We start from the raw sequence: 144,179 nt of genomic DNA on the forward strand, positions 1-144,179 counted from the left end.
GACTCGAATCCTGCCCAGCTCCTCTTCTGCACTCCCCGCCCTCCTCCCCTCTGCCTCCCGCACCCCCTCCCTGACTCCCCCATTCCTGGAACTCTCACAGCACCTCACAACAGGGGCCCTGAGACGTCACCATGTCAGATGGGCATCTGGTGCTAACTGAAAGCCCTGTTTCTTCCCCAAGGGCATCATGAACTCACAAGGACCAAGATTCTGGTTTGTTCCTCTTCTTACTTGCCAACCTTTAGCACTGCTGGGAGAGAGATGGCCGGAGTACAAGTGACTCCCCAGCGGTCACTATGTGCCTGGCTTCTATTAGCTCCAGAAAGACCAGATCCTACCATCCCTTTCTCAACTATCCCTCGCCAGGCCCACAGCTCTGAGGGACCCAATCCCTGCTGGAGGGCAGAAGGGGCCTGAAGTCTGGCGTCTCCTGCTGCACAAGGAGTGAGCGAGCACCAGAATCTGTGGCCTATGACTGAGTGCCAATCAATACATGTTTTCAGGTAGAAAATTACCTGAAGCTGGAGGCTGACCAACACTGAGAACTTACACGAAGCTGGGACAAGCTCACGCTCCCCGGCCAGGGTGGAAAGAACTTCGGTGGACTGCTCAGAAGGGCACTGCCTTCGTCGTGGGCAAGTCAGTCCTAAAAGACCCCTCTGGATCTGTCCTAACACTTGAAATGCAAGACCCAAACTAGAACAGCTCCAAATAACCCCATGCCAAAATGAAACCCAGCACCTTTCACTTGAGTACAAAATCCAGCACTCAACAAAGTGAAATTCACAGTGATTAGCGCTGCGATGAAAAAGCTAGAATTCTATATCCAATGAAAACATCCTTCACAAGTGAAGTAAAAATACGTTTTCAGACAAGCAAAAGCGATCAGCAGACCTGTAATATTAAAAATTTAAAGTTCTACAGGCAGAAGGAAGATATCAAAATGCAGATTTTTACAAGAAAATGAAGTGATGGAAACAACAAAGATTTTGGCAATAAGACGTTCCCCGTTTCATCTCTTAAAAAGAAAACTGCCTAAAACAAACTCGTGTGTGCAAATATAAAAATAAAATGACTGACAACAAAAAAGGAAAAAAATGGAAGTGTAGAACTGTAACATTATGTTCTATAAGGAGCATTATTTTAAGGTAGATTACATTTGTATAAACTCAGTCTACCTTAAAAAAAAATACACACACACCCCCACTCCTACAGCAACCACTAAAAAAACTAAGAGAGGCATATAGCCAATTAGCCAATAAAAAGTGCTAAACCAAAAGAAGACAGTAAATAAGAGAAAAACAGAACAGATGAGACAAGTAGAAAACAATTAGAAGATGGATTTACACTCACCTACTATTACACTAAAGCTACCTGGTCTGAATAAATCAGTGGTCCCCAGCCTTCTGGCACCAGGGACCAGTTTCGTGGAAGACAGTTTTTCCAAAGACTGGCGAGGAGGCTGAGGGGGGATGGTTTGATGATGATTCTCGTAAGGAGCAGGCAGCCTAGATCCTGTGAGTGTGCAGTTCATAGTAGGGCTCACACTTCTACAAGAATCTAAGGTCACCACTGATCTGACAAAAGGCAGAGTTCAGGAGGTAGCGTGAGCGATGGGGAGCGGCAGGCTATAAATAGCAAATGCACTTGCTTGCTCACCACTCACCTGCTGTGTGGCCTTTTTCCTAAAGGACCACAGACTGGTACCCATCTGTGGCCCAGGGTTTGGGGACCTCTACTTTAAATCAAAGGCAAAGACTTGCAGACTGGACCAAAAAAGCAAGACCCAACTACATGCTTTTTATAAAAAGACTGCCAAAAAAACCCCAAAATTCTCATTTTAAATATAAAGATACAGATAGGGTTATTAACCCTAAGTTAAAAAAAGAGAAAGAACGGCTCTATCATTATCACACAAAGCAGACTCCAGGATAAAGAATTATTCACTAGGAATAAAGAAGAACACTTTCTAATGATGAAAGGGATCAATTCATCAAGAAGACAACAATCTTCAATCTAACAACAGAGCTTCAAAATTTTAACTTGAAACTGGTAGAATTAAAAGGAGAAACGGGCAAAGCCACCACTGCAGTTGGACGTCCACAGTCCTGTCTCGGTAATTTATATGGGGCAGAAAATCAGTAAGGATGTGGAAGACATGAATACCATTGTCAACCGACTTAATTACTGACAGAACACACAGAATACTGTATCAACAGCAGGACTCCTCAAGCACTCACGTCAGCGTTCACCAAGACAGGCCAGGAGCGGGGCCATAAAACAAATTTAAGTAAATGTAAAAAATTTAAGTTACACAAAGGACAACTTCTGACTAAAACAATTAAACTAGAAATTAGGAACTTTATGTGGAAAATCCTCAAATATTTGTAAATTAAACACCTTTTAAAACATGCCACGATTTAGCTTTTAGAAGGATCACTCACAGTGCTGAATGGAGGAGAGAGACACGGGCAAAACTGGCGAAACTCTTTAGAGGCGAGTACTGATGGTGTCACGGAGCAGAACGTTAGAAGTGGTGGCAGGGAGGTGTCAACATTTGGATGATAAATAAGATGTGCTCATGGATTAGATGCTGGGATCAGACAGTGAGTGTTGACACCAAGATATTTGACTTGTGCAGAACAAATGAAGGTTCAAAGTTGTGTTTTACGAGATGGAAAGCATTAGGAAAGGGTAAAGATTTGAGGGGGATTAGGAAGGCGTTCGGAAGTTGTACAAATTGAGGTGCTTATCAGATGCATCTAAGGAGAGAAATCACATGGGTAGTTGGAATCTGGCGTTCCTGTCAAGAGATGTGGGCTAAATGTATTTCAGGTTTTCTGTCAGCACAAAGCTGAATGGGATCATCAAGAGACTGTGTGTAGATATAGAAAAGATCCAGAATTGAATCCTGCGGTACTCCGAATTTAGCAGTTGGGAGACTGTGGAGCTAGCAGACTGAAGAGCAGCAAGAAGTCGGGTCCTGAGCAATGCAGAGTTTGCAAGGACAAGCGCTCATTAAACGCTAACATGGGACTGGAACTCACCACTGGATCAGGGTTTGTCTGGCTGAGGCTGGGCTGGAAGTTGAGGATAAAGGGAGAATGTGCTCAAGGGTACAAGGTTTCTTTTTGGGCTTATGGTTGCCCAACTCTTATAATTTACTAAAATCTACTGAACTGTACAATGTCAATAGGTGGATTATGTGGTATGTGGATTACATCTCAAAGCTGTTTCTAAAAATTGACTGTTGGGTTTAGCACAGGGAGGAGGTCACTGCTGACCTTGAGCAAAGCAGTTTTGGTACAGGGACAGCAGTCCTGCCTGGCTGGAAGGGTTCAGAGAGGAGAATGGAAGGAGAAAAGGGACAACAGCTAGAGGGAGAGCAGAAACACGAAAGGGGGATAAAATCGTGTTTGTTTGCTGTTAGGAACGATCCAGTGGAAAAGCAAAGGTTGATGGTGCAAGGCGAAGAAAAGAATGGCGACGTACTCGGGTCTGGCGCCCTGACGCCTGTGCATCTGCGCGGGCAAGAGGCAGGGCTGCCTCGGAATCACCCCACCGGAAGAAGGGCCGGGCAAGTGGACAACAGGGCGCGCGAATACACGGCAAGGCGGCAGACAGAGACGGGGGCTCGGGGCGCTTACAGCTGCTCTGGTTTACTTATCGGGAGGATAGTGACTGGTCCGAGTGAAGAAAGCAGGTAACTGGGGAAATACAGTTTAACTAAGGGACAGTCCTGACACCCACCTGAGACTTGTGGTCACGAGTTTAAAGTGAGAACAGTCACGATCGCATTTTTCCAGTCACATCTGGCGAAGCAGGCGCACACACAGCATGTAGAGCGTCGGTCTAACCCAGGCCAGGGCTACACACAGCTGCGCTCATGAGAAGAAACAGAACATGGGACAGTTTATATTGCTGAACACCAATATGCCACTTTATTATTTGGACTTTGTTTTTTCCCATTTGTCACATACCTGTCAATGTTTATACAATGAGGAAAATCAACCAGCAGTGGAAGCAACCAGCCAAAATCAGCTGATAATTCTGTACCCTCTTAACACACATCGATTCTAACTTGGAAGGGACATCTTTAATTTGATTCAGTCTCACGGCTATTCTTAAAATCGGTGTCAAGATTGTCACAACTTTAAATACAGATAGAATTGCCAGAAGTACATAATTATATATATATATATATACACACACACATACAGAAAATACAAGACTAATTGTTTTTCCACAATATTTAATTTACACACTACTGTAACTCTGCAACTTCTGAAGACAGGTTAAGGGGTACAAGAAACTGTTTAGAGCAAGTAAGTCATTTGGTCCAATATTATCTTAACATAATGGTTATTTGCTCCCTCCCTTTTATGTGACGACATACTATGACATACAACACATGCACAGTCATTCACTGATGAACAAGGGGTAAGACGCCACGCAGACTAACATCTGTCTACCCAGAGGGCCAACCAACCACACACGACTAGTAAGGCTATGATACAGCTATGCAGCATAATGGTCAACACTGCTGATCCTAAAAGTGAGCACCATATATACATTTGAATATAAAAAACGATTGAAAACCAAACACATACGGGTTAGTTAAAAGGTGCCATTCCAAGGCTATACATAATCACAGGAAAAAGTATTTACATTACTTGGAAAACAGCTGCAACAAAGAGTTTATTGCCAATGCCCTTTATAAACTTCTCTCTGACGTTTAATACAGATGTTACGCTCACTATCTATGTGAACCACACATCTTATTTCTGGCCCTTTATAAGATCCCTGCTCAATAAATTTCAAGCAAATATGTTCTATGGCTTCACCCACACATCTATTCTCATAGCTTTCAATTATAAACATCACAATGAACTAGAGCTGTAGCTTAAAACGTTATCTAGTCTAGGTCTAGAAAGTAAAATAGGTATTTTGAGTATCATCTTTACTTAGGTTAGTAAGCATACTGTGAAATTCAGAGTTCCGAGTAAAATACATGAATCCTAAAGTAGCAGAGTTGGTGTACACTTGGAGAAACCGTGACCAGTGGAATGCTGTCCTTTGCTGCTCCGCCCACTCTACAGACCAGACAACCGTCACTCAGACAGGACGGACGCTGGGGAGCGTGCGAAAGCCAGAGGGACCGGCCACGTCCTATAACCAATGTCACTAAGCGCTGCTTTTAAGACCCTCTGGGCACAGCAAGAAAAAGTAGCATCTCGCCCCTTCCCAAAATGATACTGTGTCCTACAAGATAAAAGCCACGAAAGATGATTATCTGGTCAAGAGTAGTCTTGTACAGGAGTAGTTTTAAAGCAAGAGTTCTTTGATTATTGTTCTGGCAGGAAGGTAAGGTAAAAAACACTTCCAGCAAAAAACAAAAAGAAAAAACAAAGCAGGCTTTGTGCATTTTTGTTGGCTGTTTGTGTATTCAACCGTTTTAATCTTTTTAATCAGCCAATTCCCATAGGTAGTTGAGCTAAAGGACATAAAAGAATGGAAGTTACCAACAGACAACCTAATTATCAAAGTCCTAAAAATCAAATGCCAAATTTTTTTTTTTAATGGGGTTTTGACTTTGCCAACACCTTTGCTTCCACGTTATTTAGGCCCTAGCGTTTCTTCTACCTACATGGTTGTCCAGGAAGCCTGGGGTACGCCCTCCTCAAGGGAATTTACACCAAGCATCCTTTTGTTCTGTTAGACAGACACACACTCTAGAAGTCAAGGTGAGACATCTTCAGTTCACGTTACCACATTACAAAATGAGACTGTCTGCTTGCGACTGACCACTGCGGAGGAAGCTGCCTTATGAATCTATGTACTTTCTCACCTAGTACAAAACAAGAACATCTTTTTCAGTTAAATTTTAAGAGCCCAAACTGTTTTCACACTATAGCTTAAGACAAACAGGTGTGGGTTATGCTGAAATCATGGTTTTACGGTTGTCGGTGCAGACGCTTGCTGCACTCTGCTCTGCACAGGCCCTGGAGGCTGGGCACCCCACGCCTGCAGGCTCCAGGCCTATCGGCATCACAAGGTTATTGCTTTGGTTCTGTCTCAGACACCAGAGTATGCCTCAGAGCACGGAGTTCCCATGTCACTGAAGGTCGGGGCGGGAATTTAGATTTTTCACAAGGAAAAGCATTTTCTCTAAGTTAAGTGCAGAACATCAAATTTCTAAGTGCTCCATGGATATTAGGTTCCAAATATACATTTTAATTTAATCCTGATCATCCACATTAAAATTATAAATGTAAAAATGACACGAGACTTTTCAGCTGGAAAAGAAAAGTAGTGTCTAGCAGCATGCACAAAGACCATGCATTTGTCACGTCGTCAGGCGAACAACGAGAAAGTAATAAATAACTGCGGCTTTAAGAGAGTAAAACCGAAAGGGGGACCAGTGGAGTGAGCCGGTCTTGGCCGCTCTGAGCAGGAGGCACGCCGAGCTCAGATGACGTGGCAGCAGCTGGCCTGGCTGGAGGCGCACAGCAGCCCCTCCTTGGGGTTCCGCTGGATGTTCACAGAGATGGTCTTTTCGCACAGAGGTAGCTGGAGCACGTTGTTTTTCAGGTTCCTGCTCTTTATCCGGTCCAACTCCGCAGTGGTGTCCACCACGTGGTCGGAGAAGAACTTCATGCCGCCCCCTACCTGGGTGGACGCCGCACCGCCGGTGGAGCCGATGCACATCTTCCAGGCGGACTTCTCCTGGACCTTCACGCTGGAGAAGGACAGGCCGCTCTGCGGGTCAAGAATGTACTTGGCGCTGCCATGCAGCTGCGAGCCGAGGCAGAGGCCCATGAGTTTGAGGCTCTCCACCAGTTCCCCGGCGCCGCGCGCGGCCAGCTGCGTGGATGTGGACGAGCCGGGCCCGGCGCAGCGGCGCGCGCTGCCCGACGTGCCGCCCGGGGCGCCACCCGAGCCCCCCGTGGGGCCGCCGCCGCCGGCGCTGTGCTCGCTGGGGCTGGCCTTGTCCGCGCCCCCGCCGCCGCGGCTCGGCTTGCTCTGGCCGCCACCGTCGCCCTCGCTGCCCGGGGGCCCCTCGCTGCTGTCCCGGCGGTGCCAGGAGTATGTGAAGCCGCTGTCCTTGTCCAGCCGCCGGCGGCTCTCCGAGTCGTCGTCGCTGGTCTCCGAGCTGCTGCAGCTGGAGCCACGGCCCTGACTTTTCCGGCGGTGGTAGCGCTTGTGCACCGTGCCCGGGGAGGCGATGTTCATCTTGAGGCGGCTCAGCTTGGGCGGCAGGTTCTCGTCCATGTCGAACTCGTCGTCCGACTCCCCCTCCTCGAAGATCTGGTTGAGCACCGGCGCGCTCTTGCGGGATGTCAGCCGGTTGGTCACGGACGGCTTGCGGCGCAGCACCACCTGGGTCGAGAGGGACATGGGCTTCTTGTCCTCCTCGTCCTCCTCCTCATCCTCCTCCACCCGGAACAGGCACTTCCGCCCACTGGCTGCGGGCTTCAGGCCGGCCTGTGGCCCCGAGGACAGCGCGGGCCCCGCCAGCTCGGGGAGGTCCTCCTTCTTGGCCGAGTCACACAGGCCTTTGCTCCTGTGCCCGTTGAGGACACTGTCGGTGGCCCGAGCAGGAGACTGAGGGACAGTCGCGTGGGACAAAGGAGTGGCCGTGAGGTCATCCTCAAGGTCCTGGGGCACATCAATTTTGGTTGGCCAGGACTGCCTATATTGAAAAAAAAAGGAAAAGCTATGAAATAATACGTAGACTTGACTCAAGTACCTTATATATAAAACACTGGGAGGAAAGCCACAGACATGAAGAAAACGAAAGCAACAAAAAGCAGCAGCAGCCCTGCAAACCCTCTCGACATCCTGAAGGCACTGCGAGGACACTAGAGTATGTGCTCACATGGGGCTGAGGTTCCGGCTTCATGACCAAATAAGAACTTCATCACAGCTGTCAGAAGGGGGCAAACATCTCTTCTACATAAGTGTTTTACACCACAAGAAAAGCCTTTTTAAAAGTGCAAGGGAGTTATCGCCAGAGTCAAACCTGAACACAGGTTCTGCTCCTTCTGGTCTTAGATCACAATCTTTGTAGGTATATATTATTGCTAAAAAATTCACGGGCAATTTCTAGTCCTCCAGATTTTACAGGGTGGTGTAAAAAGTTGGTGTGTAAAAAAATAAAAATAGTTTAATGGATTTAAACTACTGATGAGCAAAGTCAGTGAATACTGGCACATATAAATCTCTTCAGCAATTAAATTATGCACCCCATAAGCTCCTTCTCTCTCTTTCTCTCTCTCTCTCTCTATATATATTTTTTAATGACCACACAGGAGTTCTGCACAGCAAAATCTACTGTTATTTGAACTTTGATTTTATTCCCAATCCAGAATCACCCAAGTAGTAAGAACACTGCTTGGTAGCCCAAGGACAACTTTTGAAAGTGAGGTCTCTAGCCTCTCTTGAATAAACATCTGCAACTCTCAAGGGCCCTCTGCCCAGGAGAAGAGACACCAGAGACACTGCAACAGCCACAGCTAGACCGACACTGAGCTTCCCACCAACTGCTATCCCAGACGTAAAACCCATCCAAGCTGTAGCTTTACAAGAACCCATAGGCGTTTACTGCAGACCTCTTTTCTCCAGCTCAGAGCTTCCTCCTCTCAAGGATGGAGTGGGCCTGTTTGCTGCTCACTGCTTGGTAGTTTACAGAAGCTGAGTGTTCAATGTTTTTGAGGTCAAGCAGCGTCTCTGGACAAGTCCTCTGTCCTCACGACACAACTGTGCCAACTCCAGGTGAGCCTTGGGCCCTGAGAAATGGCACCCAACGTTCCTTTCAGGATATATTCCTCAAAGAGCAACCACTCAAAATGTCACCCTAGCAAACACTGGGGTGGCCCTGTGGTGGGAGGCACGTCAGACCCCCCAGAGCCACAGCCAGGCCTCTCGAGGGGGGCAGGGCAAAGACTGGAGGGGATTCTCTCCTCCCCCCACAACAGAACCCACCCGGAAACAAGAGGCAAAGCCCTGCAGCTGTACCGGCCACTCCACCATCACTCTGAACCAATGGTTCTTATTTACATGAGTTATCAGATGGTTAAATAGCTCACATCTACGAAGAACATATCCAGGTCCAATGCTGTGCTGGACTAAATAAGCATGACACTGTGAGAAAATCACAGCTTATCTTAACGAGAGACAAGAAAGCTTGCTACCAAGAATCGTCAACGAGCTGCACCGACGGCACAGTTCCCACGGACAGGGTCGGCTCCTGGAGGACCTCTCAAGGCTCTCGTACAGGCAGAGGGCACGTGTTTCCAGCCTACGCTGGCAGGACACAAAGAATGGACCCTCTCCAGGCAGGTCTTCCCTGGCTGGACCCAGGGACCCACAGCTAACTCAGCCGCTTAACACCAGCCTCCTGTCTCAGGCCACGTTTCTGCACAGGTCACCCTGAGCCTGAGGCGCACCCAGCAATGGAACTGAGTTAGGGTCCGGGGTTTTGACAATGAAGCAAGGCAAGTCAGCAGACATCTACCACATGCCAGCAGGCCAGGGCCCAGGAGGAGGACAGGCCCCACAGCACCTCCACTCCCTAATCCCCAGCTGGGTAAAAGGAGACTGCATGGAAGGCGCTGATACTTCTTTATAGCTACTGTTGGCTGTGTAATTTCTATAATAAAGTAAAGCCACTTTAATTCATTTACCTGTCTGATCAATTTTAGATTGAGTTCTGTCCCACTGAAAATAAAACAGTTCAATTGCAAATGTTCCCTTCTCCCAAACACTGGAGTGGCTCCAGCCCAGGCCCGCGGTGATGCTGCTCTTCACACAGGAGGGCTCGGGTCAGGGCTGGGCTGACCCTAACCGCTCACTGACCTCCTCCTGGTTTGTCCCACGTGCAAGGTTCCCACCTTCCCTGGGGCCCAGTCCTTTCCCAAGCTGACACCAGACAGAGTGCCTGGTTTTCGTTATGCAAGAAAACATCCAGGATATAAATGAAGCTACCAAATTCATCTTCCAGTTAAACTAAACTTCAAATATTTAGTCTTTGGTCACCCAGGAATGTTTTCTTGTCTCTTCTCTGTCGCGCCACCCCAAGCAACAACCTACCCGTGGCAAGCTGACTGCAAGTAATTTAAAATCCAATGGTACTCTTCTTTAAAACAGTAATTTATTATTACATATTCATACACATATGTTCATATATAGTTAGATGTACAAGTAGAGAATTACTAAGAATCAAGAGCATCCTTCTGTTTCTGAATCACTATTAATTCCACTATAATTTCATTATTTTATCTGAACAAAGATAAATTCTAAATAAATTTTCATAATGGTGACAAAAGTAACCCTTTTGTAACCCTTCCCAAGTTTTGATATTAAATGGAAAGCTAATATGGTAGAAGAAAAAGAAGAGTAGGCAGGTAGCGGGAGAGGAGGAGCAGGAAAAAGTTGGGCAAGGAAGGGAAGGGAAACACAGCGGAGACGCGCGCGGCCCCTGCTCTGCCGAAGATGACGCGGCGGGGACGCCCACAACGGCGACAGCGAACACACAGGCCGGTTCAGACCACCTCGCACAGATAGTAATTCGTTTATCCCAATGACACCCCCAAGGAGCAAAGAGCATTATTCCACCCATTTCACAGATGAGGAAGCCAAGTCAGAGGTTAGGTGAACTCCCAAGGTGAAGTAGCTAATAAATCAACTAGCTGATCTGTCATATTCCTGCAATCCTGAGATAACATCATACCACAGAGAGGCCCTGTAGGCTTTCTAAAATTATTCCAGATACTGAGGGAAAACCCAGCCTTGTTCCCGTAATAAAACTTAAAAGAAAATGACACATTACATGTCAGATCTGGAAGAGTTGAACAGAAATAGCGACAGACACCCCCTAGCTTGAAGCCGCTTCTGCACAGATGTCTTCGCAGCCAGGCCAGCAGCTATAGCCCATGTCCCCGCGGAGCCCAGGAGAGGAGGGCGGCCCCAGTGATTAAGGACCCCGGCCCCTCCCTCCCGTGGGGAGCCCACACGGGGCCTCTCAGCGAGGCTGTCACCGCTTCATCCTCTCGCCCCAGACTTAGGAAACATTGAGGAAAAGGTGGCTATTTCAAAACGGTAACTTACTAAAATCAGTGAAGATTTTTTTCTCACCTAAACTGGGCCTTGATGTTGCTAGGGCTTGCAGATCTGGTTTGTATTTCTTTCTCTTGCTTTTCCCTCAGGATCCTTTCAGCAAGCAAGAAGTAAGTGGCTGTGATGTGGTTGTACCTGTTGGTTTCCAGGGCCCTGAGGAAGGAAGGGAGAGAGAGCAGAAGCCGCATTAGCAGGTCTGATTCTGCACAACACAACTGAGTTTTTGCTTTTTAAGTAAAACCAAATGAAATCCAAGGACCTGGAATTCTTTAAAATTATAGGGGTGGGGGGGAACCCCACAAAAGGCGAAAAAAAAACTAAAGCTGGTAGTAGATCATTCTTAAAACTCTAAGAAACAACTGCATAAAAATGCTCGGTTAGTAGGAAAAACCCAAAATGCTGATGGCAACTGAGCTGGTGTCAGTTTTAGATGCTTAAGAAAAGATAATGAACTTTCTAAGAATGTATACATTATCTAAAAATTTAATGTCCGTCAAGTTTACTAAAGTGGCTTACTTGCTTCCAACAGAATTATGAACTGAGTTATATGAATGTGCACTCAAACACGAGTATCAATGAGAAAAATTAGAAAAAGCTCTTCCTTTTACACTAGGTATTTCCTGGCATTTTCAGACACTAACGCATGACTAATCTATTGAAAGCATGTTATTAGCCCCTTCTTTGAATAAAATTTATGAATAAAATAAAATTGGTACGTCCACCTCAAAAGTAGTGCTGAGTCCTCAATGTGGCTGGCACTGCTGGGCACATGCCCACTGGGCAGCCAGCGCCCCCGCCCCCCGCCCGCCGTGGATAGACACTGGAGGGGTGTACGACCAAGGATCCACAAGGCCCGGAAACACACGATGCTGCTGTTCAGGCCCCTGTGTATTAGTGAACTTACACAAGGAGCACTCGGGAAGGCAATACAGGGGCTGCTCCTCATAAAACAGACGGTGGGGCCGCAGCTCAGGAGGGCAGCCAGGGCCACGCGGAGAGATGCTGAAGCCAGACATGGAGGGGAAATCTGGGACCAGAATGGCTTCTCGGAGGGTTTCCTCAACTGAGCACCAGATAAAGCTGTGGGCTTGTCTTAAGGGGATGGACAAATGTGTCTTTGAATTCGGCAAGCATCCTACAATGAGGAGCTGCTCATAATGTGGGCAGCAGGCAAGACTAGCCTGAGAACAGCTGGGAAGACCTGAGGCTTCAAACTGTCCCTCCTTTTGGATTTATAATTGAATTTACCTAAATTAAACAGTTCTACAGGACTCCACTGCATGTATTTATTTAAGACTCAAGCCAATTCAAGGAGATGCAAACAGCCTTTTATCCACTCAAAAGTGAAAAGTCATTCTCTACACATTCCTACAGTGAGTATCCTTGGCAAAAAGAGCAAGTGTCCTGCTCTTCTCCATTTGCTTAGGTCATTTCAGTAGCTGCGGGTCAATCTGTGAAAACTCAAAACACACTCAGAAACCTGCAGATATTTGTACTTAAACCAAAACCATGAGCCTGAGTTTATTCTTATAAATTCTTCTTTCCAGTATACCCTAAAGATGCACGTCCTTTATAAAGACACCACCCTTCTCATGGACCAGACCCGGGAGCTGAGCCTGACAGCCCGCCCGCTGCAGTGGTACATCCAGCCTGCATCCGCCTCTTCCCAGCGGTCAGACACCTGGGTCGGAGCACTCAGCCAGGCCAGAGTGGCCCCCTTGAGGGCAGCCCCCCAGAGTATATCCTCGTTTCATCATCCTCAACTGTTTCACCCAACGAATTAAATTACTTTTGACTTGGCAAAACACTTCATATTTTTAGACAGGACCTCTTAGAGAAATGAATCATTGTTAAAGCAACTGTATCTTTATATTATCCTTGATTTCAAACTTCATAGTTTATAAAAAACTGGCTTTGGTTTTTAAAAAATATAACTAATGTGTGCATCTCATGGGCTCCAGGTTACTGTAGCAAAGGCTCTAAAAAGCCAGACAGTAACATCTTCTAAGTCTCGTTACGTCGTATGGTCCTTCTCACGATGACTCTGGTAACGTGCACACCGACGGGCTTGGCTGTGGGCCCCTACACCCTTACTTATGAAAATGTGCGACGACAGACAGGCCAACTCCTGATTTCAAGAACTTGGGGTGCTGCCCCTGCTTCCCTGTGGGGACCAGAGGGAGACCCAGGAGTTAGGAGGACCCAGCAATGGACAGCGCAGCTACCAGGACACAAAACAGTCTGCTCCAATTCACCTCTGTGAGAAGGGAGAGCAGCCACAGGACCCACTGACACCACTAGCGACGGTTTGCTCGTTCACTAGCACAAAAAATAAAAGCAAAAGACAACAAAACCATGAGCCAGGCCCGGGGCCAGGAGCTCCAGAGATAAGTGACGTAAGCCCTGCCCACTGGGAACTCCAGCCGTTACACCACGTCCACAGGCCCGGACACAGTGAGAGCGAGCCCAGGACTTCCCTGGCGGCTCAGAGGTAAAGAATCTGCCTGCTGATGCATGAGACCCGGGTTCCTTCCCTGATCCAGAGGCCCCACATGCCTCGGAGCAAGGCATGCACCGCAGCTCCTGAGCCTGGGCCCAAGAGTCCTGGAGCCTGCGCTCTCAACAAGAGAAGCCACCATCTGAGAAGCCCACGCACCTCAACGAGAGAGCAGCCCCTGCTTTCTGCAACCAGAGAAAAGCCCCAGCACAGCCAAAAATAAATAAATTAACAAAACTTTAAGACAATCTTATTTTATAAAATAAAGGGCCCAGCCCAAGAACCCTAGCCCCTCGGCCCTGTGCTGGCGAGCGCCGACATACTCGACGATGGCGTCGCGGTCCGCTATGTCCCCGAGCACCATGCGCTGGATGATGCTGTTGTGCTCCTCTTCTGACAGGTTTTTATATGACACGAGCGGGATGTTATACTTCGTGGCTGGGGAAGGGTCCACTCCTTGAAGCCAAGGATGGTTTTCAATCTCTTCTAAAGAGGCCCTCCTCTTGGGATCTCTCTGCAGCATTCGTGTGATCAGGCTGGAAAGGAAGGTAAGTCCATTGTTAAAGCAAAGTCCTGGCAGGGATGAGTAATGGTGAGCTACTGTATTTTTCAAAACTGTTTCCTAAACTTATACCATCAATTTCATTAGGTTCGCCAGTGCTGATGGTGGGGCTGATGGGAATGAAGCAAATTTGGTGCCATCAGATTCACAGAATAAAAAATTGTAACCACCAGATAGAATGAAGCCAAACACACAAATGCAGTTTCCTATCATCTAGGATTAACACGAGACATCAACATCTGCCCCTGAGTTAACTGGGCAGTGGCGCCAGAACCCGATACAACAGCCAGCAACACAGAGCAGGGCGCTGAGCTAACTTGTTTCCAGAAGAATGAATGACCATCCTGATCAAAGTGACCGAAGTGTCATCTACCTTTAGACATATATTCTGTTTAAGGGCATTGTGTTGGCAAGAAGGAAGGAAGGAAGAAGGAAGGGAGGAAAAGATAGAAGGACGGAGAGATGGACGAACTACTCAGCAAGTAAAAATAGAGTAAAAGTAAGACTCTTGGGAGCAAATGACAAAGCTGGCCTTGTTCAGATTTTTCCTGCTTCTGCACTGAGTAACTCAAAGCAGAATATACGCAGAATATAATGATTGTGCAGAGCCTCCCGAAGGTGAGAAGTACAACCAGAACATAGCAAAGAGCTGGGACCCAGCTTCAGCGTGAGGAGGAATGAGAGGTGAGAAACACGTCTCCTGCTAAGACGTCAAGATGGAAACCTGCCTGCCTCAACACTGCTGTGGAGGGGGACAGGGGAGTTTCTTCTACGAACTTCTAGGTACAAGCTGGTCCTCACACAGGTTTGTGGTCCAAATTAATGACACTAAATCTGTGTGGTACACACAGTGAAAAGGTTACTTTTAAGAGGTTTCAGGGTGGAAATGCCCCTGGGTAACCAGGAGGAAAGCGAATACAAATTCTTTGTGTGGGGACTATAACTTACAAGAAACCTGACCTCCCAATCAAAAAAAAAAATGCAATGGAAACAAAGTTCCACTGCGAGAACTTAAAGACAGGATGGAAATTAAGAATGCAGACTTCAAATACATCTCCATCTATCAGTGAGTACAATAATAAATCGAATGACTCTCCAATTAAAAGACAAAATGCTCACATGGTTAGATGGTATCAATCAAAATTCTAGCTCCTAGTGGCTAAAACAAAATATGTACCTAAAAACCAGACAATAAAAGATTTAAAGAATGGAAAACTATATAGCACATGACTGCTAACCAAAAGAAGACTGGTGTGATCAGCTACAACTAGATGACACAGACTGACTGTAAGGCCCAAAGCATTGTTAGAGAGACAGTGATGCAAAGGTTCAACTCACCAGGAAGACCCAACAGTTTTCAACTTGTCTGGATGTAATACTATTCCCCCCAAAACACCAAAAGCAAAAACTGACAGACTTCCAAGTACAAAATAATAAGCTGAGTGTGTTGTATTAATGGGGGTAATAAATATTTTTATTTGCTTATGATACCTTTCTACACAGTGGAAGAATATCTCACCAAGTGGTAGATTAAGCAGTGAAATAACTAGGAAAGGATTTAAATAATTTTGAACAGTATAATTAACAAGCTTAGTCTTAAGGATTTATAAAGAAGTCTGACCCCAACAATTAGAAAGTGTACACTCTTTTCCAGAATAAAAGGATTATTTACAAAAACTGACTCCATGCTAATCCAAAAGCAAGCCTTACCAATTTAATAAAAACTAGCACCATATAGACTCGAGCCTTGGATCACAATGCAATTAAGTTAGAAATGAATAACAAAAAGCTGATTAGTAAAACTCTTACACGTTTGGAAATTTAAAATATCCTTCTAAAAGTAATGGGTTAGATAAACACATGGAAACTAGACAACAATCAGAACTGAATAACAAAAGGACTATAAATCAAAACTAGCGGGATGCAGGTAAAACGGTGCTGAACTACTACATTAGAAAAGAAAAATTTATGGAATAGTCAACGTAAGAAAATGGAAAAAAGAACTAGCCCATTAAGTAGGTAGCAGGAAATAACACAGACAAAAGAATATCAGTAGCATAAAACAAACAAGCAAAAAAATACAACAGTAAATCAAGAAAAACAAAAGACAGCTCTTAGCAACATTAAAATGAACAAACATCAGGCAGGCCTGATCAAGACAAAAACAGAGAAAGCAAAAATAGAAGAAGGCAAAAAAGTCAATACTAGAATGAAAAAAGGACAGCAAACCCACTAGTCTATGGGCTTTAAAAATATAAGTAGAGGATGTTATGAATACTTGAGGCCAAGAAATGTGATAATTTAGATAAAATGGTAAGTTCCTTAAAAAACAAAACTTAGCAAAACTGACACAGGAAAAAGGAGAAACTGGTCCTATGATTATTTAAAGATAATCCCTCTGAGAAGGAGATGCCAAGAAGAGGCTTCTAAAATATTAGAACTGTTTCTTTTCTTGAGCTGGCTACTGGGTACAAAGGTGCTCACTTTATCACATATACATTTTATCCGTTCTTCTGAATGATATATGTCATCATAAAAATATCTTACTCTGTTTTTTCTCAGAAGGGGCTATGAAGACACTCCTGAAAGACAAACATCTAACACACACACACAACATACAGCCACAGACAGCAGCCTGCTTCCTGGGACAGAGAACAGTGGCAGTCAGGGCATAAGGATGGCGACGGTGGTACTCACCACCAACACTCATCCTGAGTGCTACTTATGTGCTAAGACTCAGCTACAGCTTTATATACATTAATTCATTTCATTTCCACAATAACCCTGTAAGGCAGGTTCCACCATTCTCACATCAGTAGTAAACGGAGAAACTAGTATTTGAATCTCAAGAGTTTGAATTCCTAAGTTCTTAACCATGGCCTAAGATAGGGATCCACTTGCAGAGAAGATTCCTCAAACTATCAGACTTTCCTTCATATAAAAATAATGATGGGAGAAACTAAAAACTTTAAATTAACGAAATACTGAACTTCCAACAGTTCATTTCATTATGAATTTATCACTATATACATCACAGTGCTATATATAGTACTTTAAATCCCAAATAATCAGCTTGCATGTACTCTTCCTATAGTCACACGAACCAAACAGAGCTCTTAGTCAACCGCAGGGAGGAGTACATGAATAAAATGAGGCACGCTCTGTAAACCCAAAAATGGTGTGTTGATAGTCTATTTCAGGAAAGCAAATCCCCTAACTCTTCTCTGGAGCTTTAAATAATTCCAGGAGCAAAAACAGAAAGTAGTTCTTACTGCAATTCTTCAAGTGAAAGTAACCCACCAGTCCTGGAGGCCGAGGAGGCATATAATGCATTTCTTGAAAACTAGCTTATTTGAAACACAGACTAACACATTATGTTCTCCAACGTTAAATTTCAAATCATATTCTGGGGTTAACTCCCAGAACACCCTTACCAAGAGTAGAAAGTTAAAAGGGTTCAAAAGTTAAAATGAACGAAGATGCACGTGTACTTTCATTATTTTCACTTACTCCTTACACTCTTTGGACACGTGGGATGGCACTGTGTACTTGCAGTCCATGATCATGGTCAACGTTTCACTGTCATTGGCCTCTTGGAAGGGTGGCTGCCCACACACCAGCATGAAAAGGATCACTCCCAGACTCCATATATCTGCAAATCAAAGACATACTGTTAAATACTAAATCAATAAGAAAACTAAAAACATTCAGAGGAATAAAAGTAGACTACAAGTTTATTTTATTTTGAACAGGCAAAAAACCTAGAAACAAGTGAAAATGAAAACGACGATCCAGAACCGACATGAAGCAGCAATAGCAGTTTCAAGAAGGAAGTTCAAAGCAAGACAATCTTACTTCAGAAAACAAACCAAAAAAGTAGAAGGAAAGAAATCATAAAGATCAGGTCAGAAATAAATGAAACAGGGATGAAGAAAATAATTGCAAAGATCAATAAAACTAAAGCCTGGTTCTTTGAAAAGATAAAGAAAATTGATGGACCTTTAACCAGAAAAGGAAAAAATGAAAAAGGCTCAAATCAATAAAATTAGAAATGAAAAAGGAAAAGTTATAACAGACACCATAAAATACAAAGGATCACAAGAGACTACTGTAAGCAGGTGTCTGCCAATAAAAGGCATAACCTAAAAGAACTGGACAAAGCCTTAGAAAGGCACCATCTTCCAAGACTGAGCCAAAGAAACAGAAAATATGTACAGACCAATAACAAATAATGAAACTGAAACCGTGATTAAAAAAACCAAAAGCTCCCAAACACAGGTCCAGGAACAGATGGCTTCACAGGTGAATTACAGAAAGCATTTAGAGAAGAGTTAACATCTGTCCTTCAGAAAATATTTCAAAATATTCCTGAGAAAGGAAAACTCCCAAACTCATTCTAAGAGGCCAGATCACCTTGATACCAAAACCAGGAAAAGATATCACAGGAAAGAAAATCATGGCCAGTATCACTGATAAACACAGATCCAAAAATTCTCAACAAAATACTAGTAAACTGAATTCAACAATGATCAAGTAGGATTTATCCCAGGGATGCAAAGATTTTTCAATATTCACAAATCAATCTGTGTAATATACCACACTAACAAACTGAAGAAAACCAGATGATCATCTCAATAGATGCAAGGGAAAGCTCCTGACAAAATCCAACACTCATTTATGATAAAAACTCTCCAGAAAGTGGGCACAGAGGGAACCTACCTCAACATAATAAAGGCCATTATGACAAACACACAGATAACATCATTCTCAACAGTGAAAAGCTGAAAGCATTTCCTCTAAGATCAGGACCAAGACACGGATGTCTACTCTTGCCACTTTTATTCAACAGTTTTGGAAGACCTAGCCATAAGAATCAGAGAAGAAAAAGGGGATACAAGTTGGAAACAAAGTAAAATTGTCCCTGCTTGCAGCTGAGATGGTATCACACACAGAGAATCCTAAATATGCCCGAGAATACTACTAGAGCTCATCAATGAATTCAGTAAAGTTGCAGGATACAAAACTAATACACAGAAACCTCCTGCATTTCTATACACTAACAACACAAGATCAGAAAGAGAAATTAAGGCAACAATCTCACTTACCATCGCATCAAAAAGAGTAACACCTAGGAATAAACCTACATAAGGAAACAGAAGATCTATAATCTGAAAACTATAAAACAATGATGAAAGAAATCAAAGATGACACAGATGGAAAGATATGCCATGTTCTTGGATTGGAAGAACAATATTACCAAAATGACTATACTATCCAATGACTGAATGCAATCCTTACTGAATTACCTATACCATTTTTTCAGATCTAGAACAAAAAATCTTAAAATGTATGTGGAAACACAAAAGATCCCAAAAAACCAAAGCAGTCATGAGAAAGAAAAACAGAGCTGGCAGGATCAAGCTTTCTCACTTCAGACAATACTATAAAGACACAATAATCAAAACCATATGGTATCTGGCACAAAGACAGGCTTATAGATCAGCAGGACTGAAAGTCCAGAAATAAATCCATGTACCTATGGTCAATGAATGCATGGCAAAGAAGGCAAGAACACACAATGGGGGAAAGACAGTCTCTCCAGTTAGCGGTGCTGGGAAAACTGGACAGCTACGCCTAAAGAATGACATCAGAACACTCTCTAACACCATACACAAAAATATACTCAAAATGGATAAAAGATCTAAATGTAAGGCTGAATACTATAAAAGTCTTAGAAGGAAATATGAGAACACTCTTTGGCATAAATTGCAGGAAAATATTTTTGGATCCACCTCCTAGAGTAATGAAAAAAAAAGGGGGGGGGGGATCTAATTAAACTTAAAGGAAATCATAAAAAAAAAAAAAAAAGACAATCCACAGAATGGGAGAAAACATTTGCAAATGATCTGACCAACAAGAGATTAACTTCCAAAATATACAAACAGCTCATGCAATTCAATATATTAAAAAAAAAACAATAAAAAATGGACAGAAGATCTAAATAGATTTCTCCCAAGAAGACATACAGATGTCCAAAACACATGAAAAGATGCTCAACATCACTAATTATTAGAAAAATGTAAATCAAAACTAATTAAATATCACCTCACATCAGTCAGAATGGCCATCATCAGAAAGTCTACAAACAATAAATGCTGGAGAGGGTGTGAAGAAAAGGTAACCTTTCTACATTGTTGGTGGGAATGTAAATTGATAATAGTCGTTATGGAGAATAGTACTGAGGTTCTTTGAAAAACTAACAACAGAAATACCGAATGTTCCAGCAATCCTGGGCATAAATCTGGAGAAAACCGTACTTTTAAAAGATACATGCAATCCCATGTTTTTTTTGCAAACTATTTACAATAGCCAAGAGACAGAAACAACCTAAATACCCACTGCTAGATTAATAAAGATGTGGTGCATATATATTACAACTGACTATTACTTAGTCATAAACAAACAAGAATGCCACTTGCAGTGACTTGAACAGACCTGGACATCATCACAGTAAATAAGTCAGACAAAGATAAGCATCGTGCAATATCACTTTTATGTGGAATCCAAAAAATAATACAAGTGAACTTACAAAACAGAGAGAGATTCACAGTTTCAGAAAACAAACTTAAGGTTACCAAAGGGGAAAGATGGAGGGGAGGGAAAAATAGGAGGCTGGGTTTAACATATACACACAAAAATACACACACACACACACACACACACACACACAATAGATAATCACTAAGGATCTACTATACAGCACAAGGAATTCTATTCAGTACTCTGTAATAACCTATATAGGAAAGGAATCTGAAAAGAGTTGATATGTATAACTAAATCACTAGCACAACATGGTCAATCAACTTTACTCCAATGACTATCAAAAAATTCAAAGAAAACAGAAGTTTTAAAAAACCATTTATAACTCAAAGTAAAAAGATCTAGGGAAGAGAAGTTACGCCCCAATCAGGCAGAGAAGGTATCTGTCTTACTCTGTTTTTATATTCACTTAAGATCCAAGTGTCAGGCACATAGCGAACAGTCAATAAATGTTCAATGAAGAATAGAAACTTAAAGTACCTATCAGGGTTCCCAAATCTATGGACACACACTGCCATTTTTCCCATTACATTATACACCAGAGATAAAACTAAGATACTAATACTCTGAAACATGAAAAGGGTTTTGCCTAAGGTCACAATTGTCTGGGTTGTTCTTAAACCTCAATCCTGGTTAGGTAACCAAATCATGTGACAGACAAGAAAATTAAAGCTCATGAGGAGAAAAATTTTCCTGGGCTGGGATGTCAATGAGGAGAAAGACTGGTTATGTATGACTTCAGAGGAAAGAACTGGGATTGAAGGTATAAGCAACCGGGAGGGCTCACCTGACTTCAATACAGATGCTGCCATGAGAACACTGGAAAAGTCAGTAAGTTTCTTACCACTCTAAGTATTTCAGGAAAGGCTGAGTAATCATCTGGCTAATCTCCTGCACAGGCGCCTGTACTAGTTTTAAAGCTGGACCAGCTGATAATCTGAGGACTTTCAAAACCCCCGCATTACACTAACTCCTATAATAACAAATAACCCGCTACTTCTTGCCACTAAATAAAAAATGAAGCCATCACTGAGATGGAAAAAGAATGACTCCATTTAGGAAGGACACCATAAGTCATTCATTTCATCCAAAAACTAAAAGTGTAGACATGATAATATCAACGTCCAAGTAACACAACATCAATTCAAGAAGCTTTCTAGACCACGAAAAGCTTAGGAGAGAGCAAGTGGCAGGGCACATGGCCTTGGTCACCGCATCTGTTAACACTCAACTGCTGCTTTTACTTAAGGTTAAACACTCAAAATTATGTAGGTTCCATGGGAATTAAAACTTGTTAATAAAATCTTTTCCCTGGTCCAAAGTAAACAAAAAGGGCAATAAATGCAGAAACCCAAAAGTTACACACGCTGTGATTTTTCTATATGTACAATAAATTTTATTAATTTTCCCAGTAGAAATTATTGAAGGAGATGGGGGAATCTACTAAAATTAAAACGTTTATAAAAATGAGAATGAAAGGGACCTGAGGACCCCTCAGTTCAAACCTCTGGCTCTGCAGTGTCGCCAGGAGGTCACCTGGCATTGCATGAATTATTTTACTGCCCCAGGACACCAGGCAGCTTAGGATTCCACTCCACTCACTGAACTGCATTCCTTTATCTTGATTCTGGAACCCAAAGGGCCATCTTCACTCAAAGTCAACGATCAGAAATGGTGGCTACTTGCACCTGTTTCTAAAATATTCAGTGAGAAGAATTTCTAACCTCAGCTCTAGGAATACCTTATTACGATTTTTAAAGAAAATCATACAGCTGATGTTTACCTGAAACCAGATTTGCACAATGTGAACCTGCTTTTCTGGTCTCTGCTCCAACCTTCAGGCCACTGTGGACAAGTGGCGATTACAATGATTCTCCCTTCAATGCACGTGTCCTTCACTGCGCACAATGGTCATAATCTAGAAAGTAACTGTAAAGTAAGCCTTCCACTGATCTTCATTACACAAGGATGGAAATTCACATTTTTGTTTATAATGTATACTTGGCTGTCTCCTCCCCAAGGAGGAGGCGATTTTAAAGTGCTTACAATAAAAATGCATAAGCACTGAGGCGGAGTCAAGACGGCAGGTAGGAGGATGCAGAGTTTGTGTCTCCTCACAACCAGGGCACTACAAGGCACTGATGCAGGAACCTGGACACCTAAGTGGACAGGAGGAACCCCCTTCATGACCAGGTGGAATTCAGGGGGTTGGGAGGGGAGGGAAACGGAAACAGTGGGACCAGCAAGCCTGAGGGACGGCTGAGGCAGGGGAGAGGTTCCCAGGCTTGAAGGGGTTCACTCATGGTGAGGATATCAGGAAAAAGGGGGGATCTCAGGGGGCTGAAGGACCAGAAGGAAATGGGGCCAGTGCTTCTGCTGCCCACTCAGGCCCCAGGGGGCCTGCTGGGTCCTCCGAGGCCCTCTCCAGTCTTGTGCATCCTGGGGGATAATGGGAGGCAGGGAGAGGGGGAGGGAAAGTAGAGATGAGATGGGCGGGAGCCCCTAAGGGGCAGCGGGGGCAGGGGCGGGCTTTCCACGTTCAGGGCGCCCACTCACTGTAAGATGATCAGCAAGGATGGGGGAGACCTTCAGGGGGTAGGGGAATTAGAGGGGAGCCAGCCAGCACTTTCCACACCTGCTTGGGTCTTGGCAAGCCTGCTGGGGTCCCAGGCCAAACCCCTCCCTTCCAGCTACACAGAACCTAAGCTCCGCCCCCTGCACCTCCCCCACAAGGACCTATTCCCCTGCACAGGGGCCCTGAGCCTAGGCCCCACCCTCAGCAAGACCCTGCCTCCACAGCCAAACGTGGCTCTACCCAACCGCCTGCAAACTCCAGCGCTGAATGCCTCAACCCAAACAACACCAAGACAGGAACACAGCTCCACCCATCAAGAGTGAGATGACAAAAACACAGGTCACTGATGAGAGAACAAGGTAAACACCTACAAGACCAAATAAAGGAAGAGGAAACAGGCAAGCTACCTGAAAAAGAATTAACAGAAATGACAGCAAAGATGATCCAAAATTTCAGAAACAGAATGGAGACACAGATGGAGAAAATATAAGAAATGTGTAACAAGGACCTACAATAACAACAGAATAAATAAACAGTGATAAACAACACAATAACTAAAATGAAAAACACATCAAAAGAAATCAACAGCAGAATAACTGAGGCAGAAGAACAAACAAGTGAGCTGGAAGACAGAATGTCGAAATAACTGCTGAGGAGCAGAATTTATAAAAAAGACAAGACTTGAAGACAGTCTCAGAGACCTCTGGGACAACATTAAACGAACCACCATTCAAATGGCAGGGGCCCCCAAGTAAGAGAAAGAGTCTGAGAAAATATCTGAAGAGGTCACAGATGCAAACTTCCCTAACATGAGCAAAGAGACAGCGCCCAAGCTCAGGAAGCACAGAGTCCCACACAGCAGGGGCCTCCAGCCCTTCCTGGCACCAGGCCCAGCTTCACTGCAGGTAAGCTTAGGTGGACTTTTCCATGGACTGTGGGGGAGGAGGTGGTCCAGGCAGTCACGTGAGCAACGGAGCGGCAGGGGAAGCTCAGCATGCGCATCTGGGTCACTACGAGGCTGCAGACCAGCACCAGGGTTAGCGACTTCTGCCATGCAGGATAAACCCAAGGAGACACACACCAAGATGTCCAATAGTCAAACTAACAACAATTAAATTCAAAGAAAAAGTATTAAACAGCAAGGGAAAAGCAACAAATGACATACAAGGAAATCCCCATAGGGTTATCAGCTGATTTTCAGCAGAAATTATGCAGGCCAGAGAGAGTGGCAGAGAGAAATCAAAAGCTTCACAGACAAGCAAAAGCTAAGAGACTTTAGCACCACAAACCAGCTTTACAACAAATGCTAAAGGAACTGCTCTAGGCAGAAAGATAAGAGAAGGAAAAAACCCATAAAAACAAACCAAAACTATTTTTAAAACGGTAACAGGCACATACATACTGATAATTACCTTGACTGTAAATGGATTAAATGCTCCAATCAAAAAACACAGACTGGCTGAATGGATACAAAACAATATCATATATATGTACATCTACAAGAGACTTACTTCAGAACCAGAGACATATACAAACTGAAAATGAGGGGATGGAAAAAGACGTTTCATGCAAATGGGAATCAAAACAAAGCTGGAGTCATAATAACCTTAGATAAAATAGACTTTACAATAATAGTGGAGGGGGATTTCAACACCCCACTTACACCAATGGACAGATAATCCAGACAGAAAATAAGGAAACACAACCTTAAATGACAAGACAGACCAGACAGATTTAATTGGTATTTATAGGACATTCCACTTGAAAGGCAAAATACACTTCCTGCTCAAGTGCACACAGAACATCCTCCAGAACAGATCACATCTTGAATCACAAATCAAGCCTTGAAAAATTTAAGACAACTGAAATCGTATCAAGCATTTTTTTTTTTTTACCACAATGCTATGAGATTAGAAATCATCACAGGAAAAAAAAAAAAACTGTAAAAAATACAAACATATGAAGGCTAAGCAGTGCACTGCTGAATAACCAAGAGATCACTGAAGGAATAAAAAAAATTAAAAATACAAGTAAATGACAATGAAAACATGACCCAAATGATGAACCAAAACCTGTGTGACACAGCAAAAGCAGTTCTAAGAGGAAGTTTACAGCAATTCAAGAAACAAGAAAAACCTCAAATAAACAATCTAATCTTACACCTAAAGCAACTAGAGAAAGAAAAACAAAACCCAAAGTTACTAAAGGAAAGAAATCATAAAGATCAGAGTAGAAAAAATGAAACAGAAATAAAGAAAACAATAGCAAATATCAGTAAAACTAAAAGTTGGTTCTTCGAGATCATAAATAAAATGGATAAACCTTTAGCCAGAATCATCAAAAAAAAAAGGGGGGGGGGGACTCAAATCAATAAAATTAGAAATGAACAAGGAGAAATCAGAACTGACATGGCAGAAATACAGTCATGAGACTACTACAAGCAACTATATGCCAATAAAATGGACAACCTTAAAGAAATGGACAAATTCTCAGAAAGGTACAACTTTCCAATACTGAACTGGGAAGAACTAGAAAGCATAAACAGATCAATCACAAGCAATGAATTTGAAACTATTACCAAAACTTCCAACATACAAAAGTCCAGGACCAAATGGTTTCACAGGTGAATTCTATCAAACATTTAGAGAAGAGCTAACACCCATCTTTCTCAAACTCTTCGCAAAAACTGCAGAGGGAGTAATACTTCCAAACTCATTCTACAAAGCCACCACCCCATAATATCAAAACAGACACAGATATCACAAAGAAAGAAAACTACAGACCAATATTCTTGATGAACATGGACAAAAAAATCCTCAAAAAAATCTAATGATACAATGAAAGAATCATACAGCACAATGAAGTGGGATTTGTCTCAGGGATGCAAAGATTCTTCAATATACGCAAACCAATCAATGTGATACACCATATTAACAGATTAAACAATAAAAATGAGATGATCTCAGGAGATGCAGAAAAAACTTGACAAAATTCAATACCCATTTATGATTTAAAAAAAAAAAAAAAAAAAACCTCTCCAGAAAAAAGGCAGAGAGGGAATCTACCTCAACATAATAAAGGCCATCGACAACAAATCCAGAGTAAATCTTCTCAGTGGTGAAAAACTGAAAGTATTTCCTCTAAAATCAGGAACAAGACAAGGATCTCCACTCTCACCACTATTACTCAACACAGCTTTGGAAGTCCTAGCCACAGCTATCAGAAAAGAAAAAGCAATAAAAGGAATCCAAATAAGAAAAGGTAAAACTGTCACTGCAGATGAAATGACACTACACACAGAAAATTCTAAAGATAATGCCAGAAAACTACTAGAGCTAATCGGCGAATCTGGTGAAGTTGCAGGATACAAAATTAACGCACAGAAATCTCTTGCACTCCTAGACACTAACAATGAAAGATCAGAAAGAGAAGTTAAGGAGACAATCCCATTTACCACCACAACAAAAGGAATAAAATACCTAAGAATAAACCTACCTAAGGAGGCAAAAGACCTATACTCAAAAAACTATAAAGACTCATGAAAGAAATCAAAGATGACACAAACAGATGGAGATATATACCATGTTCTTGGACTCAAAGAATCAATATTGTGAAAATGACTATACTACCCAAAATAATTTACAGATTCCATGCAATCCCTATCAAATTACCAATGGCACCTTTGCAAAGAATTAAAATAAAAAATTCTACAATTTATATGGAAACACAAATGACCCCAAATAGCCAAAGGAATCTTGAGAAAGAAAAAAGAGCTAGAGGAATCAGGCTCCCCAACTTCAGACTGTACTATAAAAGCTATAGTAATCAAGACAGTATGGTATTGACAGAAAAACAGAAATATAGATCAATGGTACAGGACAGAAAGCCCAGAAATAAACCTATGGTCAATTAACCTAAGACAAAGGAGGCAAAAACACACAATGGAGAAAAGACAGTCTCTTCAGTAAGCAGTGCTGGGAAAGCTGGACAGCTACATGTAAAGAAAATGCAATCAGAACACTCCCAAACACTATACACAAAAACAAACTCAAAGCGGGTAAAAGACATAAATGGAAAACCAGACACTATAAAACTCTTAGAGGAAAATATAGGCAGAATAGTTTCTGATATAAATCACAGCAAGATCCTCTTTGACCCACCACCTAGAATAATGAAAATAAAAACAAAAATTAACAAATGGGACCTAATTAAACTCTTCGGCACAGCAAAGGAAACCATAAACTAGATGAAAAGACAACCCTCAGAATTGGAGAAAATATTTGCAAATGAAGCAACAGACAATTTATCTCCAAAATATACAAACAGTTCATGCAGCTCAATAGCAAAAGAACAAAATTTTTGAAAACAATAAACAACCCAATCAAAAATGGGCAGAAGTGGTAAACAGACTTTCCTCCAAAGACGACACACAGATGGCCAAGAGGAACATAAAACCATGCCCAACATCACTAATTATTATAGAAATGCAATAAAAACTACAGTGAAGTATCACCTCACACTAGTCAGAATGGCCACCATCCAAAACTACACACAGGGACTCCCTGGTGGTCCAGTGATCAAGAATCTGCCTGCAAATGCAGGGGCACAGATGCGATCCCTGGTCCGGGAGGATCCCATATGCCACAGAGCGACTACACTTGTGCAGCACAGCTACTGAGCCCATGCTCTGCAACAAGAGAAGCCACCACAAGCAGCCCAGCACCGCAGCAGAGTAAATTCCCGCTTCCTCTAACTCGAGAAAGCCCTCCCACAGCAATGCAGACACAGAAGTATTTTTTTAAATCTACAAACAATGCTGGAGAGGGTATGCCAACAGTCTTGCACTAATTGATACAAGGGCTCTGGAGAACAGTATGGAGGTTTCACAAAAAACTAAAAATAAAACTCCCATATGACCAAGCAATCCCACTTCTGGGCATAAAACCATAACTGCAGCACCATTTACTACAGCAAGACATGGAAACAACCCAGATGTCCATCGACAAATGAATGGATGAAGAAAATGTGGTACATATGTGCAATGGAATACTACTCAACCATAAAAAGGAACAAAACTGGGTCATGTTTACAGATGTGGATGGACCCAGAGCCTGTCGTACAGAATGAAGTAAGTTAAAAAGAGAAAACCACACATCGCGTATTAACACGTCTGTGTAATCTAGAAAAACAGCACTGATGAACCTAGTTCCAGGGCAGCAACAGAATCCCAGACCCAGAGAATGGCATGCGGACACAGAGGGAAGAGGAGGGCGGGAGACTGGGAGACTGGGACAGGAGACCACTGCCATGCGTCAAACAGCCAGCGGCGGGGGCCTGCGCAAAGCACAGGGAGCTCAGCCTGCGCCCTGCGACGCCTGGAGGGCTGGGGTGGGAGGCGGGTGGGAGGGGGCTCACGAGGGAGGGGACATGTGTGTACACAAGATGATCCGCTTCGCTGAACAGCAGAAACTAACAACGTTGTTAAGCATTTACACTCCAATAAAATGCATAAACATAAATATCAGGATAGTTAAAAACTTTCTCCTGTCTTTAAAATACTGACAATGTTTAATGCTACTACCGTAACCAAACCTAACCATTAACACATATGTAAATGAGATATAACAAATTCATATTTTTCCATATAAATTGTTAAAAAAAAAAAAGAACAAACATTTTTATAAAGTAAGTTTGGCTGTACTATTTCTCCGGTCAGCTCATACTCTGGTTAAACTAGTTTGGCTTTTTACTTTCTCTCTATGCTAAACTGGAGATGACATCTGACAGTACAATTATACAGAACCAAGGATTTAAAAATATAACAAATAATATAAATATCAACTAATAATTACCCCCAAATTTTAATTTGCTTAAAAAAACCTTATTTTTCTGTTAAATAGTAACCTCAACAGCAATAACTATTTGGAAATGTTCTCTTCAGGATCATTTGCCCAAGCAAGCTAACACACTCAGCTTGTTATGAAGCGAGGCATGTCTAGAAGAGCAATGGAGAAAAATAATGTAAATATATACACTGTTCTGTTTCTAGTTCAGGCTCAAATAATTGCTGAACATGGAAATGCTTACAACTTGAGAAACTCAGCAATACAATTCTAGGGCAAGTAGTTTACAAAGCTCCATGACGTCTGAAGCATTGAAGCTGGAGGAGAACAGCAGAGTGACTGAGGGGGTCAAGTTTTGGAAAGGGCAAATGACTTCTCATGGAGACATCATTCAAGGGACCACTTATTCCATTTACTTTTTTTCCCCTGAATCTTTATTTCTCTTCTTCTTCCTTTTTGTCTCTGAATCATTAACTTTTCCATCCTAATAGCCAAAGCAAAGAGAGAAAAACAGTCACTAAATGAAAGGAGGACTTAAACCAAGTTACTGAAAAATGTGTCACCCATCTTTAAAATGGGAATCGTTACTTCCTCTTAAAGCTGTGGTGGGCATTAAAAAGATTAGAATCGAATCCACGCTAAGTATTCAGGACCGACCCAGCACACAGAAAGCATTCCCAAGGAGGCTGCCGCCACCCCACTCTGGTTCACCCGTGCCGGCTGTCAGGTCACAGTGAGGCCAGAAATCAATGAGACACCCTTACTCTTCCAGGGCTCCTAATTCACTGAGAAACAGACAGCAGGTAACAGAAAAAGAAGGCAGATTCAAGTTTAAGAAGGCACGAAGCCCACACGCGAAAGAGCAACTACCAGAGGTGGGAGGGGCCGAGGACAGGGACGGTCTTTTAGCAACTCAGGTTTAAAAAAAGGGTGATAACTCAGGGGTTAGGGCCCCAGGAGTAGACATCTGGTGAAAGAGAATTTAAAACGGAATCAAGAATGACTGTTAAACCCAAAATGGAGGAGGGAAATGGTACTTGGTTTAATAAAAATTCATTTTAGTGGGTATTTTAAATTACCTTTTCCGTTAAAAAAAAAATTGCTAATATAACTACAAACTCCCAAGGTACAGATCACAGTCACAGCTTGAGATCCCAGGACCAAAAGGAATTCACCAAGTCTGCAACTGAGGGAGTGAGATAAGTGGGGAAAGTAAGAGAGTATAGAACACAGACTTTATTTTCATTAAAAAAGAAAAAAGGTTAACAGAACTGTCTTCATATTAAAGGTCCACAGGGACACAAATAACAATCCTCTCAAAAATCAAACTTAATTTTGATACTACTATCCGAAACATGTTTTTATTTCATACCCAACTATAGACCCTTGGTTAATAATAGAAAAAGAAAGTATCACTTCACAAATACAGTTCCTGTGGTTTAAAAAAAAAAAAAAATCTTTCAGCTCATGGAAGATGAAGGGATGGAAAGATAACGAAGTCTTTTTAGTATAAAGTATGGAGGGACTTCCCTGGTGGTCCAGTGGCTAAGACTCTGCACTCCCAACACCAGGGGCTTGGGTTTGATCCCTAGGTCAAGGAAGTGGACCACACGCCGCCAGCTGAGAGTTCGCGTGGCACAGTGAAGGTCACAGATCTCGCAGGGTGCAACGAAGACCCAGTGCAGAGAAACACATAGACAAAAAAATTTTAAAGACAGTATAAAGGGGGGAAACTACTGGGGCCCTTACTGGCTCCCAAGGTAGCTGGAAACAACATGACAAAAATGAGCACTCAAGTCTCATCTGCCAGCACTCAGTAGGTCAGTCCATCCTAATACAACGGAATCACGCTGTTTCTAGGGCTGGAAGTGGAGTCTGTGTTACCAAGTTCGCTCAAGCAGGCTAACCAAAGAACAAAATGAACACAAAACAATCAAAGTATGGCTACACTGAGAAAAGTACCCGCCAAAGGGTGCAGAAGCGAAGATGTCACAACTACTGAAAGGTTTCTGAAAAATCATTTTTGAAGTGAATCATCTAGACAGCAGAAAAACGGACAGGATTAGACAATAACAAAAATGGGACGACCAGAAGGCAGGCTTTAGGTAGAACCCTCTATGTTTTCCCTCTGGCTTTCTTTTATCAGTAGCCATGAGTCATGACTCACGAAACAAGCGACAAGAATAGAATGTTCTAAAACCGCTACAGGTGAGGGAGGGACCCGCACCTTTCATAGCACCACTTACCACCGGCAGGACTTAGGCAATCACTTTGCAGTTCCCACTACGGTCACTAGGAACTGACACATGACCCAGTAGTGATGTTAAAGGGAATGCTTTCTCAGAACAGCAAGTACTGTTACACAAGTGTGCAGCTCCCAGGAGTTCTGTAACACAATCGAGGGCCTCTGTTCTTGAATGAGATGCAGAAGCCTAATCCCTATAGTCCACTGATGTGAATTCCTATCTACACAGTAAGAGCTACTCATCTGCATTCAAAATCACCTAGAGCTCTACTTTTTAAGGATTTTTTCTTGTTCTGAACAAGATCAGTGGCTGGATCTAAGGGACATAACTAGAGGCCATTCTAAAAGTAGAAAACTGTCGGGTAATTTGAACTAACACCTTGAGGAGTGAGGCAGGAGAGGAAAGCAGAACGTGGCTACGTCTATGCTCTATGATAGCTCCGCTACTCCTGATTTTATCAACACTCCAGTTGGAAGCCAAGTTTTAGTACGACTTTTAGATCTTTACTCGGCTGCAGCAGGTCTTAGTCGTGACATGTGGGATCTAGCTCCTTGACTGAGATTCGAACCCAGGCCCCTGCATTGGGAGTGCAGAGTCTTAGCCACAGGACCACTAGGGAAGTCCTGTCAAATTTCATAATTTAACAATCATTTCTTTTCTTGAAAGAGTGAGAATGAATCTCATCATCTCACATCTACTTGAAAAAACTTCTTTCCCAGACCTGAATCCACCTAAACGTCCCCTGGGGACTTCAAAAAGCAATGCTGCCCAAACCAAGCTTATCACCTTTCACCCAAACCTATTCGTGCTCACTTGTATTCTAACCTGGACAACAGCAGCTCCGTCTACCCAATCAAAACTCTGGAGACATCCTAGACCCTACACTCTGTGGGTCCTCTGACTTCCGTGTGAGTCGCCCAGTCCTGTCCGACTCTTTGCAACTCCATGGATTGTGGCCCGCCAGGCTCCTCTGTCCATGGAATTCTCCAGGCAAGCATACTCAAGTGGGGAGCCGTTCCCTTCTCCAGGAAATCTCCCCAACCCAGGAACTGAATGCATGTTTCCTGCATTGCAGGTGGTTTCTTAACTGTGTGAGCCACCAGGGAAGACCTCCACGTGAGGCAGATACTGCCAGTTCCAGCATGTACTTAGAAGCAAAGGCTCCTACCGCTGACACTCACTGCCCTCCAATCCGGCGACACGGGCCGCCTGGCGATTTCAGCATCACCACAGCGAGCTGTAACTACCCAGGCTGTCTTCTTCCACTGCTTACGCTCCTTAGTGTAGAGTTCGTCCCCTGCACCCAGGCGGTGTCTGCTCAATGAAGTCTGCTGAATGGAGGCAACGAGAAACTAAAGACACAGCAGGACTTCTACAAACACTGTTTGGATGGGCCCCCAGAAGGCAGCCGAAGCAGAAGTTTGAGGTACAGGGGCAGTCAGTGGCTAGCGAGAGGGCAAGGAGACTAAGCAAGGCTCTGAGAGAGCGGGGCCAGGAGGTGGGGGGCCAATGAGGACAAGATGCAGTGTCAGCTGTTTAAGGCCTTATGCAAACTTGTTTTTTCAGGTCAAGAGAAAACCGGGAAAAGTTCAAGGAGCCAAAGGTTTTGAAGCACATGCTATACGACTACACACGTTCATCCAGATCCAAACCAGACAAGCAGCAGATACTCTTCCAACTCAGCATTCTTTCCTAAGTCACTTTACAAGTCTAATTTTGATACCAGTTGGGAAGTGACTTCACAGATGAGGAAGGAAAGATAAGCCAGGCCAGAACATAATAGTTGTGTGATTCCTTTCAGGGTTGCCCAAGGAAAAGAGCATGCCTGGGCTACAGCATCAGAGACCCAGGTCCAAATTCCACCATGGCCGTCGAATTAGTTATGTATTCTTAGCCAAGTGACCCAGCTTCCTTACATCTTGGTTTTCTCTTCTTCAAAATGCAGACACCACTACCTATCTGGTACTTTCTGAGAGGATGTCTGGGCAAACAGTGCTACATGTATCACTGCAGAGTCTGCAAGGATCATGAATGGTTGCCTCTAGACACAGCAGTGGGGCTAGTGTGTGGCTCAGTCTCCCAGTCGTGTCTGACTCACTGCGAACCCCAAGAGTGTAGCCCTCCAGGCTCCTCTGTCCACGGGATTTCCCAGCAAGAACACTGGAGTGGGTTACCATTTCTTCCTCCAAAGGCTCTTCCCGATCCAGCAGACCCACATCTCCAGCATCTCCTGCATCGGCAGGAGGATTCTTTACTACTGAGCAAACTGGGAGGCCCCAGTGGAACCGGCAGGAGAAAGCAAAAGGGATTTTACACTTTTTCTTAAATATACTTCTGTATTATCTGAATTACCTTAGAAGACCATTCATTTATTACTTGTTTTAAAAAGTAAATCTAAATTAGCTGTGTTTAACAGACTATTCTGATGCGTACATATTTTAAATGAACAAGCAGAAACCTCTTTATAGGAATGTAGAAGGTAATTTGAAAAACGTCTAGGACGCATTCCCTATTCACTGAGCCACCGGCTCACAGTGAACCTGTGGTGTGGGGACATTCGGTTCTGCAGGGCTCCCTTAAGGGCTTCACAGACCAACCTCCCCACTGCATGAATAGCAATAATGGGAATTACATTGCTTTTAATTTTCAGCACAAATAATTTCCTTCAAGGATTAAGAAAACTCAAATATTAAACTCATTGAAGTTTCACAAACACCCCTGAGAGTCTTACAGAATGTGATGAAAAGAACCAGGGCGAAGCTGTGGTCCAGAGACGCTCTGGGTAACTGTCTTCCTGGTGGTATCTTGGTGCTACGGTGTCTAGGAAGCGGGTTCGCGTCTCGTGAAGCCTGGGAGGGGTCAGAGCAGTGCTGCAGGCTGGGTCACCCTCCGGCTCCATTTCCCTGCTTCCGGACAAACCTGAGAGTTCTCAAGGGGAAGGTGACCTGAAGCCAGACCCCCCGTCATCCAGCTTGCGGACACTCCCAGAGTCAGTGTGGATACTCCAGGGTCCTAGAAATCTCCTCCCTCGAAGCACTGGTTTCTATATACTTTGGAGAAGCAACAGTCAGTTACAAACTCATACCTTTCCAAAATCAGATCTCAGAACAAAAAGCCTGTGAAACCTAAAAACTTCCTTTTACAAGTTTATGAGAAAAATCTCTGACTTTTGTCCAATTTCAATACTAGCCACAACGTTTAAAAGGTTCATATGATAAATATTTTCTGCGTCTACTAACAAAGCTCAAGAGGATGGCAACATGCCTAAGAGGACATCCTTCTCCAAATGTCAACATGGGTGCTCTGCAAGGAGAGGGTATGGGGATCACTGCCACATCACGGACACTTCGGGGACTCTGATTTCATTTTAAGAAGTGATTTTACAGGATTATGACAAACGCGAAGTGATGTCACAATTTGACTCTGATCTAGAAAGTAAAAAGTGTCCCAAGTTCAGTACCAAACCTAAAAATGTCATCTCAAACAATACCAGTTATGCAGACGAAAGAATAAATGTGAAGTCTCCACTAACTTGATGCTTTAGTTTAATAGCTAGTGGAACATTTTCATGTTTTCTTAAACTGATTTTAAAAACACTGAGCCTTTTGTGTAAGACTGAGGTGTTCTAACATGAGACAAATATATAAGCCATTAAAATACCAGTTAATAAAAATCACCTGCATATGCTGACTTTTGTAATTCTCTTTGAAAATGCAGCAAAGTCAGCTTTTTGGGTGCAGAGGCACAAAGTCAAATGAGGCATGTCCTTTAACGGAACACAGCATTCCTCTAGACTCCCTAAAATGTTAAACATGTCAAGAGATTTTAACATCCTCATTTGAGGATAAAGAGAAATAAACTTTAACATAGCGTACTTGCTCTATATAAAAAAAGGTTCAAAAATTCAAAATATGAGTTCTTGAAATGTGCGTTTTGGTTAGTTCTCTATGCATAAAGCCTAAACTAGCCATGTGGTTTTAAAATGCATGGAATTAATTCCCTGGTGGCCTGGCCGGTAAAGAATCTGCCTGCAGTGCAGAAGACGTGGGTTCAATCCCTGGGTCAGAAAAATCCCCTGGAGAAGGGAATGGCAACCCGCTCCAGTATTCTTGCCTGGGAAATCCCATGACAGAGGACCCTGGTGGGTTACAGTCCATGGGGTCGCAGAGAGTCGGACACAACTCAGTGACGAAACCACCAGGAGCCATGTTGTTTAAAAACATACACAGGATACTTTCCTACATTAAAAAAAAATCAATATATCTTTCTAGGGATTACAATAAACGTACAATCTGGTTGGTCCTACACAGAATTATAACTGTTAGATTCCTTCACGTTAAAACTTTACCTAAGAAGCTCTCCCAAATATAACCACATGTTTCCTGTTTTTAAAAGTTAACATTTACTTTCTTCAGATTTTGAGATATGTGTTTAATGACAGTAAGATTTTATTGGCAGCCTGAGGCAAGCCTCCACTTCCCAATACCACAATCTTTCATATTAGCCTATTATTAATAGATAGGCTAAAGATGTAACAGATTTGTTTTAATTTGCGCTGTCCCGGTTATTTTCCCCCAATTTCTCCAACGTAAAACTGACACAACTAGAGTTCACCACTGTTAGTGTGCACCTCTGCAAGCTCTACCATACGCGGTCACGGAGCCACCATCACAGCAGACACACAGAGATCCAGAGCAGCACTCTCGAGAGTTCCCCGTGCCACCCTGCAGACAACTCCTCCTCCCCGCCCAGCTCCTGGCAACAGCAGGTCTGTGTTCTGTCCCAAAAGTCCTGCCTATAAATGGACTCATGCAGTGTGTGCTGTCTGCAGTCTGGCTTCCTTCACCGATGCATCTGAGATCTGTCCATGTTGCTGCGCGTGCCAATAATCCATCATTTCTTCCTGCTGAGTGGTATCCCTTTGCACAGGTGTTCCACAGCTTATTTAAGCTTGAGATAGTTATGAATAGAGTCACTAAAAACACGTGTGTACAGGCACTGGGCAGACTTAAATTTTCACTTGCCTTGGGTAAGCACCTAGGAGTGGGCTTGCTGGGCTGTACGTTCGTTTTATCAGAAACTATCAAACAATACGTGTGTTCATTTACAGATTCTTTATTCAATTCCACTGACTCACATAATCCTTTTTTTTATACCATATAGTCTTTATGTTTAAGTCTTTATTAAATTTGTTACAATACTGTTTCTGTTTTGGGTTTTTGGCCGTGAGGCATGTGGGCTCTTCGCTCCTTGACCAGGGATCAAACCCACATCCCCCTTCACTGGAAGGTACAGTCTTAACCACTGGACACCAGGGGAGTCCCCCACATAGTCTTCATTGCTGTCCCTTTACACTAAGTACCGAATATTCTAATTACTTAAAGGTTAACCTTTTCCTTCTTCATTGGCTATTCTTATGACTTGTAAAGCAAATCTTTGCATTTGTCTTGAGAGTTTTCTCAATGATTTCTTAAGAGGTCATTCTATAGTAAGAATAGTTATCTATATTACAAATTATTTCCCCTGTTTGTTCCCATTATAACTTTATTTTAAACATATATGCACCATACCCATAAAGTAATCAAATCTATCACCAATTTCTTATGATTCCTGTTTAGAAATGCCAAGATCTTATGAATACTCAACTCTAGGGGAGCTTAATTCTTCATATACAAATCCTGAATTCACCTGGAATTTACTGTGACATATGACACAGGTAGGGATCTATCATCCCTTCTTCTCGAAATATTTAATTACTCCCGTACGACTTACTAAATAATTCTTCCTATGATGCCTTCTGATAATGGAAGAATTTTAAATCAGTAGGGCCTCTTCTTTTTTTCTGCATCACTTAATCACCAGCATCAGTCCTTACTCTACAGGGCCACCAGCAGAAACCGATGTGTGTGTTCAGCACGTACACGCCCGGCGCTGTGCTGGGCAGTGAAATGCACAAGACCTTATAGGTTGGTCATGGATTTCCCGGAGACAAGGCTCTGCTGCCCTGTGTGTCCTGGGTCTTGCCACAGTTCATCTCTGTTCATTCATTTACAGAGAAAATAATAAACATCTGGCTTATAAAAGATGGCTCCACCTTACCCTCCATCTAGGATTCCCATTCTAGAATGCTTCCACGCATCTCACTCTACCTCCAAAGTACCCACAAGCCCAGATAAAAGCCTGGACTCTAGACAACAAAGGGACAAAATTAAGAGTTGTTGATTACAATTTCATGATTCTTCCCTCAACTCTTGTTGCTATCAGTGTGCTGGCCTCTAGGAAGCCCCTGTGTTACCTATGAGCTGAAGGTTAGAAAAACAAATTTATTGATCTTGCCTAGAATGTTATGTAAAATTGACTAATAAATAAGGATATGAGTGAGACTCTGAAAATGACAACTGTAAACAAAATACATGAGCTTTACACATGGCCGAGGACAGCCCATGTCAACATCCCACCACCCTTTATCTGCTTGCTTTCTGGTGCTCGCTTGTGTTTGGGACAACTCAAGAATTCATCTAAAGAAAGTGATCAGTAAGTAGTTCCCTAACTGGTACAAAACACAGATGGCTAAGGATTCTGAAGTTCACCTTATCCTACCTAAAACAACACAAGAACAACTTGAGAAAGCCTCCTCACCATATGAAAAGCTGCTCCCTTTACTCCAGAGAGCAGCTCAAAGAGCCAAAGGTTAGGAAGTCACAGAACACAAGTTCTTTTCTATTCTTGCCTCTGCTGACTGATGATTTCACTACTGAAGCTAGATGGCAAATCCAAGAATTCATCAAGCTGTTTACTGACAACTTGATAATACAACTGTCCGCGGGACAGATGGCACTGTGCCCCACCCACAAACTCTCATGGTTGAGGAAAAAATTCGGACTAATCTAAAACCTCCGGGAATCTTCTGCTTCCAGGCAGAGCAGAATGGGCTACAGCAGACGGATGGCCCTGCTCTAACAACCAGAAACAAAATGGTAACTTGCAGAATCATGCTTTTGAAGCCTTGGAAACAAGAGGAATAGGTGAACTAAAATTCCAGATTGGAAAGAGCTCCTTCTAGAGCTGAGGCCGCGACTCAAACAAGAATCCTATGACCTCCAAAGTTTCAATGGATCACAAAAGTCCCTGAAAGGGTTAAGCCCAATCAACTTTTAATACACTATAAGAGTACCTTAGGTATACCATCCTTTTTAAAACTCTGAAAAACAGGTAAGGTTAAGAAAATAAAACTACTCTGATGCGAGAATGTAAGCTTACAGTGAACTGATATTTAATGTCTGATATATCAATCTACTGGTATGTGTGTACATTAGCCTATTAAGGATTTGTTAAATCAGTTTCTGCCTTCTAGAAATGAGTACAAAACTGGGCTCCACACCCTGGAACAGAGGGTCACACCATCTGAGGGGCTTCCCTGCATCTACTGGAGCTCCCGATCCACGTTCTCTTACACTGTAACAAGAACCTCCAAATGTTGGTGAAGAGTTAATACACAAGAACTGTTACAACACAAAAATGAGTATGTGGGTTTTTTTTTTTTACTTTTTCTAAAAATCATGGGACTTCCCTGGCAGTCCAGTGGTTAAGAGTTCGCCTTCCAATGCAGGGGGTGCAGGTTTAATCCCTGCCAGCGAGCTAAGATCCCACATGACTCAGGGCCAAAAAACCGAATCATAAAACAGAAGCACTATTGTAACAAATCCAATACATACTTTGAAAATGGTCCACATCAAAAAAATCTTTAAAAAAAAATCATATCAAACATACCCAATAACCAACAAATTAAATCTATTTTAGCTTTTAAAAACAGAACAGTGCTCCCTCAAATGACATGACGTTCCTTTTGGAAGTAGCCCTTTTAAAACTTTACCTCCAATTTTCCATTACCATCTTCCCAAGTCATAGCTAGGAAACTGAAAACTCGATAAGGAAAATGCGAACTCTTAAGAGTTACGCACAAGAAACAAGGCCCCGACTCTGCACCTGTGTTTACGCCCCGAGGTTTACTGCAATCATGCTTGTGCTCATCCTTTCTCTCAGAAAGCTGTGGGCCCGCTTTTTATGCGGCTCCAAGGTCAGATTTTAAAAAGGGCTTCATGATGATTCATAAAACCCCTCAGAAACTGCACCTCCACATTTCTCCCAAAGAAGCCCCACAGCTCTCATCAGACTCGTGGTGAGTCTAGGACTCATTAAATAACCAAACAGAAGGTGAGAAAAAGGAGGTATGATGTGACCAAAGAGATCAGGAGGAGGCAGGGAGGGCAACCACAACTAAACTTTGTAAAGAAGTTTAGAAGACGGTAAATGTTCATTCCTTATCTCTGCAATGTTTATTCAACAAACAGGAAGAGCTCGTCATGTTTACCAGGAGATGAAGATGGAACATAGACAGACAAGATGGAAACAGACGCAAGTTCCCTCTCTCCACGACCTCACTACTGAGCACGCAGGACAAGCTTGCCATCTGGAGCAATTATGCTTGGCATCATGCCACCCAATTCTGAAGGGAAAAGGCCAACAGGATGCATGTCCTCTGCATCTCATCACCTTTTTTTTTTAAGCCATTTAAAAGCCTTTGTTTTTATCCAACAAACCAGAGTGCCTACTCTGTGCCCGGCTGCACCCCAGGCACCAGGGGGACTGGGGTGCATTTGTGAGGAGGATCTAACTTCACAGTCTTATTTTCCTACTCATCAGATGTTGCCACGAATGCTGGGGACCCACAGTTTTTCCTTAGGTTCACGGTTTAAAATAATTCTGAATCAGGGGACTTCCCTGGTGGCCCAGAGGCTGAGAATCTGCTTTCCAATGCGGCAGGGGCAGGTGTGATCCCTGGTTGGGGAACTAAGATCCCATATGCCGCAATAAGACATGATGCAGCCAAATACATAAACAGTTCTAAAATATTAAATTAGGCAGTGCCTTATACTGGGTATAATTTTAACTAAATCACCGTCAGGCTAATAAATCAATAAAAATACTTAAGACACACCAATGTCTTCCAAAGACAGAGCAGATTATATAGAAAATGGGTTACTCAGAATGAGGGGACTAAGAAATAAAAATCGGTGAAGGACACGACTTGGCATCGTGGCTGTATCAAAGCATCAGCTCCACAGGAGTCCCACTGATGACCTGGCCTAGCTCCAGATGCCCTGTCCCACGACTGAACCACCTTTCTCTACCAAAGTCAACGCTACCATGAGGATCAGACTGAAAGAAGTCACAGCCCTTGGAAGAAGCCAGCTGTGTGTTAAGGTGACTGTGAAAGCATGTCCCAACCACTCTGGGAGTAACGACAGCTCCAGGACCCGTTGGGCAGGGTTTCCCCAGAAAGTGGGGGGCCTGTTGCTGACGAGTCCCACCAGGCCCACCTCAGGAGACACACAGGAGAGGGATGAAGCCCAGAGCCCTGATGGAAGCAGATACACATCCTTCACAGTTCTTAAACACAAGACAGTCACTCTGTGGGGGCATCTGGAGCTCCGAGTCTGTCCAACAATGTGCATTCTGACTGAAAGGATTCCGAACTTCCTGCATCACTGACATTATTCTGATTCTTTGTTCTGCAAACTAGTGTTTAACAGGTGTATATTTCTCTCCACAAATAAATGGCATAAAAAACAACCAAATCTGACATTTCCAACACCCCAAAGGTTCCTGTGTCACACCTGAAGTGAAGATAAGTGGTGAAGACAAGTGGCTTCAGTTTTCATATGTGTTGCTGCTGCTGCTAAGTCACTTCAGTCGTGTCCGACTCTGTGCGACCCCATAGACGGCAGCCCACGAGGCTCCCCCGTCCCTGGGATTCTCCAGGCAAGAACACTGGAGTGGGTTGCCATTTCCTTCTCCAATGCAGGAAAGTGAAAAGTGAGAGTGAAGCGACCCCATGGACTGCAGCCCACCAGGCTCCTTCATCTATGGGATTTTCCAGGCAAGAGTACTGGAGTGGGTTGCCATTGCCTTCTCCTTTCATATGTATTTCTGTATTAAAATAGTTACTGTTTTGTATATTTTGAACAACTCTTCTGAAGTTGCAAGAAACTAAGCAGTTATCAAGTAAATACCAGGACCTTCAGTGTTTAAAAAAAAACCTAACCTTAACACACACCCCCCCACACACACACACCCCCCCACCCACCCACCCTTCTTCAGAAGCCAATCTACGCCCTCAACACAAACCTAACATTCAGAAAGTTACTCACAGCTACAAACACGAGCGAGAAAGCACATGCACTCATGCCCTTCCTCCCAGTTTCGCCAGGCAGCCAACATTTCAGAAATTCCGCCAGGACACATGCCCAGAGGAGGAGAGAGCACCCCAGGTAGGAAAAGGAGGCCACTGCAGCGCCGCAGAAATGCAAGGTGTCCTGTTTCTCTTCCAGAGGTGGCTGTGCAGACACTTAGAGCTGATGGCTGAAGGCTGACTCCCCAGGGTCTCCATTCACCTAATCCCTACAACAACCCTAAGGCAGGAACTACTCCGACCCAGAACACAGAGGGACGGGTAAGTGAGCGGAAGCAAGTGAGCGGAAGCGGTAGGAAGATGAGGCCTGAGGGCAGGGCTGGAGCAGGAGGAGGGTGACCGGCAGGCCCAGCGGCTGAGCAATGACAGGAAAAACTGCGAAGGAAAGTCAGGAAAGAAATGGGGGAACCAACCTCGAAGGCCAGGCCAGCCACTGTGAGGATGACAGTTCTGACTGAGTGAAATGGCAAGCCTTTTAAGATGTCCCAAGCAGAAGAGTGATGTAACAGAGTCCTGTTCTCAAAGGCACTGAGAAGCACTGTGTTCCTCCTGGGCGCTGGGTGCCCAAGACAGCGGCCTCAGGCTGCAGACCCAAGAAAGCCCCCTCCCTACAGCTCTCCCCAGAGCTGCGGACAACCCCGGCTCTTGGGCCCTCGCCCCAGCCCCAGAGGCCGCCTCTCCCGGAACTGTCAGGGTCTGAGAAGGGCAGCAGCACAGGGAAAAGGAGAGCTGCTGCTGGAATGCATTCTCTCACCCGCTTCCTCAGAGAGCGAGACGCACCCCAGCCCGAATCTGCCCCGAATCTGCCCTCCTCAGACAACAGACACACACCAAGTGCAGGTGAGCAAACTTCTGGCTTTTATTCGAACAGGGCCTGCAATTACCAGCTCTGCACACCTTTGTCTTTCTACAGGATTTTACAGGGAGTAAGAGGTGCACTCAGATTCACCTAAAACAAAACGAAACCCCTGTCTAGTTAACAGTCGGCAGAGCCCTGAGAAAATCGCAAAGGTACTGCACATCTTCTGGACGAAGAAATGGATTCTGAGCGATGCAGTGAAGCACCTTTCTGACCGCTGTGGAAGGGAAGCAGGTAAGACAGTCTCTGGGTTCCTCAGGACAAGGGGACCCTGATGAGTGTTTAGCTTCAAGCTCCAGGAAGCGGAGAAGCATCAGAAAACTTTTCAAAGGGACCTGAAATTTGGTTTTCACTGAATGAGCACAGTGTGCCTAAAAATGGGGGGTGGGAGGTGGAGGGGAGAAACTAAGCTCCATTATCAACATCAAAATGAATCCACATTTGAACCTAAAGGTTAAAAATAATTTTTTTTCCTTACTGATTCTCTAAAAGAACATTAGAATACTGGGAATCTATTTTTTCACTAGTGGCTGAAAACATTTGATTCTATGGATTCCAATCAGTGGTAGGCAAGGCTGGATGCTTATCGGAATCTCATGAAAGCTTCTGGTGGGGGGGCCTCACTCAAGGACTATCAGAATCAGAATCTCTAGCAGGGTTGCCCAGGTAAGGTTTGTTTGTTTTTCTTTTTTAAATCTCCCCCAGTGAAACTGGTGAGTGACGAGTTAAGAACCACCAGTTTAAATCTCACCATACCACTCGACAGTAAGTTATACTTTTCAAAACAGTCATCTGTTTCATTTGATCTGACCTTATTACACAGTAAGAACAATATACACCATGGCTAAAAAGGCAATAAGGAAAACATCAAAAACACGCAAATCATTTTTATCATGTTTCTCAAACCTTTCATTAAGAAATCAACAGTTGAGTTAGCCTAAAAAACCCCATCTACAGGGTACCTATAAGACTATACCACACCTGACACTTCCTGCTCAAGAATCTTCCTTATAGACATTAAATTCAATAACAGTTTATTTATAAAACCCAAAAGATTTTACTCAAGGCATTGCTACCTCCTTCTCAAATTAAACAACATTCACATTTAAAGCCAACACACTGTGAAGACAGAACTAATACCAAATCAAGTGCTTTTACTTACAAAGGGCTCATGCCAGATCAATTTTTAATTGTGATTTCTGAAATAATTTTCATTTCTCCTAGGCATGTGAAACTTCAGAAAGTTTAGGGAAGGATTTTCATTTTTTCTTTTGGTTTTATATGACAAGTGATGGCACTATACTTTGAAAAAGGTACCTTTCAGAGCATGTGACCCTGTGTTTCACAGTTGGGTTGTGGAAGGCGTGTGCCACATTTCTACAGATGTGTATTTTCACTTCTCAGCAAACAGATGCTACCCGTGTGACTAGGCCTGAGCCCCAGGGTCCAGTGCAGCTCATGGTGGGCACACTTACACAAGTAGGTTCTATGACTCCTTTTTAGAGTAAAATAAGGTGCTACTTTAAAAAGGACCAAACTTCCTTACCTACACACAGAAGAGGCATAAATCACCCCTTAAAAATAGGTAATCCCAAATTCCGGAGTTTGGGGCCTAAAACTCTGACGTATGCCTAAGGTCTTCCAACCTACACTCATCGAGACCCTATGTCCAAATGACAAACAGGATAAGAATAAATAATATAAAATTTAGCCCGATTCTGACCGGGAAGAAAAGGTTCAAGTCAGAAAATACTGAAACATTACAAGACATCTGTCTCTAATGAGTGACAACTGAGAAAACTGAAACTGTACACAGATTTGGTGCAGCCTGGCAAGGGCGTTCAGCGAGTACATAACGGCTTTTCTGTAACAAGTATGAAATAAAAGCAAGGCATTCACGGTATACGCTATAATGGCAGACTGATGGAAACCTATGGGAGAAACCTCTCATCTGTGCACACCTTTTTGGATTACTTCAAAGTTCCGTCACAAAGTTTAGGTTAGGTTGCACTATCTGTATAGGAAGGAGGAATCCTTTAAAAAATGTCAGAGAATATTTAAATGTTTTATACATATAATGCTAGAATCACAGGTCTTTTGGTGGCTCCCATTTCCTAAGCCCTCTGACAGACTCTTCCATGGTTAAGAGAGTGTAGAGATACTTTCTCACAGGACTAGAAGAGACTGAGGAATGACTGCTGTAAGCACATTATATGTGGCCTCCAGCTTAACTATAGCTCTGGGCTTAAATACACCAAGATTTCCCAAATATTATACAAGATATAATTAGCATATAAATTAACAGTCAAGAATGTCTGAATTTATGTTTTACTGATCTACTTTTTGACAACACAAGGTAATTCTTTTCAGGGAGATCAGACAGTCATTTTTAAATTCACACTGGATTTTGAGATGTTCTTCACATGCAGTAAGTCAGGACAAAGAAAAGAATAATTAAAAAGAACACAATTCTAAGATGTGTCCATAGACTTCCTCGGATGTTAAGGCATTACCGAGTCAGAAAGACCTAAGAACCACTTCTCCAAAATAAATGCAAGTACATATTTTCAACATGGTGAAGGTTCAATGCTCTGGCCTCAGTGGATACAGGATAATTTTTGGCTGATTATCTGGTTTTACAATTCGTTTTATTTTTTAAAATACAATATAAAAATAATTTGTTAGCAATGAAAAAATGCAGTGTGTTTCTGCCATGGCGACCTTCACTCTCAGACCATAATGAGGCATTATTGTTAAAAAATAAAGTAAAAACAACCCCTACACAACAGCTCAGGAACATCTACATTGAAATACTTACCTTCCCTGATGGCTCAGGTGGTAAACCGTCTGCCTACAATGCAGGAGACCTGGGTTCGATCCCTGGGTTGGGAAGATCCCCTAGAGAAGGCAATGGCACCCCACTCCAGTACTCTTGCCTAGAAAATCCCAGGGACGGAGGAGCCTGGTAGGCTACAGTCCATGGGGTTGCAAAGAGTTGGACACGACTGAGCAACTTCACTTTCACCTTAGGCAAAGAATAGTAAGTATTTTTTAACTTTTTATTTTGAAATAATTATAGATTCACAAGAGTTGCTCCCCCCGCCACACACACAAAAAAAGCACAGAGAGGTCCCATGTACTCTTCACCCAATTTTCTCCGTGGCAACAGCTTACGTAACTATAGCACACCACCACAACTAGGAAGCTGACTGGTTTACTCCACAGAGCTTATTCGGGTTTCCCTGCTTTACATGCACTCAGCGTGTGCAGCGTCCATGCAGTTTCATCCCAGGTATAGACGCATTGAATGACACCAGCTACAGAAGTGCTCCACCACCCAAGGCTCCTTCATGCTATCCCTGTGTAACTACATCACTCACTATCATCTCCAGCCTGTGGCAACTGCCAGTCTGTTCTCCATCTCTTTAATTTTAGTTCAAGAGTTATATAAATGGGAATTGTGCAGTATGTGAGTTTTTGAGATTGGCATTTTTTCACTCAGCATAATTTTCTTAAGATCCATTCAGGCTGTTAAATGAATCGTTTGTTCCTTTTTATTGCTGCATAGCATTTCAGGGCAAGGATGCACCACAACTTCACCCACTGAAGGACATGTGACCTGTTTCCAGTTTGGGGCTATTACAAATAAAGTTCCTACGAACAACCACATACAGATTTTCATGTGAAAATAAACTCCCAGGAGTGCAACTGCAGAGCTGTATGGGAAGTATATATTTAGTTTTATAAGAAACTGCCAAACTATTTTCCAGAGTGGTATAATAGCGACTCCTCTCCAGCTCTTCTTTCTCATATTGTTTTAGCTATTTTGGGTCCATGGCCTTTCCACCCAAGTTTTAGAATAATGCTGTCTATGTCCTCAAAAACTCTGCAGGGCTTTTGGCAGGAACTGGATTAAACCCATGGATCAATTAGCAAGAGTGACATCTGTACTACCTGGTTTTCCAATCCATGAACATGATTCGTCTCTCCATTCATTTAAGACTTTTTAAATTTCCTTCATTAGCATTTTGCATTTTTCAGCATGAATTATTTTGTTATATGTGTTTTCTTAGATACATACATTTTCTTTCACAGGACTGTAAATATACCATTTTTAATTTCAGGCTCCAGATGTTTGTTAATATAGAGAAATGTAACTGGTTTTTGTGTGTTGATCTTGTATCATGTGATCCTGCTGAATTCACTTATCATTCCTAGGAATTTTTCTGTAAATACACATCTCGAGATTTTCAATGCAGAAAATCATGTCCTCTGCAGATTGAGGTGGTTTTATTTCTTCCTTTCCACTCTGTGTGCCTTTTAGTACTATGCCCCATAAGTGTGGTGAGTGAACATCCTTGTCTTGTTTCTAAACTTGGAAAGCATAAAGATGAAAGCATTCAGTCATTCATCATTAAGTATGTTAGCTGTAGATTTTTGAAGATGTTTTTTATGAAGCTGAGAATGTTCCCCTCTATTCCTAGTTTACTGAGAGTAAGATTTTAATGTGGGACAAAACACAGATTTATAAAAAGAACTCTAGTTTTCTGCCTACCTTCTTGTAACTGCACACGTGAATAATCTCTATTGAATACTGCAAATTGTGGACAGTGTATACAGACCTTCTGTTTACATCCCCAAAGCTCATCCGCACTGACTTCTAAGTCCAAACCTGTGCACCGTACTAACACGGTCCCACGTCTTAGGTAATTTAGCTTTCAATGACTTCTCCTGCATATTAATTTAGCAAATAATAAACTAATGAAGAGATCTAATATTTCATCCTTGAAACTGTTTGTCTATAAACTAGGAAGCACCTAATATAGAGGTTTTCAGTTCCAAAACTAACTTCCCTGGAAGCCTCTGAATCTCAAGTGAGATGATAAAGTTTTCGGTATCAAATCTAGTTCATTTCAACTTGAAACTAAACTTAAAAAATGTAGTGAAGTAGAAAGATATAAACAATGTCAGGGTTTTACAACTGAAAAGTTCTGTGCATGATCTGAGAAACAGTTTTTTTCATTTTAGAGTTTCTATATTTGAAGAAACCTATAGTATAGTTTTGCTTTTTAAAGCAGAGTAAAGTCTTCTCCTGGTGGCTCAGTGGTAAAGAATCCCCCTGCCAATGCAGGAGAAGCAGATTCAATCCGTGGGTCGGGAAGATCCCCTGGAGGAGGAAATGTCAACCCACTCCAGTATTCTTGCCTGAATAATCCCATTTTTTTCCTTTTCCCTTCTAACTCGGTGAAGTCAACTTAGTTCACATTCTTGAAAGTCAACAGAGGCACTGGAATCAACAGCTCACTGAGTATGATCCAGCTCTCTTTCTCCCCACAAATCTCTAGATATGGCAGCAAAGGTAGATGGCACACAGGATCAGACTAAAAGAGGAACCAGCTGATAGAAGCATCTGTGTCGGCCCTTTCCAGAAGACAGTCTGGAAATAGGAAAGACTTGCACTGAAGACAATCACTACAAGAATGAATCCACCAAAAAAATTTTAAAAAAGAATGAACCCAGTTCTCTCACTCTGCAACTCACTGAGCATGAACAAGCAGGTATTTGTTCCAGGTCAGGGTGGTGACTGTGGGCACAGGGGCAGAGGTGGTCTGACAGTCTGTCAAATACTAAGACCAGATACCAGGCCACCCTCTGCTCCTCCCCCACATCAACTGGAGGTTACTCAGACACTGCATTTGCAGACTACTAGAGAATCTCATTGGTATGTGTATTTGCCCTTTGGCATAGAGGGTAAAGCATCTGCCTGCAATGCAGGAGACCTGGGTTTGATCCCTGGGTCGGGAAGATCCCCTGGAGAAGGAAACGGCAACCTCTCCAGTACTCTTGTCTGGAAAATCCCATGGACGGAGGAGCCTCATAGGCTATAGTCCATGGGGTCACAAAGAGTCGGACACGACTGAGTAATGACACGTTTAAGAGAATCTCCAAAAAGAAATTAAAAAGTTAAGCACACAACTAACAATCCCCAAGCACCAAGCAAACGTGAGCGCAGCATGAGACATGAACCAAGTGCATCAAACAGAACACCCAAGAAAAACCACTGAATACGGCATTTCTAGAAGTGAAACTATGCACCACAGATTACACGAAAAGTACAGCCCAACAATGAAAATAAAATTAATCTCACATGAGACTTTGCCCCCGTAGCATATGAAGCAAAAGATGACTGGAAAGTATCTTTAAAGTTGGAAAGAAAACAATTCTCAATATGTACTTCTATACCCAGCCAAAGTACCATTCAAATGTGATGATACTTTCAGACAAAGACTTGGGAAACTTTTCACAAATCTTCTCTAAAGAATTAAAAACAAAACAAAAGTAATCTAAGACAGAAGGGAGGCAAATCAGTGGTAAACCAAAAAATTAGTAAAATTAAGTTCAAAAGTAAAATTTTTTTATAAAATAAAAGCAAATAAAGGAAAGTGAAAGCAAACTATAGTTTTTTGTATGGTAGAGGGAATGAAACAAATATTAACTCTAGACATTAAGAGTAGGCACTAATACAGAGAAACAGATTGCACATCTTGCAAACCACTAAAGGAAGAGCAAAGAAAACTTGAATACGCCAACAAAATATGGCAAAAGGTAATAATGAAATAATAAGGCAAATGAAAAATACAAAATAGTACAAATAAGTCCAAATATTCCAGTAAAAAAACAAATGTGAATGGACTAAATTCACCTATTAAAAGTCTTATGGATTATGGACACCTAATAAAGCTATATACTGTTTAAGATAAACCTGAAACAAAATGACAAATGGGATTTAAAGCAATAAGCAAATAAGCACAGTTTCATACTGCTAAAAGTGATAACCCATCATGTAAAATAAATTATATAGACTTTTATGTACCTAACACAGCATGAAAATAACAGGTACAAGCAAAAACTGATTAAATACAAAACTGACAGATTTGAGTAAGGGACTAGCATAATTCTCTCAAAAAATAACAGATAAGAATAAAAACATGGCACAAAGGAACAAAATACATAATTAACAATCTCAATTATGTATAAAAACTTTATATGTACCAAAAATACAAATATTTCTATCACACAGGGAAGCGTAACCAAAAATTACTATGTACTAAACCACACGGAAAATCTAAAAATATTCTCCAAAGCAGAAACCAATCAGGCATATTTGACTGTAACATACTAAAATTAGAAGTTAAAACCAAATAGCTAAAAAGAAAAAGAAATGTATCCATTTTGAATTTTTAAAAAACAAAAAAATCTCAACAAGAAACAAAGCAGTAAAGTTTAGCGATGAACAATGACTGCAGAGTGAAATTCCTGAGATGTTACCAGAGACTGTGGGAGAAGACAACACACAGTCAGACTTATTCATTAGCAATCAGGACAATAAAGGAAAAAAGCTTTCAAGACACTAAAAAGGAAATCAGAAGGGAAACTCAAAGGTCCTAGAAAGAATAAAAAGTGAAAGAAAAAGTAATGATACAGAAAGAAAAGTGCAGTTAAATAAAATCAAATTTGAATCTTTGAATATAATAAAATACAATTTCTGAACTAATTATCAATGTTGAGGATCAGTGTACTCTTAAAAAACTTATAAAATTGAACCAAAGTTGTTTTACTTAACAATATCTGATAATTACGTGACAGATTCTAATCTTTATCCTCAACTAATTTTGCTAAGTATCTGTGAAAAATCAGTGATTGATTTTGGCATAATAAACTAATACTACATTAACAGAAATGCAACTTTCCATTTGTTTTCCAAAGCAATTCTATGGTAATTTCAATCACACAATTACACAAAATGTATGGAAATAAATACAGATAATGAAAATGAACTCTACCCAATTCCACTTTACCAACATAAGTTAACCATTTATCAGACTGGTGATTATCCTTTCAGACAATTTTCTTTTCGTTTTTAAAAGCTTATTTAAAGTTCTATGATGCAATGTTTAAGAGGAGGGAAAAAAGAACATTACAATGAACACCTGCACATTCACTGCCCAACTTCAGAAATAAGCATCACCAATACAGTTGAAATCCTGTAGACAGGCCTGCACCTCAGAAGTTAACTACCTTGATCTCTCATGTTCATCATACTTCACTGCATGTACTGCAGCCCTAAACAATGTTTCATACTGCTTTGTATGTTTTAAACTTTTGTATAAATGTTCTAATACTGTATGTCCTCTTTACTCATTTTCTCACTTAAACAAGTTTGTGAAACTCCAGCCATGCTGACATAATTCATTAATTTTCACTAAGCTGTAGTTTCACCATATGAATAATGAACAATTTATTCTCCTGCTGATGAACAGTCAATACTGCTAAAACCACTCTTTGAAAATCTCCAGCATATATGAGAGCTTCTCTACGGTGCATACACAGGAAGCAGAACCACTGGGTCTCAGGATGTCTACTTAACTCTACTAGTTACCGACAAACTGTCATCTACGAAGTGCAAGAGTTCTTCATGTTCTATAGTCTTACCCACATTTGGTTTTGTCTGCCTTTAGCTTTGCTCAATACGAAAAGTAAGAAACAGTGTCTTACTGTAGTTTTAATTTGCCTTTCCCTGATTATTAGTGAGGCTGAATATCCTTTTCACGTTGACACACTGATGTTTCCTCATCTGCATATTAGTCTCCACTAATCAAAAACTGTCTGCCTCAAATATTCTAATGAAAGCCTTCAGTGAAGCCTGGTTATCTGTAGTGGGTAGAAACCACTTATTAACCCTTTCTTTTCCAGAACACATAGTCTAACATGAAAAACAGTGCCTTGGTGCACAGAGTATTCAGCGTAAGATCAGCACTCTTCAATGTGTATCTTTAATCTTCTATAACCTGCATTTTAAATAATCAGAATGCAAATGAAAGGCTCATTATCTATGAAGTTTGATATCATATGCATGTAATATTAGGATTATTTTTCTAAGATTAAACATAAAATTTTAAAAGCTGACCACACCTTCAGATTAACAAATCCTTAAAAACTGAAAATAAATTCCTAAATGACCTTCACAACAAATCTGATTCCAAAGGGACAAAATTGACACAAGCTGAAAAGCAATAAACACTCTGTCACAACGGAGTAACTCATGGCGAGTAAGAGCGTGAGGAAGTGTTGGAGTGAAGGGAGCAGGCGGGTGGAATGCCAAGAGCTGCCACTCTTTTGGAATTCACCACACAGCAGGCACTCTGTTATCAACTTTCTATCCTATACAGGAAGATAGTAACCACCACAGGTGTCACTGTGAAAAGTAAACAAGGTAACACTCAATACCCGTATCTGATCTATTCTTTGGATGATGAATGAAGCAGAGAGGTCAAGTTCACTGCTCAAGGTCACAATAAATGATCCCAATGCCAGAATTCTTCACGCTATACACTGTCATATTCCCAGTGCCTTTCTAATACGGGTCTTGTGACTGTTTAAATGTATTCACAGGAAGGAAATAACTAGAAGTATCTAAAAAGATAGGAAAAGCACCTAGACCCTAAAAAAAAAACAAAACAGGCTGATGAGAGGTTACATTAAAAGGTAACTCACTCTTTTTCTTTTGTGCTAACAAATATACTTTAGACATTAGCTAGCTATAAGGTAAAATAAACTCAGACAGCTTTAGTGAAACACAGCAGTCATGAAACCCAATCTGTTTACTAAGATCCATTTAACAGAAATTCTCTTAGAAATTATTTTCACATAAACAACAACTGATTTGACCAACTACACTTCAGCCAGTAGAATTCAAGACAGCAAATACTGAAAGGTACCTACCTACTGCGGGTGCATCGTACTCGTCACCAAGCAGAATTTCTGGGGCAGAATATGCAAGAGAGCCACAGCTCGTAGTGAGCTTCTTCCCTGGTTGAAATTTGTTGCTGAAACCAAAGTCTGTCAGCTTTACAAGACCTTGCTTTTCAAAGAAGACCACATTCTCAGGTTTTAAGTCTCTGTGAACCACATGGAGTTTATGGCAATAAGATATGGCGTGAACTATCTGAGCAAAGTACTTCTTGGCCAAGTCTTCATTGAGTCCCTCCTCATGCTTCATTATGTAATCGAACATGTCTCCTCCATCCCCGAGTTCCAGGATAAGATAAAGTTTGGTCTGGGTGTCAATCACTTCGTAAAGGCGCACAATGTTGGGGTGCTGCACGAGCTTCATGCATCTCACCTCTTGGAAAAGATGGCCAGTGGCTAGTGTGTCCAATTTTGTCTTGTCAATAACTTTTACTGCCACTTTTTCACCTGTAAAGACATGCCTGGCAAGTTTAACCACTGCAAAATGACCTCGACCCAAGGTTTTATCCAGATCATATAATCCAGCAATCTTCCCATCATACCCTCGCTTGAATCCTGCCATGCTGGTCCGACGTGAGAAAAAATATTTAGACTGTTTAAAATGGATCTTCTCATATATCTGGTGAAAATAAGGAATTCATTTTCAATATCGTCATGGACATCTACAAAGTAAGAGAAATAAAATTAAGTTTTCTGTGACTTATCCTTTTATAGCTTCAATTTGAAATAAATATATTGAGACATAAAATCAGTCAGGGGCATTTATAATTACCTATTTACAGATTTAGGGTTTACATTATAAAGCTTGATCATTTAAATGCCATTGTATTTTGCAAACTGATACAAAGTTAATCTGTTTAAACAATTTTTCAGTGATGTCATAAGAAAACTGGCAAGTTTGATATGCTTTAAAAAAGCACTTAAAGAAGAATATTTTCCAAAAGTAATTTCAATTAGCATCTTAAAAAAGAAGTCTGGGACTGACTAGAAAGGGAAAACACAACAAATATACACTTGGACAGAAACCAACAAACTTCTTCCTGCTATTCCAAAATCAGCACTATTTAATATAAAATCCCTTCAGTAAAGACTTCTGACTCTCCCAGAAGAGTATAGTTTGGTTTTCTGGGGTATTTTCATCTACCTCCCTCCCCTGTATCTCCAAAGCACCTGAGACACCTCCACCCCAGGTAGTCTTAATCTTATAGGCTACAGTACACACCATCTTCATCCTGAGACCTCAAGGTTCTTAAGGACTCTATGGTTCCATGTTTTATTTCTACCCTCTGCTAACGCCAAGAACAGTGTTTTATATAGAACAAGTAATCAAATTGTTTCAAATTTTGAAATGCAACTTTTTTCAAAATATTTACAAGTAAATTGTTTGCTCTTGCATCACTAGTACCTAGAACAGTATCTGGTACACATTCGGTGTTTTAATATTTGCTAACTGATGGGTACTTATTCTTTGTGCTTATCCGTTATGCCTGTTTCTATTATGGTTTTCCAACTCCCAAACAAAACCTACCACGATGTGCATACATTTCAAGAACACACAAGCATGCATTTAAACTATTTGCATGTTAAAGATTATTTGGCTTTAAAAACCTCATTTTATATGCGAGTTTAAAATTCTTAACCTTTATAGTATAAACCTTAAAATACAGAAATAGGTTCTTATAAATGACCCTGACTTAGAAAAATTTTTAAATGTTTATTATACAAATTAAGACATCATTTTAAATCTCAGAGACTAAACTCACACTATTATTTTTTTTTACCAAAATTAAATAGAATAACCAAATCCCATGAAAAATACAGCCGTCTCCTAAGACTAGATCTTTCCTATTAGTGCACATTAATCCATGCAGTGAAGCCTTTTCTGATGCTCCCATATGCAGTTTCACATTTTCAGTAACTTTTTATTAACAGTACTTAGAGCAGTTACCCTACTTAGGTGATAATATCCCAAAAATCTAAACTGTATGTACATAAAAGTTGTTTTTTTTTTAAGCACTAGCATTAAATACCTTTAAATCTCATTTTTGCTTAAAAGAACAGAAGAAAAGCTAACAGTTAACATTTACTGAAAACCCACTATATATGTCTGCAAAAACTGAATCAGATTAGATTGTGTCATTGGATCTGAACAACCCTAAGAGGTCAGTATTATTCCCATTTTATAGCCAAGAAAGTATTGTGTTTCAGGTAAGTGCTGAAGGTTCAAATTGAATTCTTATTTCAAAGCACAGACCTCTTATAAACATATGACCATTCTAAACAATATTATATTTAGGGTAATAATATCGTGAAAGTTAAAAAAATATTCTCACAGTCATTCTCCCATGCAGGCTAAAATGATCTGAATCACATATCTGGGGCCACCTCAAACTTCTCTGTAATTGTAAATTACCCTCAGAGTAATTCTGAGTGCTTTGTTTAATTGAAAACTGCCCCCAGAGATAGGATTATTAGTCTCATTTTGAGGCAGAAAACCAGTGAGTAACTTGGCCTAGGCTCTAAGGCCAGTGTGTTAAAGAGCTGAGAGTCACCAAAGTCTGTGCTTTTAACCACTGTTCTACACTGTTTCTGCAAATTAATTTCAGAAACAAAATCCTATTTCTATTGAGACTTTTAAAAATGAGAAACCTGCACTGTTAAGATACGGCTTATGTGGCTTTCTCTTTAGAGAAAAAGCAAATTTCTTCTGTACTGTGTATTATCCTTGTCATCTGAGCTGCTCATTTTATTGATAACAGGAAAATCCAAGAGGAAAGATATTTCTTTATTTGGATAGTAGTTCCCCAAAATAAAGTTGATTTAAGCATATTTAATTTTCAAAAACAAAAATTCTAAGCTAACTCCAGGGGGCAGAAAACTATCTTTAAATCTTTAGCTTTGATTAATTATAAGGGCAGTAATAACTCTTAAAATTCTACCTGAGTTTATGTTTCCATTGCACAAGCTTACATATGCAACTTTAGCTTTCAAAAAAAACTTCTTCAGGCTGCCCCCAAGTTATATAATATTTACTTTTTCATCTATCACTTTAGATATATTCCTGGAAAGTGGCACAGAAATCAAGGCTTTATAAACACATTTCAGTTGGTTTACATTTTAATTATTTTTTAAAGATTTATGTATTACAAAGGAATATACAGATATGGGCAGGATTTTTTTTTAGGGTCTCAGACACCCACAGATAATCACCATTCACACTGTCATTTCTCTTTCCAAAAGTGGGTTAGCAAAAGGGCACAGTGAAATAATTTTTAATCTACTAGTAAGTTCATGGGGAAAAATCTCATAGGGTATCTTCTTAATGACAAGCTACCTATAGTAAAATGACTAATTGCTTTCACTATCAAAGAATTCACTCTTTGGGTACTTTTCTGGATACACATCCCTTTTTCATTGTCTGAAAGTGAAGTGAAATGAAAGTGGCTCAGTCATGTCAGACTCTTTGCGACCCCAGGAACTATACAGTCCGTGGAATTCTCTAGGCCAGAATACTGGAGTGCATAGCCTATCCCTTCTCCAAGGGATCTTCCCAACCCAGGGATCGAACCCAGGTCTCCTGCAGGGTTAGGAAGATCCCCTGGAGAAGGGAAAGGCTACCCACTCTAGTATTCTGGCCTGGAGAATTCCATGGACTATCCATGGGGTCACACAGAGTCGGACACGACTGAGTAACTTTCAGTGTCTATCAAACTACAATTATAAACCAAAAAAACAGGAAGTTACAAATAACTGAAATGTGAAAGGAAAAATATCCTTGTTATTCAACACTTTTTAAAATAGTTTAATCATATTATCAAGTGTATTTTGAGTTAGTATAGGAAACCATTAGGCTTCCCCGGTGGCTCAGACGGTAAAGAAACTATCTGCAACACAGGAGACCCGGGTTCAATCCCTGGGTCGGGAAGATCCCCTGGAGGAGCAAATGGCAACCAACTCCAGTATTCTTGCCTGGAGAATCCCCATGGACAGTGGAGCCTGGTGGGCTACAGTCCATGTGGTCCCAAAGAGTCAGACACAACTGAGCAACTTAACACAGGAAATAATTAAATCATTTTTGATATCTGAGGATCTTGCAATGCCTGAAAATCATTCTGAACACCAATGCAGAATGTTAAGATGTGGCTTATGTAAAGTAAAGGCGACTGTGTACCAACTCCAAGACATACCCTGCAAATTGCATGTGGAGTAATCCTTGTTATCACTGTGTTTTGTTAATCGCTTCTTTTTCCTAAAAGAAAACAGAAAGATACTAGTTTAGTTCTATTTGTTTTAACTTGACAGACAAATAAAAATGGAGAATTTGTTTTCAGTGACCCAGTCTTCCATTATTTTTCTCCCCTCTGTCAACTACAGCCCGTTCAAGGAATCTTTAGGCAACAGGTATTTCACAGTGAAAAGACCCTGATGCTGGGAAAGACTGAAGGTGGGAGGAGAGGGGACAACAGAGGATGAGGTGGTTGGATGGCATCACCGACTCAATGGACATGAGTCTGAATAAACTCTGACAGCTGGTGATGGACAGGGAGACCTGGCATGCTGCAGTCCATGGGATCGCAAAGAATCAGACACAACTGAGCTACTGAACTGAACTGATTTCACAGTGAACAGATACACGGAGATTGGTTCAGGCAGACAGAGTAAAAGGATTATTCCACTTGAAGGAGGAGGGAATTATAATAATGAAGAGTAAAGTCACTGTTTTTGAAATGCCTCCTGGGAAATGAGCACGAATCCGCAACGCGATGAATCCTCACCAGGAACCTGCAAGGTAGGCACCAGGAGGCTCCGCCTGCCCCACAAGCAGCAGCCTGTGACTCCAAGCTGCTCAGCCAGGCTTCAAAGCCCAACATGCCTGCAGGAGCCTCTCTGGCTCATGAAATACCCACTCCAATAGCCGAGGAGGGCAACCTCTCCAGCCCTCCGTCCTCCAGAAGGCCAGCAAAAGTCAACAGTAGTGCTGGGGGACACACACAACAGCTCCGCACTAGAGGCTTTCCACCTGACAGTAAAACAGAAACTCCAGGAACAAAGAGCATGTGAGGGGATCACTGATACCTAAGCTCGGGGCACAGGGAGGGAACTAAGGCAGCCTTGCAGGCCTTTCCTCAACACTGGAACATCGTATTAACAATTTCAAGTTCTAAACATTCAAACTAGGCCAAGGCACTTTATACAACATACTACAGATGAGTCCAGGTAATCATTAAGCTCAAGCTCGTATGAGCTCTGGGAAAAGAGCACGTGAAGAGGTTGGGGGAAGTAGGAAAGATGAAAGGAGGAAGAAGGAAAGATGGCTGTGAAAACAAGTTTACTGCTGGGAATGAGGGGATGAAGAGCAATGCAGACAGTTGCTCACACAGACAGGGCCAAGCAAAGTCAACGGCACAGGCCCACATCTAGAGAAAGGTGAACTCTGGGATGCCAACCTGCTCCTTCAGCTCCAAGTGAGATACAATAGCTCCTCCCATTACCCACGCCTGCTTCTCTCTCCAACAGACAGTTTCATCCACAGTCTGGCAAGGCAGTGTGATGGTCCAGCTTGGTTGAGGACTGGTTCTGTTAAGGCTAATGACTGGATCTGAATGCCAGCTTACCAGCCACTAGCCACTTGGACCTGAGAAAAACCTGACGTCTCTGTATGGTCAGTCTCCTCATTAGAAAACATCAGTAGCAGGAGCATGGCATAGGTCGCGGTGAATTAAATCAGTTAATAAAGGTAGTGTTTAAAATAAAGCCTGGCACAGAGGGAGCAGTCAGTAAATACTAGCTACCACCACTACCACGGTCATGATGATAGTAATCTCCTCCACCCAGGTAGAAATTCCTTCAGTCTTCCCCTCTACCTCAAGAGACTGAATTTACTGAGCTATCGTCTCTCTTCTGTTTTCACAAAATTCCCTATGACTCAGAAGGTAAAGAATCTGCCTGCAGTGCAGGAGACCCAGGTTCCATCCCTGGGTTGGGAAGATCCCCCGGAGAAGGAAATGGTAACCCACTCACTCCAGTATTCTTGCCTGGAGAATCCCATGAACAGAGGAGCCTGGCAGGCTGCAGTCCGTGGGGTCGCACAGAGTCGTGGACTGCTTGGTTTCCTAAAGTGTGTTAAACTGCAAATGGATACTATAGATTGGTAAAGAAATTAATCTCTAGTTGGGTATCAAAGTCTGATGATTTTTCAATAAAGCACCCCACAAAATCTAACTATTTGCTTTTTTCTTTAAACTTCTTCTTCTGTATTGGGAATACAGACAATTAACAATATTATGACAGTTTCAGGTGACCAGTGAAGGGACTCAGCCATACTCATACATGTATCCGTCCTCCCCCAAACCCTAGGTGTGATCATTCTATACATAACTTTATATCTTCTTTATATTCTTCTTTATATTCTTCTTTTTTCAACTGACCAATTACTTTCCTTTCAGTATTTTTGTTTCAATTATGAAAGAAACATCTATGCAGTGTAAGAAACAATACAATCAGAACATATATACTGGCCAAAAAAAGGGGGGGAAATTTTTTTTTTAAATCATCCATTATTCTACCCTCTGTGATAATCTCTGTTAACATTTTGGACACAGCCTTCCCAATTATTTTCTATGTATAATACATGCCAGACACAAAATGGGGTAACACTCACACACACACACATATACACACTGGGGATGAGGGGAAGAGGCAACCATTTTCTAAGTATTTCCACAAAACAAGTTCACTTTAGAAAATCTGGAAAATACAGAAAAGCACCATAGATGAAAAACAAACAAAAAACATCTATAATCTCATCAAGGACAGCCTCTCTTCAGGCTTAAGTTCTTTACACCTGGGCTTCTATACAAAGTTTATTGTATACGAAGTCACAGGACTACTTTTTTCCTCTACTACAGGATGAACATTTTCCATGCACTATGTTCTTCTAAATCGCCATTTTTAATCACTACATTAACTATTATGACATCTTTTAAAACAGCAAGAGCCCTAAATCAGGCCATTCTAAAGTGGTCTTCTTACTTATGATAGCATTTGCTCATACACAGATATGATGCGGCTGGACCTAAATGAAACAGACCATCCAGTCGAGGGTGTTTATAACATGGAAATTCATGTTTGAGAAACAAGTACTGGTATGTGTTGCAAGAATACACTGATGCTCTCCCAGTTTACTGAAGAGAGCAGAAGCAACTGAAGTGTGCGGGTGTGGCTGGAGAAGAGGAAGGAAGTGTGGGTGGCCCTACACACATTTTGCAAGCTGCTGAAAACAGTTGTAAAACCAGCCTCTGTTAAACCTACTGTCAATTTGGAATGCACCCTGTTATTCTTGTCAAAACTCACTTCTAGCTTTTCACTGACATCTTTACCACTGGAGTGTGTCTCCAACTCACACAGCACGCTCAACAAAGGTGGTTCCGTGTGGGTCATCATTACCAAGCAAGCCATCGCATGAGAAAGCAGGTCACACAAAAAAGGCCATATGCAAAAATTAGGGTACTCCATAGCCTCTCTACACTTTGGGATATTATAAATTTCCCCTGTTAAACCAGACCACTACTATTCAAACACAGAAAAACCTTCCAAACAATTTACATGCCTCAAAAAATGATCTGTGCCAGTGCTCGCCCTCCAATATAGACATCTAAGAGATGAGTTTTTATACAACCATGCTAAAACTGTATTTAAGCTTCTTATACATGGAAATTATCTGGTATCTTTCACAAACAGCAAAAATATGAAAACTGTAACTCTTACTCATGAGAAATGTCAGACTAAACCTACGTTTAGAGAAAAGTCAACTCAAGTAGAGGAACTAACGCACGTTTCACGAAAATTGCTGCCCTGATCTCACTGCTAACATTTCAAAGACACCTCGAACAGAAACAGTATAGGTCGAAAAGAAGGCAGTAGACTCAGTCCTCCAGGAATATCAGTCACCTCCAAGTCAAACAGAAACGAAATCCCAGTGGCAGTCACCGTTGCTGTTCTTTTCATCCAAAGTAGACAGTACTCCGCAATTTTGGACTGGTACTCTTCCTGGGCATAATTAACATAGGCTATAAGGCAAGGATGAAGCAACCAGGGTCATCCAGCGGTTAGGATCTGGCACTTCCGATGCAGGGGGCCTGGGTTCAATCTCTGCTCTGGGAACTAAGAACCCACATGTCTCACAGCATGGCCAAAAAAAGAAAAAAGAAGAAGCAACCATCACAAACAAGTCAACAGGTCCCAAGTTATGGAAGAATCTAGAGTTCTTCACTGGACTGGGTGACTATTACTATGTGGGTATCACAATCAGCCTGTAGCCACTGGATGGAATCAAGACAGAAACTGCAAATTAGAAGCTTTCAATCATTTATTATGAGAAATGGCCCGATTGGCAAAAACGTACCTCCAAATGTCTAATAAAGCATTTGCCAAGGGAAGGTAAAGTAACTGTTTACTAAAGTATGTCCTCAAAGTTTTCTTCCTGGCAGTCAATTTTAATGGACTCAGGGCCACTGGAGGTAACCAGGAACGCCAGGCTGAAAAGTCTGCTCTAGTCTCTCAAGTCAGCGACTGGGTTGCCAATGCAGATCTATCCCTTAAAGTGCTGGTTTAAGAAATCTTTATTTTCCCTAAATAGAGCAAGCTATATTCCAGGGATTTGAATGAAAGGAGGAGTCAGACAATCTATTAACTGATGGAAAGTAGCACTTAGCGTTTGTAGAGAGAAAGGGGTTAACATCCAAGCCACAAAACCTTGACCAGCAGCACAGCTAATAAGTTCAAAATCTTCAACAGAACTGCCTCTCGTTAAAGTGATGAAAAATGCTAGGCATGTCACCATTTCTACCTGAGGGTAAATGAGTCTTTAAAAATTAGTATGGTGACAGCTCTGGTATAAAGTGCCCACATAATAAATAATGATTTAAGCACAAGTTAGCATCCAGAAATTATTCCAAAATAAATAAAGCTAACCCACAATTGCTCCTTTGCCAGGAAAACAGAATGTAAGGTGGAATCTATGGAGCATTTAAAAAATTTAATCTAAATCTCTCTTCCAGAGCTTTTATTAATACTGTCAAAATTCATTTTAACTCCGTATCATCTTTTTTATACCCCCTGCTGCTGATGTGACAAAGATGGTCATGAAAAAGTGCTCAAAAAAGAATGTCAGAAAAGAAAAAAAAAAACTAATCCATGAACAAAAATATCGGCACCTAATATTTCACTGATTTTGACTTAAAAGGCAGAAGCATTTGGGAATTTTCTCATACTGCTGGCACCACAGATTACTTTTCTGAAAAGCAATTTGGCAATACCTGTATTAAAAGCCTTAAAATAATTAATATCCTTGATTTAATAATCTTACTAATAGATTTATGTCTTAAAGAAACAGACAAATACCTAGTCACAACGTTCAGGGACATTTATATTTGAAAAAAAAAAAAGATCAGAAATAACCAAAAGGTCTACAGTAAGAAAATGGTACACCTAACACAACACTCTGCTGGTATATTTTGAATCTATTCAATCTCATGGGAAATTGTCACAATAAAATGTTAAGTAAAATTCACACACTCAATTTCATGGCACGGGATCCCAGATTTTTTTAAAACATATAATCTGTCTGCATATATACTTTTAAAAAAATGTTAAAATTACAGCTTTTTTTTCTCTTTATACTTTTCTGTTCTTTTCAAATTTTTAGCAGTGAATATGTGCTGCCTTTATAACCTAGGAAAGGCAGAGGTTACTAAAATTTTGAATTTCTGTACATAATTATTCATTCAATTTACTTTTCAACTGACACCAATGAAATAAACCAACTTCCCTGAAATATATATATTTATATAATCTTAATAAACAGACATACTCAATGAAATATTCTGCCTCCTTTGAGGGACAAAGTATGCAACTCCTTCAGGCTAAGGAAGGAACACTGAGTCTAATTTTTTATTAGCAAATATTTCAGCCCTAATTGTGGGGGATAAATTGCGGGGGACAATACAGTCCCCTAATCCTTGAGAATCTTACAAATAAGTTATCTACACATAAAAAGATAATTATACGAGATGGTTGGATGGCATCACCATCTCAATAGACATGAGTCTGAGCAAACTGAGGGAGGCAGTGATGGCCAGGGAAGCCTGGCGTGCTGCAGTCCATGGGGTTGCAAAGAGTTGGACATGACTTAGTGACTTAGAAAACTTGGGCAAGTTATGTCAAAGGAAGAGCAAAGGATACTAAAGGCAGGACACCCAAGGATGGGGCAGCCCAAAGATCAGGCCTTAGCCCTCACAAGGAGCAGTGGGACACCCTTTCTGGAAACACAAGAAATGGACAGCAGAGTACACGTGGTGGGGTGGGTGAAGTCAGGCCAGCGGGCAGAAGTGAGATTATAAATATAACAGGGTTAGGAAGGCTGATCCTGAAAGCTACCTAGCGCTTCACCATTTAGGGAACTGTGATGAACTCTCAGTCTCTCAACATCAATGGAAAACTTGCTAGACTAAATTCACCACAGTCCCTTCCAACTGTACTTTAGATTAATTCAAGTGTCATCAAAGAATTAAAAATGCACAGAAGGAGCTTCACATCACAGAGCTGATGTGAGGCCTCAAAAGGAAGGAAAATTCTAGGTTTTTAACATGAAAGCAACAGAAGAATAAGGTCATTAGAAAATTTAGACCAATTATAAAAGTTCACTGTTCACCTTAAGATTCCATAAAATATCGATTTTTGTTTTGACTTACTGGATTCTCTCATTACCCATACTACTTTCCTAAAAACCTACTAACTTATAACTAAACAGGTTTACAGGTTTATATAGAAATGAGTCTTATAGCAAAACCACAGTTGACATTTCTTTTCATTGTCTCATTTCAAGTTTTAACAATATCTTTCACTGCCACAACTGCCCATCTGAGAAGTTTACTTTTGTTTTAATGCAGGTTTCAGAAAGTAAACAATTAAAAAAAAAGAATAAACAATTTAACTACTGGGAATCTATGTATGCACTGAATTCTTTACATCTGTTCTATAGTTTATTCCTTACCATCAGGAATGTGATGGAAGTATCACACCCAATCTATGGAACAGAAAGGAAGGCCAAACAGGATCAAGTCTTCTATGCCACAGTCCTACGTCCAGGTAAGGGCTGCCTGAGCTGACTCCTGAGCCCTGTATTTTTTCCTGCAATAATACAATGCCTCCCCACTTTGATCTGGGCCTTTCTAATTCCCAGGAAAACAGCAGCACTAAAATAAATCTATTCTGACAATTCTGCTTTTCCTCCAATTCTGACGCGCCATGCCGAGTTACCTGATCCAGCCATCAACTAACAAGAGCGACACCAAGGACTCACCTAATAAACATTATTAACAAACAGTTCCGCTAAAAACTTTTTGAAATGTTTAGAAACTACACTTTGAGAAAGGAAACAACAGGCAAATAACCATTCAAAAGACAGACTGAGAATTACTGGTCATCTAAAAATGCAATGGCACCTCGGGAAAAACTTCCATCTTTACAGTTTGTATACTATTTTGTTATGGCAAGATTTCTCCCCGATGGCACAGAACAGTCAACACCAAGCAAATCATTTAAGTACAATTTAAGAAGGCTCTATTTTCTGCTTTAAAAAATTTATCCTTACCCAAACTGCAATTTTAATGTACTTTGCAAATTACATTCTCTCCATTTGTTTCTAACAAAGCATTTTCCTTCATAAGAGGATTAGCAAATACTCATAAAGGAGGAGAACAAAGGATCAGATCATGCCTTGAAACACTAGATTGAGTATTGTCATTCTACATGTCTTCCGTAGTACTCGTAATACTTTATACCAATAAAGAGAATTGTTTAACCTGCAGAAAATGAGATAGAACACAAAGCAGAACTCTTAAATTCAATTGCTTAACTTTCGTCCACTATTAAAAAAAATTATTGTGCAATATTTGGACTATTTAAGAGACCCATAAATATGGCACACTCTAAGCTTCATAATTTTGGACTATTTAAGAGACCCATAAATATGGCACACTCTAAGCTTCATAATCTATCCAATGAATATTTGTTAGTATAGTGTCCTAGATCTAAAATGAACTTTACCTACATACATTATACTGAGTGAAACCTACATTACCTAAAGTGTACTCTCCTTAATACAAAAGAACCAACGTGTCTAAATATTAAACCCACTTAAATATACTATTTAAACATTTCCCCTACCTATGCAATATGAAAATAATATAATGACCTAAGAGATAAGCCTGTACATAGAAGGGGAGGGAACATCAGAGAAGAGCTGGGACAGCAACCTAAGCGTCACATTTCAAAGTGACACAGAGCCAAATTTTCTCGTTGTCTAAACCACAGAGATGCACATTAAAAATTATCAAAATTCATTTACTCAGCAAATATGAGGAGCAGCATCATAGCATAAACGAGTACCATAGGATCTGGAGCCCAGGGAGATACTCCGCTTCTGTCAACAGGCACGTCTTTGTCTATAACACAAAGATAAGCACCACCTGGGACAATTATGAAGGCAAAAGGCGATAATACACATCAGCAATGTGTCAGTGGGATTAAAATCACCCCAGATTTCCCCCCCCCCCCAGCTTTTCACAACTGGCTTCCCTTTCAGAGAGCTTGACATCTGAGAGGAGTTGTATACTTAGTTCCCCATCTTACTCCGACATCCTTATCCTCACCCTTCTCTGGCCCAGAACACCACCCCTCCAGGCCTGTACTGGACACAACAGGAAGGCCACTGCCCTACACTGCTTACACCTCTCACAGGGACAGGAAGGCTGGAAGAGGGGTTCTTTCCCCTAAATCTGCCTTTGGGAGCTCACAGGAGGCATCTCAGAGAAATTATTTTGTTTAAGCTAAGAACTGAAATTGGCTGAGGTGGAAAAGTGGCCTTAGTGTGACTGGGACAGTAACACGCACAGGGTATGAGATAAGGGGAGAGAGAGGCAGGGAAGGACCGGACTCCCGAAGGTCCTTGTGTCCCATGCATATGAGCGGATGCTGCTCACACCTGGCCAGCCATGCTTCAGGGCCAGCACACAGGCCACCATCCAGGCCACTGCCTCTCCCTGCCCTGCTATACTCCTGCACACCAGCTCCTGTGCCCTCTCACAGCACTATGCCCTCTTCCATCATGGCCTGTGTCACAGTTGTGGTTACAGAATTATTTCTGTGATTATGTGATTAATAATCTGTAACCCCCACTAGACTACACGATAAATTCAGCCTGTGTAAGACACGTCTGCTTTATTCAGCTCTGCATCCCTGGGCCCGCCGAGTATAGCATCTGCCTGAAATATATAGATACACTTTATTAAGTGAACAAATGAAAGCTGGCACTAAGAAGCCAAAGAAGAATCCTGAGCACGGGAATGGCAATCAGAGATGACAGCTGAACAAACCACTCTGGTAGCAAAGTGAAGATCAGATTGGAAGGGCAAGACTAGAGCCTGAACACAGGTGAGGAGACTAGTGAAAAATGCCTCCAGAAAAATGATTAAAGACTTAAAAGTCAGGGCAGCCTGAATCTGGGCAGTGGTGAGGAGGATGGAATGGAGGAGACGCGCTTAGGAGGCAGAATCCAGAAACTCAATGCACAGGGGGCAAAGCAAAGACGGGAATCTGGAATGACTCTAGTGGAGAGTGCTAGCAGGTGGGGCATTGACTCACACCGGGAATACAGGATGGCAACAAACATTCCCTGAGCATCTACCGCTTTCTATTCTAGAGTGGAAGATCTGCCTCTAGCTCTGGGATTCTATGAATGGGAAGCAATTTCTATCCCACCCATTTGGATACAATGGGTATGGTATCCATTAATGGGCAGCAAACTACAGTTCAGGTTTTTCACATTTCTTCACCAGGACATTTCTTGGGCACACTGACTACGTATGAGGCCTAACACTGGTCTGGGGATACAGCAATCAAAGAAGAGGCATCTCTGCCTCCAAGGAGCTGACAGTCTTCTAGGTTTGAGACAGGTAACCGCGTGACAACAACTGAGAAACTGAGGCCAGTTATGCTATGTTTGACCAGTTACATGTCCTGTAACCTACATTTCTGTGATTTCGTAACTTCCATCACATTTCAGGCCCACGTGTAGTTAAGGGATTGCGTGTTTGGACATCCAGACAGACACCCTTCCCACTAATCTTGCTTTGAGCCTGGAGACACTCCAGAACAGAAAGCAACATGGTACATGGGCAGCCAGCGCCCTCCAACTCTGAAGCAACTGCTGTAGTCATGGGGCAGCAGTGTGGGTAAGAGGACACAACCAGTAAGGAGAGGGAGAGAGGCCTGCGTGGTCAGGAAAGAGCCTACCTGAGCGGAGGCCAAACGCTGGAAGTGCCAAAGGAGAATCTCAGAAGGCTCTGGAAGTAACAGCAGAGAAATAAACATTCAGGGAAGGTAGAGCAGGAATCCTCTTTAGTCAGGTTCCTCCCCTTCCACCAGCAAGAAATGGTTTCCCACGGGATGGAAGGCCTCAACCCAAAGCAGATATACAGGAGAACAAGATGAGGAAATGGTCTGCAGTGAGAATAATGCAGCTCCAGATTATCCGGACCAGACAACACATTTTCAGCACTCACTCATGAGGTCATTAAATGAGAGGTTTTATACTGGCCCTTCCCAAACTAAAACAAAATACCCAAACATATCCTCCCCTTCAAACCCAAACCTACTGCCCTTCTTTGCCCCCTTCCTTTCTACAGCCTTAAAAAAAAACAAAAACAGCTGCACTGTCTCTACCTCCTAGGCTTCCTTTCACCCACTTGGATCTAAATCCTTCCTCCACCATCTGACCTTGTCTTTTCAACCTCCCTAAACCCTTGGAGCCCTTTCCCCTTTTCTCTGCCTAGGAACTCTACCTGTCCAAGACTGGTTCAACCATCGCCTTCTCTGTGAGGCATTCCCCAGTCCAATTGCCCAGGGGTGACTCCCTGCCCAGGGGTTTTGCCTCTGCCTCATCACAGCATTTGACCCTACTGTCATTGTTTACCTCCATGTAAATGTAATTCACAAGAGCCTGAAAGACAGGATCTCATTTTTATTCACTTTTCTGTTGCCACCCTCTAACCCAGGGCCCCCAAAGTAGACAAAGGCTCCATGAATAAATGATCAGAAGTTTAGTTTACCTTCAAAACTGCTACAAACCACTCGATTCTTCCACCTAAATTGCTCTAAGAATAGTCTTGCATACACACACACACACACACACACACACACAGGGAAGTATCTATATTCTGAATAATTAGTTTTCTTATAACAGCATCTTGGCTATAAACTCTAAATTTCGGTGGTTAAGCCAACAGCTGGCATGCAGTAAAATCAATTCTTTAGAGTTCCTCATCTATGTTTTTAATTCCTAAAATTCTGACCATGTGGAAAGTGTACCTTTTTCCTGGGCAGTGTAATGAATTCTTAACCTCAGAAAACCTGCTTCAGAGAAGCAACCAAGCCTTATTTATACCAATGCTTAGAACCTGGGCTGCTCAATAGCTCCCCAAATAGTTTTTTTTCCTTCTATTTAGTTTCACTTTCTGTATGAAACACCCATAGTAAAGTTTAGACACACAATATTTCCTGCAACCAGTAGAAATATCTGAAAGCCCTTCGATTTTAATACGGACATTCAAAAGCCTTCATTTTAGGATTATGGGATTACATTTGAACCTTAACAGCCCAATGTATACTTCTGTTCTAGAAAAATAAAAATTATGTAACTTCTCAGTCCTTGTATATTTTCTACAACGGATCTTACTGCAATAATACAGAAAAACTTACTCAGAAGAGCAGAGGAAAAAAAAAAAAAAAATACAGTGAAAGTAACTTTTCTATACTAAAGAAAACGATTAAAAAAAAAAAAACTGCAAATTTAAAAAAAAATAGAAAGGTGGCAAAGTTCCCTGCCAGGAAAACCTTAAAGATGGAGAAATAAGAAAAGTTAACTCAATGCACCTGACTTTCAATTACCATACTGCTTCAGTAAGTGACTTGACTCAATAAGTGACCTTGGGAATGTCATTTCTCTCATTTTTAGTTCTGTAGAATGGGAATGTCATCTGTTTTCCTACTAGAGACAATTGGTCGAATAAAAGAACGTGATTTTTTTTTTTTTTTTTTTTAAAGAAACTTGTCTAATTAGTTTGCTTTAATCACCACTAGTACAGTACATTCCTCTTCAGGAATCCAATTCCAAGAAAAATATTTAAGCAGACGTTGAGGACAGATTTCCTTAAGGGAATGATTTTATAAATCTGGAGAGCAATGTAACAAGATTATAAATTAACAAACTGATTACATAAGCCTTGACAACCTCAGGCTTTAAAGTACACTGATACACATTCTGATAAATTAGACTGATTTGGGACTAGCGCCTCAACCCCATACAAGGAACCCAAACTGAGGCAGCTGGTGTTTGATAGGAATCAGGTGGAATCTGATCAAGACGCGGAACATTTGCAGTTCCATTACCTGCTAGCCACGCTTCACCTTTCACCATAAAACGTGAAACGCATTAAGTCAGCTTTACCACCTGCTCCTAAGATTGTGAAAATGTACTCAATTAAATGGAACAGGGGAAAGTAACTAGATAGTGTGAAAAATCCTATACCCTTAGACGTCCAGAAGCTGAAGAACCCTACTGCTAAATCCCCCCTCACCCCTCCAAATACTGGACTTGAACCGAACTCACTATACAGCTACCGAATTTTACCTGACCCAAGTGTTAAGAACAGCACAGCTCCAGGAACCCTACTCAGGATAAAAGGCTGTCACTTTCCTGGATCCCAAGTCCAAGCAAACGGAAGGAAGGGTTTTGTAAAACGGTCCAGAAAGGAATCAACAGGCGATGACTACGGAAAAGAACGGAGGTTTTCCAATCTGAAAAATTCTAGCTGTCCCTCGGGAACGGCACTGCTCCTCCTTCCTTACCCCGATGCCCTTTCTCTACAGACAACAATATCCCCATTCTATTGTACGGCTGCAGTTTTAGCAAGAAATCCCCTTGCTGCGCCAGATCTCCAGATTCCTTTGAAAAAGGAAAACACCTTTAGTGAAGAAAACACCGTACGAGAGAACCTGGGCGCGGGGATCCGCGGGCGCCGCACTCGGCCAGCTCCGGGGCGGGGCACGGGGATGCGGGCACCTCCCGAGGTGCCGCAATCCCGCCGCGGCCGCAAGGGCAGGGCCTCGGGGAGCCCGTGGCCGGCCGCCGCAATGCCCGCTCCCGTGCGGGCCCCGCCGCCGCCCGCTGCCTGCCTCCAGGCCATCAGGCCGCACCGCCGCCGCGCGGAGTCCGGGCCGCCGCAGCCCGGGGCCCGCGTCCTCCCCGGCCCGCGACGCGGGGAGCGCGGAGCGCGCAACTTACTTTCCGCCTGCGGCGGGCGCCCCGACCCCGGCGCCCAGCCCGGCAACCGCTGAGGCCACTCGGCGGCGGAGGCCAGCCCGTCCCCCGCCCACGGCCGCCGCTCCCGGGTGCACTGCGTGCTCGCCCCTACCTCAGCAAGCAGGCGGGCTTCCGTCCGCAGCGGCCGCGGCGCCGACAACTCCCTCCCGGCCGCCGAATCCCCGCACCCAGCACTAATCATAATACCAAGCGGGCAGCCGGCCGCAGGGAGGGGGTGGGGGACCGAGATGCGCCTGCGCGGGACGCGCGTCATTGTGACGCAGGCGCCGGGGCGGGGCCGCGGCGAGGGCGGGGCGGGGCGCACCTGCGGGCTTCGGCGCGAGAGCTGCTGCAGGGCAACCTGGCAGCGCCTCGACCCCAGCGAGTCTGGGCTGCGGCTGGCGGTAGGAAGCGGGCGAGGCGCCCAAGCAAGAGCAAGCTGATGAAGGAGGAAGCACTAGGGACACGGGACAATGGCCCAGAAAAGTAGCCGAGCCGTGGCGGAAATCGGAGGGAAGGGACCGGGTCCTCACGGGACTCTGCGTCTTGGGGCGGGGGTCTGACGGCACCAGGCACTTCACCCTTCTAAAGGCTCACCCCCATCCCCGGCCCAGGTTTAAACAAACAGCGGGAAAAAAATACACGTTCACAAATATAAGTACATATTTTTTTTCTCTACAGTTTCTTCTCTCTGGGAACCCAATTAGAAGGAATTGTGTTGATTTTGTGCTATTTTTAAAAAAGAGAAAAGCCCAGCATCTGAACCCAGCGCTGGCTTTAAAGGTCAGCAGGAGACCCTTGCCTGGCCAGGCTGCCTCCACAGGAAAAGCGTGAAAAGGCGAAAGGTCGTGAGAAGTATTAAGACATGTGAAGTCAGGGACTCAGAACATGCCAGGCATTAACTATGCCCCGGATGGCTCAGCGCCATGGTCACTAGGCAGGAGGCTCCCAAATGGAGCTTAGCGATGGCCAGAGTGGAGAGTTTGGGAGGGTGAGAGAGAGGGGCAGGCGCTCCCATCTCCCATCCTTGGAAGCCTGGCGCGCCATGGAGATCAGCTTCCCTTGCTTTCTGGAAATAAGTGACACGCCAGATGTCAGATTCTCCAACCTGCTTTTCCATTTCGGATTCTCCCAGCCCTGCACCCCTCCCCCAAGAGAGGACCCCAGGCAAAAAAGGGCACAAACTGCGGCGTGGAGGGCGGGGGAGGGGGTGCGCTGCTTAGATGTTCCAAATGTGATTAGATCGACTGGAGGGAAAAAAGAAATCTAGATGGCTTGAGCAATTGTCTTTGCTGACCTGCAAACGTCAGAAGCCTGTTTTTTCAGACTGTCTCCTGGGCATCTACTTTGCATGTCTGAAGATGACTGGAAAGCAAGAGTGGATTGTTGGGAGGTACAAACACTCAGGGTAATAACGGAAGTTAAGGGGGCTTCCCAGGTGGCACTAGTGCTAAAGAACCCGCCTGCCAATGCAGGAGACGCAGTCCAGGAAGAGACGCAGGTTCGATCCCTGGGTCAGGAAGGGAGAAGGGAATGGCCACCCACTCCAGTACCCTTGCCTGGAGAATCCCATGGACAGAGGGCTACAGTCCATGGGGTTGCACAGAGGGGAATGGACTCTGCTCTGTGATGACATAAATGTGAAGGAAATCCAAAAAGAGGGAATATATGTATAAATATAGCTGATTCACTTTGCTTTTTAGCAGAAAACACTGTAAACCAATTATACTCCCAATTTTTTTTAAAAAAAGCAAAAATAAAATAATTAGAACAGTCTTGCTATATAAAAAGTATCTAATAAAGGCTTTTTTTTTTTTTAAGTGGGGGCGGGGGGGGGGGTTAAAGGAGGGCTCCAAGTTACCCTAACACTCTGGCATGGGGTGATGTCACTGGCTGGGAAAGCCTTGGGCTATGGGCCTCTGCCCCTCAGGGCTGAGTCGAGGCCCCAACTCTGGGATAACACTGGCTTACAAAGACCTTCAAAGAATCATCTCACTTTGACACACATTCTAACTCTAGCAGTATGTTCAGCAGGAGCTTATGGAATTCATTCCTTTGTTGCTGGAAAGCAGTGGCGAGGCCTTGCACTTTTCTCCTTAGGGAGGTATCACTATTCAGGGAACCCCATAGCCAAGTAAAGGGTAAAAAAATACCATTCTAATGGTCTCCCAAGGGAATTCCAGTGGTTGAAGACCTCCACCACCAGGTCTGTAGCCCCTGAAATAGAACAGTCATCACAAAACAATGTCTTAATAGATAAGCCCTTGGAAAATATGTAACTCAGGTTTTGAATAAATTCTATACAGAAAATGAGACACAAGAATAGAAAAACAATAAATAAAAAAGGAACAGAATAATACCTTGGTTTAAATAAAGTGGGCTTGAATTCTCTTCCAGAGAAAGGGCTGCAGTCCTGGCCACGTGGTGAATCATTTATTCATCTCCAGTGTTTCTTGGGAAGCTGGAGTGCTGCTGGCAAGAACATGACCCATTTTCAGTGCCACACCATCAATGTGGAAACATGATCTGATTATGCTTAGGCAATATTTTTAAATATTCAAGTATAAATTAATATATGATTACTTAACTTTGAATTTAAGCAAATGTGTTCATTGTTAATGAGAACCCCCTTCTTCAGTCTGCCCTGGGGCTTTCTCTAACCCAGACTGCTTTTTTAATGTTAGGTCTTTTTATGGACCTGTAAGAAGCTTTAATTAGATATACAGCACTCCACACAAATGACAAGATGGAGCACGCGGGCTTGGATTACACTCTCTGTGATTCAGATCTCCGAAATAACATAATGCCACTGATTTAGGGAAGTTGCTGTTTATTGGAAGGCAACCAGGGAGATGCTACAAATTAGGTTAAGATGTGAAAAGCAAGCCGATTCATGAAAAGAACTGCCATTTTCATCTTGGGACTACCCCCCAAAGCAGCATGTATAACAAGGTTATATCATCTCTAGATATTGTTAATTTTCATAATATAAAAGCATTTCAAATATATTGAAAACAGAGACTGAGGATTCACGTATGGTTCAGTTTTGAGTTGTGACATTTAATTTTATGATTTCCTTTTGCGTATTTAATTAGTCATTTTGTACATTGATACTTGGGCATGTCTGAATCCTGGCTTCATTCCAGTAGGACCAAAATAATACTTCACTGGAATGGCCTGAAGAGTTTCTCAAAGAGTTTCCCTCACTACCCACTTGGCATCCGTTAGCATCCCTAATTCTTTTAGCTCAGATGTTTGTTAAGGCCTGTGCATATGTGTGCGTGCGTGTGTGTGTGTGTGCATGTGTAATATATTCTTGACAGTTGCAAGGAAGGACAGAAAATGCCAGCCCTTAATTCTGCTTCTTTGCAACCTGTGAACCGGGAAACACGGCAGACACTGCGTGGCATTGACCACCTGCCCCACCACTAAGAGTTATATGCCCTTGTGGGCAGACCGCTTAACTTTCCATCTGTTTCCTCTGTAAAATGGGAAAGATGGTGATGATAATGATACCTTTCTTATAAGGTATGTGTAAGGCAGCTGTTCTCCAAGTGTGCTTCCTGGACCAGCAGCAGCAGCTTCTCCTGGTAACTAGACTGAAATGCAAATTCTCCAGCTCTACTCCAGACCTCCTAAATTAGAAACTTGGTGGTTTCTCTGTTTTAAGAAGACTTCCAAGTGAATCTGACACAGGTGAGAGTCTGAGAACCACTATAGATGGGATTAAGGGGGTTTATGTTAGTTGTCCAGTCATGTCCAACTCTTTGAGATACCATGGACTGTAGCCCGCCAGGCTCCTCTCTCCGTGGAATTCTCCAGGCAAGAATACTGGAGGATCTTCCCAACCTAGGGATCAAACCCAGGTCTCCTGCATTGCAGGCAGATTCTTTTACTGTCTGAGCCACCAGGGAAGTATTAAAATAGTGCTGGCACATGGTAAGTAGTATATTAGTGGATTTTTTTTTTTAATTAGTGCAATATGATGTTGCCAAGATACAGTTTAATTCAGGCCACAGGAAGGATGCCCATATTCCTCCAACAAATAAATTCTTAATGCTTAATCTTTTGTCCAAAGACTTTTAACACTGCCTGCCAAACACTTCATGATCTGGCCCCTGCCTTCCTTTCCTGCTCTTTATCTCCAAGTAAACTGTATCTGCAACCTTCCCAGTTTTCAAAAGGGAATTTCTTTCTCATACCTCCAAGCCTTTGCCCATTCTGTTCCCTCTACCTGGAAATGTCAGCCACCCCTTTTCTCCACTCCCTATACCTGGCAATCTCCTGAATCTTCCTACTTACCTTCAAAACCTCAAGTGTCCAGGCTCATCTGTGGCACCCCCAATCCTGCCCAGTCAGAGCCAGGCCTTCTCTGAACCCATACCTCCTTGCACATAAATATTTATTATAGGTTTCATAACTGTTAACTGTTCCATTTTCTCCCTTTGGCTCTTAAACTCCTGGAGGACAAGGATTTCATTTTATTCAAATTTCTATTCATGCAGCTTAGCAATAATGTAGCAAGTAGGCAGCCCAAGTGCTTAAACTTGGGGCATTTTTTTTTTCAGAACATTGTTTTTGGTTTTTTGTGTGGGGGGCTGTATCTTGTGGAATATTAGTTCCCCAACCAGGAATTGAACCCAGGCCATTAGCAGTGATGGAGAAGGCAATGGCACCCCACTTCAGTACTCTTGCCTGGAAAATCCCATGGACGGAGGCGCCTGGTAGGCTGCAGTCCATGGGGTCGCTAAGAGTCAGACACAACCGAGCGACTTCCCTTTCACTTTTCACTTTCATGCACTGGAGAAGGAAATGGCAACCCACTCCAGTGTTCTTGCTGGAGAATCCCAGGGATGGGGTAGCCTGGTGGGCTGCCGTCTATGGGGTGGCACAGAGTCGGACACGACTGAAGTGACTTAGCAGCAGTAGCAGCAGTAGCAGTGAAACCGCAGAGTCTTAATTACTGGACCACCAAGGAATTCCCAAAAACATTTTAAAATTGGAAGATTTAATTTTTAAATAGTTTTACTGAAGTATGATCTGCATACCATAAACCTCACCATTAATACATGGTTATTCAATGTGTGTGTGTGTGTGTGTGCATGCTCAGTTGCTCAGTTCAGTTCAGTTGCTCAGTTGTGTCCAGCTCTTTGTGACCCCATGGACTGCAGCACACCAGGCTTCCCTGTCCATCGCCAACTCCTGGAGCCTCCTCGATCTCATGTCTATTGGTCGGTGATGCCATCCAACCACCTCATCCTCTGTCATCCCCTTCTCCTCCTGCCCTCAATCTTTCCCAGCATCGGGGTCTTTTCCAATGAGACAGTTCTTCACATCACATGGCCAAAGTATTGGAGTTTCAGCTTCAGCATCAGTCCTTCCAATGAATATTCAGGACTGATTTCCTTTAGGATGGACTGGTTGGATCTCCTTGCAGTACAAGGGACTCTCAGGAGTCTTTTCCAACACCACAGTTCAAAAGCATCAGTTCTTCAGTGCTCAACTTTATGGTCCAACTCTCACATCCATACATGACTACTGGAAAAACCATAGCTTTGACTAGACGGATCTTTGTTGGCCAAGTAATGTTTCTGCTTTTTAATATGCTGTCTCGGTTCATCATAACTTTTCTTCCAAGGAGCAAGCATCTTTTAACTTCATGGCTGCAATTACCATCTGCGGTGATTTTGGAGCCCAAGGAAATAAATGTCACTGTTTCCATTATTTCCCCATCTATTTGCCATGAAGTGATGGGACCGGATGCCATGATCTTCATTTTCTGAATGTTAAGGTTTAAGCCAACTTTTTCATTCTCCTCTTTCATTTTCATCAAGAGGCTCATTAGTTATTCTTTGCTTTCTGCCATAAGGGTGGTGTCACCTGCATATCTGAGGTTATTGATATTTCTCCCAGAAATCTTGATTCCAGCTTGTGCTTCAGCCAGCCCAGCATTTCTCATGATGTACTCTGCATAGAAGTTAAATAAGCAGGGTGACAATATACAGCCTTGACGTACTCCTTTCCCGATTTGGAACCAGTCTGTTGTTCCATGTCCAGTTCTAACTGTTGCTTCTTGACCTGCATACAGATTTCTCAGGAGGCAGGTCAGGTGGTCTGGTATTCCCATCTCTTGAAGAATTTTCCACAGTTTGCTGTGATCCACACAGTCAAAGGCTCTGGAATAGTCAATAAAGCAGAAGTAGACATTTTTTCTGGAATTCTCTTGCTTTTTAGATGATCCAATGGATGTTGGATATTTAATCTCTGGTTCCTCTGCCTTTTCTAAATCCAGCTTGAACAAACATCTGGAAGTTCACGGTTCACATACTATTGAAACCTGACTTGGAGAATTTTGAGCATGACAGTTGCTCAGTAGTATCCAAGTCTTTGCAATCCCGTAGACGATAGCCTAGCAGGCTCCTTTGTCCATGGGATTCTCCAGGCAAGAATACCAGAGTGGGTTGCCATTTCCTCCTCCAGGTAATTCAGTGGTTTTTAGTAAATTTAAAAAGTTATGAAACTGTCACCTGATCTGCCCCTGATAGCTTACGGTGAACAATGTCAGATTCGTGATCTCCGAAGAAGATGTAGCTTCCAGACCAGGGACCAGACTTGATCACTCAGGAGCTTTTATGTAGCAGAGTTTTATTAAAATATAAAAGGGGACAAAGAAAGCTTCTGACATAGACATCAGAAGGGGGACAGAGTGCCCCCACTCACTAGTCTTAGCGAGGCCCTATATACTTTTACCAGACCCACTCCCACAACATACACCTAACAATAGAAAGGTCTTACCAGACGCACTCCCACAGTGTACCTCAAGATAACAAGATTAGTCAGAAGGTTCTTGTTAAGGAGAAACATGTCTTCAAGCAAGATAACACTGTTATATTGACTAAGACAAAGCAATGTAGAAAAAAAAAAATGTTTGTCCTTTTCCCCTTGATGCCCCAGACCCCTTTCTCTTTCTCTAGGGCTCCGGACCCCTTTCTCCTCCTTGGGGACCCTGGACTTCTTATCAACTTACCTAGGAATAGACTCTCTCACCCCAATATTTCCATCACTCCCCAAAAGTTTTCCTCTGTCCATGAGCAGTCAGTCACAATCCAATTTCCATCTCTTGGCCACCAATGATTTGTTTTCCATCTTAGTGGTGTCTGACTCTTTGCGACCCCATGGACTGTGTAGCCCACCAGGCTCCTCCATCCATGGGATTCTCCAGGCAAGAATACTGGAGTGGGTTGTCATTTCCTTCTCTGGGGGATCTTCCTGACCCAGGGATCAAACTGAGGTCTCCCGCATTGTAGGCAGACGCTTTAACTTCTGAGCCACCAAGGAAGCCCTTTCTACAAAGTCACTTAAATGAAATCTCAGTCTTTTGTGTCTGGCTTCTTTCACTGAGCATGTTTATCTATGATGCAGCTATATAAACAGTTAGTTCTTTTTTTTGCTGCTGAATAGTATTCTATTATATACACTGCTGCTGCTGCTGCTAAGTCACTTCAGGCGTGTCCAACTCTGTGCAATCCCATAGACGGCAGCCCATCAGGCTCCGCTGTCCCTGGGATTCTCCAGGCAAGAACACTGGAGTGGGTTGCCATTTCCTTCTCCAATGCATGAAAATGAAAAGTGAAAGTGAAGTTACTCAGTCATGTCCGACTCTTTGTGACTCCATGGACTGCAGCCTACCAGGCTCCTCCATCCATGGGATTCTCCAGGCAAGAGTACTGGAGTGGGGTGCCATTGCCTTCTCCAATTATATACACTAGACCTTCTTTATCCATTTACCAGGTGATGAACATTTCACTTATTTTCAGATTTTTGCTATTATGGATAATGTTGTTGTGAATATTTACCTAAGCTCTTAATGGGGATATGCTGTCATTTTTCTGCTGCTGCTGCTGCTAAGTGGCTTCAGTCGTGTCCGACTCTGTGCGACCCCATAGACAGCAGCCCACCAGGCTCCCCCATCCTTGGGATTCTCCAAGCAAGAACACTAGAGTGGGTTGCCATTTCCTTCTCCAATGCATGAAAGTGAAAAGTGAAAGTGAAGTCGCTCAGCCCACCAGGCTCCTCCATCCATGGGATTTTCCAGGCAAGAGTACTGGAGTTACGTTTAACATTATAAGGAACTAACAAATTGTTTTCTGAAGTGACTGTTCCACATTTTACATTCCCAGCAGCAATGTATGAGGGTTCTTATTTCTCCTCATCTGTACCAACACTTGGCATCATTAGACTTTCAGATGATCTTTATTCTAATAAATGTATAGTGGTATCTCCTGTGATATTGATTTGCATTTCCCTAATGACTAGTGATGTTGATCATCTTTTAGTATTATTTTTAGCCACACAAATATCTTCTTTGGTGAAGTATCTATTCAAAACTGTTGCCAATTTTTAACTGGGTCACTTGCCTTATTGAGTTATAAGAATTTTTTATCTATTTCAGATACAGGTCCTTAATAAGATATATGATTTGCAAATATTTTCTCCCAGGCTGCGGCGTGTATTTTCTTCTTTTAAATGATATCTTTGGAAGTGCCAAGATTTTTTACTTCAATGAATTACAATTTAGAAAATTTTTCTTTTATGAATTGTGTTTTTGGTATCATATCTAAGAAATTTTTGCCTGAATCAAAGTCACAAAGATTTTTTCCTGTGGGTTCTTTTCAGGTTTTATAGTTTTCAATTTAACATTTAATCTGTAATTGATTTTGAATTAATTTTTACACATGATATAAATTTTTTAATTTATCTTTTGCATATGGATAGCCAATTGTCCCCAAACCATTTGTTAAAAAGAATATCTTTCCCTAGTTGAATTCCCTTGGTACTTTTGTTCAAAATCAATTTACCACAAACATAAGGATTTTCTAGACTTTCTATTGATTTCCACTGATATATATCTATCATTACACCATTGTAACAGAGTCTTGACAACTATTATTTTATAATAAGTTTTGAAAATGACTGAAACAGTACCCCAACTATGTTGTTCATTTTCAAAATTGTTTTGCTATTCTGGTGTATGGCATTTCCATATAAGTCTTATGGTCAGCTTGTCAATTTCTACCACCAAAAAACTGGTTTTGGACTTTGATTTGAATTGTATATATAATTCAGTTTGGGGAGAGCTGCCATTTTAACAGTAGTGACTCTTTCAATTCATGAAAATGGTATATATCCCATTTAGATCTTTTAAAGTTTAGTGAGCAGTGTTTTACAATCTTTAACTCTCACACATCTTTTGTTATATTACTGTTAAGTATTTTATTCCCTTAAGTGTGCTATATTGTAAATGGCATTGTTCTTCTTCATTTCATTCTTAGATTGTCCATTATCGGTATGTAGAAATACTGGTTTTTGTATCCTCTGACATTCTCATTTAGTAGTTTTAATTGGTTTTTAAGATTCACTAGGATTTTCCAGATACAGGATCAAATCATATGCAAACAAACACAGATTTATGTAATATTTCTTCATCTTCAACCTGAATACATTTCCTCTATTTTCCTTATCTGGGCTAGAACATCCAGTATGCTATTAAACAGAAGTATTGAGAATGGACATCCTTGCTTTCTTCTTAAACCTATGGAAGACACCTTTAGATTTATCACTAGTAAGTCTGATGTTTGCTGTAGGTTTTTTTCTTAGACTCTTTTTTACCTGCCTGAAGAAATTCCCTTATATTTGGAGTTTGAGAGTTTTATCATGAATAAGTGTTGAATTCTGACAACTGCTTTTTCTACATATATTAACATGACCAAGTATGTTCTTCCCTTTATTATATTAATATGACATATTGCCTTAATTTTCCAGATGCTAACTCTACCTGGTTAAAAGACGTTTGCTCCTTGGAAGAAAAGCTATGACCAACCTAGACAGCATATTAAAAAGCAGAGACATTACTTTGCTGGCAAAGGTCCATCTAGTCATAGTTATGGTTTTTCCAGTGGTCATGTATGGATGTGAGAGTTGGATCATAAAGAAAGCTGAGCGCCAAAGAATTGATGCTTTTGAACTGTGATGTTTCAGAAGACTTTTGAGAGTCCCTTGGACTGCAAGAAGTTCAAACCAGTCAATCCTAAAGGAAATCAGTCCTGAATATTCATTGGAAGGACTTTTGCTGCAGCTGAAACTCCAATACTTTGGCCACCTGATGTAAAGAGCTGACTCATTAGAGAAGACCCTGATGCTGGGAAAGATTGAAGGCAGGAGGAGAAGCGGACAATAGAAAATGAGATGGTTGGATGGCATCACCGACTCAATGGACATGAATTTGAGCAGGCTCTGACAGATGGTAATGGTCAGGGAAGCCTGGCGTGCTGCAGTCCATGGGATCGCAAAGAGTCAGACACAACTGAGCGACTGAACAAGTTCCCAAGATAAATCTCACTGGGTCATTTTTTGTTACTGGATTTGATTTCTGTGTTTACGCTCACGTTGTACATTTGGCCTCAGTGAACTTGGAAGTAAATACATTCCCAGAGCCTGTAGATAAGAGCTGTGTCCAGCTGACACCTTCATTTAAGCCTGTGAGACACTAAGGCAAGAACCCAGTCGAGTCTACCTGGACTTCTGACTGACACAAGTCTTGAGTTCTAAGCTGCGAAGTTTCTGGTAATCTGTTTCATACCAATAGAAAACTGCAGTCCATGGGGTCGCTAAGAGTCGGACACGGCTGAGTGACTTCCCTTTCACTTTTCCCTTTCATGCACTGGAGAAGGAAATGGCAACCCACTCCAGTGTTCTTGCCTGGAGAATCCCAGGGACGGCAGGGCCTGGTGGGCTGCCATCTATGGGGTCGCACAGAGTTGGACACGACTGAAGCAACTTAGCAGCAGCAATAGAAAACTAATACACCAACTTCATCCAGTTTTCCTCTGCTATAGAAGACCTGCCTCATGGCAGAGTTAATTTTGAAAAAAAAAAATCAAAATAAATGAAGATTTCTGGTTTCTCTTGACAAAATGGGAAGACTGCAATTTGAGATTTGAATTTCTCACATGTCAAACAATCGGCAAGAGCAGAGCAGTGACTCTCCCCATACTCCTTGCTGGCCCGGGTCTGGGTCCTCCAGTCTGTCAGCCCTCACCCTTCACCCTAGGCCTACATCTCCAACTGCATGCCTGGCCCTGGGACATCTGAATCAGTAGCCACCCTGATCAGCACATGCCCAGCCTGTAGTATGTGTTCAGTAATTATCTGTTGAAGGAGTGAATCAAACCCCAAAACAGGCAACATGCAGGGGAATCTGACAGAAGAGCACATAAATGGATATCTGGTACCACTGAATGGACATAAGGCCGAGGGTGCCATAACCTCAGTGCACTCTGGAGGGGTCAAACACGTGGACCCACAGAGCCTGTCCACCTTCCTGGAGATTTCCTGGAAATCCCATCAACCTTCACTTATACTGCATTTGCCAAAAGTATATCATATAAACAGTCCTAGTTCCAAAGCAGGTCAGGAAATGTTTTCATCTTGTCCCATGTCACCACAGCCCCAACAAGGATGTCAGGACTCCAGTAAGAGAAAAGGAGGAATACTGGTTAAGTGACCAGCAGTTTCAATACCCAGATCATAGAAAAGAACAAGACCAGCACCTCTGAAGCCCTCTTGTGCCCCTTCCCTGTCAGTGTTTTCCCAAAGAATATCCACTCTTGAAACATAGTGTTTCCTCCTTTTCAGCTTCGTCTAAATAGATTCAGACAAGGAATTCCTGGGTGGCCCAGTGGTTAAGACTCCACACCTTTCCTGCCAAAGGCCCAGGATCCATCCCTGGTCAGGGAACTAAGTTCCCACAAGCCATGTGGCATGGCCGAAATAAATAATGAAATCTAACAAGAGACTTATTAATTAGCCTTGAGGAAACCAAGACTATCAGTGAGGGAATTAATCCACCGCTCCTCCTTGAGTTGGTTCTCATTAATTACTCATCTGCCCTTCAACCATGAACAGTCAGGGAAAATGACCAGTGAGTACACCAAGTAGTCTTTACTGGGGAGAAATGAAAAATATTTAAAAAATCAGACCCACGTGACCACTAAATGTCTGGACACAGAATGGACGGCAATAGTGTTGGCCAGAGAAGGGTCTTCAGGCCCCACTCTCCAGTGTAAGGAGGCCTTCAGCAGGGCAGGTGAGCTGCTCAGAGAGGAGGCAGGATGACCAAGGCAGCAGGACTCTGAGGCTCCAGGAACCAGATCTGTATCAGTCAGTGAGAGTAAGCTCAGTGTCCCCACCTCACAACAGAGTGCTAGCTGAAGGTTAGCACTTTGTTGTTCAATTGCTAAGTGGTGTCCGACTCTTTGTGACCCCACGGACTGCAGAATGCCAGGGTCCTCCGTCCTCCATTACTTCCTCGAGTTTTCTCAAATTCATCTCCATTGAGTCAGTGATGCTCTTCAACATCTCATCTTCTGCTGCCCGCTTCTCCTTTGCCCTCAATCTTTCCCAGCATCAGGCTCCTTTCCAATGAGTGCTCTTCACATCAGGTGGCAAAGAATCAGAGCTTCAGCATCAGCCCTTCCAGTGAATAGTCAGGGTTGATTTCCTTTAGGATTGACTGGTTTGATCTTCCTGTCCAAGGAACTCTCAAGAGTCTTCTCCAGCACAACAATTTGAAAGTATCAGTTCTTCAGCGCTCAGCCTTCTTTATGGTCCAACTCTCACATCCGTACGTAACTATTGGAAAAACCATCCCTTTGACTATATGGATCTTTGTTGGCAAAGTGATGTCTCTTTTGCCAAAAGAGTGTGAAGGTTGGGTGGCTTCTGGTGAAACTATGGCCACAAAATATCCTGGGCATCATATGGAATCACTACAGTTCAAATGCAGTATCTCTTTATGAAGGTGAAACTGATCTGTCTCCTCACACATGGGAGCAGACACAATACTTGGCAGCAGGGACCCCAGCCCTGGAGTTGGCATCTGGTAATTGAACGGAGCCAAGCTGAACCATCATGGATGTCAAAACGGCTAACACTTATTTCGTTAAGGTGGTCTTGCAGATAAAGCTTTCCTCATTTCCAGCTCACAATTCTTTTTAGCTGTCCCACCCCACTTCCAAATCAAGGAGAGTTAGATTTCATATAAAAATAAAAAAAGTAAAAGCAGAATAGGGAAAGTTGCTTCAGGACTTAAAACCATTCTTCCAGAAATAGAAGCCCTAGATTCACTTCCAAACCCCAGTCCCTTGACAGGCTTGACTGCAGAGACCAGCAAAGTGACTTGCTCACTTCCCAGCCTCCCTTGCCCTCACAAGAGATGGCCATATGATCCAGTCTGGCCAGTAAGACCTGGGTGGAATTCAGCTGGAGGTGGGGGTGGTATGGGGAAAGCTATTGCTTTTCTGATACAAAAGGACAGCTGCAGCTGGCTCTGGCCTTCCCCTTTCTTCCTGTCCTGACAGTGGGCGTGATGCCCGGAACAGGAGCTGCCATCTTGCAACCATGAAGGGGAGGCCAAGAGAATCAGCGACGCTGGCTCTGGACCTCATGAGCTGCTGAACAAATGCTAACAGCTGCCTGCTCCAGACTTTCTGTACTGTGAAAAAAACTGAAAACTGTGTTCTTTATGCTTACTTATAGCAGGGAAAGCATTTCTAACTGACACAACTCTTATAAATCATTACTTGTCATAAATAGGCCAGAGAAGATGTCCCAAGTTACTACGGGGGAAAGTAGCTTTGGATGCTTGCTCTCAAAGCAAATAGGTATCCATTCCCACTAGGGTCAAGTCAAAACACATAGAAGCCAACTGGAAAGGGCCGGCCAAGGAGGGGATAATATGAGCAGCAAAAAACAATGATTACAGTGGATTAAAATACATTAAAAATGAAGAAAGGGAAATAACCAAGCATGTATCCTGTCTTCCTTGTTTGAACTGAATTTCAGAGAAACCAAAGACGTGCTGTTGCTCAGTTGCTGCTCAGATACTCAGTCATGTCTGACTCTTTGCAACCCTATGGACTATAGCCTGCCAGGCTCCTCTGTCCATGGTATTTCCCAGGCAAGAACACTGGAGTGGGTTGCCATTTCCTCCTCTAGGGGATCTTCCTGTCCCAGGGATCAAACCCATGTCTCTTAGGTCTCCTGCACTGGCAGGCAGGATCTTCACCACTAGCACCATCTGGGAGGCCTGAAGAGATGACAAGGAGAAGAATTCCAGCTGACAGAGACAGAAAGAAGGTCAGAATTAGAAAACCACTGCTTTGGAATACGTGTTGAAATAAAGAATCTAGGCAACAACCATCAATAACTTAAGTAGGGACTTCCCCTGGTGGCTAAGACTTTTCGCTCCCAGTGCAGGGGGCCTGGGTTTGATCCCTGGTCAGGGAACTCTTTCCCACATGCCACAGCTCATGCCACAACCAAAAGATACCACATGCTGCAACTAAGACCTGGAGCAGCCGAATGAATGAGTGAACGAATGAGTAAGATCAGATCAAAGGGTGACAGGGAATTTTGGATGGACCATGCTGATAATACCTGAGCCCAAATTCATCAATTTTCACATCTCCAAAAATGGGACAATCAGGCTTGTGATGTAATACACCAGAAAGTACACAGCATCTTCTGTGAAGTTTTCTAGAAAAAACAACAACAAAAATACCAACTCTAATCCAGTTTATAGGAAACAGAAGCACAAGTTAAATGACACCAGGAGGAAACCACTGACCAAGTCCAGAATGTAGGCTATTCCAGTAGACAAATGACTCATTTCTCCCCCTCCTCAAGGGAATGGCCCTAGAAGAAAATGGGGATTTTTACAGCTGAGTGAAACAACTGTAAAAATACGAGTTACTTAGGAAAATATGGTACATTATGAGTATTACTTCCCATGATAATGGCATTGTGGTTATATATTTTAAAAAAGTTATTCTCTGATAGAATACCTACTGAAATATTTATGGATGAAATGTAATAATGCCTGGAGTTTGCTTTAAAAATATTCCAGCAACAGCCAAACAAATATTGTGTGTGGTGGAGCTGAGCAGAGAGTAGAGAAGAAACAGAATCAGGTGATTCCCCAAAGGGATGCATTGTAATTTTTCCTCCACTTAGATATGGTTGAACATTTTGTATAAACTGTTTTTTTGAACTGATTACTTTAATTGGATTTTCCTGAATTCTAGATGCCAATAGCAACAGAAATGAGAAAGCAATTTAAAAAAAGAAAATCCTGTCAAAGTCCCTGAATTCTGGTTCTTTCCTTCATGATGTTATTTTCATACAAGCTAAAACAAATGCTACCATCCCAAAATGGAATATAAAGCAATGTCATGTGTCTGTACTTGAAAGCACAGTGTTTCTGAGGGTACTTAAGAGATGCAAGTCCTACCCACGGAGAAGGCAGTGGCACCCCACTCCAGTACTCTTGCCTGGAAAATCCATGGACAGAGGAGCCTGGTAGGCTGCAGTCCATGGGGTCACTAAGAGTCGGACATGACTGAACGACTTCACTTTCACTTTTCACTTTCATGCATTGGAGAAGGAAATGGCAACCCACTCCAGTGTTCTTGCCTGGAGGATCCCAGGGATGGGAAAGCCTGGTGGGCTGCCGTCTATGGGGTCACACAGAGTCGGACACGACTAAAGCGACTTAGCAGCAGCAGCAGCAGCAGCAGCAGCAGCAGCAGTCCTACCCAACACCTGTGTTCTCATCCACCTGTGGTTTCCCAAGGCTGTTTCCCCTCTCTCCGCATGTGTTCCCAACTTAGCTTTTGTCACTGATGTCTAATAACTCCTTCATTCTTTTCCATCAGTCTGTGAGCCGTCCTCTCTCCCTCCCACTCTCAGTCAAGGACCAAGAATCAATTCCCATTACTCTCTCTATACTAGGCTGATATTAACACATAGTGCATGTGTGCGAGTAGGTGCTCAATAAATATTTGGGGACTGTATGAACACAATCCAATCTGCTGTGTTTTATACCTGTGGAGTCTGACGTACCAAGGGTTGAAGTTTCTAGGCTAGGACTACATTTCAGAATCAGAACCGTTCCTGAGAACTTACACCTTCTCACTCCTAACCCAAGGCTACTTCTGAATGTCAGGGTTGATTCTAGAAGTCTTCCTCATTATGAGCGGAGCCTCCCTCTACCCGTCCAATGAGCCATTTCCAATGTTCCCCAAACCCCAATTCTCACCACAAATTCATCATGTGCTCTGCTGTGACACTTCTGTATCTTTCCAGAAGACATTACCCAAATCTGTTGTAGGCAGAAAGGATTATAAGTAACTTTATAACAGACAACAAGGTGCTGTTTCTCATCACCACCACCACCACCACCGCCATTCATGAAATCCTCAGCACTCATGCTTTCAGAGCTAGGAACTCTTTGTTTCTTGAGTTTGGGCCCCAGCGTCATGGGGATATACTGTGGCACACATGGCAATCCACTCCTAACTGGAAATGACCAGTTTTCTCTGAGCCTTGCTCACCACTCTGAGCTAAGTCTTCGGCAAGAGGTTCACACTCAGGGAGTCCACCTGGCCCATCTTCAGGAAAGTCCTTTTGTTTCTCTGATACTCCCCAGAGTACAAACCACAGTGATGGAAAGCCACCCAGACATCTGTTTCTCAGCCTTGTTGCTTACTTCAATGTCACAACCTCTGACCCCACCCCTAACCCCAAACTAGATTGGGCAGAGTTTTTTATATATATATAATATATTAATATTAACACTTACAATATATTAATGTATTAAATATTAACATTATAATTTATAATATAAACCTATAATTTATATAATACACTAATATTTATAATATATTATAAATACACATTAATATATTAATATATTATTCCAAATCCTGAAAGGTGATGCTGTGAAAGTGCTGCACTCAATATGCCAGCAAATTTGGAAAACTCAGCAGTGGCCACAGGACTGGAAAAGGTCAGTTTGCATTCCAATCCCAAAGAAAGGCAATGCCAAAGAATGCTCAAACTACCACACAATTGCACTCATCTCACATGCTAGTAAAGTAATGCTCAAAATTCTCCAAGCCAGACTTCAGCAATATGTCAACCATGAACTTCCTGATGTTCAAGCTGGTTTTAGAAAAAGCAGAGGAACCAGAGATCAAATTGCCAACATCCACTGGATCTTAGAAAAAGCAAGAGAGTTCCAGAAAAACATCTATTTCTGCTTTACTGACTATGCCAAATCCTTTGACTGTGTGGATCACAATAAAACTGTGGAAAATTCTGAAAGAGATGGGAATACCAGACCACCTGATCTGCCTCTTGAGAAATTTGTATGCAGGTCAGGAAGCAACAGTTAGAACTGGACATGGAACAACAGACTGGTTCCAAATAGGAAAAGGAGTTCGTCAAGGCTGTATATTGTCACCCTGCTTATTTAACTTATATGCAGAGTACATCATGAGAAACGCTGGACTGGAAGAAATACAAGCTGGAATCAAGATTGCCAGGAGAAATATCAATAACCTCAGATATGCAGATGACACCACCCTTATGGCAGAAAGTGAAGAGGAACTCAAAAGCCTCTTGATGAAGGTGAAAGTGGAGAGTGAAAAAGTTGGCTTAAAGCTCAACATTCAGAAAACGAAGATCATGGCATCTGGTCCCACCACTTCATGGGAAATAGATGGGGAAACAGTGGAAACAGTGTCAGACTTTATTTTTCTGGGCTCCAAAATCACTACAGATGGTGACTGCAGCCATGAAATTAAAAGACGCTTACTCCTTGGAAGGAAAGTTATGACCAACCTAGATAGCATATTCAAAAGCAGAGACACTACTTTGCCAACAAAGGTTCGTCTAGTCAAGGCTATGGTTTTTCCTGTGGTCATGAATGGATGTGAGAGTTGGACTGTGAAGAAGGCTGAGTGCCGAAGAATTGATGCTTTTGAACTGTGGTGTTGGAGAAGACTCTTGAGAGTCCCTTGGACTGCAAGGAGATCCAACCAGTCCATTCTGAAGGAGATCAGCCCTGGGATTTCCTTGGAAGGAATGATGCTAAAGCTGAAACTCCAGTACTTTGGCCACCTCATGCGAAGAGCTGACTCATTGGAAAAGACCCTGATGCTGGGAGGGATTGGGGGCAGGAGGAGAAGGGGACGACAGAGGATGAGATGGATGGATGGCATCACTGACTCAATGGACGTGAGTCTGAGTGAACTCCAGGAGTTGGTGATGGACAGGGAGGCCTGGCGTGCTGTGATTCATGGGGTTGCAAAGAGTCGGACATGACTGAGCAACTGATCTGATCTGATATTAATATAAATATATTTTATGTATTGATATATATATATTTATTGACTTTATTTTTTTGTAGCTACCTGGGATTTCTTTTCAAATTGTAAACTTTTTATTTTGTACTGGGGTATAGCTGATTAACAATGCTGTGGTAGTTTCAGGTGAACAGAGAAGGGAATCAGCCATATATATGCGTGTATCCATTCTTCCCCCAAACCACCTCCCACCCAGGCTGGCACGTAACACTGAGTAGAGTTCCATGCACTATACAATAGGTCCTGGCTGGTCATCCGTTTTGAATGCAGCAGTGTGTACCTATGGGTGGCCTTCTTTGTGTTCCCACAGCAACAGAACCTGCCATGGTTCTGCCAACACACTTTTATAGTTTCTGCTCACCGTCACTGTAGCTAACAAGCTCTGCCAAGGTAGAGACTGTTGTTCACCTTTGTTTCCCCAGCACCTTGCACATGATAAGCCCTCCACAAACACTTGCATCATGAATATACGCAGAATCCAACGAAAGGTTTTCAAAAGTCCAATGTTCAGCTATTGAGATTTTAAAACATTTGAGTTGTTAAGGCGTTCAAGAAACACCTTCTGTCCTCAAGGTTTAACTTAAACTTAATGCTGAAAAGGAAGGAATTACCTAGCTCTCACAAACTGATGGAAAAACTGGACAGAAGTGGAATGGGTTTTGCAGGTACCCACCACGCGTTCCTCTTTCGCTTCTCTTTCTCTCGAGCCGCCACCTCTGAAGTGACCAGTGGAGGCTTCACTCTTCCTCCTCTTCCAGTCGTTTGTTCTGCCCTCTTTGAATAGAGACGACATGGAGGTGTGGGATAGTGGTAAAAGGGAAAAAAACCACTGGTAAGAGCTGAGCCCTTCTTTCCGCTGCTTCCGCTCCCCCTTACAGCACACGGGGACCTGACTCACCAGGAAGATGACTAACGCTTGAGCCCTGATCAGTACTCACGGCCCGTCCCTGTGCCTGGACCTGGTTACTTAGTAGATGTCAATCTGCGATAATCCGCAATATGGGTTATTCATGACACTCCCCATACTTCCTAAATGGTAATCTCTCAGTCACTCAAGGTGAACTCAGAGCCCAAAAAAGACCAGAAAGTACCCAGATGCACACAAAGTGAAAACAGCCTTGTTTCGTTTACCATTCGGTGAATAATATCTAACTTCACATGAAATTAACCGAAAGGGCCTAATTCAGATTTCAGGACCAATGGTGGTCATAAACCAGGTAGAACAACTCACTACACTAAACCAACTGAGGTTTATTGAACGTGGACTGTCCCATGCCCAAATATCTACACACTCAGGACTGAATATTCAAATAACTTATTTTTACAAAGGAATCTTTCAACAGATTCACTCACTGTTAGTTCTGGTAGGAAAAATCAATCTCATGATCACTGTCATTGAATATTTAGTGCCCACAATAACCTGCTCCAGCTGAAAGGCTGTTTAGAAAAGGAAAGAAACCAGGGACTCCTGGGCCTGCGACCACGTGTGGGGCTCAGAGCCAACAACCCCATTATTCTAAGCACTGTGAGCGTGGAAACTATACGCCGCGTCTTGCCTGCAAGGAAGTTACTGTTCCTTTGCTGCCAAGGTGTCAGAGGGTAAATGCCAATACACAGTACAGTCTGAAGAGCACTGCTTTTAGAGACAGAGGAAGAAAGAACGTGTCCGTAAGTAGAGATGTATATTGCTTTCTGCTTCTGCAGTGCTCTCACATCCAGCAGTATTTCAACTCCATGAGGACAAGTCACGTATTTTGTTCACCACTGCAGCTCTGGAATCTCGCACTGGTATCCAGCTCAGAAAAAGAGTTCAATAAATATCTGCCACATAAATGAACCAATGGGGATACTGCGTCACACGTATTTGAGAAAAGAAAACTGAGAAGGGAACTGATTTCCGGGAGCTGGTGGTCATCAGCTCAGTGTTTACCCGTATGACTCGTTACACTTAGCTGCTCATAAGACACAGACATACACCTGTCCTGGTGTTCCTCTAACAGTTTCTAGAAGTTTGGAAAATACAGGAACACCATTAAGCAACATACACGTGTAGAACTAAAAACCTGACTCGTGTCTAAAAAGCAGTATCTATTATTCACAAAATTATAAACATGAAAAACTTTTCTCAGGACTTTCCTGGCGGGCCAGTGGTAAAGACGCCACACTCCCAGTGCAGGGGGGACAGGTTCAATCCCTGCTTGGGGAACTAGATCCTCGTGGCACAACTAAAACCCGCTACAGACAAAAAACAAAACAAACTTTCTTAGGATGAGTAGAAGCATGGGTAGAGCGTGGATTTTGATGTCTTTGACAGTGAAATAGCCTCCGAGTCCTTTTTTGATTACACTTTGCTTCTTCTTTGCTCTGAAAGCCATAGCAAACACCCCTTGTATTAGTAGAGGACATAACAAGGAATTTATATAGGTCAGAGAATATTTTAAAACCCCAAACAGAAGAGCTGCTAATGAATTTAGCTGAGGGTGTCTTGCCACCAGAAAAAAAAATGACAGACCTTTCCTAAACACCTTTGGCTGTCTGCTCATCAAGAAAAGTCACACATTTTCTCTCTGTAAAAAGTGTCAGAAGACGGGGGTGGGGTGGGGGTGGGGGGAAGACTGCAGTTTCGTTCCTGATGGGCTGAAGATTGGGACTGTTTTAAAATTCAATATATATTATAATAACCCTAGAGAACCATGGGAGAGCTCCACTCAGAGAAGGCGCTGAGGTCAATGTCTCTGAGTTGCATGTCAGGGAAGTTTTGCAGGATGCAGGCTGAACTGCTGAGGACTGGGCACATCACTCTCACCCATGAGGCCAAAACCAAAAAGTTTCTGTGCTTTTTCCTTTTTCTTTCTTCTTTTTTTTAATAGTAGTTGATGTACAACGTTGTTATTTTCCAGTGTACAGCAAAGTGATGCAGATTCTTTCAGTTATAAGATACTGAGTATAGTTCCCTGTGCCATACACTTATTATAAGATATTGAATACAGAGCCCTGTGCTACACAGTAGGATGTCACAGACACAACTCAGCAACTCAACTACCACCACCATAGTCTGGTTAAGTGACTTCAGATCCTGTCTGCGTGTCCCTTGCTCACCCCTGAACAGCCAAAAGGAGAGGCAACACGTACTGACTCTGGGTCTTGGATGGGCTGCCTTCTTGCCATCCAAGTACGGTCCAGGCCTCAGGTTGGCACTGGTATTCTGGAATAATGGGTGGTTGATGTGAGGATCAAATGAGTGAACTCATGAAGAACGCTTAGAAGGTATGGCCAATGTTAGCTGCACTTGCACTAGGAAGTGAGCTTTAACAGCTCTGGCGCAGCAGTTCTGATGCCAAAACATAAGTGTTCAGTTCCAGACTTTGTGTGAAATCATCCTCGACACAAACAGACAAAACGTGAAGGTGTGATGGATCACGGGGCTGCGGCTACTTTGACATCTCTCCACAAGCAAGATCAGGGTGCCAGCGAGGTCAGGTGAGGGCTGTCTTCCGGGTGGCAGACTTGTCACTGTATCATCACACAGAGGAAGGGGCTAGAGAGCTCCCTGATCCTCTCTGATTAAGGGCACTGATCCCTCTCAAGAGGGCTCCACCCTCATTGCCTAATCACCTCACTAAGGTGCCACCTGCAAATATCATCACACGGGGCATTATGAGTTCAACATTGGAATTCTGAGGGGACATGAGCGTTTGGACACAGCAGCAGGGAGTCTGAGCTGTTTTTGTCCAGAACCCTGGGGAGTTCACCCTACAACGGATGAGGTATGAGGTTATATGGAAGACACAGTCTTTACCCTGCTCGGCCCCAAGTGCATGGTCTGGAGAGGCTACTTATTATTTCCTTTTTAAGGGCACAAATGAGGGACAAATATCATATTGTGGGCACCCAGAGGGCCTTTCTTCCTTTCCTCCCTCTCCTCCTTCCTTCCTCTTCACCTCCCTTCTCATTCAACAAATACTCCTTGCATGCTGGACACAGCACCATGTAGTGCTCAGGCCGCATCTGTGAACAGGACATGGCCTTCTTCCCTCCAGGAGTCTGCCGCTGAGCGAGAAGAAGGGCTGTTCTTCAAATGGCCCCACCAATAACTACACAATGGTCAATCTGATCAGTGGTGTCATCAACTGGCATCATGGAGGATTTCCACAGGGAAGTAACATTTAAACTAGGTATGAATGATGGGCAGCTGTTCGGAGAAGGCAGAAAGACAAATCCAGGCAGAAGACACAGCCTGAGCAAAGGCCCTGAGGTGGGAAAAGGTGCTCGCATGGTCCGCTGTGGAGAGGAAGAGGTCCTTCATAAACTTTATGGAATGGATGAGTGAAATTCTCAGTTCACAGTGTAACTGAACGGATATTTACTTAAAGAGAAAAGAATTCCCACTAACAAGGCTTGCCAGTAACACTCCAAAAATCCCTGGTGGCCCTCACTTTCCCAATTCCCATCAACAGAACCATTCAGCATCACTTGGAGTCTCTTCTCCCTCCCTCCATGGGGTGACCCAGCCTATCACTGCCCAGACATCCCAGTCCCTCTGGTTAGCGTGGACGGTGCTCTGCCCCACTGGCATGAGCCAAGCTCCTAGCACGGTCAGTTACACTCCGTCTACTGCTGGGCAGGTCCTCCTCAGCTGCACTGGGGTGGGGTGATCTGCTCTGGCTCCGGCCTCGGCTACGTGCATTTTGACAGCTCAGTCCTGTCACCCATTGAGTCTATCACAGAAGGACACGCCCTCTCTTCCTGCAGGGCTCTGCAGACCTGGAAGCTTCTTTACATGACTGCAGCAGTCATGTAAAGGGTCTCTTTACATGAGACCTTTTCTGAGGGTCTCTTGGTAGCCGGTGACCAAGAGCCAGCCAATTCTCCCAGCAAACTTTTGGGAGGCCATCAGGGGCTCACACGTTTGGCAGGAGGCTGGAGAATCAATCTTGGAGCTCTGGCAGGCTGGACAACAGAAAGGATGTGACCCGTGCGCTGCTGCTATAATGAGTGTGACCTCTACCTGCCCTGGCCTCACTGTATTTCTCATGCTCTCCTTAGTCTCTAGAAAGACTGACCTGGGCAGTGAAAAGATATTCTCCTTTGAAATGTAAATTGGTGCAGCCGCTATGGAAAACAATGTGGAGGTTTCTTGAAAAACTAGACTTTCTGTATGACGCAACAATCCACTCCTGGGCCTATATTCAGAAAAGACGAAAACCCTAATTCAAAGAGACACATACACCTCAATGTTCATTGTCGCACTATTTACGATAGCCAAGTTATGGAAGCAATCTGTGTCCAAAGACAGATGAACGGATAAAGAAGATGTGGTTCGTATACACAATGGAATATTAGCCATAAAAAGAACAAAATTTTGCCACTCGCAGCAACAGGGACCGACCTAGAGATGATCATACTAAATAAAATAAGTCAGAGAAAGTCAAATATATGATATCACTTCTTACATGTGGAATCTAAAAAATAATTCAAATGAACCCATTTACAAAACAAAGTAGACTCACAGACATAGAAAACAAATTTATGGTTACCAAAGGGGAAAGGCAGTGAGAAGGCGATAAATTAGGAGTTTGGGATTAACAGATCCATACCACTACTAGGAAATAGACAAGCAACAAGGATTCACTGTATAATACAGAGAACAATGTTCAATATCTTATAATAATCTATAATGGAAAATAATCTGAAAAAAATTATATATATATATATAACTAACCGAATCACTTTGCTGTATACCTGAAACTAACGCAATATTGTAAATCATCCATATTTCAATTGAAAAAACAATCTTCTGCTTTGATTTCCAACTCTCAAGAGAAGTCCCCAGAAGTGACTGGGGTAAATTAGAACAGAAAGTTGGATGCAAGATGGCCTGAACTGTGACCTATGTCTACTACAATAATTTTATTTCCTCAGCCACCATCTAATGACTGCTTGATCTGAGCCAAACTCTGCACCAGGCCCTGGAGACCCGGAGGTGAACAGGACTGTCTACTCACGATCAGGAAAGACAGCAGTGTATGTGCTGGAAGGGCCTCAGAGCATGTCTTTGCCAGATGCATAAAGGAAGGGGTGCTTAGTTCTGCGTGGGGAAGGCAGGGGTGGCTGATAAAGCTTGATGGTAGGAGTCACATGGGAGCGATATCTTGAAGGAGGGTTGTGCAACTGGCAGGCAGTTTAAAGGCATGTTTGGGCAGGAGATGAGAACATTCCAGGCAGGGAGAACAGCAGATGCCAAGGCTAGGAGGTGTGAAGTGGGCACAAGGTTTAGGGAGCTGTAAGTCATTCACTATTGCTGAAATCCCCACTTTGAATGAATTTTGGCAAAAAATGAAGGCTGCTCAGACAGCGCTGGGACACGCCTGAGGCTTTGGATTTCATTCTCCAGGCTGACGCCGTCTAATATGTAGCCACTAACCATGTGTGGCAATTTCAGTTTCAGTTGGTTGAAATAAAATGCAATTAAGAATTTATTTCCTCAGACACACTCCCCACATTTCAAGTGCTCAATCGCCACGTGTGGTTAGGGGTTACCACACTGGACAGTGCAGACAAAAACACAGCCACCGTCACAGAACGTTCTGTTGAACAGTGCTGCCCCAGGCCGTGGGAAGCACACGGGAATTTTAAGCAAGTCAGTGCCACTGTCGTATTTCACGGAGCCCTCCCTGTGGCCACCTGGGGATGGCTCAGAAGGGAGCACAACGTGAGACTTGCCTGGCAGGCCAGGGGTGAGGACTCCGAGCTTCCACTGCAGGAGGCAACGGTTCGATTCCTGCTTGGGGAACTAAGATGTCGCATGCCAGGCAGGGAGCTGACCAAAAAGGAAAAAATGGGAGCATAACAGAACGTGTGAAATCAGTTAGAAGACCATCACAACAGTCTAGTCACAAGGCTGCCTTCACACCAGAGGAAGTGGCCCTTCTGCCCGGAACGCGTTCTTATCCAGAGCTGAGATATTCAGGGTGACCAATGTTTTACCTCAGCCCTCCCACCCCAACTTCAGAGGCAAGAGTCCCTCAACTAGCCAACTGGGGCAGCGGACCCAGCGCAAATGGATCTCATTTAGTGTCCAGTAGGTCGCAGGGCTGTTACGTAAACCTAGGGTGTATCCACAAGACTCAAGGACCCTCAATCTAGGAGTTGCATGCCCAAGACCCTCACTCACTCACACCAACCAGATGGGGGAGACTCCACAGTTTTGTTACCATGAAAGCCAGGTCAGCTGTTAACCAAATCCCTTTCACATCAAAGCAGCCAGAAGCTGGTACGTTAAGAAGGTAGAAGTCTATGAACCTGATAGACACACACAGGGAGCTCTGTTCGGTGTCCCTGGCTGTTTGCAGCTGCCAAGGTGGGTATGTGAATGCGGACACAGCCTTGCTGTAAGGGTAATTAATGACCATGTGCCCACCATGTACCACTGACTCAGACAGGGCACCTGACCAAGACTCGGCTGGAGGCTTCTGTGTTCTGAGGGCGTGGATGCACCCGCCTGAACGTCACTCGAGTGTGTGAATATCACTCTTATGTTCCTGGCTGAGTCACAGGCAGATCTGGAATCAGAAGACCTGGTCCAGGGCCTGGCCTTGCCAGTCCGTTCAAAAACAGACTCATTAAAAATGCTTCTCCCACATGACCCACAAGCCCACACTACAAGCCAGGTCCTGCCTAAAGCCCCAGAGGTATTAATTCATTTAATCATCACAACTCACAAAGCCAGTGCTGTTATTATCCGTACCTGGCGGATTGGGAAATCAAGGCACGGAAATTAAGCCGATTGGCCAAGCTCACATACCTACTCGTATTGTGCCCAGCCCCCAGTGCCTGTGAGCTGGGCGCTACTGAGAACTTGCGGTGAACCAAAGTCCTAAAGAACCTGCCACCACCAAATGAAGTGCCAGGTGCTTAGAGCTATAACTGCCATGATGATGGTGATCCTGTGGGGGCCATGAGCTCCTTTGGGGAGGGGTGGGCACAAGCACCCCAAGCCCACCTCAAGTCCACAGCCTTTATTACTAACCCACACAAGGAAATCTAGCTACACCCCCCACCCGGACACCTCGGCAATGAGACTCCCACCCTGGCCCCTCCCATTCCCTCCCAGGTGGCTCCGCAAGTGTCCACAGTGCGTCCTGGGGGGAAACGCCTCTCTGAGAAGCAGTCACAGCGCGGGGGGATGCTGGTGTGGAGATGGCAACGCACGCCTGTGGGCCCAGCGCCCTCCCACGCAGCTCCCCCTGCAGCCCAACTAGACCTGCCTGTTTCCTTACGGTGGGCCAGCATGGGTGTGTCTGAGACAGGCTGAACATGCCCAGGGGGCGACTGCTACAGAGGACCACATCCACCTGAAAGACATCACCAACCAAACTCCAGCCCTAGAGTCAAGGTAGTGATTTGAGAACACCTGCAGATCTTATTTGTTTCTGTTTTCCTGTGGGGTGAAACAAGCAACATGACTAGCAATTTACATGTAATAAAAATCCAGGAGTATCTCTGGCTTTAGGTCAAGCTTAATCCAGGTGCTAAAAGAAGGTCATTATGGTTTGTTTTCTATTGGTCTTGCAGCTCTGCCATCCGTTTGCAGCTCCATTCTTGAGCTCTGTGTTGTGGCTAAGAATGACTAACTTCAGAGTTTCATTCAGTGGAAAAAGAATTAACACTCTTCCAGTGGCTTCTACAAAAGTTCCCAAGATTCACTCTGATTCGACTGGCTTAGGATGTGTGCCTGTCCTTTAACCAATCATTATTGTCAGGTGGGGAACTGAGAACGGGCTCCACTCCTGGAGAATGAAGATAGGACAGATCCTCAAACAAAGATCAGAGGTCTTACTAAACCAAGGGGAACGTGTGCTGAGTATTCAAGCCACAGATGGATGTCCAGCACAGGTAGGAGAAGAAATCTGCCTTAGTGAAACCTGGAGCAATGAAGGGAGGCCTGCAGGACCACACAGCAAGAAAGCGGTCGAGTGGGATGTCTTAAACCTAGCCCCTTCTGTCCTTAAAATCCACTCCATACAAGTGACCTCACCAACTCTGGGTGTCTCAATTGGGGCAAAAATGTCAACGGGCGACCCAGATGGTTCACCACGTAGCGTATGCACAGAGACTGCCCTTGGGGATGCCTTTGGCTTCATGGCAAAGCCTTTCTTGCCTATGCATTTTCCCATGTCTTTAGTCCCAGTCTTGCCTCTCCTGGATCATAGCAGCATCTTTCTGGCTCGCATCCTGCTTCTAGGTCTACGATCCTTCCTCCTTGCTGAAGGAAGACATCCTTCACTGCCCAGAGTTGTTAGCACAGAGCACCCTTCCTCACCCTCTGCATCCAGCCCAGGGACATGGTGATTTCCCCTATTCCACGGCATTATTACCCTGAGGCTGCACCTCAACTGAATCACCCCTTTAAGAATAAGGAACCACAGAATATAGGGAGCTACAGTTCTCAGCATTTCCAAAACTGCTCCGGGCTGTATAGCACCCAGCCTTGGGCAGTGTTCCCTTACCACGGCATTTCTCCACTGCCCACTCCCTGGGCTGACTTGGACTGACCCTTCACATAGCAGCTTAGATCTCACCTTCTTCTCTGAGGAGCACAAGTTTCCTTGTGGGAAATCCACCACAGTATGTGGCCAATCCACCACAGTATGTGGCCTTGTCAGAAGAGTAAAACTCTGGGACTCCCCTGGTGGCTCAGTGGCTAAGACTCCACATCGGACCGCCCTGCGATGCAGGGAGCCGGGTTTCCATCCTGGTAGGAGAACTAGATTCTGCATGCCGCAACTAAGACCCAGTGCAAATAAATAAAAATAAATACATAAAAAAAGAAGAGTAACTCCAGTGGAGCCCCACCTCCCACAGATGAGAGGGGCTCATCCCTCCTCTGCTCACTCCCACCTGGCCAGGCACAGATGTGTGACCCGTGCTTGGCCACTGCCATGCCTTCTTCGGGAACACACCAGATGGAAGATGTGCTAGAGGTTTGTTTTTTTTATCCTAACAGCACTGACCACATCCTTCTGCTCTGCGATCCTTCCTATAGTTCCTTTCTTCTTAGCCCCTCCAGCTTGAGCTGCCCTTTTCTCCTTCCAATTTCCAAGATTAATTCTATAATCTTCTTATGATTCTGTGGCTCTCGCTCCTTTCTGTAAATTCACCTTTGCTGCTGTGAGACAAAATCTGTTTCTGTTGCGGGTCATCAAACATGCTTGACTGATGCATGGAGTAGGCACCAAAGAGCTACTGCCTGGATGGCTTCTGAGCCGGTCCCTGTGGCCCACACCCTTCTCCAGGTCTCCATCGGCCGGCATCCCTACTCCATAGTGCAGGAAGGCCAACTTGGTCATACAGCAGCGCCTGGGTCCCCAACCTCCCCATCCCCGCCCACTGCACAGTGAGGACCTTGCCTTCCTCCCAAACAACGCTTCACTCCATCCACAGGCAGGAGCTGCCTTCCTTTTAGATCTGTCCCCATAGGGCCAGTGCCTTTCTGCTTGGCTGACTCCTATTTCTCAAATTCTCCTTCCCTGTCAGTTAATTTAAAAAAGCACGTAGGGTGCCATCCTCATTGGTTGGTTCTGCAATCACTCAGTGTCCCATAGTTTAGTAACAAACAGTTGGATCCCTTTTTTTTTCACTCTATTCTGATTTGGGATTTATTTTATAAAACAGTCAAATCGCAGTAGAAAATGACACAAAATTTTATCTACCTACAGAAAGAAATTCACCTGGCATATGGATTTCATTCAAGGACTAACCACACTTTTGAATTTTCTGACCCAACCTTCCAAAATGAGATCCAGATGATCGTCAAATGCAGGACCATAGCTTCCTTTGGAGGTGGGGATGGATGTTTATTTTTTTGTTTTAAATTTAAAATAGTTTAATCACAGTGATGCAAACACGTGATAATGAATAATGAATAAGAGAATAAAACAGCTCCTGGTGAAAAGAAAAAGCCTCCAAACCACTGCCACCTGCTTAAGACCATCTCTCTAATTAGCATCTGCTTTTCTCTATCATGTTTATGACTCTGTAATAAATCTTTTCCATGCACAAAACTTTTCCCTGTGTCTCAGATCAGGTTTCCCCAAAGCAGAGCCTGAGGTGGGATTCTGGTGACCATGATTCCCAGACGGCAGACCTGAGAACAGGAGCAAGGGGCACAGGATGGGGCAGGGAAGAGGCTGAGCAAAGACAAGGTCTCTGCCAGACTTGGGTCAGCCTGATCCCACGGGGCGCTCTGGAGCATGCGCTGCATCACAGAGTCCAACCCCTGATCCCCGTCGAGGCATAGGATCTCCAGTTAGTCATGGGCTGCAGGGCTGTCCTGGGTGGAGAAGGGTGCATTACTTATCCAGCAAGTCAGCTCTGGGGAAGAGGTCAGAGGTCAGAAACTCTTCCAGGTGTGAGGACAGGGCTCTGGCATTGTGGAGGGACCTGGGTGAGGAACCAGCAGTATCCACTCCACTCTGTTTGGAACATATTCTGAGAAGTGGGACCATTAGAAAAAAATGGTGGAGCAGGCATTAACCCTTAAAACCTGTCCCATGGTACAAGAAATGTGGGGATTAGCCCAGTCATTACTATTAGGCTGGTGCAAAAGCTGATATCAAACTTTGCTGTTTGATATCAGAATACATTCTAAATAAACGTGGTTATGTTATGTGTGTGTGAAAGACACTCAGTCGTGTCTGACTCTTTGCCACCCCACGGACTATACAGTCCATGGAATTCTCCAAGCCAGAATACTGGAGTGGGTAGCCTACTCCTTCTCCAGTGGATCTTCCCCATCCAGGAATTGAACCAGGGTCTCCTGTATTGCAGGTAGATTCTTTACCAACTGAGCTATCAGGGAAGCCCTGATAAACCTGCTGTTTATTTTGTATTTATTTTAGACTGTGGAACTGATGTTAGACAAAAAGCAAATTTGAACAACCTTCTTATTTTAGGTCAAAATGGGTTGTAAAGCAGCAGAGACAACTCACAACATCAACAACGCATTTGGCCCAGGAACTGCTGATGAACATACAGTGCAGTGGTGGTTCAAGAAGTTTTGCAAAGGAGATGAGAGCCTTGAAGATGAGGAGTGCAGTGGCCGGCCATCTGAAATTGACAACCAACTGAGAGCATCATCGAAGCTGATCCTCTTATAACGTGAGAAGTCGCCAAGTGACTCAATATTGACAGTTTTACCGTCATTTGGAATTTGAAGCAAACTGGAAAGGTGAAAAAGTTCAATAAGTGGGTACTTGTGAGCTGACCACAAATCAAAAAAATCATGTTCTGAAGTATCATCTTCTCTTATTCTGCGCAACAATGAAACATTTCTTGATGAGATTATGAAGTCTGATGAAAAGTGGATTGTATACAACAACTGGCAACTGCCAGCTCAGTGGCTGGACCAAGATGACACTCCAAAGCACTTCCCAAAGCCAAAGTTGCACCAAAAAAAGGTCAAGGTCACTGTTTGGTGGTCCGCTGCCAGTCTGATCCACTACAGCATTCTGAACCCCAGTGAAACCATTATATTTAAGACGTATGCTCAAAAAATTAATCAGATATACCAAAAACTGCAACGCCTGGAGCCAGCATTGGTCAACAGAAAGGGCCCAATTCTTCTCCATGACCACGGCTGGCTGCATGTACACACCAACACTTCAAAAGTTCAAACAACTGGGCTACAAAGTTTTGCTTCATGCACTATATTCACCTGACCTCTTGCCAACCAACTACCACTTCTTCAAACATCTCAACACCTTTCTGCAGGAAAAAAGCTTCCCTAACCTGTAGGATGCAGAAAATGCTTTCCAAAAGTTCATCGAATCCCAAAGCACAGATTTTTACATTACAGGAATTTCTCATTGGCAAAAATTGTAATAGTTCCTATTTTGATTAATAAAGGTGTGTGTGAGCCTAGTTATAATGATTTAAAATTCACAGTCTGAAACTGAAATTATGTTTGCACTAACCTAATACTTTTTCGTGAAGTCATCTATCAAATGGGACAGTTCACTGAGGCTGGTCCCTCAGCTGATGAAGTAGAATATGCTGTGGGTGGGTTTTGGTAGGAGAAGAGCACTGTCTCTCAGGCCTGGCAAGCCAAGGGTTTCTTGCAAAGAGGGTAGGGGTGGGTGGGAACATGCAGCAAGGGGGCAGGCCATTGGTGGGGTGAAGGCAGTGGGTGCTTGCCTGTGATGGGCATATGACACTGAACAGGACTGAGGGAGAGCCTGGGGGTGTCCTCATGCTTGCTAGGCAACAAGTGTTATACCTGCACAGTGTTCCTGGGTTTCCTTTTTCAAATATTTTCATTGCTATAAAGTAACTGAAGCAATTCAGAAAGATGCAATACAGAAACTCACCCTCTTCCATTCCCCACCATAAGCCTATCTCCCACCAGTAACTGCTGTTAGTAGTTAAGTTATAATAACTGGGTTTTTTGTTTGTTTCTTTCTCTTGGCTTTTAAATTTTTTTATTGAAATAGCTGTTTTACAATGTTGTGTTAGTTTCAGGTGTACAGCAGTGATTCCGTTAAATATGTATGTATTTTAGATTCTTTTCCATTATAGGTTATTATAAGATATTGAGTACAGGGACTTCCCTGGTGGTCCAGTGGCTAAGACTGTGCACCTCCAATGCAGGGGGATGGGGTTCGATCCCTGCTCAGGGAACCAAGATCCCACAGGCTGCAACTAAGGGTTCCCAGGTCACAGCTAAAAATCCTGCAGCCACAACTAAGGCCCGGAACAGCCAAAGAAATATTTTAAAGACAAACCAGATATTGAGTATCGTTTCCTGTGCTATATGGTAGGTCCGTGTTGATCATTTTATATACAGTAGTGTGTATATTTTAATCCCAAACTCCTAACTGATGCCTCCCTCCTCCTGTTCCCTTTGGCAACCATTAGTTTGTCTGTCTGTGAGTCTATTTCTGTTTTGTAAATCCGTTCATTTGCATCACTGTTTTAGACTGTGTCACGTGATATTTCTCTTTGTGGTATTTGTATTTGTCTCTGAGTCGCTTCACTTAGTATGATCATCTCTAGGTTCATCCATGTTGCTGCCAACTGCGCGGCTTTTTGAGGGAGTTAAGTTGTTCCTTCTCCTCCCACTAGCTTAAAGGTGTTTTTCCGGCTTCCAGACTCCATGGAGGGCAAATAATAAGACCCAAGACCCAAGCAGAGCATCCCTACTAGGCAACGGGGCCCCTGGAGGGTTTTGCTCCAGCCTCAGGAGAGAGACCCGGTCCTCACGGCCACTGTCATGGGACCAAATGGGGGTTTGGGCGCCTGTTCAGCTTCTACATCTCCCCTGGGTCCACTTCACACCCATTTTCAGAGCAAACAGATAGGTTTTCTAAAGCTTCCCACCCACTCCTTTCTCTGCCATGGATCATCAAAGTTGCACCAAGATCATCTCCCGTTTCCATGTCTCAAATGCAATGTCAGAGATGTTGCTGTTTTCCTTCAAACTGAAGGAATATACCAACTTGTTTAATCCTGGAGAGCCAGAACGGAAACTACTGTTTACTCCGAATCCAAATAAAAAGGAAGCTCAAAGAGCCAGATGATATTCTCACGTCACTTCTCTAGAGGCAGACACAGTGGAAACAGTTTAAGGGTGGATCTAGTCCTCAAAGCAGCTCCCAGAACAAACCGCAGCCTCACACTGAGTTCCTGAAGCTCGTTTATCTACAGCACCAGGCAAAACAATCACACGATAAGGACAGCTTCCAGGCACTGCCAAGCTGCGGCCCAACGATGAGTCCATGATACTTCTGCTTCATGCATGCAGAGTGTGGTTAGTAGATCCATCCGGTGATTGAATTCACTGGACACCTACCACATTTCTGGCTGAATGCTAAGCATTCTATGGGGTCCCCCCGAAAGTAAAATGATCCAGCTATTTGGTTTTGGGGGCCATACTCTACAGCAGGTTGAAACAGCAGCACGAGAAACCATGGTGTGAGGCAATGTAGGTGCAAGAGCTGGAAGAGGAGGTCAAACTGTCGGAGGAGTTTCAGGCAGGAACGACAGCTGTTTATGAGGTTATGTGGGGGCGTTTCTTGGAGAAGGAAGGGGCTTTTGTATTAAATTCTAAGAAAGGATGATAATTTGGTGAGTGGATACAGAGGATGGTTGGATCAGTGGGGGACAGATATTCTAGGTGGGAGGAGTCAGGAGGAAAGATGCGTAACAGGCCATCTGGTAGAATCTTGTGCACCCAACGATGAGGAGGGGGCCAGGTTGCTGGGGATGATCTACTGCAGGACTGCATTTCATAAAGTTTTTAAAAAGGCAAACTGAACTGGAGACTCAGATTTAGTACCAGCAGTTATTCTTCCTAGGAGGGGAGTCAGCATTGTGACCTATCTGTTGAACTGGCTGGTGATTATCTAGGTATTTATTCTCTAATAATTTATTCAGGGGACTTCCCTGGTGGCCCAGTGGCTAAGACTCGGAGCTCCCATGCAGGTGGCCCGGGTTCCATCCCTGGTCAGGGAACTCCATGTCACATGCTGTCGTGAAGACTGAAGATCCCACATGCTGCAACTGAGAACTGGTGCAGCCAAATAAATAAATAAATTTAAAAAAAAAAAAAAAAACAGGAGAGGAGAAGGCCAGGGCACAGAGCTGCCTGCAGGGGCTAGGGTGAGAGTCCAGCTGAGCCACACAAATGCCTGACTAGTAGAGGATGAGAGAAATGGGAAAGGAAATGTGAGCATTTGTGGCTGATGGAGAGGAAGGGAAAGGGCCTCTATAATAAGAGTCTAATGGTGTCCAGAGTCAGGGAGGTGTGGGGAGCTGACCAAGATCTGTCCATCAGGAGGGGATGGCTGGGGTGACACTGATACCACATTTGGTGCCACAATAAGGCTGAGGCTGTAAACAGGAAGAGTTTACAGACCCAGAGCTGCCATGGATGAATTAAGGAAGCCTGGAAGGGCTCACTGACACCTGGCAGGTAATGTTCTGCCTGGCAGGTGAGCAGCCCATGCTGCACCCAGGACTTGTGTACACTTAGTGTGTTCCCGGCATTCATATTTAGTGCCCTGTCTTCTACTTTGCAACTGATTAACTTCATTGAAATGACTCTGGTGCCCACTGCCTGTGAGGAGCCATCTTCCCCTGAATCCTTTATCTCTTTATGACCCTGGTGATGCCTGTGAACTTTTGGTGCTTGGAGCCCCAGGGATGCCCTGCTTGGTATCAGGTCTCTGACACATGTTATAATCTGCCAGACTTCACTCCTACCAGAGTATAAACTGAAGGGCTTAGTCTTTACGTTTGAAATTCAACTTCGGAACCTGGAAGGGCAGCCCGGTCTTACTGTCACAAATAGCACTGTGGATCCTTCGACTTTGAGCAGTACCTCAACTCTAATCCTAAATATAAACCTGTTTAATTTTTAATATTTGATTTCTTTGAATATTTAGTGCCTTAAAACTTAAGTCAGAAACTCAGCCAAAATGCTGAGTGGGGGAAGTTCCATTCTGTTCCTAGAACTACACTGAATGAAATTCTTCCTCTCCACAAAATTGGTTTATGGTGGGGGGGGGGGGGGGGGCGGGGAGGAGTTCTTCTTTCTCTAATTGTCTGGGTTTAATTTGCATTTATAATGAGAAAACCTTCATAGTGAGAAAAGGGAAGGCTTCGGGTATGCTCTGATTAGAGTGTACTAGCACGGGGGTGCTGGACGTGAGAAACTAGAAGTGGATCATCCTACATTATTGGTTAGGAGAGTATGTATTTTTAAAGTATTTATTTTAAAAAATTTATTATTATTAGTTACTTTTTGGCTGTGCTGCACAGCACATAAGATCTTGGATCCCTTAACCAGGGATCAAACCCACGCCTTCTGCATTAGAAGCACTGAGTCTTAACCACTGGACCCCCAGGGAAGTCCCAGGGAAGCATATACGATATTTGGCTTTCCCTGGCTGGGAATGAATTGGAAGCAAGTGTCGGGGCAATGGGAAGGGGGAATGGCAAAAAATATGGAAGCAAGCATATATTGACCAAGTCCTACTGTGTTCTGGGCCATTTGCTTTGGAGGTTGTGGGCTGGTACCTGGGGCTGCTGCTGCTGCTGCTGCTAAGTCACTTCAGTCATGTCCAACTCTGTGGGACCCCATTGACGGCAGCCCACCAGGCTCCACCATCCCTGGGATTCTCCAGGCAAGAACACTGGAGTGGGTTGCCATTTCCTTCTCCAATGCATGAAAGTGAAAAGTGAAAGTGAAGTCGCTCAGTCGTGTCCGACTCTTAGCAACCCCATGGACTATAGCCCACGAGGCTCCTCCGTCCATGGGATTTTCCAGGCAAGAGTACTGGAATGGGTGGCCACTGCCTTCTCCAACCTGGGGCTTCTAACAGGGGTCAAAGTCCTGATGTCATGATCCAGTCATTGTCCATTGGCCTATCTATCCTCCTACAAGTGTATACATGCAGGTCACCACCCTCCAGAACAGAGTGAATCTTGATAGTGTGTCTGAGATAATTTCTTAGTGTTTTTGAGCGCCTATAGCACCATACTTGTTAGAGGCACTTCTTATTTACAGGAAGCCCCCATTATATTAGGGAGATGATGGTAGAACGTGATCAACATAATACAAGGAGATACAGCCAAAATGCAGTTTTCCTTCCCTTGTGTTAAAGTTTCTCTGATCTGATGGCAGAAGAGACTGTGAAAAGAGGAGAACAAGCAGAGAATTCTGAGTGGGGCCATGGAATCTGGGGAAAGAAGCTGTGACAAAGTCTGGAAGTGCTGTGTGGGACAGAGAGAGGAGGTGTGAGGGGTCAGAGAGAGGAATAGAAGAGTGACCTGAGAAGGAGGGTGGAGTTGGGAGACTTCTAAGACTGAACGATCACATCCAACTCCTACAGACTGCCTCTCTCCTGCTGCCATAGAAATACAGTGCTTAGCTGGGTGCACGGCTACCCAGGGAAGAAAAAAATTTCCCAGTCTCCCCTGCAGCTAGGTGTGGTCACATGACTTCCTCCTGACCAATGAGATGTGCAGAGCATCCAGAACGATCCCTTGCTGGGTAGAGGAGTACCCTCCCCTTCTTCTTTGCTGCTGGAATGTGCACATGGAGATAATGAGGCATTTGGGGCCATTTAGATGAGACCAGCACCCTAGGGAGAATACAGAACAAGATGGAAAGAAACTGGGCCTTTCCAGCTTATGGGTCTTTCCTCCAGCTTATGGCCAGCTTGTTACAGGAGAGAGAAGTAATTCCCTCTTGTTTAAACCAGCGTTATTTGGGTCCCTCTTACGTTATGTCGCCTCTTGCCTGTGAGGTTTCCATTTTTCCATCCACCCACTTTGTGCTCTGCTGTCCAGAACAGATTTTGGTACTTTGCTTCCTCACACTCCCCTTGGTATGTGCCTGGAGACAAGCCTGCCAGTCGTAACCCCAAGGCATCTACAGGGAGGAGCCTAAGGTGGAAGCAAAGCAATCACAAGGATGCCACATGTGGGCACTTCCCTGGTGGTCCAGTGGCTAAGACTCCATGCTCCCAATGCAGGGGGCCTGAGTTCTATCCCTGGTTAGGGAACTAGACCCCACATGCTGCAACTAGGAGTTCACAAGCCACAACTCAAGATCCTGCGTGATGAAACAAAGATCAAGATCCTGAGAGCTGCAACTAAGTCCCAGAGCAGCCAAACAAATAGACATTAAAAAAATAAATAAATAAAAGGATGCCATGCCTACATATGTATCTTTTGGCTCAGGCTTCACAGCAGCCACCAGCAGGCCAAGATGTTACCATGCTCGAACCCCAGACTCCCACACAATGGGAGATAGGCTCACTGGAGGCTCGCGGTCGAAGAATGCCCTGATGTTTGGGGGCTAGGGGGCTTCATGGCCACCCTTTCTTGCCACAGCTTGACAGCTTTAAGGCTCTGAACAGATTTTTGGTTCTGAATGGAAGCATCTGTAAGAAGCATCAAGGTTTTCTTTCAAATCTCATTTCTGTTCATCATCTGTGTTAACAATATTGTCAGTGTACTTCTTTCCTTTCCTTTGCTTTTTTCTCTCTTTTTTCATTCTGCAGCATTAGAATCTAGAGTCAACTCACCCCAGGACACTGGGTGAGCCTCCTCTAGGAGGCCCAGCTCCCAGCATACCTCGTGTTTACAGAACAGGCACCACTTACTCTCCATCACAGAGTCACATTAACCTTCATAAAACTTCCTGAGACGTTCCAGGCACCAGCCATTACCCGCAACAGTGTGCTGGGTTCCAGTGGGCCGGTCATGCTGCTCATTGCTGGCTTCCCACAATTCCTTGTCCTGGCCTGTGCCGCGGATGGCCACACAGTGGGCTCTCTGCTGTTTCCTCTTGCCTGGTTAATCGCTGCCAGACTTGTTGTTCTCAAGACCAGGAATCACGCCAACTGAATCAGCTTTGTGTTTGGGGCATTCGCCTTAAATGATGCCAGATTCATTCTTGACCCTAATTGTATGATAAATGCTTCAATAATCTTCCACTAGGTGAATTAAAATAACACCAGCTTGCTGCATGAACCTCTCCTCTTCACCGTAACCTGGTTAAGAAGCATTAAAAGCTCTTGAAACATATCCTGTATTTCTTCTCATGCTTTTATATTCAGGGTCCCTTCAAGAAGCTGCCATAACCCGAATCTAGAGCCAGGCCTCCACTGAAAGGAACCGAGATGGGTTGTGGGTGGAATTTTAAACTCAGAGGCATTTCCAACAACGGGACTTGAGCTTCTCTCCCCGCTCTGTCTCTGCCTGATGCACACACACACACACACACTTTGGCTGCTAAGGATTCTTGCTCCCAACTTCTCCTCATTCAACGCGCTCCCGCACCCCGACTCTTTTACATGCTCTCCAGCAAAGTCTGGGTAAGGGCTTGCTCCGTTTTCAGAGCGCTGGTCCCCCAGCATTTCAGCAGGCAGTTGTGTTTTTTGACTGCATTCCAGATGGATGCTTCCGGCCTCATTGTTTACCATGGGACACACACGCAGGCTCTTATTTCCCCTCATTCTTTTTTTGGGCACCGAGTTTCTCTGTGTTTCAGTGGCCACGGAAATCTCTCCTCTAAACACATCCTGTGAAACACAAAAGACCAAAAACATCCCATAATGGAGGCCTGACTTGGGCGGGGGCAGCGGGGGGGTGTTCATGTTTGTTTCTACTGCCCATGTTAGTCAGATTTTATGCATTCTAATAGCATGTGTTCTGTAACATTCTGTTGTTAAAATAAAAATGTCCTGATTTTACTTCATGTCTCTGAATGGATGCCAAACCGTGATCCATGTCTAGTTCTTTAAGATGCCAAATGAGAGAGCTGGAGGCTGGTCCAGTTGCCAGGATGACAATTGGCTGGACAGTGATGCTCCTTGATCTCCACATGTGTTGCAGTTCCTTTGCCAGAGCCTCCTATTCATTTTTCTTCTCTGCTTAAGGTTGGGAAGCTCAACTCTCCACTTAGTCTCACTCTGTAATGAGCCTTGGGCTGGCTGACGAAGGCAGTCTCCTCAAGAAGGTTTCATTTCTTTGCTTCTAGGAAAGTCCTAGAGGGTCCGTTCACCCAGAGAAAATGCAGGAACCCCTCAGCTGGCCACCACACTACAAGTCTAGGAGAGGGGAAGGACATTTCTCTTTCAACACTTCTCTCTCCATAGACTTCATCAGGGATCAGCCTTCTTCAGGTGAGCTGAGTTGGTCCTGGGTTACAGGCTATCTCAGTTCAGTTCAGTTCATTTCAGTTGCTGAGTCGTGTCTGACTCTTTACAACCCCATGGGCTGAAGCACGCCAGGCTTCCCTGTCCATCACCAAATCCCAGAGCTTGCTCAAACTCATGTCCATCAAGTTGGTGATCCCATCCAGCCACCCCATCCTCTGTCATCCCCTTCTCCTCCTGCCTTCAATTTTTCCTAGCATCTGGGTCTTTTCTAAGGAGTCAGTTGTTCGCATCAGGTGGCCAAAGTATTGGAGTTTCAGCTTCAACATCAGTCCTTCCAATGAATATTCAGGACTGATTTCCTTTAGAATTGACTGGTTTGATCTCCTTGCAGTACAAGGGACTCTCAAGAGTCTTCTCCAACGCAGTTCAAAAGCATCAATTCTTTTATGCTCAGCTTTCTTTATGGTCCAACTCTCACATCCATAAATGACTACTGGAAAAACCAAAGCTTTGACTAGACGGACTTTTGTTGGCAAAGCAATGTCTCTGCTTTTTAATATGCTGTCTAGGTTGGTCATAACTTTTCTTCCAAGGAGTAAGCGTCTTTCAATTTCAAGGCCGCAGTTACCATCTGCAGTGATTTTGGAGCCCCAAAAAATAAAGTCTGTCACTGTTTCCCCCTCTATTTGCCATAAAGTGATGGGACCAGATGCTATGGTATTAGTTTTTTGAATGCTGAGTTTTAAGCCAGCTTTTTCACTCTCCTCTTTCACTTTCAAGAGTCTCTTTAGTTCTTCTTTGCTTTCTGCCATAAGGGTGGTGTCATCTGCATATGTGAGATTATTGATATTTCTCCCAGAAATCTTGATTCCAGCTTGTGCTTCAGCCAGCCTGGCATTTCACATGATGTACTCTGCATAAAAGTTAAATAAGCAAGGTGACAATATACAGCCTTGACATACTCCTTTCCCAATTTGGAACCAGTCTGTTGTTCCATGTCCGGTTCTAATTGTTGCTTCTTGACCTGTACACAGATTTCTCAGGAGGCAGGTAAGGTGGTCTGGTGTTGCTATCTCTTTTAAGAATTTTCCACAGTTTGTAGTGATCTACACATTCAAAGGCTTTGGCATAGTCAATGAAGCAGAAGTAGATGTTTTTCTGGAACTCTCTTGCTTTTTCTATGATCCAGTGGATGTTGGCAATTTGATCTCTGCTTTCTCTGCCTTTTATAAATCCATCTTGAACATATGAAAGTTCTCAGTTAATGTACTGTTGAAGCCTGGCTTGGAGAATTTAGCATTAGAATTTGCTAGTGTGTGAGATGAGTGCAATTGTGGAGTAATCTGAATAATCTTTAGCACTGCTCTTCTTTGGGATTGGAATGAAAACTGACCTTTTCCATCCTGTGGCCACTGCTGAGTTTTCTGAAATTGCTGGTTAATCGAGTGCAGCAATTTCACAGCATCATCTTTTAGGATTTGAAATAGCTCAGCTAGAATTCCATCACCTCCACTAGGTTTGTTTGTAGTGATGCTTCCAAAGGCCCACTTGACCTCATACTCCAAGATGCTGGCTCTAGGTGAGTGATCACACCATCATGGTTATCTGGGTCTTAAAGATCTTTTTTGTATAGTTCTTCTGTGTATTCTTGCCACCTCTTCTTAATATCTTCTGCTTCTGTTAGGTCCATACCATTTCTGTCTTTTATTGTGCCCATCTTTGCATGAAATGCTCCCCTGGTATCTCTAATTTTATTGAAGAGATCTCTAGTTTTTCCCAGTCTACTGTTTTCCTCTATTTCTTTGCATTGATCACTGAGGAAGGCTTTCTTATCTCTCCTTGCTATTCTTTGGAACTCTGCATTCAGATGGATGTATCTTTCCTTTTCTCCTTTGCCTTTTGCTTCTCTTCTTTTCTCAGCTATTTGAAAGGCCTCCTTGGACAACCATTTTGCCTTTTGGCATTTCTTTTACTTGGGGATGGTTTTGATCACAACCTCCTGTACAATGTTACGGACTTCTGTCCATAGTTCTTCAGACACTCTATCTATCGGATCTAATCCCTTTAATCTATTTGTCACTTCCACTGTATAATCTCAAGGAATTTGACTTAGTCATACCTGAATGGTCTGGTGGTTTTCCCTATTTTCTTCAGTAAGTCTGAATTTGGCAATAAGGAGTTCATGATCTGAGCCACAGTCAACTCCTGGTCTTGTTTCTTCTGATTATAGAGAGCTTCTCCATCTTCGCCTGCAAAGAATGCAATCAACCTGGTTTTGGTATTGACGATCTGGTGATGTCCACGTGTAGAGTTGTCTCGTGATGTTGGAAGAGAGTGCTTGCTCTGACCAGAGTGTTCTCTTGGTAAAACTCTGTTGGCCTTTGCCCTGCTTCATTTTGCACTCCAAGGCCAAACTTGCCTGTTACTCTAGGTATCTTTTGACTTGCTACTTTTGCATCCCAGTCCCCTATGATGAAAAGGACATCTTTTTTTGGTGTTAGTTCTAGAAGGCCTTGTAGGTCTTCATAGAACCATTCAACTTCAGCTTCTTCAGCATTAGTGGCTGGGGCACAGACTTGGATTACTGATACTGAAAGGTTTGCCTTGGAAACAAACAGAAATCATTCTGTCATTTTTGAGATTTTACCCAAATACTACTGCATTTCAAACTCTTTTGTTGACTTGACTACTCCATTTCTTCTAAGGGATTCTTGCCCACAATAGTAGATCTAATGGTCATCTAAATTAAATTCACCCATTCCAGTCCATTTTAGTTCACTAATTCCTAAAATGTTGATGTTCACTCTTGCCATATCCTGTTTGACCACTTCCAATTTACCTTGATTCATGGACCTAACATTCCAGGTTCCTATGCAATATTGTTCTTTACAGCATCGGACTTTACTTCCATCATCAGTCATATCTACAACTGGGTGTTGTTTTTGCTTTGGCTCAGCCTCTTCATTCTTTCCTGAGCTATTTCTCTACTCTTCTCTAGTAGCATATTGGACACCTACTGACCTGGCGAGTTCATCTTTCAGTGTCATATCTTTTTGCCTTTTCATACCGTTCATGGTATGAAATGTTCACAGGCTATCTAGTCATCATGAAATTTTCCTGGCCTCCTCCCCAACCTCTATGTGTGTTCTCTGAGTCACCATAGCCGAGACCGCAGCTGTTACAACAGGGGGGTCATTCCCCACAGGGTGCTCTTCAGGATAAACAGAGTGGTATCCCTCTGAGACCCGCCTCCCCACCCCCTACTTGGCCTCAGTTCAATCCAGCACACAAATGTTGAACACTGGCTCTATGCCAGGCAAAATGGGCAGCGTGTTATTTATTTTTAAGTCTTGCATCTCTTGAAGACCCCTTGGCAAATGTGGACTCTCTATCTAGAAAAATGTACACACATATAAGTTTTTGTAGGTGATCTCCTGAAGTCAGACAAAAGACGCTAAGTTCAGATGGCCAATAAACACGTGAAAAGATGCTTAGCATCACTACTTGTTAGAGAAATGCAAATCAAAACTATAACAATCACACCAGTGATTATATCACACCAGTCAGGAAGGCCATTATCAAAAAATCTACAAACAATAAATGCTGGAGAGGGTGTGGAGAAAAGGGAACCCTCTTGCACTGATGGTGAGAATGCAAATTAATAACAGCCACTATGGAGAACAGTATGGAGGAAAAAAACTAGGAATAAAACTACCATATAGCCCAGCAATATCACTACTGGGCATATATCCTGAGAAAGCCATAACTGAAAAAGACAATGTTCACAGAAGCACTATTTACCATAGCCAGGACACAGAAGCAACCTAGATATCCATCAGCAGATGAATGAATAAAGATGTCATATATACACACAATGGAATATTACTCAGCCATAAAAAGAACAAGTTTGAGTCTGTTCTAGTGAGGTGGATGAACCTAGAGCCTGTTACACAGAGTGAAGTAGGTGAGAAAGAGAAAAACAAATTTTCATATATTAACACATCAGATCAGATCAGAATGGAATTAGAAAACTGGTATGTATTGATAACTTCTTTGTAGGGAGGAATGGAGACTCAGATATAGAGAAACACAGTGGACAATGTGGGGAAGGAGAGAGTGGGATGAATGAAGAAAGTAGCATCAACATGTGTATACTACCATGTGTAAAATAGATAACTTGTAAGAAGTCACTATATAACACAGGGAGCCCAGCCCGGCACTCTGTGATGACCTAGAGGGGTGGGACTGGGGAGGTGAGGGGGCTCATGAGAGAGGTGATATATGCATAATTATGGCTGATTTGTGATGTTGTATGGCAGAAACCAACACAACATTGTAAAGCAGTTTTCCTCCAATTGAAAATAAACTTTGAAAAAGACATTTTTTTTTAATTAAGCACACACACAAAAAAGTGCTGGGTTAAGAACCTGCTGGATGTACAGAAACTGCATAAGATGTGGATACATGTGGGCTGAGAAAGAATTCTGTCATTTACCAATGGTAGGACCTTGGGGGAACCCCTTCAAACTCTCCAGACCTCACTCTGCTCAACTCTAAAACAGGACTATACAAATAACGAATGCTGGAGAGTGTGTGGAAAAATGAGAACCCTCTTAAAATAGCTGGTAGAAATGTAAACTGGTGCAACCACTACGGAAAACAGTATAGAGGTTCCTCAAAAGACTAAAAATAGAGTTGCTATATGATCCAGCAATCCCATTCCTGGGCACATATCCAAAGAAAACCATAAATAAATAAGATGCAAGGACTTCGCTGGTGGTCCAGTGGCTAAGACTCCATGCTCCCAATCCAGGGGCCCTGGATTCAACCCCTGATCAGGGAACTAGATCCCCCATGTCGCAACTAAGAATTTGCATGCCGCAACTAAAGATCCCACATGCCGAAACTAAGATCCAGCACAGCCAAATACATAAATATTTAAAAAGAGAAACATGAACTCCTGTGCTCACAGCAGAACTATTTACAACAGCCACGATATGAAAACGAGCTAAATGCCCACCCAGCAGATGAAGGGATAAAGATGTGGTACAATGTGATACAATGGAATACTACTCGGCCATCATAAAGAATGAAAGAATGCCATTTGTAGCAACTGGATGGACCGAGAGACTATCACGTTACGTGAAACAAATCAAAGAGAAGGACAAATGCCATATGATATCACTTACATGTGGAAACTAAAATATGACGCAAATGAACCTCTCTATGAAACAGAAAGTCACAGACACAGAGAGCAGACTTGTGGTTGTTGAGGGAGAGTGAGGGGAAGGGAGGGATGGATGGAGATCTGGGGTTAGCAGATGCAATTATACCCAGAATGGATAAACAACAAAGTCCTGTATAGCACAGGACTATTCAATATCCTGGGATAAACCACCATGGGAAAGAATATGAAAAATAAATTTTAAAAAAATGTATTAAAAAAAGTAACATTTGATTCTGTTTCCTTCTAAAAGTAGAACACAACTTGCTGTACAAAAGGCATGTCAGCAGTCCTGTGTGCCAAAGGTCTGAACAGCACAGAAGCTTGGGAAGCCAGGGAGGGAGGGAGGAAGAAATGAAGGGTGATGGAAAATCAAAGCTGGTGAAAATTCAACGTCAGCGGTTCCCAAATGAACAGGAGCCAGATCTGTAGCCAGTGACCAGAGCAGGAACCTGTTTTAGAGATGCACACCTGGGTAGGCCCAGGCATTCTCTTTACAGGGCATTTCACAGGCTGTTGCTGAAGACACTGACCCCCTTTTTCCTTATTCACAACTTTTCCAGGTAAAAAATACTGCATTAAACCTTTTTTATTCCAGATGAGTAAACAGATATTAGTAACAACATTGGCTATGGGGAGAGTCACTAAAGATACTATGTAACATTAAAAACCAAATTATATAGAAATAGGTAACAGGAAACATCTGTACTGGGCTTTAACACAAAGCTTAGACTTGGGTAGACTTTCCTTCTTTTGATCCTCATAACAGCCCTGCAAGGCAGATAAAAAATGGCTTTTATTACTCTCATTATGAGATGAAACCAAGACTCCATGGGCTGTCCAAGACCACAGACTGTCCTGTCTCAGCTTTTTGGTTCTCTTCAAGTCCTCAAGCCTCAGCAGGAGGGAACTTGGAAGCCCAGAATCAAGAGATCTGGCCAAGGGGATGAGGATAAGAGTTGGGATTTCGGTTCCTTTGAGGTCCCACACCAAGGGCGAGAAACACCCGGTGCAATCCAGGGTTGCTGGAGTCTCATAGTCTGAGGGGCAAGTACAGAACAAGGTTGGGCAGGGAGGGTTGAGAAGGCAAGGAGCCCACGGGCATGTTCTGTGGAGATTCCTGAAGCCGGAAAAAAAGACGCTAGGTTAAGAACCTCCTGAAAGAACAAAGAAGATCTCCATATAACCGGATAGAATGAAAGGAAAGATCTCTAAAAGCAAAGGATTCCCTGTTACATCAAAGAGGTGTCACTACAAGAAAATATATTTTTGTGCATTTTTAAATATTATTCTGATCACATGAGCGGGGTAATACTTAGGAGGGTTAGTGAAAAACAGCTATTTTCAGTCAGTCTGTACAATCACAAAAAGCAACAAAGATAATGAAATGTGTACTGCACTGAACTCCCTCCAGCTGAACTGGGAAAAGCCTGCTGGTCAGTCACTCCTCATCCTGCCCACTGCAGACGCAAGAGCCTGAGCTAAGCCCGTGGGAACACAGACACTCAGGGCTCAGTCTCTCAGCCACGTCCGACTCTCTGCAACCCCATGGACACGGACTGTAGCCCACCAGGCTCCTTTGTCCATGGGGATTCTCCAGGCAAGAATACTGGAGTGGGTTGCCATTTCCCCCTCCAGGGAATCTTTTTCAACCCAGGGCCAACTCTACAGTATGCTCTGTTGCAGGCTTTTACTGTGATTCAAACAATCTGACTGGTTGACAACCCTGAGTCATACAGGCCCAGATTTCAGGGGACTGATGAGTGGTTCTACTTGAGATTGACCAAATTTATAGATTCCATGACTAGAAGTGCTTTTGAAATGACTGTGATGAAAATTTTCAAACATATAATAGGAGCAGAAAATCATAGCCTCCACATAGCCATCCTTCAGCTTTAACAGTTGTTAACATTTTCCCACATTTGTTTCATTTTCTTCTGAAGTATTTTTAAAGAAAAATTACAGACGTTATGACATTTCATCTCTAAATACTTCTTTAAACTACAGAAACAATTTCCTATATAACCATAATCCAATTTTTTTTAAGACTATTTTGTAGAGCAGCTTGAGATTCACAGAAAAATTGAGAGGAAGATACAAAGATTTCCCATAGACCGCCTGCCCCCACACACGCATGGCCTCATGACCAACGTCCCCCACTAGGGTAGTACCCGTGTGACAGGCGATGAACCTACAGTGACACCCCATCATCACCTCAAGTCCATAGTTTATACTGGAGTTTGCTCTTCGTGTTGTACATCCTACAGGTTTTGACAAATGTATAATGGCATGTACCCATCATGATAGTATCGTCCCACTGCCCTAAAAATCCTCTGTGCTGTACCCCTTCGTGTACATACGTCGCTCAGTCGTGTCCAACTCTTTGCAACCCCATGGTCTCTCCATGAAATTCTCTAGGTAAGAATACTGGAGTGGGTTGCCATTCCTTTCTACAGGGGATCTTCCCAACCCAGGGCTTGAACCCGGTCTCCTGCATTGCAGGCAGATTCTTTACCATCAGATCTACCGGGGAACCTCTTCATCTAACCCGCTAACTCTTGGAAACCACTGACCTTTTTACTGTCTCCATAGTTTTACCTCTTCCAGAATGTCATATAGTTGCAATCGTATGGGTATACGATCTTTTTAGATGGACTTCAATTATTTAGTGATAAGCATTTAAGCTTCTTCTCTGTCTTTTCATGGCTTGATAGCTCATTCTTCTTAGCTTTGAATCATATTCCATTATTTGGACGTGCCAGTTTATTTACTCATTTTCCTAGCAGCCATTTGGTTACTTCCAAATTTGGGCAATCATGAATAAAGCTACTATAAACATGCATGTGCAGGTTTCTGTGTGGACACGAGTTTTCAACCGACTTGAGTAAACAACTGCTGAGCATGACTGCTGGATTGTACACTAAGAATATGTTTAGTTTGGAAAGAAACCGCTGAGCTATCATCCAAAGTGGCTGTTATCACTTTGCAACTCCACAATAACTGGAGAGTTCCTGTGGCTCCACATCCTTGACAACATTTGGTATTGTCAGTGTTCTGAGTTTGGACCATTCTAATAGTATGCAGTGGTATCTCACTGTTGGTTTAATTTGCAATTACCTAATGACATAATGACTTACTCCTTGGAAGGAAAGTTATGACCAACCTAGACAGCATATTCAAAAGCAGAGACATTACTTTGCCAACAAAGGTCCGTCTAGTCAAGGCTATGGGTTTTCCTGTGGTCATGTATGGATGTGAGAGTTGGACTGTGAAGAAAGCTGAGCGCCGAAGAATTGATGCTTTTGAACTGTGGTGTTGGAGAAGACTCTTGAGAGTCCCTTGGACTGCAAGGAGATCCAACCAGTCCATCCTAAAGGAGATAAGTCCTGGGTGTTCTTTGGAAGGAATGATGCTAAAGCTGAAACTCCAGTACTTTGGCCACCTCATGCAAAAAGCTGATTCATTGGAAAAGACTCTGATGCTGGGAGGGATTGGGGGCAGGAGGAGAAGGGGACAATAGAGGGTGAGATGGCTGGATGGCATCACCGACTTGATGGACATGAGTTTGAGTGAACTCTGAGAGTTGGTGATGGACAGGGAGGCCTGGCATGCTGCGATTCATGGGGTCGCAAAGAGTCAGACACGACTGAGCGATTGAACTGAACTGAATGACATATGATGCTGAGCATCTTTTCATATGCTTACTTGCCATCTTCTTTGATGCAATGTTCATTCAGGTCATTTGCTTATTTTGAAAATCATTTTTTAAATGTTTGCTTTCTTATTGCTGAGCTTAAGAATTGTTTCTTTTGGATAGAGGTCCCTTCATCAGACACATTTTTGGCAGATTATCGTCTCCTATCCCATGGTTTGTTCTCATTCTCTTGACACTGTCTTTTGCAGAGCATAGTGTTGCAATTTTAATGAAATCCAGCTTATTAATTATTTATTTCCTAGATCATGTCTTTGGTGCTTTATCTAAAAAGCCACTGCCATACCCTCAGTCATTTTAGATTTTCTATGTTATTTTCTAAGAGCTTTATAGTTTTGCCTTTTATATTTAGGACTGTGAACCATTTTAAGTTAATTTTTGTGAAGGGTGTAAGCTCTGTGTCTAGGTTTATTTTTTTGCATGTGGATGTCCAGTTGCTCCAGTTCTGTTTGTTAAAAGGACTATCATTCCTCCATTCTATTACCTTTACTCCTTGGTCAAAGATCACTTGACTGTATTTATGGGGGTCTATTTCCGGGCTCTTTACTCTATTGGTCTATTTGTCTATTCTTCTGTGAATACTACACTATCTTGACTACTGTAGCTTTACGGTAAGGCTTAGAGTCAGGTATTGACAGTCCTCTGATTTTGCTGTTCTTCAATATTGTGTTAGTTATTCTGGATCTTTTGCCTCTCTGTATGAATTTTAGAATTAGTTTGTTGATATCCACAAAATAACTAGCCGAATGAAATTTTGATTGGGATTGCTGTGAATGTACAGACCAAGGTGGGAAAAACTGACATCTTGGCAACACTGAGTCTTCATATCCATGGATATGTAATCTCTCTCCATTTGTTTAGTTCTTTGATTTCTTTCATCAGAATTTTGTAGGTTTCCTCATATAGAGATCTTGTATATATTTTTAAGGTTTATACCTTAGTTGACCCTTGAACAACATGGTATGAACTGCATGAATCCATTTATATGTGGATTTTTTTTAATAACTAAGTACTATAGTACTATAAAAGTCCATAGTTGTTTTTATCTGTGAATATAGAAACGTGGATTTTTTTTAAAGTTAAGAGTTTTAACTATTTATAATAGCCAAGACATGGAAGCAACCTAGTCCATCAACAGATGAATAAAGATGTGGTACATATATATATATGATGGAATATTCCTCAGCCATAAAAAGAATGAAATAATGCCATCTGTGGCATCATGGACAGACCTAGAGATGATCATACTAAGTGAACTAAGTCAGACAAAGACAAACATCATAGGACATCACTTACAGGTGGAACCTAATTTTTTAAAATGATACAAATGAACTTACAGACTTAAGAGATATCAAAAATAAACTTACTACAGATCTCAAAAATAAACTTACAGTTACCAAAGGGGAAATACTAGGAAGAAGGAATAAATCAGGAGCTTGGGATAAACATACACACACTACTATATATAAGACAAGACAGCCAACAAGGACCTACTGTGGAGCACAGGGAACTCCACTTAATACTCAGTAATGACCTACATGGGAAATTAACCTAAAAAGGAGTGAATATACATATATGTATAAGTGACTCACTTTGCTGTGCCCCTGAAACTAATACAACATTGTAAATCAACTATACTCCAATACTTTTTTTTTTTTTAGAAAAAGTTCTGACAGAGAAGAATGGTCAGGGAAGTTCCAGGTAGTCCAGCCTTGCTGAGGCTGGCTTAGAGGTAGATCAGAGTCATGAAGGAAGGGAGGGGGACCAATTTGGAGGAGCTTGTTCTGAAGAAAACTCTGTAGGCATACATCAGTTCAGTTCAGTCGCTCAATCATGTCCGACTCTTTGCGACCCCATGGACTGCAGCACACCAGGCCTCCGTCCATCACCAACTCCCAGAGTTGACTCAAACTCATGTCCGTTGAGTCAGTGATGCCATCCAACCATCTCATCCTCTGTCACTCCCTTCTCCTCCCACCTTCATCTTTCCCAGCATCAGAGTCTTTTCCAATGAGTTAGTACTTCTCATCAGGAGGCCGAAGTATTGGAGTTTCAGCGTCAGCATCAGTCCTTCCAATGAATATTCAGGACTGATTTCCTTTAGGATTGACTGGCTGGATCTCCTTGCAGTCCAAGGGACTCTCAGGAGTCTTCTTCAACACCACAGTTCAAAAACATTGTCTTCAGCGCTCAACTTTATGGTCCAACTCTTACATCCATACATGACTTACTGGAAAAACCATAGCCTTGACTAGACAGACCTTCGTTGGCAAAGTAATGTCTCTGCTTTTTAATTTGCTGTCTAGGTTGGTCATATGGAGAAGGAAATGGCAACCCACTCCAGTGTTCTTGCCTGGAGAGTCCCAGGGACATGGGAGCCTGATGGGCTGCCGTCTATGGGGTCGCACAGAGTCGGACACGACTGAAGTGACTTAGCAGCAGCAGCAGCAGGTTGGTCATAACTTTTCTTCCAAGGAGCAAGCATCTTTTAATTTCATGGCTGCAGTCACCATTTGCAGTGATTTTGGAGCCCAAGAAAATAAAGTCTGTCACTGTTTCCCCATCTATTTGCCATGAAGTGATGGGACCATGATCTTAGTCCCTTAGCCATGATCTTAGTTTTCTGAATGCTGAGTTTTAAGACAACTTTTTCACTCTCCTCTTTCACTTTCATCAAGAGGCTCTTTAGTTCTTCTTTGCTTTCTGCCATAAGGGTGGTGTCATTTGCATATCTGAGGTTATTGATATTTCTCCCAAAAATCTTGATTCCAGCTTGTGCTTCAACTAGTCCAGTATTTCTCATAATGTACTCTGCATATGAGTTAAATAAGCAGGGTGACCACATACAGCCTTGACATACTCCTTTCCCGATTTGGAACCAATCTATTGTTCCATGTCCAGTTCTAATCGGACATACATAGGGTACATATAACCATTTTGTCCAGGATTGATACTCTTTTTCTGTTATTCTAGGACTGAGGATAGAACTAAACATTTGTCAAAATAAAATCGATCCTTATTTTAAAGGACTTAAAAGGACTAAATCCAGTTGGATGGTAGAGAATGTTTAACAGCTGGTTCCTGGGGGCAGTGGGGAGCCCTATTTGTTGGATTTGCTGGTTTCTACATACAATTACCTTTCCATGCCTGATTTCAAGCTACCAATGTCATGTTACTGAACATGACATGGGAAGAGCAATGCACACTTTCATGAGCCATCGGGAGCCGACTCCAGCACACCATAGGTTGAAGTGACAGTTGAAAACAACAGATAGAATCAAGGCGTGGCAGCTTATGTAACCGGCTAGACCAAGGGGTGTGAAAGGAGGAGGCTGAATGAAAGTAGGCCAGTCACACGCAGATTAGAAGAGTAACTTGGCACAGAAAAGAGGGTGTCCGCAGGGCTGGTCACCCATGCATTTTGTATGTTGAATCTTGGTACATCTCAGAATTTCTCTTTTGTGATGCAAACAGTCTTCAGAAACACAGCTCCCTGCTTGAAAGGCTGCTGCCAAGGTTCTGTTACGCTGTGGTAATCATGCAGTCAGCCAGGCCAACCTCTTTTCTGTGCCGTTGAAGCAGCGGATGAGGCTTGCCTGGGCTGACTTCACCTTCAGAAGGCAGAAATTAAATCAAAGAGACAGCATAAATGGAAGCTTTCGCTTGTCTTTGGTATGAGCCTATGTGGTATATGCATATTTTCCAGCATGAATCAGTTGCCTAGAGAAGAAAGATCCAAGTAAATCTGGACCAGGTGTCCACTCCATTTAGTCCCAGAGCCAAGAAAAACTATCTTCTGGGCACTGGGAAGAAGAAAATGGAAAAAGCCAAGTAACGATCATCTTTTAAATTGTTTCTTCTCATCCAAGGGACTGGGTGTCATCTGACCCTCTATGCTGAACTGGGCAATTGAACTTCATTGCAGAGAATGTTCTGATAATGGTGAGTGAGGTCCTAGTGAATTTTAAATATGGGAGTTTTAAAGATAGATGACTTCCTCTATGAAATCAAAGCTTTATCTGCAGCAGGGTCTTTAGGAAGCCAATACAGGCAGCAGAAAATGAGACATTCAGTTACTCAACCCAGGAAGGGCAAACAGAAGGCTGTGGGATGCCTTGCAACCAGGCTGATGGATTTTTCACAGAATCAATGGGTGTTTTGGCGGAATTGCCCTGAGTAACTGGTTGCTTAGGTGATGTGCAGACACAGCTTTCTTCTAACTCAATGGGATGCAGATTATCTTTTCCTTTACTTGCTAGACCCCAGGGGAAAGAAATCTGTATATTTTAAGAAAAGACATACATTTCCTTTGTGAGTGAAATGAAACCAAGGGGATACGCATAATAAATGATGAACGCTCACTTACCGTGATAAGGAGAAAAGAAAGATTGATTCTCCTTACCAAGCAGCGCCTTGATCTAGCCAATCTATTAAAGAATAATTGAACCGGCAGCAATCACTTCCATGAAGTATCTACTAATTACGCTGCTCTATAAACAGTCTTTGCATTCAGACATGCTAACTGCGAAAACGGGATCACTATCTCACCAAGGGTGTCGTTAGAGTAGCTACTCCCAGCTTCAGAGGATCTAACCCTGAAAAATAAAGGATATTTTGTTTTTTCCCTTTCCTGAGTATGCTCTGACTCTCATCTCTTATGCTAAAACCTTTGCTTTCCTCCCAATTCTTTAGTCTTTTTTTGTGTGTTATCAACCTCATAAGGTATCCCCAAACATACCATTTCTCTTAAATAATTCACATATTTTAAAAATCTTATTTAGCAAACTCCCAGACAGCTAAATTCACCATGAACTGAGCCTGATGTAATCCATTCAGGCTTCCATTTATATCTTTGAAATGAGACAGGCTCACATCAATTATGTCAATGAGGACTAACAGACCCCTCAGCTGTACCAGACACCAAACAGTGGTTTAAATTAAACATAAGGTTACTCTCTGAGAAGTGAAGCCTGGTGGTTAAGAGTACCACCGCAATCATCAAAGACCCAGGCTCCTTCTGTATTATTGCTCTGCCATCCTCCAAACTCGACTTCCACCTCCTGGTCTAAGGTGGCTACTCTAGGTCAAACCAGCACATCCACATTTCTTCTGTCAGTGAAGAGGGGCACACTGCCTCTGTGAAACAGTACCACCAGAAGTCACATTCAGCATTTCCAGTCATAAGCCAGTGGGTGGCTGTGAAAGTCTAGAAAATAAGGTATCGATTCTGAGAAGCCACTGACCGACTGAAAGTTGGGGATTCTATTACCAGTGGAGGAAAGGGAGGACAGATACTGGGAAGAGCTAGCTGGCCCTACCACACGCTACACAGGTGACTTTGAGATTCTGTCCTCAGAGTCTGAGGGTTTTGGCATATTGCACAGAGCCACTGTGGATTTGGAATGAGGTGACATGTAAGTCGACGTGTATTATCACCCTGCTTATTTAACTTCTATGCAGAGTACATCATGCAAAATGCTGGGCTGGATGAAGCACAAGCTGGAATCAAGACTGCTGGGAGAAATATCAATAACCTCAGATAGGCAGATGACACCACCCTGATGGCAGAAAGCGAAGAGGAACTAAAGAGCCTCTTGATGAAGGTGAAAGAAGGGAGTGAAAAAGCTGGCTTAAAACTCAACATTCAAAGAACAAAGATTATGGCATCTGGTCCCATCACTTCATGGCAAACAAATGGGCAAACAATAGAAGCAGTGAGAGACTTTATTTTTCTGGGCTCCAAAATCACTGCAGATAGTGACTGCAGCCATGAAATTAAAAGACACTTACTCCTTGGAAGAAAAGTTATGATCAACCTAGACAGCAAATTAAAAAGCAGAGACATTACTTGACTAACAAAGGTCTGTCTAGTCAAAGCTATGGTTTTTCCAGTAGTCATGTATGAATGTGAGAGTTGGACCATAAAGAAAGCTGAGCATAGAAGAATTGATGCTTTTGAACTATGGTGTTGGAGAACACTCTTGAGAGTCCCTTGGACTGCAAGGAGACCAAAGCAGTCCATCCTAAAGGAAATCAGTCCTGAATATTCATTGGAAGGACTGATGCTGAAGCTGAAGCTCCAACACCTTGGCCATCTGATGCAAAGAACTGACTCACTGGAAAAGACCCTGATGCTGGGAAAGACTGAAGGAAGGAGGAGAAGGAACAACAGAGGATGAGATGGTTGGATAGCATCACTGACTCAATGGACATGAGTTTGAGCAAGCTCCAGGATGTGGTGATGGACAGGGAAGCCTGGCGTGCTGCAGTCCAGGGTGTCACAAAGAGTCAGACATGACTGAGCAACTGAACTGAACTGAACTGACATGTAAGTAAATTTGCAGAGAATCCCAAAATACTTAGCAAAAACAGAGTATACGGCCCCCTCTTGAAGTATAATTGTATTAGAACATCTCTGATGGGTGGCAGTGGTCTGGACTGAACCACTGGCAAGTGCCCAGTAAGGATTCTCAGGGCCCTGGAGGAAGGGGTACTTCAAGTGGTACCCTCGGCACGTCAAGGTGAAATCTGATTCTGGAGCAGGTTGCCAAGTCCTTGAAAATGACACACTGAACTCGTGTCACATCAGTTTCAACATCAACATCACCCAACACTGACAGGAGCCACAGCAGCTGACAGCTGCGCCTGAACCTGGACTGAGAAGAGTCTGTATTTTTCTGTCTGAAAAGGGCTGTGATCCAGTTGACAGTTACAGTAGAGTTCCTCAACCTCGGTGCCCGTGACATTGAGGAAGAGCTGATTCTTCGCTGTGTGTGGCCGTAACGTACGTTGTAGGGTACTGAGCCACACCCCTGGCCTTTACCCAACAGACACCAGGAGTGTCTGTCCCACTGTGAGCGCTGAACATGCCCCCAGACACTGACAGATGTCCTTGGGCGCCCAATCACCCATAGGTGTAAACCACCAGGCCAGAGCCTAGGTCATGGGACCCATTTTTGAACTCTGCTAATGGTTGTGCAATGTGGTAGCAATCCTTTCACAAATGTGATACATAACAAAGGCCTTAATGCATCTATGATTTTAACTTAATCCCACTTCTTGGACCTCTGCCCCAAGGAAACTATCTGCAAGAGGCTATATGTCTAAAGATGTTTGTTGGAGTACTATTGTCAATACAAAGAAAAAATTGAAAAACAACAAAAAATATGAAACAGGAGGGAAGGAATTAAGTAAACCATGGTAGATCCATGCACCCAGTAAAATGTGTTTATGAGTTTATAACAACATGGGGAAAGTGAGCAAATAAAGAAACCATGTAAGGAAAAAAAAAGACAAGAAGGAAATTCACTAAAAATGGTAGACTCTGGGGAGTGATCAGGAGTGGATTTTTCTTTCCTCCTTCATGTCATCTTCCTATAGTTTCTAAACTTTCTAAGCTCCCTATGAATGACTTTATTTCAAACAACAAAACTAAAAAGAAAATCCTAATTAAAAAAAAAAAAAATATTCTGATGCCTGTCCTGGGAGGATCCACAGACCTTTAGGAGCCTTCCTGTAAGCACAGGCTGCTGGGAGAGAGGCCAAACAGATGTTCCCTCCTGCGCAGAGTTGCCAGGCTATGTGCCAAGTGACCCTGCCACCCTGGCCACACCACTGAACCAGGAATCCCTATTAAAGGCTCCAGGCAGGCTGGGCGGAAGGAAGCCCAGCCACCTATGAGGAGGCTTGACTCCAGGCACTGTCAAATAGGAGCCTGTGACACTGGATAGTGAAAAATAGGCTGATCAGATCCTGTCTCCGGAAATGCGCATGAAAACAGTCTCTGAGGAAGCTCCTCTGCACACACACCCTCCCCCTGCCCGAGATTAACAAGGACAATCAGGCCTGTAAGCAGCTGGCAATACCCAGCCACGAGAGCTGGGAGTCTGGTTCCTTGGGCGGCCACATGAATGGCTCTCCTGACCCCTTCACTTTCGCACAAGAAACTCCTACCACACATGGAGATGTAGGCAGAGAGGGCCCTGGTGTCTTCACAAAGCTCAGCTCCCTTTGAGGGTGTGTAGCGGATGGTATCTGAGCAGCTGAACCTTTCTCCTGTCCTACTGTCCCCAAGACATCCCTGTAGCTCAGACGGTAAAGAATCTGTCTGCAATGTGGGAGACCTGGGTTTGATCCCTGGGTTGGGAAGATCCTCTGGAGAAGGGAATGACAACCCACTCCAGTATTCTGGCCTGGAGAAGCCCATGAACAGAGAAGCCTGGCGGGCTACAGTCCATGGGATCGCAGAGTCAGACACAACTGAGCTATTAACACCACTGCTACTACTGGCCCCTAAGGCCGCTCTACAGATGAGAGTCATGGAAAACCTTTTCAATTCAAGATTCCAGGCCCTTCCCTTACATAACCTCCCTTAATAGTCCTGGAGGGTGGGGAACTTGTGACTTTGTATTTAAGAGTTCCCAGATAATTCTGATGCATAGTCCAGTTTAGAATCACTGTTTTATCCACTACAGGAAAAAAACTACTCCTTCCGACTTTAACTCTGAAGCAACCCCTGACTGGAGAAAAGGCTCCTCAAAAAAGACTAAACATAGAATTACCATAAGACTCATCATTTCCACTCCTGGGTATGTAACCAAAAGAACTGAAAACACAGTCTCGAACAGATAGCCGCACACCCGTGTTCACAGCAGCACTGCGAACCAAAAGGTGGAAGCAACCCAACTGTTGACTGCAGATGAATGGATAACGTGGTACATACATAAAGTATTATTCAGCCTTAAAAAGGAATAAAATTCTGACACATGCTGCATCGTGGATGAACCCTGAAGACATTATGCCAAGTGAAATAAGCCAGACACAAAAGGACAAATACCGTATGATTCCATTTAGTTGAGGATCCTAAAGTGGTCAAATCTACGGGAACAGAAAAGTCGAACAGGAGTTGAGGGGAGGGAGGAGTCGTGGGCAGCTATTATTTCATGGGTACAGAGTTTCAGTTTTGGAAAATGAAAAGATTTGGAAGATGGATGGTGGCAATGACTGTACAACAGCATGAAGATACTCAATGCCAGTACACTGTACACTTCAATATGGTTAAGATGGTAAATGTTATGTATATTTTACCACACACACACAAACTCAACAAACCAGCAATGACCAAAAAAAAAGAAAAGCAAAAAGCCTATGCAATTCTTTCCTGCAAGGAAATAAGCCACGTCAAAGAAATTTCATAGTCAACAACTTTTTTTTTGTACAAAACACTGTCAGAGATAAAAATCTTTAGAAAATTAGTTCAGAACAAGCTTCTTTCATCATATCAGGGTCCCTTAACAAAAAATAAGAGAGAAACAGGAAATGGGAGACTAAAATAAATCTTGTTTCAAAAAAAAAAAAAATCATTCCTAAAAGTTCACAAGCAGATCTCTCTGGATCTTTAAAAATGTCTCTGAAATGTTGCAGTTTAAAGCTTTTCAAACACTATGGCCTCCACCCACTCCCCGGATATGCATTCACTTCCTCTCTTATAAACATAATTTCCTTTGCCGTACAAAGAGATTGGGTGACTCTGGGGTCTCCTTATGGTGGGCGCCCACAGGAGAGCCCTGGTCCTTAAATCAGCTGGGAAACTCTTGAGGATGGGCAGTGACTTGCCACAGACAACAGGGAGCAGATCAGGTTGGTGCGGGACAGTGTGGCTGAAGACGCTCTGAGAGCTGGGAGGCATCTGTGAGGACATGTCACAAATGCGAATGGCTGTTGTCAGGGTGGCAGGCTGCTAAGCAACGTTTTCACAGGTGAGACAAGAAAAGAAAAAAATAACCACCCAACAATCTTAAAAACGCATGAGTGATATTTAAGTTAGAATTAGGCCAGTCTGCAAATGAGTGAAAACACAAAACAATAGTGGCTTAAATAGATCAGAAGTTTCCTTTCCTCCTTGTAAACAAATCCAGAAGCAGGGAGTCTGGGGCTGGTGTGATGGTTCTGTGAGGTTGTCAGGGACCCATGCTCCTTCTGCCTTACTGCCATCCTCAGCTCATGGGTCAATGTGAACATTTAACTAAGCATCAGCCTTAATCAGGTCTCGATTCTAGCCAGGAGATAGTTGAAGGCGTAGAAGAGGTCCCCTCCTTCTAGTAACATGAACTGCATGTAATCCCTCCATGTATATATCCCACCAGTCAGAACACATTCTCATGACCACGCCTTGCTACAAGAGAAGCCGGGAAATGGATCTTCAATCCAGGCAGGAAAGGGAGGGCTGACATTGGGGTCAATGATGAGCAGTCACTGCCCCCAGGAAGTTACCTCTGAAAGTAGAACTCAGGACTGCTTTCTTAGCACAAGGACCGCAAACCTTCTACATGAGACTTTTCTAGGCCCTCTGGTCAGTCAATTTAATCAATACAACTCCCTGGGTTTGTGTTATTTCCACTTTACAAACAAAGGCAGGATTCCAAGAGTTTGCTTCATTTATCCAAAGCAGCTCCATAAACTATGCCATCGGTCTCTAAATCTTTCAGAATCAGCCCTTTGTCTATAGCACCAACAGGGGAGGCAGAGGGTCTGGGAATGGTTGTGTGGGTCTCTCTGGGTCTCTCAGCTCCAGGCATGGTCACCTCCAAACATTTATGTCTTCTAACTCCCAGCCCTGCCATGCAGGACTCCAGGAGCCCACCACGCGGCGAACGGGGCACATCACCCCAGCCCTGCTCTTATCCTGGAGGCTGGAAACTCTAGGATGGGCTTCCAGGTTGCTTGCTTTTCAAGCTGATGTTAGCACTCTGAGGCTGACTCACTCACCCCCAGTTTACAGCTGCACTTGCTTTTGTTGAGGACACACGTGTGGGGGAAGGGTGGGAGGGCACTGACTGCAGACCCCAGAGGGCCAGAGGGGAAAAGGACCGTCAACCAGGAGTTGGGACCCCCTACAGCCAAGATTCTGTGATAAGGAAGGAACACCCCAAAACTAAAAGGATGGTTAGGCCTCTGTGCTCCCACTGCAGGAGGCAGGGGCTGGATCCCTGGTTGGGGAACTAAGACCCCAAATGCTACACAGCCAAAAAAAATTAAAAATTAAAAAAAAAAAAGGAAAGAAACCACCTTTGGCTGCTTCTGTCTTCTTCTGATGGTTATTTGGGTTCCTCTCATGTTTTCAGAGAACTCTCTTAAGGGACTGGGAAATTTAACGTTTAAATCACTGAAGATGAGGGATGAGCCAAGAAGAGTAACTTTTCAGAAAGGGATGGTGGCCTGGGTTTTGTTCTGTCTACGAACTGGCCCGTGTATGCAGCCTGGGTGTTCTAAAGTACTCAGGAGTCCACGCATTGCTGAGGATCACAGAGACTTCTCAACTCCATGCAAGGTCATCCCATGCAAGCTTGAGGCTGACTCTCCCAGAAGCACGTCTCCCATGAAGAGGACAGTCTGGTTACCCGTTCCCTCGGTGGACCGCTTCCTCCCCGGATCACAGCCCTCCACTACGTACTGTCCTTCTCACTCCTACACAGAATCCTTCTGAAAAGCTCTTAGTTTCTGTTTTAAAATCCTTTTCAATAAAAGACATAAAAGCAAACACTTGTTTATCATAAATCAATTTATAAAAGAGAGGAACTTAAAAAGAAGGAAAGAAAAGTTGCCTGTTCCTCTCTTACCCAGAGATAACTAACTTCTTACATATTTTTCCAAGCACCTATACATGTATGTTTGTGTGTACATGCGTATGTGTGGAAAAAGCTTTTGAAAAGCAAATGTTGGGTTAGACTATTTTATAACCATATATTTACCTCTTAGCAATATGCCAAAGACACCTTTCCATATCAGTAAATATATATCTACAACAGTGTTCTTAGTAGCTGAAAACATTCCATTGCACCACTGTTTTCTAAAAATCCCCTATTGTTGGGCAGTAAGATTAGGTCACTGCTCTATTTTGGGGGAAAAATAATCACTGTTACTATTATTATTATCAAGATCTTAGGACTTGACCTTGATGATTTCCTTAGAATAAATTCCTAGAAGTGAAATGCTGGGCAAATGCTTTACAAACTATTAGAGTTTTTTGATGTACATGGTCAAATTTATCTGTAGAAAAGCTTGAATAATTTACACTCAAAGGAGCCCCTGTGTTCTAGTTTACACTAGACACTATGTTGTTCTTTAAAGTCGTGGGAAGTCAGTGACATAGTGCGATCTTTTGGGAAAATACCACAGATGCATATCCATCCTGTATAGAAAGCTCTCCTTCCATGACAGCTCCATGTGAGAACTCTGGACTAAAGCCTGCCCCCAAAGGAGCCAAATCCGACCCACATTCAGATGTGTCTGTCTCAAAACATCCTCTCTTTTCCATCAGTGCCTGAACACACATCTGGCCACACAAATCTCTGTGGTTTGTGAGCGGGGCTGGACTCAACGCTGACCTAGATAGAGGACTTCGGATCTCATTACCCGCCCTCCAAACCATCTGCTCCTGGCTAAACAGGTTACCCACGCAACAGGAACCTTCATCTCTCAACTAGCTTTCTTCTTGCCAGGCTTCTTATAAAAAAGTATTTTTTACACACACACAAACACACACAATACAGATACCTTTTGTATAGCTTAACCTGACAACCAAGTAGCTTATTTTTTAAAACTTGGCAACCCTACAGATTCAATCATGGCTCCCGGGAAGTCCCAGGAGACAGTGGAAAGAGGGAGAAGAGAGAAAAAGGATTCCCAAGATCACAGGACAGGGACCTGAGGCGTGGCTTCTGCATGTTATCTCACTTATGTTAATATTTAAAATATTTGTGGTTGGGGGGAAATGCCAATTTTCTTCAAAACTGAGAATCTATTCTTGGTTACATGTGTTTTTTTCAAATTCCCAGAATTAAAGCAGATTGTTCTTCCAAGCTCATGAGCTATTTTTATCTGAAAAACAAGGAGCACACGCACTTGACCCCACAAGCATCTCTGTGCACAGACACCGGGGTTCACTATGTTGAAGGCAGAGCTAAGGGACAGTAAGCTTGGTGTCTGACCACTTTTGCAGAAGTGTAGTGCTGTGGGGTGAAGGACTGTCTTCCTTCACAGTTACTTATTTTCTCAAATGGCATTTGGGGATTTTAAAATCAGTCACAGAAAATAACATAGCTACACAGAAAACACACTTATGGTTACCAAAGGGGAAAGGGGAGGGGATAAATTAGGGGTATGGGATTAACAGGTAACACTACTGTATATAAAACAGACAAATAAGGACCTATTGTATAGTACAGGGAATTATAGACAATGTCTTGTAACAACCTATAATGGAAAAGAAGCTGAAAAAGAATGCATATATATACATATATATTCATACACATATACATATAAAACTGGATTACTCTGCTATATACCTGAAACTAACACCATATTGTAAATCAACTATACTTCAACTTTAAAACATTAAAATCAGTCATATAAAGCCAAACAAATCTATTTTCAGAAACTCTATTATTCACAGTGTGATGTTATGGTCTCTACTCTTCTGACGCTGGCATTTATTTACTCACGAATAAAAATCCTTATCGAGGGCCTCCTGTGGGCAGACCCCTCCACTGGGTACCATGGAAGGCCTCAGGACAGAATTGCTCATCTATCTCTGCCCCCACCCCCTGTCACGAAGGGCTCCCTTCACTTCGCTCAACCACAGTTTATGTACCTTTGAAACAAGGCAACCAGCCTTACTGCCTATGGGGTACTGACTCCCCTACACTTTCGGGCTTCTCATGGTCCAATGTGGGGTGTCCTGAGTGGGCTCTGGCTGGGATCTCAGGCCACAGGTCAGAAAGACACATGGCTCAGTCTGGAAGTGAAGCAAGTCAAAGCTGGATAGAACCCCCAACCCCCTACAACCCACACCCTTCCAGGAATAAGCACAGGTAAGCCCAGTGGATGACAAGGCCCCGTCAAAGGTGTCTGATCCAACCTAACGCCGCGGCAGTCACATATCTGTGCCTCTATTCAAATGCTTTGTGATGAGGGACTTCCCTGGTGGTCCAGTGCCCAAGACTCTGCCCTCCCAAAGCAGGGGGCCTGGGTTCAATCCCTGGTGGAAGAACAAGATCCTACATGCCACAACTCAGACCTGACAAATATTTTTTAAATGTTTTGTGACGAAAAATTTCAAAAATATACAATACAGACAGAAGAGTAAAATGAAAACTCAGACACTCATCACTCAGCTCCAACAATTTTAACCCAGCTACTCCAAACCATCGGCCCTTGGTATCCCAGCCGCCCTTTCCTATCTCTATAAATCCTGCAGTGTGTGCCTGCAGGAGGTGAGCACATTTTAGAAATATAACTGCCAGGCCACTCTCCACAAAATGAACAGTCATTCCTTCACATCAGGTTAGTTCTCTTAAAGATGTCTTTTTAGGGTGTCTGTTTTTTTTCAAATTGGGATTTAACAATTCTCACACCGTTCTTTTGATGGTCCCTTCTGTTCTGTAACAGTTGCCGCTCCTTTTAAAAGTTTCATCTCCTTGCATTTGGTTTGTTGAAGATAACCGGATCATTTATCTTGCAGGATGTCCCACATTTTGGACTGGGACGCTTGCTGCTTTGTAGTGCCCCTTAATTTGTTTTTCAGTCCCCTTTATTCCCTGTAAACCAGTAAGACATCCAGGGGCTAGAATAATTTCAGGATCAATTCCTTTTTTTTTTTAAGGCAAAAATGTGTCCAAGTTGATGCCGTATTATTTGATATGGCAACTCCTTGAGGGCCTGGCAACCCACTCCAGTATTCTTGCCTGGAGAATACCATGGACAGAGGAGCCTGGCGGGTTACAGTCCTTGGAGTTGCAAAGAGTCGGACACGACTGAAGCGGCTTAGCCTGCACGCACGCACTTCTTAAGGAGCACATCTGATCTGGTCATTCCACTTGTGATAGATCAGAGGCTCAGGCAGTCAAGTAAGTGGATCGCCTTAACAAGCAGAGAACATGGGGTTTGGACTTTCTCATTCCAATTCCAGACTCTGCACTTTTAGCCACCACAGCAACCCCCTCTCCACATGTTGCAGGGTAAACAAGTGCTCTGCCTTGATAACCCTTTGTCTCTTTCTGGACTCCCTGTGCCCACCTATCCTTCCCCAATACTGAGGACAAAGGTCAACCCACTAGTTGTAGGTCAGATCTCATGGTTTCAAGTGGAGAGGAAGATGAGGTCAGTGCTTTTAAGCACCAGGAGGTCGAGGTGTGGCTTGGGTGCTCCCTCTGTCCTCTGGGTCACGGTCAGAGGTGGCAGAGCTGGGGAGGGGGTCATCACTGCATTTCTCTCCAGCCCTAAACCCTTCCAGATCTGGGTGCAAGTGCCTCACACCCATGGTGCCAAACGTCAAAGGGGTTGGGAATGACTATGGAAGAGTCTTACAAATAGCTAAAAAAAGAAGAGAAGCGAAAGGCAAAGGAGAAAAGGAAAGATACACCCATTTGAATGCAGAGTTCCGAAGAACAGCAAAGAGAGATAAGAAAGCCTTCCTGAATGATCAATGCAAAGAAATAGCGGAAAACAATAGAATGGGAAAGACTAGAGATCTCTTCAAGAAAAGGAAAGCTACCAAGGGAATATTTCATGCAAAAATGGGCACAATGAAGGTATGGACCTAACAGAAGCAGAAGATATTAAGAAGAGGTGGCAGGAATACACAGAAGAATAATACAAAAAAGATCTTAATGACCCCTGTAACCACGATGCTGTGATCACTCACCTAGAGCCAGCATCTTGGAGTACGAGGTCAAATGGGCCTTTGAAAGCACCACTACAGACAAAGCTAGTGGAGGTGATGGAATTCCAGTTGAGCTCTTTCAAATCCTAATAGATGATGCTGTTAAAGTGCTGCACTCAATATGCCAGCAAATTTAGAAAACTCAGCAGTGGCCACAGGATGGAAAAGGTCAGTTTTCATTTCAATCCCAAAGAAAGGCAATGGCAAAGAATGTTCAAACTACAGCACAACCGCATTCATTTCACATGCTAGCAAAGTAATACTCAAAATTCCCCAAGCTAGGCTTCAACAGTATGTGAACCCAGAACTTCTGGATGTTGAAGCTGGATTTAGAAAAAGAAGAGGAACCAGAGATCAAATTGCCAACATCCAATGGATCACAGAAAAAGCAAGAGAGTTCCAGAAAAACATCTACTTCTGCTTCACTGACTACCCTAAAGCCTTTGACTGTGTGGATCACAACAAACTGTGGAAAATTCTTAAAGAGATGGGAATACCAGACCACTTTACTTGCCTCCTCAGAAACCAGTATACAGATCAAGAAGCAACAGTTAGAACCAGATATGGAACAACGGGCTGGTTCCAAATTGGAAAAGGAGTACATCAAGGCTGTATATTGTCACCCTGCTTATTTAACTTCTATGCAGAGTACATCATGAGAAATGCTGGGCTGGATGAAGCACAAGCTGGAATCAAGATTGCCGGGATAAATATCAATAATCTCAGATACGCAGATGACACCACCCTTATGGCAGAAAGCAAAGAAGAATTAAAGAGCCTCTTGAAAGTGAAAGAGGAGAGTGAAAAAGCTGGCTTAAAACTCAACATTCAGAAAACAAAGATCATGGCATCCAGTCCCATCACTTCATGGCAAATAGATGGGGAAACAATGGAAACAGTGACAGACTTTATTTTGGGGGGCTCCAAAATCACTGCAGATGGTGACTGCAGCCATGAAATTAAAAAATGCTTGCTCTTTGGAAAAAAAGTTATGACAAACCTAGAGAGCATATTAAAAAGCAGAGACATTACTTTGCCAACAAAAGTCCCTCTTGTCAAAGCTATGGTTTTTCCAGTAGTCATATATGGATATGAGAGTTGGACCATAAAGAAAGCTGAGCATAGAATTGATGCTTTTGAACTGTGGTGTTGGAGGAAGACTCTTGAGAGTCCCTTGGACTGCAAGGTGATCAAACCAGTCCATCCTAAAGGAAATCAGCCCGAATATTTCTTGGAAGGACTGATGGTGAAGCTGAAGCTCCAACATTTTGGCTACCTGATGCAAAGAGCCAACTCATCAGAGAAGACCCTGTTGCTGGGGAAAATGGAAGGCAGGAGGAGAAGGGGACGACAGAGGATGAGATGGTTGAATAGCATCACCGACTCAATGAGTAAACCTCAGGAGATGGTGAAGGACAGGAAGCCTGGAATGCTGCAGTCCATGGAGTCCCAAAGAGTCAGACACGACTGAGAGACTGAACAAGAACAATGTGAAACAGTGTGACCACACTCAGTCTTGACCACAAATCTCCCATTTCCTCATTTTGCCTTCTTTTCATGCCCTCTTCTGCAGAGATTTTTCTCTCCTGGTGAGACGGGGTTTTTACTGGCCTTACCTGTCCTGTCCCTCCCTTGTGGGGTAGGGGCCTTTGGGAACAATCATATGCTGAAATTACATGCCAGAGGTGGCAAGGTGGCAAGAGAAAGGCGGCTGTCATAGGTGCTGTCCTCTAAAGCCTCTCAAAGTCCTAAACCTGAGGGTCTACATCCACCCTGCAGGCAGGAAGAGACCCCCATGAGAGGCTCCTAGCCACAACCTAGGCACAGGGATCCCAGGGAGCTGAGGGGTGGAGGAGGCAGAGAAACAGGAAAAGACTAGAGGGAGGAGGGCTGTCTGATTGGAACTAGAGAAAGCGCTCCCAGCAGGCTCTGGCACTGGGTGTGTTTCTCTTCAATTCACCACAGGCCGTGTTCTTTCTGTCCACGCATGAGCTGTGCCACAGGCCTCGGGCCTCCTAGAGGCTGAGGATGTATTTGTTCTCGCCTTGTGAGGTGGTGATGACCTCTGTGCACTGCTCTCCTTCATGTAAAAGGAATATTTGTAGAGATTCTAACTTGACAAGGTCATGAACCCTCACAGTGACTCTTAGAGGAAAGGATCATCATCATCACCCTCATCGGTCACTTGGATACAAGACTCAGAGCGTGTAAATGCTCAAGGCTCCCCCATGGTGAAGCAGCTGGGACAGGACCTGAATCCATATCCTTGGAAATCAGAGCATCTTCCCCTATGACCACCCCAGCCCCTGCCTCACCACCCCCCGCCCCCCACCATGCACACATACGAAGTTTGCTTCAGAGTAACAAGAGGGCTTGGCACCACCTTCTTCAGGACCCAGGGACTCTCTGGTTGGGAGTGATGGTTGTGTGTGCTCTGTCTGTGGTCAGCGTCCCATGGGAAAGGGTGCGGAGTGGGCCAGAAGTGTTGGCAAGGCGTCCCTCTCCCGTTCTCATTAACGAAAGCGCTGGTACTGCCCAGAGTTGAGGGGTGGGGGTCTCCTTGGGGACACATTCCTTGCTGCTGTTATTACTACTGATGTGGTTTGTGGTTTCGCCTTTTAAAATTAAAAATCACAGTTTCTCCAATCCAGAGTCATGTATGTTCATTTTGAGACCGTTAGGAAACGGAGAAAAGCATAAAGAAAAGCCATCTTGTCTAGTCTCCTGCCACTGCCAGCCACATTGAACGCAGGCTTGGTGGGTTCCCTTCCTGCTTCCTGTTGCCCCCTTCCTGTTCCCAGGGGCCTCTCTGCCTGGAGCCTCATCTACAGACCCCGCATGCTCTCCTAGGGCAGGGTCCCACTACCTGAGGGGCCTGGCAGAGGGAAGGACAAGTGTTATTGGGGGGAACTTCTTCCCCTGGTCCCCTCCCTGCAGGCTCACCTCTGCCCAAGGTCACTGCTCCTTTCAAGACCCAGGAGACTAGCAAGACACTCGGTCCTGCCAGAGTGGTAACCATCCCTAATCTCCTTCCTTCTTTTGGCCCCCGGGGTGCAGCCGCCCACACCTTTGTAAATAATTCCTCCCCAGGTTACCCTGTTTTGAATGGGCCATCTACTTGCTGTTGGGAACTGGACTGCCTCACATTCTGACTCACTGGTATTTCAAGACCTTTCCCTTGACGCTCCCACTGCCACCATATTTCCTGAGGCTTCCACAGCCAGGTACAAAGCCTGGAATAAACTTGGGCATCCCCAGGCAGGAAGGCTTTGGATTTCCTCTTTCCTGGTAGCACCGCCCCCTGCCTGCCCTTGCGCGGAGCACCACCAGGGCTGTGTCCACATGTTCCGACGGGAAGGGTTCCCTGCCTCTATCCACACCGGAGCACCTCCAGCTCCTCTGGCCCCTACATCTCCACTCAAGTCACTCCTTTCGCCACTAGAATTATCTCCATGAGGTCCCACTAGAAAAGGACGCTGTGGGAAAGGAGAAAGGAACTCCTGCACACGATGCTGCCTCGGACCCCCACTCACTGCCTGGCTGAGTCTACTTGCCCCCCTTATCTCGGCTTTCGTGAGGCCTCCCCCCGCGATGCCTTCTCTGCGCTCTGCATTCTCACAGCTCTTCCCACAATGTACTGTAACCCTCCTCCTGAGGCCCATGAGGGCAGACACCGTGTCCTGCTCACCCTTCAAGCTGGCACCTGCCACAGGGCCTGGCACACGGTAAACACTCCATCAATAAGCTGAATATGTACATCTGGGACATCCTCCAGTGTCAGCTTTTCCCATTAGACTCGTGTTGAAGGACTGCTTCCAGCCCGAAGAAACCCTGACTGGAAGGAGCTGGTCACTTCTTCCTGACATTCCGTATATACAGTAGAATCCATCTGCCTATCCCCACAGGCACTGTGGAGATGGGGCCCTAGACAGGTGTGTTTGAGGGAGGCGGAGGTGGGGAAGAGAACACAACGTGCACCTCTGTCAGAGACTTCTGTGGGGTTGTTCAAACGGGGGATGCAGATGGGAAAACAGCACCAGGGACTCGAGAAAAGTCTATCCCATCATTTTCCAAGAACAAGGTATGTAAAAAGATAACAGTGCTGCTCATGGCCCTAGGAAGATGGGCTTCAGAGGCAATCTCTGTCTTCTAGAGTCACTTCTGAATTTATCTACCGCATCTAACTTTACCTCCTCGTGTGGGGTCAAGGGAGCTTGGTGCCCTAGTGAAGTATTTAAAACCTTCCCTTCAAAGGGAAATATGAAAACTGTCTATTTGCCCAAAGAAACACTAGAAAGATAATGCAAGGAGCAAGTGAAGTGGTGACTTCCGGGGTGGAGGATCCAAGCAGCCTGTAGCAGAGAGAGCAGAACTTCTCCAGTATACTTTTGGATATTATTTTGACTTTTGAATGGTAGGAACCTATAACCTATTTAAAAAATAAAATTACATTTGAAAGATCTTCCTTGAGAACAGCAATAGCTTCCCTGGTAGCTCAGATGGTAAAGCGTCTGCCTACAATGTGGGAGACCCGGGTCCGATCCCTGGGTCAGGAAGATCCCCTGGAGAAGGAAATGGCAACCCACTCCAGTATTCTTACCTGAAAAATCCCATGGACCGAGGAGCCTGGTAGGCTACAGTCCATGGGGTCACAAAGAGTCCTACATGACTGAGCAACTTCATTTTCTTTCACTATATATATATATATAATAACAGTGTTTAAGATAACAAAGTGTCAATGTACAAGCAGCTTGCTTTTGGGGGAGGCTATAGCATTATGTAAACATCTGAGCCACAATGTATCTTCCAATCTAGTTAACCAGAAAATTACAGGGCCAAGATACTGAGGTGGTGAATACAGAATCCTAAACATCATAAAGATCAGGCCATCTAAAAACCAACCACACAGAAACACAGTAGCAGCAAAGAGATAGGAGAGAAAACAAACTGCTTCCTCCTAAGTGTGGCCATTTGGTTGTCAACAGTTCTGCAGGCCAGGCAGGAGCTTTGCAAGTTGCCACATGTTGCATGCATGACAGGATTTGGGGTAGAATGCTGAATAAAAGTATTCTGGGCACATGCAAATTTTGGTTCACAAATCCAGTCATCCTTAATGACTCACTTAATAAGTTACCGGTAAGAAGGGATTAGTTCTCCCTAAATGATGATTGGAGGATTGTGTGGCATTGACTGAGAAGAGTAGAAGAAAGGGCTCATGTTTGGAAAGCAATCTGCATCCATCAGGAGACTTCTTGCAACTCCAGTGGCTTTAAGACTACTTTGAAAATGGCTGTGTTAGAATTATGGTATTGGTACAAATTTATAAAGCTATCCTGCTCTGAGATGGCCAAAGTCCTAGGGAATTTGGACTCTGTGATGGAAATGACCCCCTCCCCCATCCAATTACGCTTTTTGCCAGTGGGAAGCAGCCCTTCAAACAATGGTCCTTCTTAAGTACCAGCTTTGGCACCTGGGACAACTTGTCTAGAAACAGCTTGCTGGGTGTGTTGCAGGGGAAACACTTGGCGAAAATCTTTTCAACAAGGCAGTTCTAAGAACTGCTGAGAATTGAGTAGCTCCACCCTCCTGACATTTTTAACCATGGCTAAGCTTCCCTGGCAGCAAGTGATGATACCTTTGAGGCAAGTGTTTTAGACCCTCTTGCTTCAGGACACTCTGATCCTCCCGACCCTCTGGTCCTAGGATCTTTCCAGCATCTGTCCTGTCCTGCACTGTCTCTCATGTCTAATTTTACACCATCCTTGGGACTTAGGGACACTCTTGGCCTTCCCTCGCTTTGATTATCTTGTGTTATCACTTATGACCTGCACCCACTCTTCTTCTTACACCTGGCCATCACTCCAGTGGACCAAAGAGGAGCTAAGACACAGTCAAACGAATCCCTCAAGGCTCTTGAATCCAAACACTTCTACTCCTTCATCTGCCATCATGTACACTTAGGAACAAGTCTATATTAAGCCACATGGCATGGATCTGTACTCCTAGGAACTGAGAATATGTGAGCATATAGGGTTGACAGTCAGCTGGTTAAATACTGAATTATTTTCCTGTCACTTGGAACAGTCACTGTCCCACCACCTAGAACCCTTCCCTGGAACTCCCTGGACCTTCCCCTAAACCTGCAGCTTCAGGGGCAATGCCTGGCCAATCAGAGGCAGGAGTGGGAGGTAGAATTTTGGGTGGGTACTCTTGGCCAAAAGCCATTCTGATAGGTTGATACCTGAGACAGACTAGTGGTTACCTGTCTCAAATATCAACCCTTTACAAGTGAGCCATGGTCTTGGAGATTTCCCGATAAAAAGATGAAGAGGAAAACAGTCAGACAAGTGACCGCTGTACTGATAACTCCCAGCCAGCAGCCTCTCCTCTTCAAAGGCTGCTCCAGAAGTGCAAAGTCTGTTTGCAACAAGCAGATGATTTACTAAATACTGCCTTTTGCCAAATTCCCAGAGGCCCTTGAATGCTGGGTGCTAATAAAGCTCAAGTTATTATTAGGCATGTGGTCTATGTAGGTCACTGCCAAGTGCTGGCAAAGAAAACCAAAGAAAACAAGTTAACTCCAGCTAGATCGTGGATGAGGAATTGCAACCCCTTCTCTAAACGGGAAATGTGTCTGACATCTTTTTGGTCTCCAGAAGGACTTGGCTTCCTCACCTGTAAACAGAGGGGCATGTCAATGACCCCCTTCACCAGTGTCTCTGAACAAGAAATAAGCCTCTTTAGGAAAAAAAAAGTAGGGGAACCCACCAGGGAAAGCAACTGGGAGATTCAGCCTCATTCCAAAGCTTCAGGTTTTTGTTTTTTGCCACACTGCAGAGCTTAGCTTTGGTTGTACCTGGCAGCCCCAGAGAGGGACCGTGGCCATCAGCGGGGGCAGGAAACAGCTCCAGGAATTCAAGGTCTTGACTAAAGGAAACAGTAGATGTGTGCTTCCAATTCTGCTTGGACACAAGGCTTTTTTCCAGATGCTCACAGGAAGATGACTCCCAGCAAGTTCGCGATGCTTTGGACAAAGTTCAGGATTGTTCTTTAGAGAAAGACCTCTTCCTGAGCCGTAAGGAACACACGCATTTCCCAAGCATCCTGTTGGGCGGGGATGTCTCCTCTTTAGCTCTCTGAGCTGGAAGGGCATCAGCGTAGGCAGGAAAGTCGGCTAGAGGGCTTGTGGCTGTGTGTCTGGGGGAAGAGGGTGAGGCTAGAGGTGCCTTGGGGCCAGCGCTGGAACCTAGATGCCAGAGCACCCTCCCAAGGAAGAAGAGCCAGGACAGGCAAGCGGGCAGGGGATCTGCCTGTGCTCCTGTGCCTTTTGAAGGGAGGTTTCCAGGCTGAGTCATCCTGTCTGAACCTGGCAGAGAATGGGAATCCCTTGGGACAAAGAACAGGAAGACCCAAATTCAGGCCAAGCCAGAGGGAGGGGGCAGGATCACGGAATTTCTGGGACAGAGGAGCCCAAACTGAGCCCTGAGCATGCTTTTTTTTTTTTTTAAGGAAAATTAAAACTCAAGCTACCGTACACTTCTGTTTTACAGGACATGTGAGGTAAACCCACACCTATAGTTTTATTTACGTACTAAATAAGCACGTGTGGCACTTGTTCAGCGCCAGGCACATTCTTCCAGAGTTTGACAAGTTTTAACTCATTCAGTCCCCAGGACAATCCGGGGTCCTGGGAGGAGTCCCATTTCCTGAGGAGGAAAAGGAGGTGCGGCAGAAAGGGTCTAGTGACTTGCCCAAGGCGAGTGGAGCTGGGACTGGATCCCGGCAGGCTGGCTTCCACGTCTGCTTTCAACCTCCCCACTTATTTTTTAATAGCTTTTTTTTTAACATACAGTTTAAGATTTACAGAAAAATTAAGAAAGCACAGAGGGTTCCAAAACATTCCTTATCCAGTTTCTCCTGTTACAGACATCTTACATTAAGATGGTCTACTTGTTACAACTAATGAACCAGAACTGATCGTTATTCTCAAAGGAAGTCCACAGTTTATCTGGATTTCCTGAACTTTTTCCTAAGGTCTTGTCCTGGTGCAGGATCCCACCCAGGTTCCCGCAGTCCTCAGGTCTCCTTAGCCTCCTCTTGGCTGTGGCAGTCAGTCTCTCCGACAGTCCTTGTTTTCAATGACCTTGATGGTTTTGAGCAGTGCTCATCAGGTGTCTGGGGATGTGTCTGACGGGTTCTGTCATCATTAGACTTGAGCCCAAGCCTCAACTTTTAACAGTTCCAGTGAGCTCCTGCCAGGCAGGTGCCAACCTAAAGGGGACCTGTGCTCCGTTTGGCAGAAATCCACACTAGGTACTTTTTCTCTTATGTATCTGTTTCTATTCAGAAGGAAAAGTAGGACTCTGTTTGGTAGTTTGCCGAATCATCTGGTTCCAAGTAAAGAGAATCGCTTCCCCGAGACTCCCTCGCTGGGGTAAGGGCTTGGTCTATGCTAGTTTCCATCTTCCAGGGTCACAGCGTGCATGTGGTCCCTCCAGCCAGGCCCTGCTCATCCGTGTTAAGACTCAGATCCTGGCACAGAGAAGCACGAAGGGAGCAATTGGGGACTTGGTCCTGTAGGACTCTGGAGGGTTCTATTTGCTTCCTTTCAGCCAACACTTCCTCAAGATTCCCATGAGCCCAGAGCCACCCCCACACCCCAAGCGGGGCCAGCTGCCTCCCAGCTGCCAAGGCTTGGCTCTCTCTCTAACCTCTCCACTCCCGCTGTCTCTTCTGAGGCCCCTCCTCAGCTCGGGCACATATGTAGAAGCTCCGCCACTCCCCACCTTCCTCAGGTGTTGTCTTGGCAGGTGGCCCTCCTTCCTAGATGACAGACCACACCATCAGATGGATCCTGACAGTCCAGACTGGGAACACAGCCATTTGATTTTGCCAGGGAGAATTCTGATCAGAAACATGTTTACACATGAGGGAAGTGCTTGAGATACAGTCCTGAGATGATAAAAATACATGCCACCTTCTCATAAAACTAAAAATAGCATGACCATATGATCCAGCAATCCCACTCCTGGGCATATGTCCAGACGAAACGATAATTCAAAAAGATACATGCCCCCATATGTTCACACTGCACAATAGCCAAGACAAGGAAGCGACCTAAATGTCCACTGGCACACGAACAGATAAAGAAGATGTGGTACGTACATACAGTGGAATATTACTCAACCATAAAAAGGAATGGAATAATGCCATTTGCAGCAACATGAACGCAACTAGAGATTATCATACTAGGCAAAGTTAAGTCAGAAAGACAAACACCACATGATATTACTCATGTGTAAAATCTAAAATCGACGCAAATGAACCTATCTATGCACTGGTCATAACAAACACCCTCTTCCAACAACACAAGAGAAAACTCTATACGTGGATATCACCAGATAGTCAACACTGAAATCAGATTGATTATATTCTTTGCAGCCAAAGATGGAGAAGCACTATACAGTCAGCAAAAACAAGACCAGGAGCTGACTGTGGCTCAGACCATGGACTCCTTATTGCCAAATTCAGACTTAAATTGAAGAAAGTAGGGAAAACCACTAGACCATTCAGGTATGACCTATTTCAAATCCCTTATGATTATACAGTGGAAGTGGGAAATAGATTTAAGGGCCTAGATCTGATAGATAGAGTGCCTGATGAGCTATGGAATGAGGTTCATGACACTGTACAGGAGACAGGGATCAAGACCATCCCCATGGAAAAGAAATGCAAAAAAGCAAAATGGCTGCCTGGGGAGGCCTTACAAATAGCTGTGAAAAGAAGAGAAGCAAAAAGCAAAGGAGAAAAGGAAAGATAAAAACATCTGAATGCAGAGTTCCAAAGAATAGCAAGAAGAGATAAGAAAGCCTTCTTCAGTGATCAATGCAAAGAAATAGAGGAAAACAACAGAATGGGAAAGACTAGAGATCTCTTCAAGAAAATCAGAGATACCAAAGGAACATTTCATGCAAAGATGAGCTCGATAAAGGACAGAAATGGTATGGACCTAACAGAAGCAGAAGATATTAAGAAGAGATGGCAAGAATACACAGAAGAACTGTACAAAAAAGATCTTCATGACCCAGATAATCCTGATGGTGTGATCACTGACCTAGAGCCAGACATCCTGGAATGTGAAGTCAAGTGGGCCTTAGAAAGCATCACTACGAACAAAGCTAGAGAAGGTGATAGAATTCCAGTTGAGCTATTCTAAATCCTGAAAGATGATGCTGTGAAAGTGCTGCACTCAATATGTCTGCAAATTTGGAAAACTCAGCAGTGGCCACAGGACTGGAAAAGGTCAGTTTTCATTCCAATCCCAAAGAAAGGCAATGCCAAAGAATGCTCAAACTACCGCACAATTGCACTCATCACACATGCTAGTAAAGTAATGCTTAAAATTCTCCAAGCCAGGCTTCAGCAATATGTGAATCATGAACTTCCTGATGTTCAAGCTGGTTTTAGAAAAGGCAGAGGAACCAGAGATCAAATTGCCAACATCCGCTGGATCATCGAAAAAGCAAGAGAGTTCCAGAAAAACATCTATTTCTGCTTTATTGACTATGCCAAAGCCTTTGACTGTGTGGATCACAATAAACTGTGGAAAATTCTGAAAGAGATGGGAATACCAGACCACCTGATCTGCCTCTTGAGAAATTTGTATGCAGGTCCAGAAGCAACAGTTAGAACTGGACATGGAACAACAGACTGGTTCCAAATAGGAAAAGGAGTACGTCAAGGCTGTATATTGTCACCCTGTTTATTTAACTTATATGCAGAGTACATCATGAGAAATGCTGG

The 144,179-nt window shown here is 43.4% G+C and overlaps 1 protein-coding gene across 3 annotated transcripts; it reads right to left on the reverse strand.

The window, feature by feature from the left end:
* Nucleotides 1-3,912: 3,912 nt before the first annotated feature.
* Nucleotides 3,913-70,018, reverse strand: SNRK (SNF related kinase). 3 transcript variants are annotated; one of them, XM_027522167.1, is made up of 9 exons: nucleotides 69,897-70,018; nucleotides 66,718-66,767; nucleotides 56,550-56,611; nucleotides 52,905-53,024; nucleotides 52,336-52,809; nucleotides 17,688-17,829; nucleotides 13,939-14,151; nucleotides 11,137-11,271; nucleotides 3,913-7,693 (listed from the first exon to the last, which is right to left on the reverse strand). In XM_027522167.1, the coding sequence occupies exons 1-9, from the start codon at nucleotides 69,984-69,986 to the stop codon at nucleotides 6,469-6,471; spliced, it is 2,511 nt and encodes an 836-aa protein (XP_027377968.1). In that variant the 5' UTR covers nucleotides 69,987-70,018; the 3' UTR covers nucleotides 3,913-6,468. The 3 variants fall into 3 exon arrangements, with proteins under 3 accessions (XP_027377968.1, XP_027377970.1, XP_027377969.1); XM_027522169.1 differs by lacking the exon at nucleotides 66,718-66,767 and having other exon boundaries at nucleotides 69,897-69,979; XM_027522168.1 differs by lacking the exon at nucleotides 66,718-66,767 and having other exon boundaries at nucleotides 52,336-53,024; nucleotides 69,897-69,985.
* Nucleotides 70,019-144,179: the final 74,161 nt, after the last annotated feature.

Source organism: Bos indicus x Bos taurus, chromosome 22 (genome assembly GCF_003369695.1).
Source record: "Bos indicus x Bos taurus breed Angus x Brahman F1 hybrid chromosome 22, Bos_hybrid_MaternalHap_v2.0, whole genome shotgun sequence".
Lineage (NCBI taxonomy): Eukaryota > Metazoa > Chordata > Mammalia > Artiodactyla > Bovidae > Bos > Bos indicus x Bos taurus.

What these genes read in the sequence shown, in the direction of transcription:
- SNRK (XM_027522167.1), bottom strand. Translation starts at nt 69,986, where the DNA reads ATGATTAGTGCTGGGTGCGGGGATTCGGCGGCCGGGAGGGAGTTGTCG. An exon ending in AGCGTTTGGCCTCCGCTCAG is followed by an intron (nt 56,612 to 66,717) that starts GTAGGCTCTTTC and finishes GTTTTCTTTTAG; the next exon opens with GAAAAAGAAGCGATTAACAA. An exon ending in GTGTCCAAAGAGTGTAAGGA is followed by an intron (nt 14,152 to 17,687) that starts GTAAGTGAAAAT and finishes CTTCCTTTCCAG; the next exon opens with CCTGATCACACGAATGCTGC.